Source organism: Cynocephalus volans, chromosome 2 (genome assembly GCF_027409185.1).
Source record: "Cynocephalus volans isolate mCynVol1 chromosome 2, mCynVol1.pri, whole genome shotgun sequence".
Taxonomy (NCBI): Eukaryota; Metazoa; Chordata; class Mammalia; order Dermoptera; family Cynocephalidae; genus Cynocephalus; species Cynocephalus volans.
This window is the reverse complement of record NC_084461.1, coordinates 159,426,306-159,536,372: the sequence shown is the minus strand read 5'-3', so window position 1 is coordinate 159,536,372 and position 110,067 is coordinate 159,426,306. Positions and strand designations below refer to the sequence as shown.

The following is a 110,067-nucleotide window of genomic DNA, read 5'->3' as shown; positions in this document are numbered from 1 at the left end:
TTGCAAGATGGTGGAAGCAGAAAGAGCAAGACAGACTCTCCTCTTCTTTTAAAGTCCTCAGAACCATGCCCCTGACCACCATTTTTAATTCATTCACTATTGCATGGTCCTACAATCTAACCACCTCCTCAAGGCTCCACTTTCAATTACCATAATGGGATTTCCCACCCTCTTAACAGTCACAGCCAGGGCTAAGTTTCTAATACATAAAACTTGGGGAACATAGGGCCGGCCCGTGGCTCACTTGGGAGAGTGTGGTGCTGATAACACCAAGGCCACGGGTTCGGATCCCTATATAGAGATGGCCAGTTAGCTCACTTGGGAGAGTGTGGTGCTAACAAAACCAAGTCAAAGGTTAAGATCCCCTTACCGGTCATCTTTTAAAAACAAAAACAAAAACAACTTGAGGAACATAATTCAAGCTTGGGTGAGTTCTGGGGGGACATAATTCAATCCACTACATTCCACCCCTGGCCCCCAAAACTCATGTCGTTTTCACATACAAATACATTTATTCCACCCCCAAAGTCTTGATTTGTTTCAATTCAAAAGTCCAAAGTTCAAAGTCCCATCTGTGAAATCAATACAAGTTATCTACTTCCAAGATACAATGGTGGGACAAATATAGGGTATATATTCCTGTTCTAAAAGGGAGAAATAGGCCAAAAGAAAGGGGTAACAGGTCCCAAACAGGTCCGAAACCCAGCAGGGCAGACAACAAATCTCAAAGCTGGCAAATCATGGACCTTGACTCCATGTTCCACCTCCTCTGCACGCTGGTATGGGGGTTGGGTCCCCAAGTCCTTGGGCAGCTCCACTCCTACAGCTTTCCCAGTTGCAGGCTACACTTCAGCTCTCCCAGGCTGGGGTTCCATTCTGGTAGCTCCACAGGTCTGGGGTCTCCATGTCAGTCCTACTCCCATGGCTCCACTAGGCATGGCGCTGATGGGGTTTTTCTGCTGCAACTCTGACCGCACATTTCCTCTTGGCAATGCTCTAGCGAAGGCTGTCTGCGGTGACTCTGCCTCTAAGACAGATCTCCTCCTGGGCCCCCAGAATTTTCCATACATCCTTTGAACTTGGAGTAGAGGCTCCTAAGCTTCCACAGCTCTGGCATTCTGCAAGCCTGTAGACCTAATACCATGTGGACACTGCCAAGACTTGTATTTTCCAAAGCTGCAGGTCCAGCCACACCTGCAATTATCCACAGCTGGAACAGCCAAAGCAGCTGGGGTGCTACTGCTAGAAGCTGCTTCCCAAGGTGGCCCTGTGCAGCGAGCCTGTGGAGGGTGTCTCAGGCCTATTCCCAAAGATCCTTCTGTCTCCCTAGGCTTTTGGGCTTGAAATGGAGGGGTTGGCCCCAGAGGCTTCTGCAATGCCTTCAGGGCCTTCTTCCCCTTCTCTCAGTAATCACTTTCCTTTGTATTAATCTCCTTAGCACTGTTGGACTTTTCTTCTGAAAATGCTCTCTGCTTCTCTACCACATGGCCAGGCTGCATATTTTCCAAATCTTTACACTCTGCTTCCCTTTTAAATTCTGACTTTATGCTGTGCCTTTGCCACCATAACTTGGTGTAGGCTGTTGCAAGCAGCCATGCAGCTTCCTAAATGCTTTGCTGCTTAGAAATTTCTTCCAGCAGATACTCTGGTTCACAACCCTTAAGTTCCAACTTCCATGAAGTCCTAGAGCATGGACAGAATGCAGCCAAGTTCCTTGCCAGTTCACAGCAAGGATGATCTTTGCCCAAGTTTCCAAAAAACTCCTTATTTTAATCTGAGACCTTAGAATGGTCTTTACAGTCCATGTCTATCCACATTCTGCTCACCACCTTTCAACCAATCTCTAAAACTTTCTCTGGTTTTCTTGTCTTCTAAACTTTCTGACCCGTTCCTCCAAATTTCTCCAGCCTCTCTCCTCAACACCCACTTCCAAATCTGCTTCTACATTTCCAAGTATCTTTTATAAGCAACACCCCACTTCTCTGGTACCAATTTTCTGTATTAGTTCGTTTTTGTTGTTTATAACAAAATACCTACAATTGGGTGATTTATAAAGAAAAACAAAATTTATTGCTTACAGTTTTTTTTTTTTTTTTTTTAAGATGACCAGTAAAGGGATTTTAACCCTTGACTTGGTGTTGTCAGCACCACGCTCTCCAAAGTGTGCTAACCGGCCATCCCTATATAGGGATCTGAACCCGTGGCCTTGGTGTTATCAGCACCTCACTCTCCTAAGTGAGCCACGTCTCACACTGCAATATAGTGGAAGTGGAACGGGGAGGGGAGGGGAGAAGAGGGGAGAGGAGGGGAGAGGAGAGGGACTCTCCTCTTCTTTTAAAGCCCTCAGAACCACACCTCTGACCACCATTTTTAATCCATTCACCGTGGCATGGTCCTACAACCCAATCACCTCCTCAAGGCTCCAACTTTCAATTATCATAATAGGATTTCCCACCCTCTTAACAGTCACAGTGGGGGCTAAGTTTCTTTTTTTTTTTTTTTAAGATGACTAGTAAAGAGATTTTAACCCTTGACTTGGTGTTATCAGCACCAGACTCTCCCAAGTGAGACAGGGGCTGGCCTGGGGGCTAAGTTTCTAATACATAAAACTTGGGGGACACAATTCAAGCTTCACTGAGTTTTGGGGGGACATAATTCAATCCACTATATCCGCCTTTCTTACTGGCTGCCAAGGAGGCCCTCTGATCTCACACTTAGCCTTTAATTGGTGATTAATCATGGTGGGCTTTTCATTGTCTTTCCCCAATGCATCATCAATAGCTCGCAGCAGCAGCTCTCTATGCTACAGTTCTTATAATTATTCCTTCCCTTAAACTTCTTGGAGGCCTAGGATATGGCATCAACTTCCCCCAGTATCCTATTCTGGTATCACCCTAGTGAAAGTTTTAACAAGTGCCCTTTTACAGCCTGCCAGCAGCTCTCCCTGTCTCACCTGCTACCAGTGATGGAGTCTCATGGCCAGCTGGCCAGCAGTAAGCCATCTCCAAACTTCCAGTTTAGAGTTGGCTTCCTGAGACCATTCCCCTCACCAACTGTCTTAGGGTGGGCTCCCCAGAAGCAGATTTGGATGGGCATCAGCACCACCCATAAGGGAGCAGTGACAGCTGGACTGGTGGGATGGGGGTTGAACTGAGATGTAGTCACAACAGAGGCCTCACCTGATCCCATGGGCACAATGGAGTTGGGGTGGTCCTTTGGAGATGTCCCAAATTGAGGCAAGGAGGTCTGGGCCTTCATACCTCACATTGACCAATCTCCAGATGTGGGCTGCCCCTGGGAAGGGGGTGTAACCTTGAGCAAGGCAGCTCCCTTCCACTGAAAGCAATTTGCAGAAAGACCTGTGAGCCAGCAGCAGCCAACACTCCTGGCAACCGGGTAGTGAGTGTCTTGGTCCTGAAGGGGAATTTGGAGTGCATTGCAGCCTTCACTATGACTGTCCCTCCATCTAGTTCATTCTCCCCACTTTGGGACAGGCACAGAGAGGTTCCACATTGGCCCATAGTGGCAGGCTTAGGTTACACAAATCCTGTTCTCCCACTCTGGTATTCCTATAATGCCATGGGTCACTAAAAGTGGGCAGGGACAGGGTGGGGTTCGGCCCCTCATCTTGACCAAAGCTGCTGTGTGGCAGCTCGGCCTCTCCACGACCCGATCCTGATGGCTGTAGCATTCTTGGCCCCCCACTCCTTGTTCCCCAAGAGGAAACAAAGTGTGGTGTGGGCTGACAAGATGAGATGACTCTGCATGTCCCAGGTTCAGGCTCTCACAGAGTCCCACCCCACTCGGGTCATACCTCCCAGGGAGTGTATTTTAAAATGAATTTGAAAACAAGCTAACAAGCCCTGCACTCCAAAAACCAAAAAAGACCGATTTTTTTGGTGCTGAAAACTGGACATGCTGGCTTGGCATCCTCATGATCAAGCTGTTGCTTAATTTTAATTTACTGTATTTTATTAACTAATCCAGATGAAAAGTTGTGGGGCTCTAGGACCGCTTGGTCCCAAAGGTTCTGATAGGCAGTTTGCTAGCAGCCCAACTTGCTGGGAGAAGACGCCATGGCACTACTTTCTCATCACTCCATGGGGTATGTCTGCCTTGGTCATCCCCACATGGAGAGGCCAGGGCTAGGGATAGTCCACACTCTGCTGCCTTCCTGCCCTTCCACCAGCTCTGTGTCTGTGTCTGAATTGTGGATTGTGTACAAGAACCTGCAGCCATAGTTATTTGACTACATCTTGACTGAGGGCTTGCAGTGCAAAGCCAGCCAGTGTCATGCATTACTTATAATAAAAGGGATCATTTATTAAAAAAAAAAAAAAAAAAGTAGGGGCAGTGAAGGGGAATCAAGAGAATCAGTTGGATAGGAAAAGTTAAATGCAAGGAATGAGAGGCAACTGCAAAGTTTAAGAAAAGTGTCTGTTACTGCACAAGCAAGAATCAGAAAGAAGCCATGGCATGGGGGGAGATATGACTAATGAAGCAGGTTTATACCTTTTAATAAAACACCATCTGTGCTTTTAACTAAGTCTTCTCCTCCAGCTTCTCTAAGAAGAGCACCTCCCTCACAGCACCTCCCGTACTCTCTGACACCTCTGAAGACCCAAGGTGGCTTTAAAAATTAAAAATAGGCTAAGAGTATTTCCTTTAATAATTTCTTCTCCTGTGACTGGAGAAAATGATTTAATCTCTAAATATACTGTAACCAAAAAAAGAAAATTAAAAAACTGTTGTAGAACTGCTAGATTAGTCCCAGAATGTCAACCTCATTTTCAATTTATTGGCTTTTGTTACTTTATGTCATGCTGACCTTATTGTTAAACACAGGTTTGTTTGCATTCTTTCCACTCATGAAAAAAATGGGGAAAACATTACTTTTAAGTTGGTTAAAAGCATTAACTAACAAAACACTTCAAAAAAATGTAAATTAGGCAGCTAAAAAAGCATACACTGTTCATTACTTTAAAAAAATATACAGCCTTATTAACTCCACAGTGTAACAGTTGTCAGAGTCAACATTTAGGTAAATATAAATAAAATATTTAAATGGTAGTGTAAATAGTTTTCAGGGCATACACATAGCTTTTTCCTAAAAAATTGCTCTGGCAACTTTGTTAAAAAACAATTAACTAGAACTATGGGTGTATTTCCAAACTTTCTTTGCCTGTTTGTTTCCCATACTCAGAGTGGCACTGCCTCTCCCTGCCGTTCCTCCAAACCCCCTCTCGCTCCCCCACCTGATCTTTCCCTCTGCACACTCAGAGTGGCACTGCGTATCAGTCCTCTCCCTCCCATTCCTCCAACCCCCCTCTCGCTCCCCCACCTGATCTTTCCCTCTGCACACTCAGAGTGGCACTGCGTATCAGTCCTCACCCTCCCATTCCTCCAACCCCCCTCTCGCTCCCCCACCTGATCTTTCCCTCTGCACACTCAGAGTGGCACTGCGTATCAGTCCTCTCCCTCCCATTCCTCCAACCCCCCTCTCGCTCCCCCACCTGATCTTTCCCTCTGCACACTCAGAGTGGCACTGCGTATCAGTCCTCACCCTCCCATTCCTCCAACCCCCCTCTCGCTCCCCCACCTGATCTTTCCCTCTGCACACTCAGAGTGGCACTGCGTATCAGTCCTCACCCTTCCATTCCTCCAACCCCCCTCTCGCTCCCCCACCTGATCTTTCCCTCTGCACACTCAGAGTGGCACTGCGTATCAGTCCTCTCCCTCCCATTCCTCCAACCCCCCTCTCGCTCCTACAGGCTCCCTTGCCTCCCGGAACTCCTCAGGATCAGGCTTCCTTCATGGTTTACAACTGGAAAAATCAAAATCCTTCTTTCTCACAAAAACCTCAAGGCCTCATCTCCCTCCTGGAGACTGTTTTCTTTACCCACCAGCCTACATGCGATGATCATCAGCAGCTCCTGCAGACGCTCTTCACATCAGAAGAACACAAGCAGATCCAGATGGAGGCCCTAAAAACTGTTACCAGTCATGATGGCTGACCCTCTAATGACCCCGTTCGCCTCAAACGCCTGTTCCCCTCTAACAGACATGGGTGGGACCCAAACACGAACCAAGGGAAGGGGGGCTCTCGACCTGTATCACCAGACTCTCCTTACGGAACTCCACACAGCAGCCCGGAAGCCCTCTAACCTATCAAAAGTAAGTAAAACTATTCAGGGACCAAATGAAACACCCCGCTGCTTTCTTGGGACGCCTTATGGAGGCTTACAGGACCTACACTCCCGTGAACCCTGAGACCCCAGAAAACCAGCAGGCAATAAATATTGCCTTTGTTACCCAGTCAGCCTCAGACATTAGGAGAAAGCTTCAAAGACAGGAAGGATTTAAAGGAAAATTGTTATCTGAACTGGTTAAAATTGCCCAGAGGTTCTTTAACAACAAAATGTCCAGAAAAAAAACAAACCAAAAAGCTAGATCTTAAGGATAACTTCTTCAGCCTCCCACTGGCCAAAGTAAGCCAACCTCTCTTTGCCTTTAAATGAACTAACCCTGGGGGAGGATACTCTAAACAATTAACTTAAACTCACCTCCCCCAAAGATTTAAAAATTCCTCAACCTTATTTAATAAAGCCCTTCAGCCTGTTTGTTGCTGAGATGTGAGGCATTGCCAATGGGGTGCTCACCCAAGCCATGGAACCATGGAAGAGGCCTATCACCCACCTCTCCAAGAGGTTAAACAGTGTAGCTGCAGGATGGCCAACTTGTCTCTGAGCCATAATGGCAACTGCTTTACTGGTAAAAGAGGCTAACAAGACATATGCTTAGTGGCCCCTCACTTTGTACACACTCATACAAAGTGCACTTAAACATTGGCTCACCAACTCCTGCTTCACTCAGTATCAGGCTTTACTTCTAAATCAGCCCCTAAAAACCACGGCTCTAAATCTGGCTACCCTCCTCCCAGATAACAACCCAACCAAGCCTGTCCATAACTGCCTCAAAACAATCAAGACTTTCCAAGGCCTCCGGCCGGACCCAAATAATGTGCCCTGGACAAAGCCTAATAAAATGCTGTTTGTTCACTGATAAAAGCAGTTTCATTTCCAATAAAATCAGGTATGCTGGGACACCCATAGTAACTTTAAATAGGGTCATTTGGGCTCAAGACTTAAGCCAAAAAACATCTGCTCAAAAGTCTAAACTCATAACCCTAACACAAGCTTTAAAGCATGGAAAAAATAAAACTGTTAACATATATACTAACAGCAAATATGCTTTTGCACTGCCCATGTTCACGGGGCCTTACACAAACAACAAAAACTATTAAACTTCTCAAATAACACTAAAAAATTGTTACAAAAAATTGTTCCCAAATTTGGCCTACCTGTAACCTCGGGGTCTAATAATAGCCTGGCTTTCACAGCCTAAATTTCCCAATTATTAGCAAAAACATTAAAAATAAATTAAAATTTACATTATATTTATAGGCCACAAAGTTCAGGACAGGTAAAACAAATTAATAAAACTTAAAAAAAGGGCCCAGCCTGTGGCGCACTCGGGAGAGTGCGGCGCTGGGAGCGTGGCGACGATCCCGCCGCGGGTTCGGATCCTATATAGGAATGGCCGGTGCACTCACTGGCTGAGTGCCCGTCACGAAAAAGACAATAAATAAATAAATAAATAAACAAATAAATAAATAAATAAAAATAATAATAAAACTTAAAAAAACACTTACCAAATTAAAACTAAAAACTGGTGAGAACTGGGTGAGCTTCCTTCCCTTTGCCCTCCTAAAGGCTAAATGCACCCCCTACATACAAGAAATTACACCCTCTCTTGTTGCCCCACCTCAAAAATAATAAACTTGCTAAAATCACTAACCATAACCTTCTCCAGTCTATGCCGGATTCACCCCTTGGTCAGAGAGGCCTACCCACCAGCAAAAGCAATCCGTCATTTCTGCAAAAAGGCCTCCTAAAATTTAAAAGGGGTTACATTAAATCTATCAATCAATTTGGGAAGAATTAACATCTTAACAATATTGTCTTCTAGTCCGTAAACATAAAATGTCTCTGCATTTATTTAAATTATCTTTAATTTCTATTAGTAGTTTTTGTAGTTTTCAACAAACAAGTCTTGCATGCTTTTGTTAAGTTTGTTCCTAAATATTTTATTCTCTTCAATGCTATTGTAAATAAAATTGTTAAGTTCATTTTCAAACTGTTCATTGCTAGTATATAAAAGTACAATTGCTTTTTTTCATTTTAATCTCAGGTCCTCAAACTTGCCAAACATGTTTAGTTCTAGTAGCTTTTTGTATAAATTCCTCAGTATTTTCTACACACAAAACCATACCATCTATGAATAAAAACAGTTTTATTTGTTCCTTTGCAATCTAAACCTCCTTCTTTGTCATAAGCAAACTAGCTAGCATACAATGCTGGCCCCATACAATGCTGCATAAAAATGGCAAAAATAGGCATGCTTGCCTTATTCCTCAGTTTATAAAAAAAGCACCCAGTTTTTCACCATTAAGTATAATGTTAGCTGTGGGCTTTTTATAAATTCACTTTATTAAATTTAAAAAGGTTCTTTCTATTCCTAGTTAAAGTTTTTCCAATTAAATAACAATTTAAAAATGTAAAGTGCTTTAATAAAAAAATTTATATCAAGTGGTCAATCTAACAATGTTGTAAAAAGTTAATTTTTTCCTCTTTGCTGTGGTCATTGTGTCCTACGCAAAAGCTAAACCTATCTGAATGCACAGCAGCAGCTGCACCCATACATAATCCACACAATCAAACTAACAAGGTGGATTATATACAGCTCTAGAAAAACCTGTTTTTTCTATACCAACCATTCGGGTGTTATTAAAAACAGCCTTGCATTAGTCAAAAAACACATTAAAAAAAGTCATATAGTAATAATAAAAATTGGTTTAAAAATCTTTTTTCCTGGTCACCTTGGTTAACAACCTTAGTAATAGCAATCTCTACTCCCCTAGTCCTCCTTCTCCTCCTAGTTACTATTAAACCCTGCCTAATTTCCTGTCTCACTAGCTACATTCAAAAACAAATACAATCAGTCAAACTCCTTGTCTTACATACTAAATACAACAAATTAAGTACCAATAAATCAATAATTTAATTCCTTCCTAAAAAAAGGTTAAAAATAAAATAAAGCTCCCTACACCCTCATAACGTAGCTATCTGTAAAATTGCTTGCTTAACCAGGCCAGCCCCGTGGCTCACTCAGGAGAGCACTATGCTGGTAGCACCAAGGCCGCAGGTTCAGATCCTTTATAGGGATGGCTGGTGTGCTCACTGGCTGAGCGTGGTGCAGACAGCACTGAGCCAAGGGTTAAGATCCCCTTACTGGCCAAAAGAAAGGGGGGGGGGGAATGCTTGCTTAACCTAAGTAACTCCATTTTGCCCTGTCTCACCTGCAAACTACCCCCCTTCTGCATAAAAAACCGTTAACTTTCTCATAAAAACAATAGCCATACACAGTAAATTATTACATAAAAACAAAAACCATACACAATAAAAAGTTATATGCTTAATTACTCTACCGGCTCATGCTTAGCCTCTATAACCTAGCTCCCTAGCTTGCTTTGTGCACCTAAACAAACCTGTGTGCCAAAAAATGTAATTTTTGCCTTTCAAAACCCCACAAGACCAAGGCCCGGGGCTGCTCTTCCTTGGTTGCTCCTTGGAAAATGGTCGCTGGCCAGGTGAAGTAAATAAACTCCCCTTTTCTGTACAAGTGGCGTGTAAGTGCGTTTCTTGTAAAAGGGTACCTCACAGCTGTAGTCAGTAAGCATTTGTTTCTGCTGTACAGTGTAATTAGATCTTCTCATAACTTATTAAAAATGTAAAATCCCAGTTTTTCTTTCCTTAACCTTGGAAAGTTGTTTTCCAGGTACAAAGAAAACTGGAGCCCTCTGCCTTGCCTCCCTGTAGCCACCTAACAGCCATACTAGCCACATCTCCAGGACGGACCTGCTCTGATCTGCTCGGCTTCTGCTTCTCACCTTCACCTGTGTGGGGAGGGCTCGCTCAGTGTTGCCTGCAGTGCTGGATTTTCTGATTTGGTCATGTTCAAGAGCCCCCAGCCTCCACTCCTTGGTGGCAGCTGCAGTATTTGTTGTATTTGTTTTTGCAGCAGCAAGCGACATCTCATTTTTCTTAATGTAGGTTTCCCTTTCCAGAAGACTGCATTCCAGGACACCGATAGAGTGGTGGGGATGTAATTCTGTCTTTGCAACACTGGTTTCTTCTTTGGGTGGGAGTCTGAAGTTATTTTTTCCAACTTTCATGATATGGTCTCCACGCACTGACTAAACTGCAACTCAGCTACCACAACCATTCAGATGGTAAATTATCCTTGAAGCATAAGTACAGCCCATCCAAAAAATGGCGGGTGCACGAATGGCTTGAAGATAAAAGAGGAAAGGTCAGTTCATCATCGCCCACCCTTCCTTGTGCTAGCCAGGCGTATGCCTGGAATACGTCAGCTAAGTTCAGCCCTTAGCCTTGGACCTAGTTCACAGGCAGCTACCATTTTGCATCTTACAACAGCTTTATAGCTACATCGCTGATTCCAGGCCCACGTCAGCTAGCTAGGCTTAAGCCAGCCTTAGTGATAATGCTGCTAACAATGGCGTGGCAGTCCAACCCAGGATTGAACACAAGATCTCGAGCTTGCGCTTGACTTACCTTGCACATCTCCTGGGGCAAGGCAGGACTGGGCTGGCCAGTAAGCCTTGCATGGGCTGGCAGAGGTTCCAGAACAGCCCAGGCCTGTACTGCAGCTTGCTGCAGCTCCCAGGCACCTTGAGGATCGGCAAAATGCAATGGTAGGTCCTCTGCTTTTCAAATTTAACACATGTGGCAGGAATCTGTTAATTTCACCTTCTCAGCATTCCTCCCTTCTTCTGTTAACAGCACACTTCTTCCTCTGAGGGGACTTCCTCTCCCATGCCATGGGAGAGGACCTTTGTAATTGCCGTTCCTTCTTCCCCTAGAGCTCTGGCTGGCTGGCTCCTCTCCAGCATGTGGGCCTCACGTAGATGTCACCTTCTTAGAGACTTGCCCTACCATGTCTAAAGAAGTCTTTGCCAGCCCCCCATCACCTCCGTGGCCCCAGGCCCCTCTTATTGCCCTGCTTCAGTTTCTTCCCGATGCTTACCTCTCTGAAATCATCTTGTTTACCGTGAGTGAAGTCTCCTTTACCTGAAAGTGCAAGCTCCTTGGAACAGGGGACTTGTCCTATATGGTTGCTATTCCTGCCATACTCCCTGCCCCTAGGGCAATGCCTGGCCATAGCAGGTGCCTGTGAAGAGTTGCTGAGTGAACTGTCCCTATGGAACCCGCCCCCATCATCCCAAGAGCCTGGTTGATGACCCAAGACAGACACAGGGTGGTGGCAGAACTCCAGAGATCTGGAACCACCTGGCCCTTGCCACTCCTGAGGCCCGCTGTTCAATACCTCCATTGATTCTGGGAATTACCCGGTAACCTTAAAAACGGGCTTCAGGGAGAGAATTTTTAGCGTTATATTAGTCAGATTTCTTTTCGACTGGCTTGCAATGTAATAGCCCCAACAAAACCATTATTCCGAGTTACTATGTTCAAAACCTTCATAAAAATTTACGACTGCATCCTATCTTTTTTTTTTTTTTTTTGTCTTTTTCGTGACCGGCAGCCAGTGAGTGCACCGGCCAGTCCTATATAGGATCCGAACCCACGGCGGGAGCGTCGCTGCGCTCCCAGCGCCGCACTCTCCCGAGTGCACCACGGGCTCGGCCCATCATCCTATCTCATCAAGTGAAAGTACCACAATTTGTTTAACCGATCCTACAACAGCTAGATTATCCTAATTTTCTGCAGTTATAAGCAGTACTGTTATGAACTACTATAGCACTGTGCTGTAACCTTTTTCTGCACCCAGAATATTTTCAAGGATGGCTTCCCAGAATCGGAATTGTTGGGTTAGACAAACAGTATGAACATTTTAAGAAGCCTGATACCTTCTGCAAAATTTCTTCCCACAAAAAACTGTACAGTAGCCTTCTTCAACACACTGTAGCCAGCACTGAATATTACTCATCTTTGTTCATCTGGAAAGCAGAATTAGCTCCCTTTTGTACTAATTTGCATTTTCTGCCAAGACCTCATAGCAAGTCTCAAGTATTTTTCCTTTACTGCACCTCATAGGGCAAGGCAGTGAATATCATTTCATATTTGTCACAGATGTTTCCCCCTTAATATTAGTGTAATCTAACTTTTTGATTCCATCACAGGGTGTTTCTTTACCCCGGCCTCCCTGAAGGCTGCTCTTTGCCCTTTTAGGGACTCTGGCTCCTGCCAGGCTGACCTGCTTCCAGCTCCTGGCAAAACAGAGCAGGGAAAAGGCCCGAGGTGAGAGGGGCCTTGTTCACTCCTGCAGTCCAGGTCCAGTGTGATGCTGACAGGAGTGGGTAGATGCACCAGAACACGCCATTCCTACAATAAGAAAGGTAGGTTTCCCTACCCTGAAAAGAAACAAAATAGGATCTGGAAAAGAAACACTTTGAGGGTAAACCTAAGGATTTTAAATAAAACATGAGAACTGCATAGGATTTAAAATATCACTAAGTTACCTAGTCCAACTTCCCTCACATTAGACGCAAGGTCATGAGTAATCCCCAGAGAGTGGGGAGAGACTCATTTCTCTGAGTGATGTTAGCTCTAACTTAGTATATCCCTCATCATATAATAGAAGTAACTCTGAGGCTTCAACCAAACCAACCCCACCAAAGTCCAATAAGAAAGCAGCTAAATCACAAAAAGAGAATGACTACCAAACCTCCCCTGCTAGTAGACCCCATGTGAAGTCAAATACACAGGCAGTTTCCATACTAGCAAAATACTTTTATTATTTTTATAATGATAAAACAAGGAAAGTAAAGATTTCTTTTTGGTGTATACCAGAGTTAAGGGAAATAGAAGAATAAGGGGATTAATAGGACTTTTATGTACTTTTGATGACAATAAAACGTTAACAATACCGACTGTTTGCCATAAAACTTATCATAGCTCCCCAAAAACACATATATAAAGGATCATAGTTTTAACATCTATAAAAGTAAAAAATATACAGTTGGAAGCTCTAACATTTATCCCATCTTTAATATAAAACTGTAAACATTTATTTACACAAAGCAAATGTGTATAACAAAAGTCCGAGCACCCTTTTCTTCTGAGTCGTGGCTCCTGGGAGACGGGGATGTGCATGGAAGCAGAGTCATCTCCTCCCCTGACTCCCAAAAACCAGATTCATAAATAAAGCCGTGGGCAGCTCCCTGGGGGACCCAAAAAAAGTCACATTTTATTGCTATGACACTGCAGCAAGTGAGAAGCCCACTGTCTGTGCAGCCGGCCCCAGGACTAAGGCAGAGTGCAGAGGATGTGGTGAGTGCCCCAGGGTTCAGAGGCAGGAGGCGGGCAGCAGCCAGAGGGAGACCCGGAGAGGAGCAAGGATCTATAACCAGCCTTCAGCCCTATTTTTGGTAGAAAACCTGCTGAAGTCACCCTCTTCCCCATCAGATTGGGGAACTCTCTCAGAGGATGGCGTCTTCACTGGCTTTGATTCATCCCCTTGAGAGCTAAACTGAGTACATAGGGAAGGCAAGAAGGGTGTTTAAAGGGGAAACGGCCCAAACACCACCCACGGTGGCAAATGGCTATCAGAGAAGAGGATCTGAGGGTCCAAGTACCCCCAAAGAAAAAGGCACTGTTGGTGCAAAATAATTACCAATGCGTGTACAACCCCTTCACTCCCTCAAAGTGACTGAGGTTAGTCACATGAATATTTTCCTTGGCTCAATTCTGTACATATGACATTCTTTGAATGATCCATTTGGAGACTGCAGGGACATAATAATGGGGCTGTGGCTTCTCCATAGACCATTCTGCGTATAAGCCACTCTTTACAGCTTATTCTTTCTCTCCACCATTCTGTGTGAAAAGGGTCTCGCCCTGCACTTACCATTTTGCTTTCGTTATGGGGAAGTGCTCTCTCCATCTTGTTTTCCACAAACAGCCCACATGTCATATTCTATTTTGTGGACTCTCAGCTTAGTCAAGTCAATTCATTCATAGACCTTAAAAGAGAAATCCACTTGAATCTTTAGAAAGGATGTGTTAGTGTTATAAAGCAATCTCTTCAAAAAGTGCAAGTCATCTGACGTGGGAGGGGCAGAAGTGGTCAAACAGTGGAATTCCTTCCCCTGGGCCGGCCTGCAGCCTCCTTCCAGCAATCCCTTACCATGGGAGAGCTCCCTATGGAATTTTAATGACTCTCTCTTTCCCCCTCCAATGTAGTAAATCACTGTTTTTCATTTTGACTGGAAACAGGAAGAAAGGGAGACATAAAGAAAGGTCATGGGAAATGAAGACAGGGTAAGGAAAGATATCTGTGCACAACTAAACAATGACCACACTCCTACCATGTTAAATACAAGTTTTCAGGGAAACCGCAGAAGATGGGGAGCCATAACACACAAGGACACAGGAATCTCTAATCTCCAACTTCTGCATTTGGCCTGGGGTCCTGCTGCCAGTGCATGGGAGGAGGGGATTCCTGGGGGGCACGGTCCTCTTGAAGGAGTGACAACTAGGAAGAACAGCACTCTGGAAGGAGGAGGAGCTGCTAGTTAGACCTTATCTGTGTTACCGGAAGTGCTATCTCACAGCATCCTGTTCTTTTTTGGCATATGCAGTCATAGCCTGTACATACAGATATGATTTTCCAGCGACCCTCCTTCTCCCCTGAAAGCTGACAAAGAGCGGAAATAAGAAAGGCCTTTAATCAAAAGGAAACTCTAGGTTTCCGATGCCACGTAATCATCTTAAACCATCACCTATCCTAATCTGTTTAAAAACCTTTAAAAATTTTTTTTAAAAAATCTTTTCTATGCTACAAATTTCAAATAATTCTGCTATACAAAGTTCCAAAAAAACTTGTCCGCAATAGTGGGGCAAGTGGAGAAATCTTGGATAAAGTCAACATGATGGCACAGATTTTTTTTATAAGCTTGATATCATGGGGTTTCACTGTTAAGGTTGTTTTTTTGGTCATGTGGACAGAAAACCACCTTTAGAACCCTATTCTGCTATCCCAACACCAGATAATGATGCCAGCAGATGGGATGGGGCCAGCCCAATGGACCACAATTGCTGGCCTGGGAACTGCACATCCCCCAGATCTTGACCAGGGCTGGGCCTCAGCTGGGGCTCGGGCTCTTCCTGCCCAGCTCCCTGGGCCATGGGCTTTTGGTCCAAAGTAAGTTGCTCTTTCTTGAATCTGAGAGCAAAAATATAGGATTATGAACACTAAAAACACCACAAATCCCTCCATTACTGAGACCCTAAAAGGTCATCCAAATCATTCATCCACTCCTCTGAAGTCCTGTTCTTCAGTAGGGAGTCGATCAGGTCAGTGTGTCCAGCCATGCTGGACAGCCCGCTGCTGCCTGGCTGCCCACTGTAGGCAAAGGGCAGCTCCTGGCCTGCAGTCCGCACAGGGTAGGCCTGGGCACAGTGTAGGCCCGCCCGGCTGCCCATCTGTGAGGTGGGGTTTTGGCTGAAGGCCCCTAGCTCAGGCCCCGCTGGGCTCAGGCCAGGCAAGCCCTGCTGTGGGGCCGACTGGGGTGGTGCTGGGGCAGGGGCACTGGTCCTCTGCTGTGCACTCACTGGGGGCAGCATGGACCCTGCTGCAGTTGCCGAGCTCATGGGTGCCATGGGCCTGCTGGGAATTGCCTGGGAGAACTGTGGGCTAGACATTTTCAGGTGGGCCTGCTGCATGTGGAAACTGGAAGGTGCAGTGAAGGGGCTTATGTTGCTGTTCCCTGGGGTCTGGCCGCTCAAGTTTGACATTCCCTGATGTTGCCATGAGGGATTCTGGCCTCCCATGGCTGCTGACACCCTTGGGACCTGTGGCTTAGTTAAACCAGAGTTCAGGGTCCCCTTATTGTGCTGCTGAGAGAGGCCAGAGCTCCCCAGAGAGTTCTGCCCATAGGCAGCTGAAACCGTGGTGTTCTGGCCCACGCTGGTCTGCCGTGGAATGTGGGCATGTCCATTGGTGGCCTGTGGTGGGGGAGGCTGTGCAACCATCTGGGTTATGCCAGAGGCCATGCCATAGAGGCTGCTCTGAGGCATGCTTTGGGAGCCAGTGAACTGAGCCACACCCCGGTCCTGCTGGCCTGAGTTTGAGGTGAGAGAGGAAACTGAAGTGTGTCCAGGACCCATTGGCATCAGATTCCCAGCCTGGGGGAACACCCGAGGACAGCTGGAATTGGATGGACCCAAGTTGTTCATTCCAGGCACAGCAGCAGAGGATCCTAGAAGATAGAAGATTCTGTCAATCGAGCTGGCATTTCTTTTTTTTAATCCTGTTTTTTTACTAGCTGGTACAGGGATCTATCCCAGGACCTTGGTGTTATCAGCACCATGTGCTAACCGACTGAGCTAAATGGCCAGCCCCAAGCTGGCATTTCTTGACCACCACTGTGGAGACACCTCTGAGACCCACGTTGCAGCCCCTATCCTACAGACATAAAAGGCCCAATTATAACACCAGACATCTTCTCATGGTCAGGGATACACTTTGAAAAAGAGCACCTTTGGGGCTGGAGTAGAATGTCTCCCACAGGGTAGAATGGAGGCCAGGTGTGACAATGACAGGATTCAGAAGGGCACAGGGGAAGGGCAAAGCTCCAGGGGAGTGAAAGCCAGTGGATTCATCCGTTCACCTTTCAAACACCCACCAAACTTCTGCAGTGGGGTCCCTATGCTGGGCACTTGGGACTTCAAGATGGATCCAACCAAAGACCTGCCTTTGGGAGGCAAAGTGACCACATGGTGTGACAGAGTCATGGCCTGAGCAGCAGGCTGTGGGAATGCAGGGGCCTAAAGGCTTCGTACCTGAGAAAATTTGGGGAAGCCTTCCGAGAGATGGTGACAAGTACTTTGGGTTTCAAAGTTTAACAGTATGGAGAAAACGAGCATTCTATGAAGAGGAAACAGTGTATGCAAACGCCCAGAGTCATGAAAGACAGTCTACGTGGGGAACTTTAAGAAGCTGACTGTGGCTAGGGTGTGGGGACAGTGGCCAGGTGGTTAGAGGTAAAACAGAAGATCTAGTCCTGTCCAGACTGGGAAGAGCTGCAGACAGCAAGTGAAGGACTAGGTTGTAAAGCCAAAGAATAACTGGATTGAGACTGGGTTATACCCTGCTGGGGAGAGGCTGTTAAAGTCACTGATATGAGGGAGAGAGTTAAATGTGGTAATGTGGGGATGGAGGAGCAAGACTGTGTGAAGACATTCCACCAGACCCTAGTGATTATACCATAAAATGACAAGATGGTCAAGGGAGGGAGGAGTGTAGCATGAAATCACCAGGTGTTTACAGAGGACCTCCTCAGTGGCAGGTGCTGTTCTGGGGAGACAGCATGGTATGGGACAGAGAGAGGGTCCCTATCCTCAGGGAACCTGCTGCCTAGGAATTCTGGCTTAAGCAGTGGACACACAGTGGCATCATTAGCCACGACTGGTTTCTGGGGATAGGAGAGTCATTCGTTCAGGGATTGGCTATAACTTAGTACAGTACTTTTTCTTTTTCCTCTCTCCACTGGCTCGTAAATAAAAATTGGGTTGAGGAAAAGAAGAGAGCCCAGACAATGTCAGATGGGACTGAAGGTAGGAAACGTGGGAGACACCTGCAGACTTCAACCCATATTCCCAGTTAGCATATATAAGTTCGTGCTGAAGGCCTGTTTCTTAGGCTACACACGGGGGACTGGTTCCTTGCCTTTCCGCCTAGGGGAAAGTCCCCGGACCTGAGGCAGAGAGTGCCATGTGCGCGCGCACGTAGACCTTCCCCGTCTACCACTGCTGAGCCCGCCAGTTAGCATATATAAAAAACCCCACCCGGTCTCCTCCAGGACATGCAGCTGTGGTCAGTTTCTTTGAGGCGCTCTGAGGGTCACTGACAAGGAAAGAGATAGGCTTCTAAGATATTCCAAGAAGACTTGGAAGGCAGCGACAGACCAAATTTTACTGTGTCTATCACTTGAAATCTCTGTGCATTTCAAGAGTAATAGCCTGCAACGGGAACTACACAGCAAAAGTTGCTGCCTAGACATTAAAAGTAGAATACCACACCCAAATGGCTCAAGCCAGTGGCCAGAAATAAGAACTTAAGAGGCATCTCTCCCACCAAGCAGACTAGGCACTCTGCTTTTGCCCCCAATCTCCCCCAGACCCCTGTTTTTAAAAAAATACTTAGCTTCTTATTACTTGGGAGGTTAAGGGGGTCTCTGGGAACACTCAGCCACAGGTAGCTGGGGCAAAGCAGTGGACAGCAGTCTCGCCAACTCTGCCCATGTCTGCCAGGGACCGAGGCTGGGTGGAGACGGGGACAATGTATGTACACAGATACGTATACTAGTAGACTCCTGAACTGCCTCCATCTTTCACCACAGGAAACACCATACATGTCATGTCCCAGGGTGAAGAAAGGGGGAAGGTCAAGGCCTGCATCTCTGGACCCAAATGGCATGGCCGTACCCCATGCTGTGACAGAGGCCTTGAGGACCAGGTGATACTGCAGGAACCAGGGATTCCCTTCCCAGAAAGGGAAGGTGAGATGTGAAGATATTAACGAGAATGTAGAGGTTCAGAGCTCTCTTGAAGTGGTCACTCTCACATCCAGCCAAGTAACTGACTCTGGTATGCAGCTGACCCCAGTGAAGAGCCTGGCTTGAAACAGGGAAACTCCAGTCTCTCTCCCCGGTTTGGCAAAAGATCCAGCTGGGCTCTTCTCCCTTACTGTCTGGAGGACAGGGGAAATATGGAAGCTAATACTGAGGGGCTACCCTGCTGGAGCAGGGAGTGGTGGGATGAAGGAGAGGGCATGTGTGGTAGAACACAGTGAGGGACAGAAAAGAGAGTTTCCTGACTCCCTCCTACCAGGAGGTGGCCTCCCCAGGAGAGGCTGTGAACAGAATGGTCCTCTGGTAGCTGGGGAGGTCCTACAGGCCACAGAGCCTCACCACCAATTCTTTTAATGAACCATTCAGGCATTTGCCCGAGAATTTAAAGTGACACCCTATGCTCTTATATATACTGCCAGTTGCCACACTCTTGCTTGTGATCTCTCTCTTTGCCTGACTCTTCATTCCTGCTTTGCATGACCTAGGGACCAAAGACTGCCCTCACGACTCATTGCACTCTCCCTGCCCAGGATCTGAACTTATTTCCTTTTGTGCTGGAGTACTGAATTTGCGCCTTCCATCAGAAGAACCAAAGGCTACCCCAGGCCAGGTTTTCCCTGGGATGCCGGAGAGAACACGAGGCTGGGCTTTTAGCGCCAGAGCAATGGTCAGGCCGGCATAAACTGCACATGGGTCAGACAAGAGCCACAAGGGCATGTGTCAGTATCAGCAAGTTTCCCAGGTGAGGGATCCCCGGATCATGGGTCAGACAACTAGGCATTAGGTGTTCTGACACATAAAAGAAGTATCCTGTGAAAGGCATACTATAAACACCCATGTTCAGCTCCCCTTCATTTCCTGCTAGGGCAGGGCTGCTAGCCACTCTGGTACTGGAACTCCAATTAGCTGAGGGCTCTCAAAACAGCCTAAGCAAGTTCCCCTGGCACATCTCAGAGGTGACCACTGAGACCTCAGTGTGCTTCCTGCCCTTCTCTAGCCAAATGCCCACTGCTGATGCTGTTAGCAGACAGGAGGGAGAGAAAAAAAGCAGAAGGCCACACAAGTGCATTAAGTGTCTCCTTATCTAGAAAATAGGAGAGGGTCACTTTTTGAAGAGACACATAAAAGTAGAAGCAAAGAACTTTCTTAAGAATTACAGAAGCTATTTCCTGTTGATAAGATGCCCTCCAACTAGAAATGATTTTCTTCAGAAGACTGTATAGCCAGGGACACAGCAAAAGTATCTCCAGTGGTCTGCCTTTATGATCCTCTTCTCTTACTGCCACAGGGTAGCTAGAAAGCTGGGCTCCTTAGACGGTCTGAGGTTTACATGATCAAGTAAATCCACTTAGCACCTAGCACAGAGGTAGGCAGAGTTCAATCAGCACTGGACAATGACCGGCAATGAACTCAAATGGACCAACTGGTATGTCCAGTGCCTGCCTTCCCCTTGTTCCCACTCCATCACTTCAGACACCCCTTACCTGTGAACTGTCCAACCTGTTGTGAGAAGGTGCTTTGTGTCGGGTCTTGGTACTGGGGTGGTGGGCGGGTCAGATGACGCTGAAACTGCTGCTTCTCCTGGAAAATGCCAAGAACAACAAAATAAAACAACAAAACCCACATAAATACAAAAACAGAGTTAGGTCAGAGCAAAGTAAATTGCACCACTTTGTTACTCACAGATGGGCTCCTGTGGAAATAATGATGGTGATCTCATTTGGGAGGTTTTAAATAAATAGCATAAAATCAAAGGATGAGGCAGATCTAAGGAGCAATAAATAAAAAAAAGGTACCTGTATCAGTTTAAAAAATGGAGGGCAGATCAGGGAAATGCAAATCAAAGCACAATGAGATACCACTTCACACCCACTAGGATGTCTAGAATCAGTAAGTCAGATAATTACAAGAGTCAGGTGAGATGTGAAGAAATCAGCACCCTCAGACACTGCTGGTGTGAATGGTGTAGATGCTGTAGAAAACAGTCTGGCAGTTCCCCAAAAGATTAAACATAATAATTACCCTATGACCTACAATTCCACTCATAAGTATATAGCCAAGACAACTGAAAACATATGTCCACACAAAAAGTTATACATGAACATTCAAAGCTGCATTATTCATAACAGCCAAGAAGTAGAAATAACCCAAATGTTCACCAACAGATGAATGAATAAATAAAACATAATATATCCATACAATGGAATATTATTTAGTTATAAAGAGGAATGAAGTTCTGATACATAGTACATAGTTAAATCTTGAAAACATTAATATGAAAGGTTTAGAATAGGCAAATCTAAACAGACAGAAAGTGGATTTAGTGGTTGCCTAGGGTCGAGAGGTTGGGGGTAGATGGGAAAATGACTGCTCATGGATACGAGGTTTGTTTTGGGGCAATGAAAATGTTTTAAAGTGGATTATGGTGATGGTTGCACAACTCTGTGAATATACTAAAAACCACTGAATTATATATTGCTATGGTCTGAATGTTTGTTCCCTCTAAAGCTAATGTGGAAACTTGATCTCCAATGTGGTGATACTGAAAAGGGGGGCCTTTGGGAGGTTATTGGATCGTGAGGGTTTTGCCCTCATGAATGGATTAATTTCTCATTAATCCATTAATCCAGTGATAACCTCCCAAAGGCCCCCCTTTTCAACATCACCACATTGGAGATCAAACTTCCACATTAGCTTTAGGGGGGACAAACATTCATGGATTAATGGATAAGTGGGCATCACAGGAGTGGCACTTATGGCTTTATAATGAGGAGGAGAAGAAGCATGTTAGGGAGTTCTTGCTCAGCCCTCGCCATGTGATACCAGGCACTCCCTTGGGACTCTGCAGAGACTCCCCACCAAAGAGAAAGGCTGGTGGTTAACTCAGTTGCTTACTGTGTAGCCTTATAATACCAAAGTCATGGGTTCAGATCCCTGTACTGGCCAACTGCAAGAAAAAAAAAGGCAGCCCTCACCAGATGTGCCCCTGGACCTTGGATTTCCCAGCCTCTAAAACTTTAAGAAATAAATTTCATTTCTTTATAAATTACCCAGTTCCAGGTATTCTGTTATAAGCGACAGAAAACAGACTAGTACACACATTTTAAATGGGTGAATCATATATTATGTGACTTATACCCCAATAAAACTGGTTTTTTTTTTTTTTTTTGGTGGCTGGCTGGTACAGGGATCCAAACCCTCGACCTTGGCGTTACAAGGCAGCACTCTAATGAACGTAGCTAATCGGCCAGCCCAAACACCATTGTTTTTTTAAAAATGGCAGAATTGAGACAGTGATCATCCTCGATCAACTTCACTCTTCTGGAGTTAGTTCTTATTTCTTAAAGTAATAACTTAAAATCCCAGGACTGGCTGATTAGCTCACTTGGGAGAGCAAGGTGCTGGTAATGCCAAGGTCATGGGTTCTGATCCCTATGCTGGCCAGCTACCAAAAAAATTTAAAACAAAAAAATTAATTTTTAAAAATCTCAAGAACTCTCACTTGTAACCCTTAATGCCTGTACACTACACTTGGTGACCAAGTGAGTGAACTGCTATCCTGATTCTAGAATCTTAGACCCTCAGGAACACCTTCACTGCCCTCTTCACATTCTGGTGTATAACAAACTCCAGACTGATGGACAAGTGGACTCAGTAGTTTGGAAGCTACTGACCAGTAACACGGAAAAATGCCCCTTTCACATTGTTTTAGCCATAGTTTCTGCCTTCATTAATCCCCACTAAGTGACAGCTTCTGACATAAGTCACCTGTTGGGTAGGTGCTGGACATAGCCCTATTTCCCCCTTCCTTGCATACCAGAGTTTTCTTCTCCCTCTTCCCTGGGGAGGTTGCCCCTGACCAAGGCAGTTACCCAAGGAAAAGCCCATTCCCTTTAGATAAATAAGATGCTGGAAGAAGCAGGACACTAAGTACATGAAAATGGTTTACATTCTTACTTTGATCTGTTAACTATATAACTACTGTGTGTGCTCCATGGCGGAGCAAACTTCTTACCTACCAGCCACCATCGTTGCCTCTTGTAAGTCTAATAAACCAATGTCTCCACCTGCTAGACTTCCTTCCAGGTGATTTCTTCAGAACAGGTGAACACTACATGAGTGCCCTCTCAGATCTGGAGCTCCTGCATTACACCACCCCTGTCTGATAAGTGCCATACTCCTGGAAAGGGGTTTTTAAAGAGCAAACTCCTCTAACACTAGGCACACATATTGGTGCAAATCCACGTGCACAGATGGAGCTTGCGATTCCTGTAGTGACTTAAGATGCAGGCAAAGGTGGGGAGTGGGGACAGTTTTCTTCCATCTTTTTTTTTTACCTGTTCTGCCAGAAGATGCTGTTGCCTTTGCAGAAACTGCTGTTGCTGCAAGTGCTTTTGCTGCTGCTCCCTCTGTTTCTGTTGGTCCAAAAGCAACTGATGCTGCTTCATGACAGCAGCCTGCTGCTGGCTGCTGAGATAGGGGGAGCTGTTGTGAGTGCTGGCCAGGGACACAGCAGGTGGCTGGGTCCCAACACTGGTGGCCTGGGCTGGCACAGGGACACTGGAAGCGTTCTGCTCCTGTCAATACAGATAAGGGGATTTAGTCAGGTGGGACCAACGAAGTCTCTAAGCTATGATCAGACCAGATGAGCTCCACCCACTGAGAGCTCTCTTGAGAGAGCCTTCCCTGCTGACCTCTACTAATAACCATCCCAAAGGGCTGGGATGGAAACCAAAAGTAATGACACCCAGGCATACACACACCTAGCAATGAACAATCACTCAACAGGTGTTAGCTTTGCTTCCTAAGATACACCATGGCAAAGGGGTGATTTTACATTATGCATTATTTATGCATATTTGCACACAAGAGTTCGCAATCAAGGCTTATAAACATTGGCTTATTGGAATGTTGGAGTGCAGAGGGGTCCACAGAAGAGCACTCTGAGGGGCTCTGGTCAATGGAGACAACACATCCCATGCGCATGAATTTGAGTTTGGGACTATCCTTGAACTGCCTAAAATTTTATGTCCATCCACTTGTGTACAAGCATTTTTCTGGGAAGAGACTGCTTAGCATTTGTCAGATACTCGTGCTCAAAAATACTGAGTATCAATTAGAACTTTAACAGTTATTCTGTTAATACGTGGACCAAAAATGAGAATCATGTGAAAGGCTACCACAATTTTATCCCAACATCATTTCTTACATTTAGAACAAAAGGGGAAAAGAGCACAGGAAAAAGGCAAAAAGTAATTTTTATTTAAACAAGTTCACCTTTCTGAATTCCTTTCCAGTTTTTATTTGTTTCTATATTTCATCTTTACAATATTCTTTTTTTGTTTGTTTGTTCTTTTTGTGTGACCGGTAAGGGGATTGCAACCCTCCTGCGCTCAGCCAGTGAGTGCACCGGCCACCCCTATATAGGATCCGAACCCGTGGTGGGAGCGCTACTGCGCTCCCAGCGCCGCACTCTCCCGAGTGAGCCACGGGGTCAGCCCTACAATATTCTAATCTTAGACTGTGATGGTGTAATTTCTTCACCCCAAAACCAGAAGTTTAAGGTCTACTGAGAATGCTTTGTAAGATCCAACATGCTACTCAGATGACAACAGTTAATACTGTGGTGCTCTTCATTTCTTATAGTCATGTTTAATGGCTGTGAAACATTTTAATGGCTGAAATAAGTGGAAATATCAACATTTACAAATGGATTTTCCTGTTGATAGATGCTTAAACTGTTCCCAGGTTTTTTTTTGTTTTGTTTTGTTTTTTTAGTTTTTTGTTTTGTTTTGTTTTGCTTTCAGTTTTTGGCGATCAGAAATAATCATGCAATGAATATCTTGTACATAACATTCTTTTTTATTTTAGATTACTTCTTTAGATCAACTTGCAGGGGGTATAATGAATCAATGCTTATGAACCTTTTTATGGATTATGAAAAATACATAATGCCCAATGGCTTTCCCAAAGCAGTGTGCTCATTTATGCACCCTCAACAAGTATGTCAATTTCTTCATGATATTAGCACTGTTTTATTTAACTTTTGATTTTTAAAATTTTAGAGTGTACTACAAATTCACAAAGATACACGAAGGTATTCACTGCAGGCTTACTTACAGTAGTGAAGAAGAGAATCTAAAGGGCCATTTTTTACCCTCTGGAGCCATTTGATTCTGCTAGGCTTGAGCACTGTAACTAACCAGAGTTTAGATGTATTGGCAAGCAGCACATGCCTAAAATGTTACAAACTTACCAAAAATTAAGGGATTTTGAACACAGAGATCTGAAAAGTGGTTTAAAAAAGCAAAGCCTCTAAGAAACACATTAAATGTGATCTTTACCTGCAAAACACAGCCACAAAAATGACTCAATTTTATAGCATGAAAGAGACACTGGACTAAATGCAGGCTGTTCTTCAAATGTCTGTGTAGTTAAAATCAAGTTAAAATACTAGGGAATCTCACCCTATTTTTGTTTATTAAGAATCACCGGTTTATTTTATAAATTTTCACTCCCAAGGGTGTCAAAGAATGACAGCAGACACTTCCTGCTCCCTTTGTTCCCATAACTACCTCAGAGCCAGTTTTCTTCCAATTTAGCACATAACCTCACTAGAGTCTCTACAGCAGAGTAACAGAAAGCAAAGCTATGTACTCACCTGGCCAGGTGGAACCAGTGATCGGAAGGGCATATTTCCTGGCTTTGGTTTCATCAGAAACAAGGGGTTCTGCTCATTACTCAGATGAGACAGTTGCTGAGGAAGATAAGCCATCAGGGCTGGCTTACTCTGGCCAGACCCAGGGCTGCCTTGCCCACAGTCCGCTTTGTAATGAGAAAGGGGTTTTGTATTGCCATAGTCCAGCACTGACGCTGGATTATTCACAGAGTTCTGATTCAAGTTACTTGGTGGCTGGTGACTCAGCAGGTTCACATGGCTGGGCTGGAGGTAGGGGCCTCCAGGCCGAGGGGAACTCTTGTTCACACTAGGCATCATGAGCAATTTGGAGTTGGTGAAGTCTTGCTTGTAGCTAGGAGGACTGGCAGGCTTCTCCATGGGGTAAGGGACATCTAAGGGACTGTGGGAGGGCCCTGTCTGCTGCCATGTGGACATCTGGCCTGGGGCTGGTGCCGGGGCAGCCTGCTGTGTGTTCTGGAGCATCTGCTCACGCTTCTGCTTGGCAGCAATCTGCTGGAGCTGGTGCGCAGAGGACAGCTCTGAGGCCCCACCTGGGCCCTGGCCAGGTAACACCACACTTGCAATGGCTCTTTGTGCATTCTGGGCCTGGGCTGATGCCGGCATCAGATTTGGGCTGGGATTGTCTGCCCTGCGCTGACCAGAGGTGTGGAACAGGGTCTGAGAACCCCCTAAGCTGGGGGAATCTGTGCTCAGAGGGGCAGATGAAGGCCCCAGAAAGGTCTGTCCTGCAGACCCGGCCCTCACTTGTGGAGAGCCTAACTGTTCTTGCTCAAAGGCTGCTGGAGAGAATTCTGTCTTAATATTAATGTCCTGTGCCAAGGGGGTTTGTGTGGCAGAACCAGAAGACTCTAGGTCCTTCTTCTCTTCAAAGTCCTCATTAAACAGGTCCTTCATGTCTTCATCGGGCACTGACCTGTTCAGCTCCTCGATGAGCTCCTTCCACTCCTGCTCGTTAAGGTTGAGGTCAGGCATGAGGTTGCTTTGTGATATGGAGCCTCCAGCCCCAGTGATCATGCAAGGCAGGTCATCAACAGGTTCCTGCTTCAGTTCTTTATTCAAGCTCAGAGGAAATGGCTCACTGGAGTTACTGCCTCCATTCAAGTGGAGGCTCGAGTCTGCCAGACACTTTTTGTTGATAGAGTCTAGCCCCAGAGAGTGCTTCCCACTGGACTGTAGAGCATCTCCCCCAGGAGGCTTGTCAGGCTGACCAAGTGGGGAGGCTGGAGGCAATCCATTGGAAGAGATGGCTACTCCCAGAGGGGCCTCCCGACGGGTCTTCTTATGGCCAGAAAAGAGGTCTCCATAGCCATTCTGTTGATCGCCATTCTGAGGGGAGGTGGCACTGTCAAGATTCCTCTTCACTGTATCATGAAGATGCTGAAAAACATCGAAAAGAGTAACTTAATACACAACACCATGTATGAGGTCCCCTCTGCTTGTAACAGTGACTGAACCCAGGGGCTATACCCTTGCAAAGGTCTCCAGTGGATTTTGCTTGCCCAGTTTGCCCTTCTCCCTTCTGGGAAGAGGAGCCTCACTCCCCAGTTCTGTACCTGGCCAGTCAGAATTGGTGTCTACCAATGAAAAAGAGCCAGATGACACATACAGATTCTTGAGAATATCACTCGAGTCTTGAATCTAGCTAAACCTGAGACCAGCCATTCCCCTGGACTTCCCACTTATGTGAACCAATAAATTCCTTCTCGTGTCTAAGCCAGCTTAACTTGGTTTTCTGTTGCTTTCAACTGACAGATCCCTGACTAGAACAGTCCCTTTTTCAGGTCATGGTGGGTGCTGACCATGAGTGTCACGCCTCTAACTGGTTGCACAGACCATTTTCATGCCCTTCCCAGGTCTACCTTTTCTATCCAGGCTGGGCTGCTTCCTCACATGCCATACAGGCCTCTGCCTTTCAGCTTTTGTCCCACTCTCCTCCCCATCTTCCAAGTCCTGCTCCCAATCCCCACTCTCACAAACCTCACCACTTCTTACAAGACCACTGATTTGAATACAATCATGTCTGGTCTGGCACCATTATTCTCTGCTTCCTCATTTTCTCAACTAGATTCACTCAACTAGACTTATTAAGAGTCTACTTTTTGCCAGACACAAGTACTGTGGAGAATATAAAGACAAGGTGGTCCCTGTTCTTCATGGGCTTCCAGTCTTCTAGGACATGGGACATAGGTACCCTATAGAGTAAGGGCAGCATAGCAATAAGTACCCTGAGAGTTCGGGGCAGGAATTTCATGATGAGAACATGACAGCGGTGATGGGGAGGAGAGGTGGTATCTTTCCACTATTTCCCCAGCCTTGTTTTCAGCCGTCAGGAACCAACTCCTCCACTGACCAGAGGAGGCGCCCGAGTTCAGCCTCTAAACATTTTGTTCCTTTCTAGTATATGTGCTGCCGAAGCGAGCACTATTTTGTTCCTTTCTTATTTTTACTTTTATTACATTTTTGTCCTTCATCTCCCACTCCCAATTTCATCCCTCCCACCCACTAACCCTAAGAATCTACTGTGTGCTATTAAAAAATGTTCCAAATAATAGCTCTAATTATTATCTTTTTGTGTGTGTGTCCTTTTTTGTGACCGCGCTCAGCCAGTGAGCAAACCGGCCATCCCTATATAGGATCCGAACCCGCGGCGGGAGCGCTGCTGCGTTTCCAGCCCCGCACTCTCCCGAGTGAGCCACGGGGTCAGCCCTAATTATTATCTTTAAATAGATTTCAGAGGAATCAGAGAGTGGCACACAGTGCTCTGTGATGTTTCCTCTGGCTGCAGAGAATGGCCACACTGACACACCACACTTGCCCAAGCCCGACTGCAGGAGTATTCCGACTTGGGTGTCCTGCCAGAGGCAACTCCAAGTGCACCAGCTCTCAGCAGCAGACTACCCGATGGACATCAGTGAGGACCATTTTCTCAGTCTCAAACTCCAATTCTGATGTTCCCATTCCTTTTCTTAACACTTCAAAATTTTTCTTTTTTTTCTTTCTTTTTTTTTTGGTTTTTGGCAGGTGGCCAAAATGGGGATCCAAACATTTTATTTTTAACTGTTAAAGATGACTGCACAGTGTTCTATAAATCCTAGCTGAGTCAGTATTTCTTTAAATCCATATATGGGTACCTAAACTGGCTTGAAAAAAAAAAACCTTAGGAATGCCCAACAAAGGGAACTGTGGGGCAGAGGTAAGCAATACATAATCCTAGGACCCAAATGAAGAACAGAGCCCTTGGCCCTTACAACTGAAGGACATTTGCTTTATTTTCAAGTAGGTTCTTTGGCTTCTTACTGCCACCTAGGGGTGGGAGGGGGAAAGGGAACCATGCTTAAAATGGACCTTTTATAAAAACCCATTGTTTGAAAAGTTTCCTTTGAAGAAGGTAAATTCATACCCATTTAATGGATCAAAGAAAATAAAAACAAGCTGCTAATATTTCTTGGATTTTTCTTCTTTTCTATTATTTTCTTTTGTTCCACATTGCCAGGTCTGGGCTGTTTAAACCTGGGAGCTCCGTTTTCCATTTTCCTAAGAGGGAAGATGGGAAACCTAAGGGGTCAAGGCATTTGATGAGTCAGCTGGTTGTCCCAGATTAGAAATAGAATCCTTCTTTGCCTTAATAATTATAAAAGCCACCACTCCCTCTTTCAATATCCACATGCAAACAGCTGTAGACAAGTTCCACAGTAACAACTCTATTTTGCAATATCGATTGCTTTTAGCCAAAGGAAACACTGGGCCGTTTTCTCAACTACTCACAAATTTTAACAGGAATGATGTAGGCAGGGATGGGGAGTGTGGAATGTGGTGGCCCTGGCAGATTTTTAAGCCTTCAGCATTTGCAGGAGTGCCTGATATGCGTGGGGCACTGTAGGGGAAGGCAAAGATAGTAAGCTGTGGAGCCTAAGCTCCAGGAATTTACAACAGAGATGGGAAAACAGCCTGCACAGATTAAAAGTTATGTAAGAACAAACACAGAAGGTGCTATAAAGTAAAACAACTCTGGCTGCCATATATAAATATGTGAGCTTGTTCTCAGCGTATCTGGTACTTCCAGGTACTTTAGCTCAGAAGTTCCTGCTGTTCCACTGAATGGTCTCAGCCGTGTGCAGGGTTCCAGGAGTATGCAGTTCTGGGAGATAATGTGATCAGATGCTTGTGATCTAATGGAGAGTAGCATGCTCAGCAAGTCAGCCTTCCACCAAGGCACCCGGCTGGCCTGTGCCAGCTCCCTAACCGGGAGGCTTCCACACCCAGGTGCCACCTGCTATCTTTGGCTCTGGGAGAGAGGCTCCAGGATATCAGTGCTGCTCTGAATCAAGCTGCGGCTGGCCATAACTTGTAGACACCTAATCAGCATCCTGACCCCTCCACCCCCCACACTAGCCTTGCAGGACAACAGTCCCTCACCCAGTCTCCACTTCCTCCTTCTTCAACCACCTACTGCTGAAATCCCAGTGTGCTTTGTGGTCAAACTTTCCGAGAAAATGACAACACCTATACTCTTCCACTCTGAGTTAACAAATAGATGTTGCTGTTTGGATCCCCATACTGTCCAACCGCCAAGAAAACCCCCAAACAAACAAACAAACAAAAAAATAGATGTGGCTGTTGAAGACAGGAATGGTTCTCTTCTATCACACACTGGTAGCCACCTAGGGCAACCACCAGTGCTTCCCGGAAACTTGATTTTCTTCCTCTTCCCTCCTCTGTCATCCCCCTCTCAGCCAAACACCACCCATCCCTACTTCTTAGAGCCAGCACCTTGGTCCACTGCAATATGGATTATTTCCCTCACCACTCTGGAGCCGACAGGATGTGGGAAAAGGGAGGGAGTAGTTAAGAGAACTGCTTTCTCCAAGGTCAGCAATGATCTTCCTGCTTTTATTCACAGGCCACATTTTCAATCCTTCCTTTCTCTCTTGCTCTTCCTTCCATTCTTCCATCATCTGCCACTTAATAATTCATTCTACCTTTAAAGTCCTCTTTCCTCACACTTCTTTACTGTCTTCTCTTCTACTTTTCTGGTTGTTTCCTCTGTCTCCTTTGAGAAGTCTCCCCTTCTCCTGCCCTTCAATTAAATATTGAAGTCCTCTCCCCTTTACACTCCACATTCTGAGTGATCTCACCCAATCCCGTGTCTTCAATTTTCTATGACTGAACATTGCACTCAGAATAAACCCAACTTCCTGGGGACCTAACACTGATCTACTCAGCCCTTGCCCCTCCAACCTCCTTTCAGGGCCCCTCCCTATTGGACACCATGCTAGAGCCACACAGGGCTTACAATTTCTCAAATGTGCTTGCTCATACCTGTCTCAGGGCCTCTGCACTTGCTCTTCTCTTTGCTCAGAACACTTCTTCCCTCTGATATTTCCAGGGATGACTCATCTCATAATTCAGGTCACTTACCTCCTCAGTCATTCCCCGATCACTTCCTTCTCCCCACAGTCACACTCTATCCTATTTCCTTGATGATTCCCCACCCATCTGAATGGGCCTAGCTCCCTCCGTTAGACCCCTGTACCTAGAACAGTGTCCAGCACTCAATAAACATTTGTGAATGAATGTGCTATCTCTAACCCACCCACCTCTGCAGAGCTTCTGACTCCTATTTGTCCAACTACCTACCTAGCATGCCTCTACTTGGGCAGACACAACAGATAACTCAGATGAAATCTGGCCAAAGCCAAAGACAGCTTCTCCCCAGTCCTGTTCTCCTTTCCTCTATACCTATCTCAGAGAATGTCACTACTAGCCACCCAGTCACATAAACCAGAAACCAAACAGCTCTCCTCGCACCCTCCTTCTTTACTCCCCATATCCAATTGGTACCCAAACTCTACTGTCTATTTCCTCAGCCTTTCTTGAACTCAACCTCTTCTTTCCATTCACTAACACCAATTTCTCTCATTTGATTTTAACTGTGTCTAAAGCCAGTCTTGTGGTAACCTTCACCCCATCTGTATTCTACACCATGGCCAGAATGATGGTACCGAAAGCATATATGGTCACTTTTCCTTAAAGCCCTTCAATGGTTCCTGGTTGCCTTCAATCTTCACAGTCCTGAGCCTGTTGGCTCCTACATCCTTCAGGCTCTGGAATGAGTTTAACTCCCTACCATCTCTCCAACCATGTCCAGACTGCACTCCAATGGTGCAGCTCACTAGGACTCCACAAAACTATAGGTTGAAACATAAAATCAGAAATTTTTAAGGTAACAATCGTTAAATACTGGCAATTTCAACCCAATACTATGCTTGCTTTTCCTTTTCCCATGAGGTCTTCCAGAACCCTGTATGTACACTGAGAGGAGCTTCAGGAATCCTGACTTCTTGTTGGAAAATACCCTTCCGTCAGGTAAAGTTGACCCATTTTCATGCAACATTGAAGGTTTCAGAGATTTGAGGGGAAATTTGAGAAATGCATGCCAAGCAGCAACTTTTACTTTGATAAGGCACAAATCTGAGCCAAGTGCTGAAGGGATAAGTCATTATTCACCAAGTGTGCCTTGCTGACCCCTCATTCCCAGTTATTTATTATAATTTATTCCCAGTTATTTAATTTATTTATTTATTTTTGGCTTGAACAAATATACAGGGTTGAATCCCAGACCCTGGTGTTATCAGCTATTCCCAATTACTTATTATCATTAACTGATTAGTCCCAGTTAATCAGGATCTCACTCAACTTTCAAAACAAGCCTGGAGGATGAGTATCACTGTTCCTCTTTAACAGCAGATAAAACTCATAAAATCACATAAGATTTCCTGAGGTTTAAGCATTCAGAGGTCTTGGGAAGGATCCCTTGTGAATACTGGAGGTCTGCTGCCAATCCCCACAGCCCAGACCCTAACCTGTGTGAGAATGAGAACTAGGTCCATATTAATTCCATTCCACGTGTGACGCTGAAGAAGGCGCTTGAGTATGAAACACCAGCAGCTGAAGGAGTGAATCAGAGTTTTAAACTATACAAAAAGGAGCACCATCCCCAGGCCAAGCACAAAGAACACCATCAAGGTGTCAGTACCAGAAAAACGGGCCATGCTATGATGAAATCCCACAAATCAGGGCCACAAATAATTCTTTGTAAAATATTTTAAGAAAAAAGATCACAGAACTGTCCATAACTTGCTACTAAAAATTCTCACTTTTAAAACAGTAGTTGTCCTAATAGTTTGGAATGGTCACTGATTTAGATACAAACAACCCAGCACGGTGAGTACTAAAGATCTCTGTAAGTTCCACTCCTGTCTCTGTATCCACCTGTCAAGGGCATACAGAAGATGGCAAGTTCCAGAACAATGCATTTTCCAAAAAACTTTATTGTTTGGCACCTGGACATTTTCACCATCACCTTTAAAAAAAAGAAAAAAAGAACTTTTTATTTTGAAATAATTATAGATTAACAGGAAGTTGCAGCAAAGACAGTACAGAGAGGTCCTAAGTATCCTTCACCCAGTATCCCACAACGGTTACATTTAACATAATTATAGTACAACAACAAAACCAAGAATTTGATATGGGTACGTGTGTGTATAGTTCATTTTAGCAAATGACCATCACCTTTTTTGAAACAAACCTTTTAAAAAGCCTTTTAAAAAGGCTATTTAAGAGTTCCAGTCAAAATGGCGGAATAGACCGGTCCCCAGCGTCACTCTTTCCCACAAATCAACCAATTTACAACTGTAACAACATAACAACAGCCAAGCTGGGGCCACTGGCGCTCAAGGGAAGAGGAGGAGAGACCTACAGAATTCATGAAGGCAGGAGAAACCACAATGAGAGAAAGAAAAACTGCTGAGTATTTAAGGTTGCAGCAGCTTTAATGATGGAGCTGCTGAGCACACGGTGCTGTTGCTGTGCCTTTCAGATAGGGTTTCTGGGAGGCAGCAGGGGAAAAGAGGACTTTGGTGGCCCCCAGGACAGCAAGACCACTAACAGGGTTCCCACGGACCCACACAGGAGCGAGGAGCCAGAACAGCTGAAAAGGGGAGCCATTCAGAGGCCGGTGAGTCAACGCAAGGGACCAGCACCTGGCCCGTCCCATGGGAAGTGTTTGCAGCATGGGTGGTGGGGGAGACAGGCCCACCAGGAGAACACTGAGACACAGCAAGGACAGCGGATCTGCCCCCCGATCAGGGCAGGACCACTCAGAGGAGACTGGTTGGGAATGCAGAATTGCAGGGGGTGCAATTTGATGAAAAAACTCAGGCCTAGATCAGAGTTTCTACACAACCCAGGTGCACCACGACTCTGGAGAGCTGAAAGTACCTGTAAGGTCAACCATTAAATCCTGAGCTGCACAAAAAGCCTTCCCTAGAGAAACAGCAGCAAAGCAGCTCAAATACTAGTTCCCACAGGAAGTTCCCCTGTGTTAGAAGTATGCAAAAGACAAAAAATTAGTTCCAGCCCAGACACACCACCAGTGCCTTGGGGACCACCAGAGGATGTGAGGCGTGGAGCCGGGGACAGGACCCCTGCCCACAACCACTCACACCACCAACGGTTCGGGGACCCAAGGCATGGAAAAAAGGACTGGACACCCCTCCCAAAACCAGGCACACTGCACCAGTGCCTTGGGGCCCACCCAGGGACCCAAGGCATGGAGAAAGGGACTGGACCCCCATCCCACAACCAGGCGCACCACACCAGTGCCTTGGGGCCTGCCTGGGGACCCAAGGCATGGAGCCAGGGACCAGACACTCCCCACAACCAGGGACTCTGCCAGCACCAACGAGGATGCCAAAAACATCACCTCCATGTAGGTGGCCCACCACAACCACCACAATAACCATGGCTGCCACAAAAGCGGCTAGGTGCCCCAACCACCATGCAGATGGTCTGCCAGCCACTGGAGTACACTGACACAAGGAGAGTCACCAGCAGAGATAAAGAAAAGAAGAGGATGTCTCTCTCCACAAAGCCCATTTCAGAGTGACAGAAGAAGCACTGCTCTATGATAATATTGGGGGACCTGATCACACCCCTCAGCACTGGACAGATCATCTAGGCAACAAATCAACAGAGTAAGCATTATTCTTTCAGGAGAGAAGAAATCTAGGGTAATTAGAGAGGCAAAGGGGAGGGAGAGGGGGATGAGGAGAGATTGGACAAGGGGCATAAAGAATAAGTATGATTTGTAACAATATATACGCTAGTAATATTGATTTGATGAACATATCTCAATGTTGAACCCTCAAAATATGTATAATCAATTTTGATTCAATAAAAATAAAAACATTTTCAAAAAGGCTATTTAAGAAAGTAAGGTCATGTATGTGGGTATTTAACACAATATAATCTCTTTCTACATGATTATAAAGCAAAAGCTATGATTCACTGAGAAACAAAATTGTTAAATAGATTGCTTCTTGAACTTGGCAGGCAATCAGTATATTTTCTTCGCTATAGAAAAACCAATTTGGGAAACCAAATGAGGCTCAGAAAGTTTCTTGGTGGACATAAACAAAGCAGGTTATCTCTAACTGGATGTGTGACCACAGTTAAGACATTATCCATTTAGGATATGCTTTCTTGACCTATAAAATGAAGATGCTGAGTTAGATGATCTAAAGTTCCACTGGCTTTAAAAGTCTATAATGCAACACTTTTTTTTTTTTTTTTTTTTTTAAAAGATGACTGGTAAGGGAATCTTAACCCTTGACTTGGTGTTGTCAGCACCATGCTCACCCAGTGAGCTAACCAGCCATCCCTATATGGGACCTGAACCTGTGGCCTTGGTGTTATCAGCACCACACTTTCCCAAGTGAGCCACAGGCCAGCCCCATAATGCAACACTTCTAATATCAATTATTACCCTGTACTGGGAGATACTTCAGGTGTTGGTATTCGTTCAATGCAGTATTCGTTCACAGAGATCCTACTGTGTGCCAGACTCTGCCCTATACAGGCTATGCATAAAATCATGGTAAATACAGTACAATTCATTATTCAAAATTCATTAGGTTTTTAGTAAACAGACGGTCCCTAATTTAACAATGGTTCAACTTACAATGTTTTGACTTTACAATGAGTTTGCTGGGGTATTAAATGCATTTTGACTTATGATGGGTTCATCAGGATGTAGTTCCACTGTAAGTCAAGGAGCATCTGTATTCTAGAGAGGGCACTGGGGATATAAAAAGATCAATACAAACAGGGAACACGGCGCCAGGGCGGCTGTGGATGCAGACAGGATCCCGGAGGCCGGGGCCGCGCTGAAGGCGGCCAGCTGCCCTATTCAGGATTCGAGGTTTCAGGCCAGCATTAAAGAAGATTCCTAGGAGCGCCCAAGTCACGCCGCGACTGAACAGCCCGAGGCGGCAGCGGCCAAGAACGGGGAAGGCGACAAACCAGAGGCAGAGAGTGAGCACCTGACCTGGCACAGCCCTGTGAGTGACCCCTGGCCCAGCTCTGTTTGGGGGGCTAACGCGCACCCGGCTCCCGCCTGCATCACCGGTTCACTCACCACGCCGGGGCTGCCTCCATTTTCCCAGGTGCTGGCAGCTCCACCCGGCTCAGCCGTCACTGAGCCTTCCCACTTGCTTGGCCCGGCGCAGGACTTTCCGGACCCTGCAGGCTGGCCTCCCCTCCCACTCCCTCCACGGTTCTCTGGCGGGGCTGGTGGGGTGGGGCGTCCCCGGCCAGTGTCGAGAGAGCAAGGAAGTACGGGCGGGCCGACTGTCACTCCAACACACCCTGGACTCCGGCCCCCGGTAAACGTCCTGTTACTGGGAGGCAGATACCATCTCTACGGCCACCAGTTCGGAAAAAAGCCTAACCAATTTCTGGTTGGGAATAGTGTGGTAGGAGAGTTCCCAGGTCCGCTTGAACCTGCCAGAGAGCTGGCTGCAGGTGGGCGCTAGATTCGGTCTATGCCGGGGGGATACAAAGGTGAACAAGACCCGAGGAAGATCTACACAGTGCTACAAAGGCACCCAGAGTGACCGGTCGTCTGTGCCTACCAGAAACCTGGTAGACTTCCTGTGCAAGGTGGTGCCGAGCGGGGTCTTGAAGGCCCAGCTGATAGATGAGGGGTGCAGAAGACACGCCCCAGCCCAGCACAGTGAGCACAGAGTGGGGAGATGTGCGGCCAGGGAGGTGGAGACTTGACAGAAACCACACACTCGGTGGGGTCGCCACTGCACGATCCAACAGCCTGGGCCAGAGCACACGGAACAGGGAGAAGTCCTGCATAGGAAGTGAAAGCTCAACAGAGATCACACACCCTGTGGTACGGGATCCACCAGCCCAGCAGAGTCCAAGCTGACCAGAAAGGTGGCTCCCCGGAGAAGCCCAAGACCCGAGGCAACCACACACACAAGGCACTAGAGGCCAACTGAGCAGTCAAGGAGGGAGCCATACGAAATTGGCAACCACAGCAACATCCTAGTTAGTCATTAGTCTCAAACCGGTGGACTGTGAAACCCCCTGCCACAATGAATAAACACCAAAAAAAAGATACCAGAAATACAAAAAATCAAGAAAGTACACCACCAAAAGTTAATAAATCTCAAACTCTAGATCCTATAGAACAAGAAGCCCTTGAAATAACTGACAAGGAATTTCGAGTGATAATTCTAAGGAAACTGAATGAGATACAAGAAAACTCAGCTAGACATCATGATGAAATGAGGAAAAGTATACAGGATCTGAAAGAGGAAATGTACAAGGAAATCAATGTCCTGAAAAAAAATGTAGCAGAACTTGCTGAACTGAAGAAGTTATTCAGCGAAATAAAAAACACAACGGAGAGCTTAACCAGCAGGCTTGTCGAAGTTGAAGAGAGAACCTCTGAACTTGAAGATGGGCTGTTTGAAATAACACAAGCAGACAAAAAGAAAGAAAAAAGAATCAAGGACATTGAAGAAAATCTGAGAGAGATATCAGACAACCTTAAGCGCTCAAATATCCGAGTCATGGGTATTCCAGAAGGGGAGGAAAATGGAGATTCCATTGAAAACATATTCAACAAAATAGTGGCAGAAAACTTCCCAGGTATAGGAAAAATCACAGATCTTCAGATCCAGGAAGCTCAATGATCTCCAAACGTATTCAACCCAAAAAGGCCTTCTCCAAGACATGTCATAGTCAAATTGGCAAAACTCAGAGACAAAGAGAGAATCTTAAAAGCTGCAAGAGAGAAGCGTCAAATCACCTATAAGGGAGCCCCAATCAGGCTAACATCAGACTTTTCATCACAAACCCTAAAAGCTAGAAAGGAATGGGATGATATTTTCAAAATACTAAAAGACAAAGATTGCCAGCCAAGAATACTCTACCCTGCAAGGCTATCCTTCCGAAATGAAGGGCAAATAGTATATTTCTCAGAAAAACAAAAACTGAGGGAGTTCACTACCATACGACCACCCTTACAAGAAATCCTCAAGGGAGTACTTGGTCTGGTTCCTGAAAAATAACTACCATTGCCATAAAAACCCAAGAAAAATCAATACCCACTAGTATAAAAAAAATGGCATTCATGAAGAGAAAACAAGCAAACAAAAACACTATCTACAACCTAAGGAACCAACAAACACAGAAACCAAACAGTAAATCAGAAAGCAAGGAACAAAAGACACCTAAGACAACCAAACAACCAATAAAATGCTAGGAATAAAGCAACACCTTTCAATAACAACTCTTAATGTAAAAGGCTTAAATTCCCCCATCAAAAGACACAGACTGGCTGAATGGATCAAAAAAGAGGACCCAACTATATGCTGCCTACAAGAGACCCACCTCACCCATAAAGATTCACATAGACTAAGAGTGAAAGGATGGAAAAAGATTGACCATGCAAACAGAAAAGAAAAACGAGCTGGAGTAGCTATTCTTATATCTGACAAAATAGACTTTAAACTAAAAGCCATAAAAAGAGACAATGAGGGACACTACTTAATGATAAAAGGACTGATCCATCAAGAAGACATAACAATCATAAATATGTACGCACCCAATGTTGGAGCAGCCAGATTTATAAAACAAACTCTATTAGACCTAAAGAAGGAAATAGACACTAATACCATAATAGCAGGGGACCTGAACACCCCACTGTCAATATTAGACAGATCATCTAGGCAAAGAATCAATGGGGAAACACAAGATCTAAACAATACTCTAGACCAATTGGAATTGGCAGATATCTACAGAACATTCCACCCAACAACCTCAGAATATTCATTCTTCTCATCAGCACATGGATCATTCTCCAGGATAGATCACATATTAGGTCACAAATCAAGTCTCAATAAATTCAAAAAAATTGGAATTATCCCATGTATCTTCTCAGACCACAATGGATTAAAACTAGAAATTAATAACAAACGAAACTCTGGAAACTATACAAACACATGGAAATTAAACAGCATTCTACTTAATGACATATGGGTCCAAGAAGAAATCAAGCAGGAAATCAAAAAATTTATTGAAACTAATGAAAACAATGATACGTCATACCAAAACCTGTGGGATACTGCAAAAGCAGCATTGAGGGGGAAATTTATTGCGTTAAACGCTCACTTCAGAAGAATGGAAAGATGGCAAGTGAACAACCTAACACTTCACCTTAAAGAACTAGAAAAACAAGAACAATCCAAACCTAAAGTTAGCAGACAGAAAGAAATCATTAAGATCAGAGCAGAACTGAATGAAATTGAGAACCAAAAAACAATTCAAAAGATCAACGAATCAAAAAGTTGGTTTTTTGAAAAGATAAATAAAATTGACAAACCATTAGCATGGCTAACAAAAAAAAGAAGAGAGAAGACTCAAATAACAAAAATTAGAAATGAAAAAGGCGATATTACAACTGATTCATCTGAAATACAAGGAATCATTCGAGACTACTATAAACAACTATACGCCAACAGATTTGAAAATCTGGAGGAAATGGATAAATTTCTGGACAAACACAAGCTCCCAAAACTGAACCATGAAGACGTAGAAAATTTGAACAGACCAATAACAATAAAGGAGATTGAAGCTGTTATCAGAAGGCTCCCAACAAAGAAAAGCCCAGGACCAGATGGATTCACAGCAGAATTTTACCAAACATTCAAAGAGGAATTGACACCGATTCTTTACAAACTATTCCAAAAGATTGAAACGGACGCAAATCTCCCAAACTCATTCTATGAAGCAAACATCATCCTGATACCCAAACCAGGTAAAGATATAACCAAAAAAGAAAACTACAGGCCGATATCCTTGATGAATATAGATGCAAAAATCCTCACTAAAATACTAGCAAACAGAATACAGCAACACATACGTAAAATTATTCACCACGATCAAGTGGGATTCATCCCAGGGATGCAAGGTTGGTTCAACATACGCAAATCAATAAATGTGATACACCATATTAATAAACTCAAACACAAGGACCATATGATCATCTCTATAGATGCTGAAAAAGCATTTGATAAAGTTCAGCACTCATTCATGACAAAGACCCTCTATAAGTTAGGTATAGAGGGAAAGTATCTCAACATAATTAAAGCCATATATGACAAACCCACTGCCAATATCATCCTGAATGGGGAAAAGCTGAAAGCTTTTCCTTTAAGAACAGGAACTAGACAAGGATGCCCACTCTCACCACTCCTATTCAACATAGTGTTGGAAGTACTAGCCAGAGCAATCAGAGAAGAGAAGGAAATAAAGGGCATCCAGATTGGAAAAGATAAAGTCAAACTGTCCCTGTTTGCAGATGACATGATCCTATATATCGAACGGCCTAAAACCTCTACAAAAAAACTATTGGAATTGATAAATGATTTCAGCACAGTAGCAGGATACAAAATCAACACACAAAAATCAGTAGCATTTCTTTTCTCCAATAGTGAACATGCAGAAGGAGAAATCAAGAAAGCCTGCCCATTTACAATAGCCACCAAAAAAATAAAATACTTAGGAACTGAGTTAACCAAGGAGGTGAAAAATCTCTATAATGAGAACTACAAACCACTGCTGAGAGAAATTAGAGAGGATACAAGAAGATGGAAAGCTATCCCATGCTCTTGGATTGGAAGAATCAACATAGTGAAAATGTCCATACTACCCAAAGTGATATACAAATTCAATGCAATCCCCATCAAAATTCCAAACACATTTTTCTCAGAAATGGAAAGAACTATCCAGACATTTATATGGAACAATAAAAGACCACGCATAGCCAAAGCAATGCTGAGCAAAAAAAAAATAAAAATAAAGCTGGAGGCATAACACTACCTGACTTTAAGCTATACTACAAAGCTATAATAACCAAAACAGTATGGTACTGGCATAAAAACAGACACACTGACCAATGGAATAGAATAGAGAATCCAGAAATCAACCCACACACTTACTTCCATCTGATCTTTGACAAAGGCACCAAGCCTATTCACTGGGGAAGGGACTGCCTCTTCAGCAAATGGTGCTGGGATAACTGGATATCCATATGCAGGAGAATGAAACTAGATCCATACCTCTCACCGTATACTAAAATCAACTCAAAATGGATTAAGGATTTAAATATACACCCTGAAACAATAAAACTTCTTAAAGAAAACATAGGAGAAACACTTCAGGAAATAGGACTGGACACAGACTTCATGAATACGACCCCAAAAGCACGGGCAACCAAAGGAAAAATAAACAAATGGGATTATATCAAACTAAAAAGCTTCTGCACAGCAAAAGAAACAATTAACAGAGTTAAAAGACAACCAACAGAGTGGGAGAAAATATTTGCAAAATATACATCTGACAAAGGATTAATATCCAGAATATATAAGGAACTCAAACAACTTTACAAGAAGAAAACAAGCAACCCAATTAAAAAATGGGCAAAAGAGCTAAGTAGGCATTTCTCTAAGGAAGCTATACAAATGGCCAACAGACATATGAAAAAATGCTCAACATCACTCAGCATCTGGGAAATGCAAATCAAAATCACACTGAGATACCATCTAACACCAGTTAGGATGGCTAAAATCCAAAAGACTCTGAACAATAAATGCTGGCGAGGTTGCGGAGAAAAAGGAACTCTCATACATTGTTGGTGGGACTGCAAAATGGTGCAGCCTCTATGGAAAATGGTATGGAGGTTCCTCAAACAATTGCAGATAGATCTACCATACGACCCAGCTATCCCACTGTTGGGAATATACCCAGAGGAATGGAAATCATCAAGTCAAAGGTATACCTGTTCCCCAATGTTCATCGCAGCACTCTTTACAATAGCCAAGAGTTGGAACCAGCCCAAATGTCCATCATCAGATGAGTGGATATGGAAAATGTGGTACATCTACACAATGGAATACTACTCAGCTATAAAAACGAATGAAATACTGCCATTTGCAACAACATGGATGGACCTTGAGAAAATTATATTAAGTGAAACAAGTCAGGCACAGAAAGAGAAATACCACATGTTCTCACTTATTGGTGGGAGCTAAAAATTAATATATAAATTCACACACACACACACACACACACACACACACACACACACACACACACACACACACACACACACACACACACACACACACACACACACACACACAAAACCGGGGGGGGAGAAGAAGATATAACAACCACAATTACTTGAAGTTGATATGACAAGCAAACAGAAAGGACATTGTTGGGGGGGAGGGGGGAGGGAGAAGGGAGGGAGGTTTTGGTGATGGGGAGCAATAATCAGCCACAATGTATATCGACAAAATAAAATTAAAAAAAAAAAAAAAAAAGATCAATACAACATAGTTCCTGCTCCCACCGCCTGGGATGTGATGGAGACGCTATGGAGGCAGGCCAGAGTATTATTGAAGGAAAGAGAAGGGAGGGCAGGACAGTGTTGGGATGACAGGGAAGACTTCTGAAGAAGGGCACATCTGAATTAGTTATTAAAGGAGCAGAGAACCAAGGTCAAGGGTTCAGATCCCTGTATCGGCCAGATTTAAAAAAAAAAAAGAATCCACAAATGAGCAGAGTGGGAGTGAAAAGAGGGAGGCAAAGAAGAAGAGAACAAGGAGTACTTTAATGTTGCTGAATTATAAAGGGCACAGCAGAGAGCACTGAAAGAGAGATGCTGTGGATGGATCGTGATGGCCCCAAAATTTCATTTAATGGAAATTTCCAAAATACATAAAACTGGACAGAACAGTATAATGAACCTCCATGAACTCACTGCCCAACTTAATATCAGTAATTGGCCAATTTTGTTTCATTTCTACCTTCCTAATCCTAAACCCCTCCACCTTGAATATTTTTTTAAAAATCCTAGGCGTAATGTAATTTAATCCACAAATACTTCAGTATATATTTTCAAAAGAACACTTAAAAATGTGTGTAAAAATATCACAATACCATTTTTATACCTAAAACATTAATAATTCTGTATTATCACTACCTCACACCTATTAGGATGGCTACTATTAAAAAACATAAAAATAACAGGTATTGGCACAGATGTAAAGAAACTGGAAATGTTGTACACAGCTGGTGAGAACAGAGAATGGTAGAGCTGCCATGGAAAACAATATGGCGGTTCCTCAAAAAATAAAAAAATTGAATTCCCATATGATGAAGCAATTCCACTTCTGAGTATATACTCAAATGAAGAGGCTGGCCGGTCAGCTCAAATGGTTAGAGCACAGCTTTGTAACTCCAAGGTCATGGGTTCAGATCCCCAGACTGGCCAGCCACCAAAAAAAAAAAAAAAAAGAAAAGAAAAGAAAGAAAGCAGGAACTTGAAGAAGTATTTGTATACCTAAGTTTTCAGCAGCATTATTCACAATAGTCAAAAGGTGGAACCAACCCAAGTGTCTATTAACAGATGAATGAATAAACAAAATGTGGTACATGCATACAATGGAACATTATTCAGCCTCAAAAAGGAAGGAAATTCTGATACATGCTACAACACAGATGAACCTTTGATGATGTTAAGTGAAATAATCCAGTCACAAAAGGACAAATACTGTGTAATTCCACTTGTAGAAGGTACCTAGAATAGTCAAATTCATAGAAACAGAAAGTAGGTGGTGGTTGCCAGGGACTGGAAGAATGGTGAGTTATTATTTAATGGATACAGGTTTTCAATTTTGCAGGATGAAAAGAGTTCTGGAGATGGATGGTGGTGACAGTTGCACAACAATGTGAATGTACTTAATGCCCCTGAACTGTACACTTAAAAATGGTTAATGGGGCCGGCCCGTGGGTGGCTCACTCGGGAGAGTGTGGTGCTGATAACACCAAGGCCATGGGTTCAGATCCATATATAGGGATGGCCGATTAGCTCACTGGCTGGGTGTGGTGCTGACAACACCAAGTCAAAGGTTAAGATCCCCTTACCGGCCAGCTTTAAAAAACAAAAAAAAGTAGGAGGGACGGGGAGACAGGTTGGTAGCTAGAGACAATCAAAGGAAAGTTATTTTGGAATAACAGACTTGAGTTTACTTAAAGAACAGCAAATAATTACTTGTTGATTAGACTAGATCTCCCTAAAACCCTCTGGAACTCTGTTATTCTATGAATAAAATCAGGCTCTTCCATGTGAAAAAAATGTATCACAACAACTACTGAAAGCATAAACACCACAATCTTCTCATTTATGAGGAAATTCTGACTTAACTGAGGGGCTCCGTGCATGTAAGAGTGATGCCCTTCCTTCCAAAGCGAAGTGTTCCACCTGGGTTCTCCTCTATGCCATCCCCACTCAGCCTCCTCAAGGTCCTTGTTCATTCAATTACCACCCTTTTCTGTTTTCCATTCATCTCCCTCTCTGCTAGTTCTTTCCTCCCCTAAGCACTAACAAATGCTCACAGAGCCTCCCATCCTGGCAGTGCAAAGAGCACAGCTAGACCTGATCTGAACCCTGGTTTGGTTGCTTAAAACTACTAGGTGCTCACAGTCAAATTACTTAGCATCTCGTGAAGCTTTGGTTCCTCATCTAAAAAAGAAGGGGTTGAGGTGGGAGTACTAGCCACTTCCTTGGGTGGCTGTGAGGCACTTCACTACTGCTTGCTGAGCACCTGGCAATATTCTTACTGTCCTGCTAATCCTCTTCCTTCCCTTCAGAGATTCTTCAAAGACCAATCTCTAATTTGTCATACTCACCAACATGACCTCCTGGTTCTTAAATCCAAGGGACCCTTTTTATTTTTTATTTTATTTTATTTTATTTTTTTTAAAAAGATGACCGGTAAGGGGATCTTAACCCTTGACTTGGTGTTGTCAGCACCACGCTCACCCAGTGAGCAAACCGGCCATCCCTATATGGGATCCGAACCCGCGGCCTCGGCGCTCCCAGCGCCACACTCTCCCGAGTGAGCCACGGGCTCAGCCCAAGGGACCCTTTTTAGACTGTATCTCCTTTTTAGACTGTATCTCTGAGGCACTGGGCACTAATGACCACTCCTCCCTTCACGTCCTCATGGCCACTCTCTGGACCTGCTTCTGCCTCCAAGGCCACTCTTTGCAGGCTGGCCCTTCCCACAGCCTGCTCCTTAAATGATGCCTGCAGAGCCTTCATCCCTTTTCACTGATGTCATCTCCCCAGGCAACTCCATGCACATTCAAGGTCTCAGCTACAGCCTGATAAATATGTACTGAGCAGGCACTCAAATATTTACTGAATGAACATTTCCCAGATCACCATCTTTCATACCCAGCCCTCTCTCTTCTGCTGTAGATTTGCATATTCAGTTGTAAACTGGGAATCTCCATGTTAATGTCAGATAGTATATACTCCAAGCTGGATTCCTTGCCTTCCTCCCCAAATCTGTCCCTTCTTCTCATGCTCCCTGACTCCATGCATGGTTCAATCCTTGTCCTCTCAGATGAAGGGGCATTGAGTTCTGCTGACTCCACCTTCTAACTCTCTCCAGTGAGATATCTCCACACCACCACCATCTTAGTTCAATTTCTCATTTTTTTTTTACCTAGGTTTATAGCTTCATGCTGATTTGTTTCTATGCTCTCTCTGTTCTAACACCCTCGATGATGTTATCAGCATGATCTCTATAAAACACACATGTGGATCACTTAAATTTCTTTATTTCCCCATCACTTACATAAAGTTCAAACTCCTTAACCTGGCACATAAGTGCCTGTTTGATCTGATTTCAATAAACTTCTTCATTTAAACCCCTACCATTCCCTTGAGGCCTTACTTACACTTAACTACCTTTAGGACTGAGAATATACCTCCAGCCTGAAGACCTCCTACTAATCTTTTAAGATTTAGCTCAAACATCAACTCTGTAATATTTTTTCCCTAACCACTTACCCCACACCTCATCAAGTTCCTTATTCTATCCCTAGTGTTCTAACAATATTTTGTACATAAAAGACTTGTGTCATTCTCTAAATACTCAATGACCTGTCTCTCTGCATCTCCCTCATTCTTGGAGGACAAGAGCCCTGCCCTTTTCATCCCTGGTGCCTAGTCCAAGCTCAGCACGTTACAGGTACCCAGTGGACGTTCACGGAATTAACCCTCTCGTCTTCCCCATCACTCCCCCTTTATGGTAACTCTGTTCTCTAGCCTCATGAATACTTGTCTTTCGTGTTTCATGGGCTCTCTCTGCCCAATAACAGGAAGCAGTACTAGCTCACTTAATCTTCACAACAACCTATGGGTTCAGTGCTGTACTATTATTCCCAATTTCAAGATAAAGACACTAAGGCTTAAAGAAGTTCAACAACTTGGAATGTGAGCACTGAACCAGGATTTGAACACAGATCTTTCTAGTTCAAAGCTGTTTCCCTAAGTCCAACTTACGTGACTCCTTTAAATGTGCCTCTTTTTTACCTCAGAACTTCTTAGTGTTTTTTTTTTTTTTTTTTTTTTAGGTGGGTGGAAGCAAAAGACTGGCACACAGCCTGTGGCGACTGTGTTAGCAGACTAGCTCGTGAGCACTGTGTGCAGACTTACTCTAGGACTAGGCTGGAGGACTCTCTGTATGACACACTGGACTCAAACTACTGAATTCCCTCCTTCCAAATGAGGCCTTGCTATCAGACAGAGTATGTGCCCTTAGCTTCCTTCCTTTATTTATTTATTTATTTATTTTAAATTTTATTTTGTCGATATACATTGTGGCTGATTATTGCTCCCCATCACCGAAACCTCCCTCCCTCCTCCCTCCCCCCCCAACAATGTCCTTTCTGTTTCCTTGTCGTATCAACTTCAAGTAATTGTGGTTGTTATATCTTCTTCCCCCCCCCCCCGGTTTTTTTTGTTTTGTTTTTTTTGTGTGTGTGTGTGTGAATTTATATATTAATTTTTAGCTCCCACCAATAAGTGAGAACATGTGGTATTTCTCTTTCTGTGCCTGATTTGTTTCACTTAATATAATTCTCTCAAGGTCCATCCATGTTGTTGCAAATTCTTAGTGTCTTATGAACTCTTTTCTTTCCCTCTTCTCTGAGATAGAAACATCTCTCTCTGCAAGATTAACTCCCTGCACCTGCGCCTTCTTAGTCCCTCCAGACCTGCCTCATCTGAGACTTTTCCCCTTCAAATTCTTCCCCTCCTCATCTCAAAAATAATTGCAATCTATTTTGTTCTAAAGCTTTGGTTCTCAAACTATGGTCGCAGCATCAGCATCATCTGGGAATCTATTAGAAATGCAAACTCTCAAGCACTTCCCCACACCCACGGAGTCAGAAACTCTGGGGCTGGGGCTCAGAAAATAGTTTTAACAAGCCCTTCAAGTAATTTTGATGCATGTGAAGTTTGAGAACCACTGATTGTGGCTTTTTCTTGCAAACTTATGCTCGATTTCACATTCTATAATAACCCCCCCAAAATTCTTCTCAATCCTATTAACAACCTCAGCTGCTACTATCTTACCCCCTTGCCACTCACTGACTTTCTTAAGAGCATCATTCACTTACTTCTCAAACCCCTCTGATCATCTGGGCACCCTTATCTCCTTTACAAATAAGAATATTCAGACTCAGAGTTTGAACGACCTGTCCAAGGGCTGGCCCGTGGCTCATTCAGGAGAGTGTGGTGTTGATAACACCAAGGCCACGGGTTTGGATCCCTATACAGGGATGGCCGGTTAGCTCACTTGGGAGAGCGTGGTGCTGACAACACCAAGTCAAGGTTAAGATCACTTTACCAGTCACCTTTTAAAAAAAATAAAAAAAATAAAAAATAAATGACTTGTCCAAATGGATCTGGGAGTTAAACTCAGCAATTCTTCTATCATAAGGAGAAAAAATTTTAAATGTTATCAAACGCAGCACAGAGGGTAATAAAAACAAAAACATACTAAAGATTTCAAAATAGACTGTTCTACAGAGTAGAGTGTAGAGAATACAGAAAGCAGATTGCCAGAGGCCAGAGAGAAAGTGAAGGCAGAACCCCCCCACCCCCCCACCCCCACACACAATAGCACCCAGGATTTAGGTGAGCAAACTGCAATTGTTCTTAGTCTCTTCTGTTCTTGTCATTATGAAGCAATAGTCAGGTAAGAGTTCGATGAATGAAAAAGGATATTAAAGAGTGTCTAATAAAGTATTAAAATCAACATAGTAAAAACATGCTTGTTATTGAACAGCACTAATAGAAATGTCAGCCACAAACGTGAGCCAAATATGCAACTTTAAATTTTCTAGCAGTCACATTAAAAATAAAAAGAAACAGAAAAAGCTAATTTTAATAATATATTTTATTTAACCCAATATATTATTATTTTAATATGTAATCAATATTTTAAAATTGAGATTTTTTTTTTTGGTACAAAATTTTGGAAATCCATTGTGTCGTTTATACTTTCAGCACAACTCATTTTTTTTTTTAATTTTATTTTTTCGATATACATTGTGGCTGATTATTGCTCCCCATCACCAAAACCTCCCTCCCTTCTCCCTCCCCCCCACCCCCCCAACAATGTCCTTTCTGTTTGCTTGTCGTATCAACTTCAAATAATTGTGGTTGTTATATCTTCTTCCCCCCACTCAGCACAACTCATTTTGGACGAGGCACATTTCAAGTGCTTAAGAGCCCTACCTGGTTGGTGGCTACCTAAATGGACAGTGCAACTCTAGAAATTAGCCTTGGACATTAAGTTTTCAGGACAGCACTGAAGACAAAAGGAAGCGTCCGAACCTACCACCTGGTTTCGGCAGCAGGCTCCTTACTGCACACAAGGCTCAATACACCAGACACCTTTGAATCTCTGCAAAAGCTGCTTCCTTGCCTTAAATTACTCAACCTTGCTTCTCCTTTTTCTTTCCAGCAAACTCCTCATTATCTCATTCAACTTTTTCAATAAGAATCTACTGAGAGTCAAAGACTCAGATCCCCACACCGGCCAGCTCCTAAAAAAGAAAAACCTACTGAGAGGTAACTGAGCCGGCCACTATTTGGGCCTGGGGACACAGCAGGGAACAAAACAGACAAAACCCCTTGCTCTCCTGGAGCCTATATTCCAGTTGGGGAGTACTCCCAAGAAATAAAGCACAAAAGAGAGGGAGTTTGTAGGGCTTACAATTTTGCTCAGAAAAGGCCTCAAAGAATATGTGAAATTTGAGCAAGAATCTGCAGATGAGAGAGAGTCATGCCAACATCTAGGGAAGAAGATCCAGGCCAAGGGATGAGCAGCGCAAAGGCCAAGGTGGGAGTGTGTCTGGTATTTGCCCATAAGTAAGGAGGCCAGTGTGGCTGAAACGGAGTGAATGGGGGGAACAGCCCTGGGCTCTGGGTAAGGGCTGGCTTTCCCCTAGTGAGATGGAAAACCTGTGGAATGGTCTGAGCGAGGAACAAGATCATTCTAGGCAGGGAGCAGTCTGGAGGTGGGCTATGGCAAATGGAGACCAACTAGGAGGCTATAATCCATGTAAAAGAAACAACAACTTAGACTGGGGTGGTAGTGACAGAGGTGGTGACAAGTGGACAGATTCTGGATGTGTGTCAAATGTGAAGCTGATGAGGTTTGCTGACAGACTGGCTGCAGGGTTGGCCTAAGAGTATCTGGGAGAAGAGTGTCCCTGGCAGGCTCGTGTGTCTAGAGTGCAGTGAGAGATGGCAGGTGGCAGCAGAGAGGTCTGGCTGGTCTGCATTGTCCTGAGACAATGTGGTTGCGTAAGGTGAAGAATGATGGTGGATAGAGAAGTGGTTTTGCCAGGAGCACAGGTAGCTCTGCGGGCAGCCCCCCAGCACTTGATAGCAGAGAGCACGCAGCACCCACCTTGAAGTCTTCAATTTCCAGAGGTGATTGCAATTTGCCACTAGCCCTCCCAAGTGCCCACAGCTTTTTGTGCTACATAAAACACAGCACACTGGTGGCCAGTCTCTGTATCTGCATCCACTAGATGCAAGGGCAGGAGCACTCCCTCACTCATCTGTCTTTCCAGCACCCAGTATGGGACTTACTCATCACCATTGTTCAGCAAACAGACCCCAAATTCTGCCTTTTGCTTGGGACTGATCAGTTGGGCAAACCAGAAAGAAGTGTGTGGTTGGCCAGTTTTCCAGCAAAATCTCATACCTGACTTACACAGATAATCAGGAGATTTAAAACAACAACAAAATAAACATTCATTCATTCATTTATTTATAAAGATGACCAGTAAGGCGATCTTAACCCTTGACTGGTGGTGTCAGCACCACGCTCTCCCAAGTGAGCCAGCCAGCCATCCCTATATAGGGATCTGAACCCGTGGCCTTGGTGTTATCAGCACCACACTCTCCCAAGTGAGCCACAGGCCAGCCCCCAAATAAACATTTAAAAAAGAAATCTTCTAAACCAGTAAGAACTACCATTTACTAAGCACCTATTCTGTGCTAGGCAGAACAACCCTGCAAAGCAGGTATTATTTTCACCTTTTTATAGGGAAGGAAATTAAGGCTTGGAGAGAATAAGTACAGCTATGAGGAAGAGGATCAAGAGTAACTGTAGCTCAGAAGCAATGTGTGAGAGAGAGCGAGAGAGAGAGTGAGAGAGAGAGAGAGAGAGTGTGTGTGTGTGTGTGTGTGTGTGTGTATGTGTAGTGAACATGGAACTGACAGCTGCTCACACCTTAACAATCCTTGAGGGCACAAGTAGAGAACACTTGAGGTGGAATAAATTGCAAACATCTACCTGCAGCTTCATAGCTCCCACGGGTAGCTTGCTGCCTGCTATGCTAAAGACTGGTATAGAATGTATAATACACATAAATACACTCCCCACATAACGACTTATAAAGTCTGCACACATATGCTCAAGCTGTAGCATAGAACCCAACTATGAAATGGATTCTAAACTTTCTCTAATAACAAAGGTTAGGACAAAAATGTAGAAAGGTTATTCTTGAGGTGAAATGGACACATGGAGGCAACTTGCGGCGGAAACTATCAACAGATCAATACAACATTTAACAGTGAACCTCAGACAAGTCTCTAAAGGGGCTGCAGTTCAGTATCTGTGCAGGTTTGGAGCTGTGGATTAGCTTTGGATCTGACATCACTTGTACCACTCTGCAGTTGCCCTGGCAAAGGTCACCAGTGATGCCCCTGTGGTTAAATGAAACTTCTCAGCAACTCCTAGCACGGCAAGGGCTCTCCTGACCCAAGCTCAGTAACTGAAATTTCAAAAATCAGAAACTTAATTCATCCTTAATTCCTCCTAATTCCCCCTCAATTCTCAATCAATCACCATATCCTATTCATTTTACTATCTAAATATCTCTGGAATCTGGCCTTTTGCTCTGTTCCCACACTGCCACTTTCTATCTCCTCCTTATTGTTTCTTGCCTAGACCAATAAAATACCATTTTAGCTGGTCTCCCTGCTGCCAGCCCTTCTCTAACACCTCTCCTTACCCCAAATCTGCCCTCTACACCACCACAAAGATTATCTAAAGCATGAATTACTCATGTTTAACCATCATTTAAATTCTTCAAGTGGCTCTCCACAGTACATAGAATCAAGTGCAAGCTCCATGCCATGGTATGAGATGGATGATTTTCAACTTCACTGGGCCATGAGATGCCCAAATATTTGGTTAAACATTATTCTGAGTGTGCCTCTGAGTGTTTCTGGATGAATTAACATTTTAACTGCCCTGATTTGTATGGGCCTCATTCAATCATTTGGAGGCCTGAATAGAACAAAAAGACTGAGTAAGAGGGAATTCCTCCTGCCTGCCTTGAGCTGGGACTTCAAGTTTTTTCCTGCCTTTGTACTTGAACTGAAACATTGAGGTTAGGCCTGCAGGAATTCAGACTGGAACTACACCTTCTGCTCTCCTGGTTCTCAGGCCTTTGGCTTAGAACTGGAACTACATCATCAGTTCTCCTGGATCTCCAGCTTGCTAACTGCAGATCTTGAACCTTGTCAGACTCTGTAATCACATGAGCCAATTCTTTATATTTATTACAAGGATAAAATATATTTTTATAAATATTTACCCTTATATTTATTATAAGAATAAATATTTTCATATATGTATATTTACATCCTATTAGTTCTGTTTCTCTAGAGAAATCTAATACAGTATATGAGGCTTTTGTGATTTGACATGTTTACTTTTCCAGGCTTACTGCTCGACACATCTTTCTTATGCTGTATTTTCCTTTGCAATTATATTTTTTGTTGTGAAAAGTATATGTACATGCGCACATAACAGTGCAAAGAGTAATAATAAAATGATCACCATGTGCCCACTGCTCAAGTCAAGAAACAACAACCTCAGCACTTTAGAACCTTGGTATTCAAAGTGTGGTACCAGGACCAGCAAAATTGGCATCACCTGGAAGGTTAAAAATGCTGACTCAGCCTTCCCCACCTCTGCCTTAGAATCAGCATTTTAATAAGATCCCCAGGTGACACATGTCCATTGTAAGTCTGAGAAGCGTTCCTTAGAAGCTTCTGCACCCCCTTTCTTTACCTTCTCCCAGAGATAACCAAAATCCTGATTTTTGTTTTAACTCCTTTTCTTTATAGTTCTACCTGTATATTTATCACCAAACACTCCACTGCGTAGTTTTAAAAACGGTGGGCAAGCGCACACTAGCTGTGTAAGGAGAAGGCGGCACTTCCCCTGGTGGACAGAGGCTCCAGGACGAGGTGAGTTGACCAGTCAGTCCCCAGGTCGTGGTCTGACGTCTGCTTCTCTGGAAGTGGACAGGCCTCTTCTGGGGAAGTCGTGAGGAAGGTCACGAGGGAGTCTTGGGAAACACACAGCTCAGCACAGGTGGGCATCTGGCAGGGCTGAGGTGCGGACCAGGCACTGGACACACAGCAGAAATACAGTTAGAGGGAGGGGGCTGCTCTGTGCCTTCTCCTTCTAAACGCACCATGCCTGCCCCTCCAGCTCTCAGGGAAAAGCTGAGAACTTCTGTGAGTGATCTACGTGTTCCCAGCAGAGAAGGAGAAGAGAGACCCTCAACAATACATGTTAAGACAAGCCACATACTGATGGGAACCTAGACAAGTTCTCCTGGGCATTCTGTCCTCAGGTTAGAAAGATAGCCCAATGGAAGTGGGGTCTTAGTGATGACAGTCTACCTCCTGGGTAACACTGCTGCAGTAGGGCTAGTTGCCCTCCACGTCTGGTGCAGAGCTGTTATGCTGGGATCACTTTTCACCATTCTCCATGGGATTTCCTTGTCATTTCTTCTGTGTTGGATCTTCTGTTTGTTCTATCTCATGTCTTACACTTTCTTGATTTAGTCTTTCAATTTGTGGAGCACATCTTCCCATTGCTTAAATTGGAACACTGCCTTCAAAATTCTGAAGGAAAATGACTACCAACCTAGAATTCTATACCTAGCTGTATTAGTCTGTTTTGTTGCTTATGACAAAATACCTGAGACTGAGTGATTTATAAAGAAAAATGACATTTATTGCTTACAGTTTCTGAGGCTGGGAAGTCCAAAGTCCATCTGGTGGTGGAGACAGTGACCCAGGGGTCTCACACTGCAAGATGGTGGAAGCAGAGAGCAAGACAGACTCTCCTCTTCTTTTAAAGTCCTCAGAACCATGCCCCTGACCACCATTTTTAATCTAATCACTACTGCATGGTCCTACAATCCAATTACCTCTTCAAGGCTCCACCTTTCAATTACCATAACAGGGTTTCCCGCCCTCTTAACAGTCACAGTGGGGGCTAAGTTTCTAAAACATAAAACTTAGGGGTCACAATTCAAGCTTCAGGGAGTTTTGGGGGGACATAATTCAATCCCCTACACTTGCCAAACTATACAACAAGAGGGAATATAGAACAAAGACATTTTCAGAGATTAAAGTTTCCATAAATAACAATATATTCTCTTATCTCTCAGAAGATAGATATCCTAACATTTTACTGGCCAAAGCAAGTCATATGGCCAAACCCCCAAATAAAAGGATGGGGAAGTATACTCTGAATACTGTAAAGACACGGCAAGGGTATGGGTTTATAATATGACCTAGAATGAAGAACTGAGACCAATTCTTCAACCTATCCCAACACAACTAAGGGCTATGACATTCCCATAAATAACAGTGACTCATTTTAGCAGCAATAAGGGACAAGAGATGGAGAAGAGGTGGAGGAGAGAGGGCATCAATAGTCAAGGAGATGTAAAGTTAAAAAGTACCTGGGGTATGGGTTGGCCAGTTAGCTCACTTAGAGTGTGGTGCTGATAAAACCAAGGTCAGGGGTTCGGATCCCTATACCTGCCAGTTCCCTGCCCCCCCCACCCAAAAGTGCCCCAGGTAATTCCGATATACATATATATGTGTGTATGTATATACATATAAATATTTCCCTCTGCCACAGAGTATCTTTGATGGAAAATCACTGGTCTATTGACCAGCAATTTGTTTCTTAAAAAAAAAAAAACTAATTTTTATGAAGTTCTTTACCATATAAGATCTCATCTGCAGAAGCTAAATGGCACACTGGAATGATAAAGAGCTTTCATACCAGACTTTGGTTTGAATTCTGTTTCTACCAGCTAGTTGGCAACCTTGACAAGTTCACCTGTGAGTCTCAGTTTCCTTACTGTAAAATTCATCATAATATCTACCATGCAATACTACTGTGAGGAGTGAATGACAACATATTTAAAGAGTCTGGTCTTTTTTAAATTTTCTTTTGATCTGAGTAGCTAGGCTACTTAATACCACACAGACCCTACTGGATGCCATGATCCTAAGACTGGCACATTACGTATAACAGAGGCAGGTGAAGTCAGAATCCCAAGATGCCTGTCACATGTACACAGTAGACCTCCAGCCAGCCCAGGGCTTCCTTAATGAAAAAGTTCTGATATCAGTAGCCAATCAGCTACAGAGACTTTGCTTCCCCAATAAGGAAAGAGATGGTTTGTGGCTTCTGGCTTTATTTTTCTACCCCTGAACAATATCCCTCAGAACCTGGACTGTGATGAATAAAGTTCCCAATGTGAAGGTCAAAGTTTTCCACCTAGCTTTCAATCTCTGGTCTCTTAGAATATTCTTTTTCCTTAACACCTTTTTTTTTTTTTTTTTTTTGGCGGCTGAACAGTACAGGGATAACCCTTGACCTTGGTGTTACAACACCACGCTCTAACCAACTGAGCTAACCACCCTTAATACCTTTTAAAGATGAGGAAACTGGAGCAGAGAAAATGTGCCATGCCTAAAGTCATACAATTACTTTAGGCCAAAATTGTCACTGCATTCAGGTTTTTTGACACCTGGTTCATTCCTTTTGCACACAAATGTGGGACTATTTTCCTTCTGCTCATTGGCAGCACCCTCCTTCCCTGAGACACAGGCCCACTGTCTTGTTTTGTTTAGATTAGATTAACAGACTTTATTCTTACCTATACAGCAATAAAGAACTATATAGCAATAGAGATACATGCACATAAAATTTTTCCCTTGTTTCCTATTCAGGCAATCACAGAATCTTTCTTTGACTGAATTTCTAATTTCATTGATAGGCCTTTATTAAGAAGCCCTTATAATATTACTAGAAATTTTTCAGGGCATGTGGTTTGTAAAATCATAGTTTCTGTCTTCTAATTTTTTTTAAAAATTGTGGTCAAAAAAATGTAACATAAAATTTACCATCTTAACCTTTTCTTTTTATACTTGAGGCTTAAGCTGCAACCATCCTAATCTTTTAAAGTATGCAATATAGTAGTGTTAACCATATGAACATTGTTGTGCAACAAATAGCTAGAACTTTTTCATCTTGCAAAACTGAAACTACATTCATTGAACAACTCCCCTCTTCCCCTCCCCCCAGCAACCACCATCTACTTTCTGTTTCTTCTTTTTTTGCAGCTGGTAGGTGCAGGGATCCAATGTTTCTAAGAGTTTATCTATTTTAGATATCTCATATAAATAGAATCATGCAGTATCTATCTTTTTGTGACTGGCTTATTTCACTTAGTGTAATGTCCTTAAGGTTCATTCATGTCGCATATGACAGGATTTCCTTCTTTTTTAAGGCTGAATAATATTCCATTGTATGCACATACCACATTTTCTTCATCCATTTATCTGGTAATGGGACATTTAGGTTGTTCCCATGTCTTGGCTAGTGTGAAAAATGCCACAATGAACACGCATGTGCAAATTAGGGCCTACTGTCTTCTACCAACTCCACTTCTTAAATGGTCCTGTCCTGTAACCATACAGCTTCTGACTCCCAATGTAGAGCTCCTTCCATAATACCATTAACATTCATTCAACAAATGCCTGCTGACTGCCAAGCATTTGGCAGGTGTAGTGCTAAACTCGTGGTCTTACTCTCAAGTTGCTCATAGTCTAACGATGAGCAGCAAAAACACAGTAATTAAAGCTCAGTGTGGTGCTTGTTCTGACAAAGATTAAGCACCTACCTCAGCTTAAGGAGTTGACTTAGGAAGGTGTTCTAGAGGAGATGGCATATGAGCAGAGTCCTGAATAGTGAGGAGATGTCTGACATCATGAGACTGGGGGAAAGGCATACATACATGGGAAGGCACCAGAGGAATTAGGCCATTTTCAAAGAACTACATTCAAAGTATTCTGGGAGCTGGCCGATTAGCTCAGATGGTTACAGTGCAATGTTATAACACCAAGGTCAGATCCCCTTACTGGCCAGCCACAAAAAAACCCAAAAAACAAAACAAACAAAAAAAAACCCCACATAATTTGTTACTGGCCAACTGCCAAAAGAAACCCAAAACCAAAACAAAACAAAGTATTTTAGGATCCTGAACTAGGTCTAACAAGGGCTTCATTACCATGGTACCAGATGTCACCTCAACGACACGCTTGTTCTGCCAGGCCTGGTAGCACAGATACTGCTCCAAATGCTCGGCCACATACTATAGTCTCTTCTGCTGCTCTCCTCTGCCTGGCACAACAGTTCTCCATTGACCTTACGGCCTTGAGCCCTTAAGTTGACAAAGTTGAGCCTGTGGGTTGGGATGCTTTGAATTCAGATATACCAGAGTGGGCACTAGAAGTGGTGATTTCATTTAAAGACATCACTCTTCCATCCTCAACTAATCAAACAATGTATCGCTCTTCAAATGAGAGAGCAAAGAGAAAAGGAGTAGGAAATATGAAGGCAATGCACCTTATTTGGTGCAGACAGCAAAACTCATGACAAAGCTCCATGCTCTTTAACCGTCTCTCCTAGAATTCAGAAGTGAGATGTGTATTTGAAAAATGAAGATAAGCTCTTCCTGACAGAAAGTTGAGTCTGATCTGGCTAATTAATTTGACAATGAGGACTGGTTTTGTTCATCAGGTTATACAGCAAACGTTTTCCGTACATTGAACAAGCTATAATCACACCTCTAAGGTTCTGATGAAAATACATCCAAAACAGATAAAACTATTTAATCAAAAAATAAAGTATTGGCAAAGGTATATGGAAATGAACAACATTTTTATTTTCCCAACAAATTGAGTATATTAGGTTAAACAAGGTAACTATAAGTGAAAGAATAACAGGTATAATCAATAATGACAATACTTGATAAAGCTTTTTTGCTGTATTTCTCAGTAATCGAGCAAGTGGATGACTAATGACTAGGTAAATTCTTTTGCAGGTCAGATGGTTTCTAATTCTTTGTTTTCAATAAAATTGAGGGACTATCTAACTAAGTTGTTAGCTAATGAGTAAATTAACTTTTGATGATCCATCACTATGTAATTTCTGGCACATAACTCAGGTTTCAAAATATTGAATAATATTGCTATAACTGCACTTTTTCCTCTCCTTTATAGTTATTTATGTAAACAAGGCTTTCCAGGGCTTAAATTTATAAAACAAAAAATAAAGGACTGATTACAGTGTGGTGTTATAACAGCAAAGTAATGGGTTTGGATCTCCATATGGGCAGCTGCCAGGAAAAAAAAAGAAAAGAAAAAAAAAGAATCGAGAACTCTCATTTTATCCATGGTTACATGAATAAATCGGGGGGATAGTGAGAAGGGAAGCCTCATCCAATTCATTAAGGGAGATATTTCTAATAAACTTGTACAGTTTTGCTCAATAATTACTTATAACTCAGCTCACTGAGATAGGAAATATAGGGCTGGCCAGTTAGCTCAGCTGGTTAGAGTGTGGTGTTCTAACACCAAAGTCAAGGGTTCAGAACCCCATACTGGCCAGCCACCAAAAAAGAAATAGGAAATATAGGTAACACACAGAATCTTATAAATGCTACATATATTCCTTTTTATGAATCAACTTCAGTTTTAAAAAGAGCAAAAAGATGCATGTAGCTTTATGGTTGAAGTAAATTTAAGTTTTAATTTCAATTTTTTTTAAAATCTAGAATTTATTTTAAATAGTCAGAAATGAAATTTGCAGGTGATATGGCTGGATATTACTTTGGTTACACTTAATATCTTTAAACCTTTATTGGGGTAAAATTGACAAGTAAAAATTGTCTATATTTAAGGTGCACAACGTGATGTTTTAACATATGTACACACTGTGCAATTACTATTACAATTAAGCTAAATACTTATTACTTTCTTAGTTACTTTATTTTGTGTGGTGGGAACATTTGATATCTACTTTTTGAACAAAGTTCAAGGATACAATACATTATTATTTACTATAGTCACCATGTTATACATTAGGTATTTATTAACTGTATAAGAACAGGTTAGTAACATTTGAGCAATATCTCCTAAATTTCATTGACCCTTGGTCACTTGTCACCACCATTCTACTCCTCTACCTATAAGTTTAACTCTTTTTTAGATTGCACATCTTAATGAGCTTATGAAGTGTTTTTTTGTGTGTCTGGATTTTTAAAATTTTTTTATTATATATACATGTGGGGTACAACATTGATTTTCAATAATTGTGTAGAATGTGTGGTGGTTAGATCAGTACAGTTAGCTTAGTCATCATTACAAAACACAATCATTCTTTGTGTCCGTTGACCAACTCATTAGCCCCCCTCCCCTTTCCCTCCCATCCCCTTTTCCACCTCTAGTTTTCTCAAAGTTCAATGTATTATTGTGATTGTTATTTCTTTCTTTCTTTCTTTGTCTCTCTTTATTGTTCATTTTTATACCTATTTTTGTTGCAGAGAAGTATGTTAGAATGATCAATAAAAACACTCCCAAATATATCTTAAAATAAAATATATAATATATATTATATATATATAATATATATTATATGGGGTAAGTATTTCTTGTAAAAGAAATGCAAGTTCCAGAAGAAAAAGGAATGATTTAAAATTTGTTAAAGAAAAGCATTCTTTAAATGGTTGAGGACAGACAGCATATGGTTAAAATATTCAGATTTCACTAGCTACATTTTAAAAAGTGATGTAACCATTTTATTTTTAAATGTTAATATTTATAATCCTCTGGAAGTTATATCTCCTGCAACTATAAATAGCATTTTTGCCCTTTTCTCCTTTGAAAATAGGTGATTCAAAAAAATATATGTAGCATTTACAAAAAGGCTGTGTCATATAAATTTCTTATTTGATTTTTTTTTTTTTTTTTAAAGAAGACCCGTAAGGGGATCTTAACCCTTGACTTGGTATTGTCAGCACCACACTCTCCCAAGTGAGTTAACCAGCCTTCCCTACATAGGGATCCGAACTCGTGGCCTTGGTGTTATCAGCACCACACTCTCCCAAGTGAGCCACAGGCTGGCCCCTTTTTTGATATGTTTCATTTAAACTGAATTATGGTAATTTAGTATACAATTGATGAACACAATAAATGCCTTATAGTTTTTGATAAACTTAAAAACTTGGGATGAAAATTTTTAAATGTCAACTTACAAATGTGTGAGGGGGTTCACAGTGTTTCATGATTTAGTACAAACACTCAGTCTCAAATATGAGGCTTTTCATGAAGCTACCTTCTAGCTTCATCTTCCAGCCTTGGCCCTTTAAGCCCCAAATTCAAAGAACTACTATCATAATTCTGTGCTTTTGCTTAGTTTCCCAAAGGGACCAAAGTCCTATTAGATGCCCCTTGATCTGATCCTCTTACTAGCAAGCCGCCTAAATAAATATAAATAATAAATAAATAAATAAATAAATAAATAATAAATAAATAAATAAAATAGATAGATAGATAAATAAATAAATAAAAAGATGCCCCTAAATAAGAGTTCAAGTCCTCATGCATATCAGCATATTAAAGGTTTGGAAATGTCCTAAATAAAGGAAACTGTTTAAATTTGTTTAGCCCAGTGTCTCCCAAATTTGTTCCATTCTAGAAGTCTTTTAGAACACTTTTTAGGAAAAGCATCTGGCTAAATCTTAAGACCCCATCTTAAAAGTCAATTCTTGGGCTGGCAGATTGGCTCAGCTGGTTACAGAATGATGTTATAACACCAAGGTCAAGGGTTCGGATTCCCTTACCGACCAACCACCAAAAAAAAAAAAAAAAATCAATTCTTTAAAGCCTTATAAACTTTACCCAAGAGGCATCCCTTCCCCCAAATTCCCACAGGCTTTATAGCTCATACCACAGCTTTGCAAAGACCAATTTACCGTCTGCTCTCCATTAGGCTACATGATACATACGTAGGTCTAGTATCTAACACAATTCCTGGCTCCCAACAGGAGCTCAATGTTGGTTGAAAGAACAGCCAACTAAAAGCCGAAGTAAAGGAAAAGGAGTGGATAATTTCCAGGTTTCTACTTTGGATGACTAGGCTATGGAAAATACTCAGAAGAATAGTGTATAAGATTTGGTAGGAAAAAGGGAGAGTCCATCTTGGATATGTGGGAAATCAAAATGGAAATGTCCAGTATACCACTGGAAATATGGATATGTACCTTGGAAAAGAGATCTGAACTGGAGATTGGAAGCTCTTATAACAGGTGACAGATAAAGCCATAAAGGAATCAATGATGTTAACCAGGAAAAAAAGAAAGTGAAAAAAGTAGAGTTGTAGTAGCCTAGGGAACATTAATATTTAAAAAGTATACAAAGAAAGTTTCTCGAGCCAAAAACTTCATATCCAAGTCTTCACTTCTAGCTTTCAATTGGTTGTTCTTTCAACCAACATTGAACTCCTGTTGGGAGCCAGGAATTGTGGTAGATACTGGACCTATATATCACGTTGCCTAATGGGGAGCAGACGGTAAATGGGTCATTGCAAAGCTGTGATAAGGGCTATAAAGTCCAGCCCCCAAGTCCTAACACCTCTGTCTTCAGAAGCTGTCCAAAATCCACTCCTTTTCTCCATCTCCACTACTATCACCAGCCCCAGTCCTAGCATCTCCAACAAGCCCAGACCATTACAAAAGCCTTAAGAGCATCCACTCTTGCCCAAACCAACCGTAGGCATCCACCATCTCACACCAGAATGATTTTTAAAAACATAAGTTAGATTATGTTATGTTTCTACTTCAAATCCTGCTGTTGCTTCCCACTGCACTTGACCATGCTTACCCACCTTTCATACCAGCTGCCTCCCTGCCATGCTCTGGACACACTGACCTTCTTTTTGGTCTTCACGCAAGCTCAGAAAAAAGGTTTTTGCCTCAGGGACTTTGTGCTGGTGGTTCTCTCTAACTTGAATGTTCTCTCCTGAGACTTTCAGCTGACTGATGGACTCCAGACCCAAACCAAGACAGAGCATCTTAGGTTGTTAGCTACTGTCCGTCACTGGATATCACCTTATTTTTTACATTTTTGCTTAGCATTTATTATACCTTAAAATTAACTTTAAAAAATATTGATCTTCTCTTTCTCCATGAGAGCAGAGTTTTGATTTGTCTTGTTCACTGCTGTATCCCTAGTGCCTAGAATACTCTCTGGCCTACAGTAGGTACTCAAATATTTGTCACATGAATTAATAAGGGAAAGTCGGAAGGAGAATGAGGAAAAGTCAGAAAGCTGGAAAGAAAATCAGAAGAGAGCAAAAGCTAAGAGAAGTGTTTTATGAAGGAGGATGTCAAGAAGAATGACTAAGAAGCCACTGAATTTGGCAATTCCATCCTCAGTGTCCTTTAACGGGGCAATGTCAGAAGAGTACAAGAGTACAAGGCAGATTACAATGGGCTAATGAGTAAATGGGAAGTTTAAGTGGAAAGAGCCAAGGGAAGGAAAAATATAGAATACTATTTTGAGAGTGAGAAAACACAAAAGAAAGGACTTGTCAGTGTGGAGAATATTTGCTCCTATTTTCAAGCTGAAGGGAAGGACCCAGTGGGAAAGGAGAGACTGGGGCCCGCCCCGTGGCGCACTCGGGAGAGTGCAGTGCTTGGGAGTGCAGCGGCGCTCCCGCCACAGGTTCGGATCCTATACAGGACTGGCCGGTGCGCTCACTGGCTGAGCATGGTGCGGGCGACACCAAGCCAAGTGTTCCAATCCGGTCACAAAAAGACAAAAAAATAAAAATAAAAAAGGAGAGACTGAAGACAAAAAAGGAAAGGGGGTGCTAGGACAAGGTCCCAGATGTTATAGGAAGAAATGCGATCCTAAAGCCATATCTGTAATCTTTTTAAAAAGACTATCCCACATGATTACAGTACAGAATCTGTTTTATGTTCAGAAATACCTACTCCCTGGAAATAATTTGCTATTTGCATAATTCTTATATGAGTTTGGTCAACAAAATCATTATTAAAATTTTGCACACCTTTCTTAACTCTTAGAGGGTACACACTGGTGTGTTTGGGGATAGAGAGCCATGAGGTGTGAAGCACACCCTTAGGTGGTTCAGAGAACAAAAATCTGAAAGGGACAGAAGGAGAGAGGGAGAGAGGGAGGAGAAGGAGGGGGGAAGGAGAGAAATGCAGAGGTAGAGTGGGAGAGAGAGAGAAACAATGTGCAAATGACAAAGCTGGAGCATAATGGTAATGATATAGGTGAATCTTGGAAAGGGTATGCAGATGTTCTTTGCACTCTTTGTGTAGCTTTTCTCTAAGCTTGAAATTATTTCATATAAAAGGTTAAAAAAGAGAGAGAAAGGGCTGACCCCGTGGCTCACTCAGGAGAGTGCAGCGCTCCCAGCACCGAGGCCGCGGGTTCGGATCCTATAGGGATGGCCGGTGCGCTCACTGGCTGAGCACGGTGCGGGCGACACCAAGCCAAGGGTTGCGATCCCCTTACCGGTCACAAAAAAAAAAAAAAGGAGAGAGAAAAATTTCACACACCTAAAACCTAGGTAAAGTAGGAAAAGCAACTTCCATGATGAACTGTTGGCATGCTAACTGTCAAATTTGTCAACTACTCCTACCATTTACAGGTAAGTTCCTCTGTGCTCAGCAGCAAAAGTGTAACAACAGTTGATAAAGGACTGGGAGTAAACCTTTAAGGAATTTTATTGCAGAAAGAAAATGTTCAAGTTATTGTAAAAGACTATTTTCATTCAGAAAATGAATGCGTGTATAAAGTGTGTGGAAAACTCTCCATAACCCTGCATTCCTAATAAAAATAATTCAATCCTGTCATTAGAACACTATTTGTTTTTAAAGAGCACACATAGTACAAAAAAAAACCTAACAGGCTCACTCCGTGAAAACTAAAATAGAATGGGCCAACCCCGTGGCGCACTTGGGAGAGTGCGGGCGCTGGGAGTGCAGCGGCGCTCCCGCCGCGGGATGCCGGTGCGCTCACTGGCTGAGCGCGGTGCGAGCGACACCAAGCCAAGGGTTGCGATCCCCTTACCGGTCACAAAAAAGACAGAAAAAAAAAAAAAAAACAACTAAAATTTTTTTTAAAAAGCCTGAAATACTGTTCCTGTTTCATCTCTAACACAATAAGCAGACGGTGGTTGAGACTTTGCCATGGTTGGATATCCAAAGAAGAAAAACAATAATCTGAAGTGAAGGTGAACTCTATTAGCAAATCTGACCCCCTCTCAGTTGTACAAATGGTTTGCTGATTAGGTAACTTTGGCTGTGAAATGACTGCCTAACAGTATTATAGCACACTTGGAAAAAAAAAAAAAAAATTCCTTTTGTAAGAAACATTAATGATATCAAATACATACACAGAGTTGTCAAAAATAACAATGACTAAGAGGCATTTTTCAGTTGGCCGGTTAGATCAGCTGGTTAGAGTGGTGATGATAACACCAAAGTCCAGGGCTGGATCCCTGTACCAACCAACTGCCAAAAAAAGAGAAAGAAATAAAAGGCACCTTTTTCTTTCCATCTTTCTGTGCAAAGCTGTGATCTCCAAGCCAAAATCCTACACAGTCAAGGACTCTCCCCACTCTGAACTGAAGGAACCACTAAAATAAAAACTGCCACTGTTTTCTTAGTGATACTTATCTTCTGTTCCTAGACCTCCATTCCAAGGCCAAAGAGCTCAGCTAGAATCACCTGGAACCTGGAGTGAAAAAGCGTCCCTCTCGTAGTAGACATGGAGAGCACTTCCAGTTTAAATACTAAACTCAAGATATCCATGGGTCAAGGTTTAATGTCATAAGACATCAACCAACATAACATGGCACATCTGATGAAGCTCTGATGCTCAAAGGAATGATGGACAAGCCAGATTCAAGTTCTAACACACTTAGAATGAATTTCTCTTCAAACAGTACACCCGATTTCTCTCCAGCGATTCAGGACTGAAAAATCATATAGGGTCTAAACTCTTATAACTTTAAACAGAAATTGAATCACTACTAACATACTTTTTTGGGAGTGTTCAAGGCAACTATCTGTGTATAAAACTATGATTTTTATAAGCTTTCATTATTTACTTCAATTGGAATAACCACCCACTACTCTTAAAAACTTGTCCTTAAAACAAGAATTGTTAATAAAGGTGGCTCATGAAGTTAAGCCATTTTGCTTTTTCAGGTTAGCATACTTGAGGATAGACTACTGAATAAAAAGCACCACCAAGTTTAATGTCAATCACAACACGTGCTGAGGGCCTAAGATGTGTAGGGAACTCTGAACCCAAGCCCTTCCAGCCTCCAAGATCTTACAGTCTACTTGGCAAGACATGACCTAAAGTAATATGTGACAATGTGGAAAAAATAAGTAGCACAGACATTATGTTTCCTAAATATTTTGGCAAAGGAGATTCTTATTGCTGTGGTCTAGAGTGGTCAGAAATTAGCTTCAAAGAAGAAGGAAATGAGCTGGGACTGGCAGGGATGGCAGGATTCTGAAAGGTGCTGAAGAGGATCCTGCAGGCAGCCTTTCAGTTTATGAAATACTTTCACATCCACACTCATTTCTTCTGAATCTTATAAGAACCCTGGGGATAAGAAGCCCCAAATACTCCCAGTTTCCAGATGAGACAAGTGAGGATGAGAAGATCTGACTAGTCGGTACAATAAGCAATGAAACTTGGGTTTCAACCCAAGAATTGTCTTCTAGTCCAGTAGTCCTGGCTAGTGTGGGAGAGAATGAAGAAAACAATTCAATCAGAGAAGAGGATCTGTGGGGGACATGGAAAGATGGGTTAGGTCAGATTGGTCCCAAGAGCCAAGCCAAAGAATTTGAAATTCATCCCTTCAAGAAATAGAAGGGTTTCTAGCATTTAGAGTGGAAGGGATAAGGAGACTAAACGCCAAAAGACTAATTAGGGAAGAGTACTACAACAGCCCAGGGGACAGATTATAAACGTATGAATAAAAATACACCGAATAAATTAGATTCATAACATTTGTTTTAAACTTTAAATTACCAAGAAAGTCACACACAAAATATCTCCCCTGTACCTGGCAGCCGCCAAAAAAAAAAAAAACTTATTTCTCTTTTATAAATCAGTTTTAGGGAGAAAAAACAAGCTCTAACAAATTTCACGAATACCTACTGAGTACCCAAAGGGCATAATAATTAACGAATAACTATCTAATATCAGAGATTTCAGACAGGCCTCAAATTAAAACTGGAATTGTCAACAATATTGCAAGAATCTCAAGTTCATGAATTTCAGGGCTACCTGAAAACAAGGAATACTTTTATGCAAGTCGCTGAGCATTTTACTAAGGTTTCCAAAGATTTTTTGATATTCCATTCGGAGCAGTCTGATTTGGTCAACTGAAGCCCTGACCAGGCTTACAGGACAGGACCTTGCAAAGAGCAAAGACCCAATAATCATTTGCAGAATAAATGAGGCCAGGAGTACTGCGCAAGAACTCCCTACATCACAGGCAACTCGACTCCTACTCTGTTCCAAAATAAAGTTCTCAAAATTTCGGAATCAAGTCTGGAAGAAAAACCTTTCAGCTAACGTTCGTCAGCCTTCCCAGGCCGGGCCTCATGCAAGGTCCTCACGGTAATGTTCTCCCAAAGTAACGCTACAGAGCCATTTCCCGAAGATGACAACCGCTCAGCTCCCTGCCATGTTATCCTCCCTCGAGCGAGACCCAGGAGTTGCGGACGCATGGAGAAGTTTCTCTGTGGCACGATCCGCGTCAGGGGGAAGTGTTTTCGGGAGAAGGGGCTGCCGCCGCAACAAGTGCCTGCCCTACTCACCGCGACCGGGCGGCCGTGCTCGGAACCGTCGGTGGCGTCGAGGCGCGAGGCCGGGGAGGGCGCGGCAGGCGCCGGGGCAGACGCGGGGGCGGGGGCCGGCGGCTGCCGGTGCTTGCCGGCGCGCTTGGCTTTAGCCTGGATGCAGCGCTGGTGCAGGGCGAAGGTGTGCTGGCGCTCGAGCTCCAGGCGCTCGGGCGACACGGCCTCGTAGCGGGCCTCGCAGGTGCTGTGGTGGCGCCGGCACAGCTCGATGCGCCGGCGGAGGCGCTCCATGACCGCGCTGTGCCGCGGAAGCGCAAACTCCGCCATGGGGCAGGTGGGCAGCACCATGGGACGTGGGCTGCACGGGCCGGGCCTTTCGGGGCCGGCTGGCACTGCGGGCTCCGCTCCCCGCGGCGGCCCCTGTCCGCCTCACGGCCACGCCATGCCCCCGCGGGCAGCGGAGCGGACTCGCGCGTGGCGGCGTATCTCCCTCCTACCCCGCTTGGCCTGACCCCGGGCTGGCCCTCGCTGCCCACCTCAGGCCTCGGCCTGTCCCCGCCGCCCCGGCCCCATTGTTTTCCGCGCCGCCGCCGCCGCCATCTTAAAATTGTTTTCAGGGCTCTCGGAAGAGGGCAGGGCCTCCGCGGCGACCTCGAGCGTCATAGCTGATGAACAGGGGCTCTGGCCAATCAGAGATGGAAGAACAGACAGCCGAGGGAAGGGGGATGAGCACGTAACAGGCGCGCTTAGTCTCCCCCAGCGGTATTTAAAAGGAACTCTCAAGCAAGGGGCGGAGGGAAGCTCCTGGGCGGGCCTCAGGCATGGAGACGGAGTTAGATGTGACTGACGGGAGCCCGTTCCAAGAGGTGAGGTTTCCTAAACACCGCCCAGTCAAGGAAGGCCCTTCCGGGTCCTCCGAGGAAAGCGGGGTAAATCCGACCAGTCCGTGCAGCGTAACTGGCCAGACCCGGACGCCCGCCTGGCGGAACAGCGGTTGACCAAGTTCTACCTTTTTGAATTTGGCTTTGATAAGCTCAAAGTAGTCACACTATTTCAACGCCAGCCGTTTGTCTTTGACTTCATTCCTTGTATACAGCCCCACGAGTGAGCTAGTAGAGGTTTCCTCTTGCACAGTTCTGAATCATTGGGACTGTCAACTTCCACTTATTTACAAGTCTGAACAAGTTTCAAAAGTTCAGAATTGCCTTATTAAAAAAAAAAAAAAAAAAAAAAAAGCCCAAATGTGAGGTAGAGTCCAGTACCATTAACGAGGGCTGGAATCGCAAAGGATGATGCTTGAATCACAAACGGCACTTGGACTGCAAGCTTTACATCTAAAAGTTGAGACACTACAAAATCCAGTGAAACAACAGTTATGCTCTAGTATAACTAGTAGGCAAAGGGGGTTGGGGGAACTGTAAGGAAAAAACACAGGAGCAACGAATTAGTGTTAATACTAAAACTTGAGAGTGGGTGGGGGGGCCCAAGATATTAGGAACAGGTTAGCACCTAATTAGCACCCTAACTGCTAAAAGGTTAAACGAGGTGCTGGGGGAGGCAGCACACTGAGAGACATCAGCAACCCAAACGTGTTACTCTAACATTTTATTAAGAATTAGAATTTTTGTGTGTGGAGGAAGTGGGTAACCAAGGCAAAAGTGCCTAGGACTCAGGAAAGCCAGAATGCAGTCCTACTTTTTACCAGTCGTCCAACATACAAATTTTACACCAGAATTAAAGAAATTATTTAGTAGAAAGAATAATAGTAACTATGAGCACTACATTTTGTGTACTTCTCTTCAGTAAGCAATCTAAAAGCTTAATAGCACTTTATAAAAAACTTTTGGCATAACTCAAAACTATCCCTGAAATATGTACATATATGTAAAATATGGAGTCTGACTCTGAACAAAGATTATTTTCTAATAAAAATTTAAAAGTTTAGGCTAGCCGATTACCTCACTTGAGACAGCATGGTGCTGGTAACACCAAGGTCATGGGTTCAGATCCCAGTAGCAGCCAGCCACCAAAAAACAAAATAAATAAGAGTTGGATGGTTTTCATAAGTCTTAATATTATCTACAAATTAGGAGTTGCATCCCCCTTTCCTGAGTTCCTGTCCCTATTATACAAAAGAAACTACTGAACCACCACTGAGCAGGAAGAGGAGGCAAGAGTTAAATATAAAAGACTGAATCAAAGTCATATGGTGAGATAAAGTAATTATTTCATTGCCTATTTCTGCATATTAGCACTTTCTCATGTAGTGGCCAATTAAAGGAAGATTAACCCAGTATTGAAACAGTAAAACACACACATTGAAGGTTACTGTGAAGAAGTTCAGTCAAAAGCAGACACTTAACACAGGGCTTTAATGTAACACCATTTAGTAATGTGACAATTTGAAAAAAGCAGAGTACTTTGTGGATAAGAAAATTTGAGGAATACATCTGATGGAGAGAGGGAATTTTACAACAATGGGACAGGTAACCAGCATGTAAAATCATAAGTGCCTTTTTAAGAGCTGAAAATTACGGCTATCATTCATTAATATGTCAGACATTTAATCAGGTGGCTGCACCTTCAACAAAAACTGAATACAAGAACCAAGAAAAGGTGTTTTTGTTTTGAACAAACTTTGCTAAATAGTCCTAGACAGGCAGTGAACACTCTATTATTTAAATCTGTCATTTCACAGCTCAGCTGGAAGAAAGTGAGGGATAACATCAATGGACAGTAAAGAAGGCAGATTTCTGGAAATGCAGTGATCACACACATTTGCTTCAAGGAGAAACCTGCAGACATATTTTCAGGTCTTGCTAAGTAACTTTATTTGCACTCAATACATTTGGGAAAGTCTGCTATATAGCTAAGGTCACTGTGACCACAGAACAACAGATGAAAAGAATAAAGCACTGAACAAGAAAAATGCATGCCACCCTCAAAAGAATTTAAGAGAACCAGTGTTTAAAAAAAAAAAAAAAAAAAGACAAAATAAATGGCTATAAGCCTTCATCTTTTACAAATGTAGTTCTGCCCCAATATCTCCCCAATATAAACACTGTGGAGTGTTTATATATTCAGTGCAAGAAACAGTATCATCGGTACATTTGAAACACATATGAAGAAAGAAAGAAGCTAAAACATCTAATTCTGAATGTTTCAGTGTGGTGTAATAATGATATTATGACACTATAGTGGTGGGGGAGAGGCTCTGATAGCACCCATCTGCATTCGACATGAAAAAACAAACCTAAGATCACTTTTTAAAAAATTCTACAAGCCACATTAAAAAAAATTGAATAGGACTGCTTTATTGTGTAATTTAAGACACAACTGTTACATGAACTAAAATATTTAGCAGCTACAAAAATCATAACTCATGCTATATGTTACTCCTCCCATAAATACTTTTAGCCTGTGTTCAATTATAGTCAATTCTGAATTGGCTCGCCTCTGTATTAGACTTCTAAAGTCTTTAAACAGAGTAAAAGAAATGGATAAAAATGAAAGATTGTATTCCATTCTGTACTTTGACCCTGGAAAGTTGTGAGCCTGCTTTAAAAAAGAAGAAACACACATAATCACAATAAAGCTTAACACTATGCAGAGCTTATCAATCATTCTTAGCAACGAACTGCAAGCTGCGCTGTGAAGAAAATGCATAGCAGAGGAAAAAGCTGGGAATTTGGGGAAATAGGTAAGAAAACAGTGTTAAAACAGTGGAAGAAGTGATGAAAACATCTACTCTGGAGCTCACATGTCCTGCTAGCATTCCTCAAAAAGCCACCTACTCCAGAAGGCTGTAGCTCCATGCTCCCTGTGTGTAGAGTATGAATGCCCAAGTGCCACTAATTGCAATGCTGTCTGGGAACTGACCAGTTCCAAGGGCAACAGAACATACTTTATGGTCTAACCAACATCAAGTGAAATTTTTTTTTTCCTTTTTGTATTTCTATTTTTAATACAACTTAAATGGAACTTTTTTATAAATTTGGGCTTCCATCCAATAACTCTCCTCAATTTCCATAGGAGGAACTGAGTAATGGAAGCAAGCAAAACAAGATTATAATCACAAATGACTGTACTTTAAACATGACTATCAATTTTAAGGGAAACACCTGAATGTTTTTTAATATCAAACTTAAAGAAAAAATGTTACAAAAACTGCAACTCATCCCCCTAGCATTTCTAAATGTTGGTGTTATTTCTGCACGAACAGATTAATATATTAAATTAAGCCAAGACTTTAAAGATTGGCAAGGTTTTATCATTCTATTTTAAAAAACAAAGATGTTTAAAAACAAACAAAAAATACAAGTTAGTTGCTTCATGTTACATTTCACAACCATTATGTTAAATGTTTTCTCTTCTACAGAAACAGGGTCCTTCATGTTGTAACTGCAATTATTTACTGCTAGATGTTGGAAATTACATATACTAGTATTTGACTGGAACCTGTTGATGGTGACGTCTTGAGGTTTTCTGAGTTTCAACCTAAGGTGTGCCAGGTCCTCTCCTAGGACCACACTTGAAAGAGAAGGGGAGGGAGAGGAAATCACAGACCAAGTTCTTAAGATTGTTTCACTCTCTTCGAGGCTTTCTGTTTCTTGGTGATCTGTTCAAAATTTCATCCTCCTATTGGTTGAAAAGAAAAGAAATTCATTATAATTAGCACGTTAAAAAAAAATAGAAGTTCACCATATTTTCAAGATTAGCCAGGCTGAGGGTACCCATTTGAGGAAAAAAGGTTAGAAAAATAATTAGGGGCTGGCCGGTCAGCTCAGTTGGTTAGAGCTCGGTGTTATAACACCAAGGTCAAGGGTTTGGTTTGGATCCCGTGCTGGCTAGCTGCCAAAAAAAAAAAAGAAAAAGAATTAAAATACACCAAAAACAATGGTTGTCTCAGAGGTGGTTGGATTATATGTATTCTAATTTAGTTCAGTCTTTTTTGTTTTCCATAAACATGCACTTTTCTCAATCTAACCCATAAACATTTCCTTAAAAAAGGATCATTCACTGTGCTTTCACATTATCTTGCTTAATCCTAGATAATCTACTGGCCTATGGCACATCAGTCCCATTTTGACGATGAGAAACCTAGGATTCATGAGGATCAAAAACTATCCAAGTAGACTACAAGCCAGGTGCGCTTCCTAATCTATCATAAATTCCTAAGATTGTAAATTACTCTCTGAAATTATTCCCTTTACTTAAATGTACCATCAACTTTTTATCGTGTGAGGCAGTTTGGGAGATACAAAAAGCATGTGAGATATGGTCCCTACCTTCAAGAACTGCATTCTAGTTAAGACAGAATATATCCACTGAAAATATAAGCAAAACACAAACAGCATAGACCTTTTAGGAAGGCAGAACTGTAGTAGGTGGAAACGGAACCTGAGTAAAGCTTTGCTCTCTCATACCCCATATTTCCAATCTACCACAAAACCCAGATCCAGAACCAACTACTACTCACGCCCTCCTCTCCTATCACCATGCCAGGGTCACTGCAGGAGCCTCCTATCTGGTCTCCTTGATTCTCCCTGATAGAAAACACAAGATCTGATTACTGTGGCTGCTATCACTTGTGCCCCAAAGCCTGCAATGGCTGCCCGTTTCAAGTCTGTACAATGGCCTATGAGGCTTCACCTCATCTAGAGCCTTCCCCACCCTCCCTGCCATACTGACCTTTTGGACTACCACTTTAGGCCTCGGTAATGGCTGTTCTCTCTGCCTGGAATGTTCTTCCCACTGACATTGCCTTGAAAAAGTACTTTATCTCTTTCAAGTCTTTGCTCAAATATCACCTCACCAATGAGAACTTTAACATTACAACCCACTCTACCTCCAGCGCTTCCACTACCTTTTCTTGTCCTAATTTTTCATAGCTCATCACTTCCTAAGATTCTGTGTTGTTTACTTCCTTACAATGTCTACTATTTATTATCTTCCCGTCACCAAAGTACAATTTAAGCTCCCCAAAGGCAGGGTGTCTTTTTCTGTCTTGTTCACTGACAATGCCTGGCACATAATGGGAACTCAGCAAATATTTGTTAAATGAATGAATTAATCAATCCACAGACAACAGGAACAAAGAGTTTAATGACTTGTGAAAGAAATATTTTTAAAGGCACAGTGAGGAGAGGTAGATGAAACAGAACTATTGAATAACCTGAAGTTCCCATCTTAGAAAGCATTTTATTATTTCTCTCCTATAACCTTCTGCTTATTTCAGAAACCATTCTCATCACAGAAAAGTACTTTTAAGATTCTAACATAGCTTAAATCATCAAATAAAATGTTGATGATGGACATTACCTTCTAAGGAAAAAATAAGTGAAAAATAAAATTTAAAAATATTGTCATGTATCAATAAGAGTCCCACTTTAACAAAACTGGCTCTGACAGAATTTTGACTGCCACAGCCACTGTAAATTACCCTATAAAAAGACTCCCTTTACTTAAATGTAACTTCAACTTAGTTGCTTGAGATACAAAATGTATTACCCCTTTCTTTTACCTCTGCTTTAGGTTTTCTATCTTCCTCCTCTTGACTGACAGTGCCACCATCTTCTTCAGCATCACTTTTTTGTTTCTCTTCTAAGACAAAAGTTAAAGTAAAACAACTGAGCAAAACCTTACATTTGTTTTTGGTAAATTAGACAATTAGCATTAGGCCACATCTCTAGATCTAAAACAATCTTTGCTGTGACTTGACTGTAAGGGGTTGAAACAATATCTTAGGGTCTTGGCTTAAAACAGATTTTTGGGAGTCTACTTCTTACCAAGTTTCTCTTCACCTTCCTCTTCCTCATCTCCCTTGTCCTTTTCCTCTTCCTTCTCTTCTTCCTCCTCCTTCACATCTGGTTGAGGAGCATCAGTCTTCTTGTATTCCATAGCACTGGACTGTTTCTGAAATATTCCCCAAAGTACAATAATTTTGTCCACTTCTATATTTTCATGTATTATGTTATCATGTAACTACTGAATTCCTTCGGGCAAAGTTCTGTAACCAGGCTTTATATAGGGGTGGATATATAGAAATGTGTATGATGTAATTCCTACCCCAAAGAACTTTCTCTTTGGTGAGAGTTGGGGGGGCGGGCGGGAGCGGAGTTCAAGGTATAAGGAACAGTAAGAACAAAACAGTCAGGTAGGAAAATACAGGTCTAAACAAACTAGTTGACTGAGGCATAGATACGCAGAACAGTGGTGTATCCAGTTACAAAATGCTTTGAATGCAATGTGAAGTATAATCCTCATTCAGCAGAAATAGCCTAAACAAGATTTTCTTTTTTTTTTTCTTTTTTTCTGATTGCATACAACAAGGACTAAACAAGAAAAACTAACAATAAGGCTGTGGTACCCCCACATTTATTGTCTTGGGAGGGTGGGAACAGTGAGGGAGGAATGGATAATGAAAAATCAATGATCATGGGCCGAGCCCGTGGCGCACTCGGGAGAGTGTGGCGCTGGGAGCACAGCGACGCTCCCACCGCGGGTTCGGATCCTATATAGGAATGGCCGGTGCACTCACTGGCTGAGTACCGGTCACGAAAAAGACAAAAAAAAAAAAAAAAAAAATCGATCAAATTATGAAGCATAAGAATAGAAGTAGCTATGCCAGGAGGAAAGCTGGTTTGTGCCTAGATGGCTGGTTTTATATCTGTAGGGAAAGTGAAGATAAATGGTCAGGATCCCTCAAGGGGTTTGGAATCTTGCCGAGCATTTGATGTAAATATGCACATGTGCTCAGGTGTTCCTTGGTTATTGTGTAATGTAATCAGGTATGTGCACCCAGATGTCCTGGGTTATTGGACTTAAGTATAAAGGATGAGGGGCTTGGGCCCACAGCGCCCCCCTCCCCCGGGATGCCCCGAGGAAGCCGCCACTACTACTGGAGGCTGTAGCTGTTAATGTTACTGTGAGGGCCCCCGGGATGCCCTGGGAGGCCACTGCTGCTGCTGAGGAAGCTGAGGACTGAGCTCGTGTCTGCCAACGGCTCCCAGGATCTTTCCCAATTACCTAGCTCACGACCTGCATGTGAGGGATGATGACCCAGTCTGTACAAAGGGTTTGAAGGGTATGAGCCCTAGCCTGAAAATATCTAAGTATATAAATATATTTTTTTTAGAAAGCTGCTACCAAATATTAAGGAGAGTAATAAAGTGGGCTAAATAATTCCAGTAACCAAGGGGTTATAAATCCTACTCTCATTCAGGCACAATAAATGGCCTGAGGAATAGTGAATACATCTGTACCACAAGTGTTTCAGAAATCAACTGAATGTGGCCCAGTCGTTACTGAACTGCTACATAGAAAACCTTAAGCAATACGAAGTTCTTTTTTAACATTACAAGAATTCTTTCTAAAAGTAATTCCAAAAAAATTTATACCTTTCCAGAACAGCAGAAGAGGATAACAAGGAAGACAGGCAGAGCTACAGTCAAAATGTAGACCACCCAGAGCCATGGGCGCTCTTCAGCTGCCTCAATCATCTGCCCCACTACACCTGGCTGAAAAACAAGACAAGACAAAGTTCTGATTTTTGACACCAAATATAGCCTGCATTTGTTTGTTCCACTGTTCAATTATGGCATGGCACTACTCAGGCTCTTCCTTTTTCAAAGGGTTCAAGCCAAGATGTTCCTACAATGTAAAAAGGAAATTAGAGAAAAGCCTCCATTTTTCTGCTCTCCTTATCATCAAGGTGACTTCAACTTCATAGGTGCAAGAAGCTGGCTTCTTAATCACCTGCAAAAGTCTCCTTTAACCTCATAAACCAGGGAATGAAGAATTTCTTGATCTTAGTATCTCTAGCTCTCCAGTCCCCAGCTTGGCCACATCCACATGACCAGTTGTTTGAAAATTCCATAAGTTGGGTAAACCAAGACTTAACATTTAAGAGTGCATTAAAACATACCCTAAATGGCAAATTTTCAGATATATATACTATACACACACACACAATAATTACAAAACATACCCTCCATGTAACACAAATAGAGACTCTAAAGCCACTATAGACTAATAAAATCATGTCCCAAAACCCACTATTTTGTCTTTAGCAGGCATACAGTTAGACTTTCTATGCCAATATTCCCGAAGAAGGGAAAAGATAAACCCTACAAGATAACTTTTCACAAACGTTACCTACAGTAACAGACAGAAACATGCAAGAAATAAGCAAGCACAAACCTCAGCAGCCCCATCAGCGGCTTTCTTCAGGCCCCATCCATCATTGGCCCAGTCATCAACTACTTTTCGATCGCCACAAATGATAAAGTTGTCAAAAAAAATGTCAGAGGTCATGGACCACAGCTCCAAACCAATAGCACTAAAAGAAGTCATTCTGAAAGGTTCCAGATCTTCAAAGAAATCTGGATTTGGTATTTTCCTGGGTTTCCAGATTCCCTAGAAAAAATTGTATTACAAATTATCTCATATAATGATCAACAAAAATTTATGGTGAACTCTGCATGATCAATGGAGACTTTGTGAAACAAATGAGCAACAGAAAGAAAACAATAAATGCTACTGATATTTTACACGTTGCCTCTAAGATTTCTGGACTCCACTGCTTTCAATTTCTCATATCATCCCTGACCTTGGTTCAAACCAACACCTAACTTTGCCTGACCCATTCCAAAGTCTCTACTCTTATCAACTGTTGGTGAGAGTGGGAACATAAGTCAGTACAGACTTTTTCAGTGGTGATTTAAAATAAAATGTACATGGTCTTAAACCAGCACTTCACTTCTAGATAACTACCTACAGAAATATTTATTACATACACCTAGACATGTACAATGATGATTATTACTACAGCACTGACTCTAAAAGCAAAAATGACAATCCACCTAAATGGCCACTAATAGGAGAAAAGCAAAAGGGCTATTTTTTTAAAGTACAATTTTTATTTTACCTTATTGTTTGACTGCACAATTAGAAATACATTTAAAAACAGGAAAACATACTTAGTGTATATGCATATAAATAGACCTACACCTTACATTTTAAAGTTTGACAAAGTGGAAATTAATGATTATAAATCATTTTACCAGGATAAAAACAGAAGAGAGAGAAGGGTGAGTGGGTACATTTCCATAGCAAACCTGAAGCTTCTTCACTATTGTATTCTCACCATCTCATCTGAGCCTTAGTCTTTTTATAGCTGAAGATATTGAGGCCAAGCAATAAGCTAACTTGACATGAGGGAGGTGCCACCTATCACAGTCCTCCATCTACCACATCACACACAAGCTAGAGATTTGGATCCTGTGGCTGAAGCACCCCTGCCACTCAATAGCAGAGTGCTCAAATCACAAGTTTTCAATTCTCTTTTCTTTTTGTTTTTAAACATAAGTTACAAAGCAATTATGAAAGAAAGGTATTCTATTTTCTAGGTTTATCTTTGCAACACTTGCTTAACCCATTAAGCACTCTCTTAACTCAGGAAGTTTTCTTTCTTCTCTCAATTCACTCTAACCAACTACTTTATTTTTTTGGTGGGGGGGGGGGTGGCGTGGTGGCTGGCTGGTACAGAGATCTGTACCCATCATCTTGGTGTTATAAGGCTGCACTCTAACCAACTGAGCAAACCAGCCCCAGCCCCTTTCTGCTCTTAATTCAGTAACTTGAATATGATGATAAACCTGGCAACCTCACTAGAGGGAAAACTTCTGTATAAATATGTACAGATCAATGACAGCAACTCAACCATCAAGAGACACAAACCTGGTAGTTAGGATTGTCAATCATGGGAGGCTTCCATTTGCCCTTGTAATTGGGGTTGTCAATCATAGGTCGCTGCCAGATGCCACACCCAGGAGCTGACTCACATTTAGGGTTGGCAATCTGAGGAGCCTCCCATTCTCCATCCATGTCTTCATCCCTGTGGAGATATAAAAAACAAATTACAAATGGGTTCTGTGATGCAGGATTAGAACAGCTGGCCAGTCCAGTGTTCCCCTGAGACGCTGTTGTAATGTTTTTAGTGTCATACTACAGAACAACATCTTCTCGTTTCTATACTTCCAGTAATGATAGCTTTTCATGACAAATGCATTTTAAAAAAAGAAAAAAAGAGGGGCAAGGAATAATGAGAAGTTATTTCTCAATGGGTACAGAGTTTACACTTAAGATGACAAGAAAATTTTGGAAATAGATGTGGTTGTCATGATCACACAGCATTGTGAATGTAATTGATTCCACACACATATGCTTAAAAATGCTTAAAATGGCAAACCTTATGTTATAAATATTTTGCTACAAAAACAAAAAACAGTTAATTTATAAAATTAGCTGAAGCATTTACCAATCCTCTGGCTTCTCTGCATCTGGATCAGGTATATACTCAGGCTCATCATCTAACCAGCCTTCAGGTTTTGTGGCCTCTTCATCTGGAATCTTAGCAGGTGCATCTTCATCCCTTAAACACAAAAGAAAAAGCCAGTTATGACAACACTGGCCAGAAAATCAGTGTAGCCCCACTTTGAGAACCTGAAACAGAGCATTCTAAAAATATTCAGGTCTTTTACTTAACTTCAAAATTTAAAATTAATACCTCCTAAAAAATATTTGTAAATTATATATCTGATAAGGGCCTAATAAAAGAACTCTTACAATTTATTAATAAATAGACAACTCAATTATATAATAAATACTTATGTAATAAATAAATTATAATAATAAATTAGACAAAAGGATATACAAACAAATGAAAAGATGCTAACATCATCAGCCATCAGGGAAATGCATGGTGGGGAAAGCAAAATGGTGCAGCAACTTTGGAAAACAGTTTGGCAGTTCCTCAAAAAGTTAAACACAGAGTTACCATATGTACCAGCAATTCCACTTTTAAGTATATATCCAAGCGAAATGAGAATATATTTCCACACAACAACTAGTACATGAATGTTCACAACAGCACATAACTGATACATATAGCCAAAAAGGAGAAACAGCCTAAATGTCCATCAACTAAGTAATAGACAAATAAAATGTGGTATTATCTACACAATGAAATATTATTCAGTCATAAAAAAGAAATGAAGTACTGATACATGCTTCAACATGGGTAAACCCGGAAAACATTTATGCTAAGTAAAAGAAGCCCAGTGAAAGGCCATACATTAAATGATTCCATGTACATGAAATGTCCACAACAGGCAAATTCAAAGAGGCAGAAAGTAGATTAGTAGTTGCCAGGGTATGGGTGAAGGGGGAAATAGGGAGTGACTGCTTAATGGGTACAGGTTTCTTTTTAGGTGATAAAAATATTCTGAAATTAGACAGTGGTGATAGTTGCACAACACTGTAAATATACTAAACACCACTGAATTGTACACTTAAAAAAAAATTACTCCTAAAATAAAAGTTCATCAAGAAGTACCTAATTTCAAAGTTTTATGCAGTTGCTATAAGACAGTGACATGTTAGCTGTCAACCAAAGACATCTTTTACTCTTGGTTAGGATTATGCTTCTTTTTCAGCTATGTTAGTTTTAAATTAATTGTGTGAGAACCTCAAGAACTTGTATACATTCAGCTGACCTTTTTAAGCTGAGTGAACACTCATCTGCTCCCACCCCTAAAACAGTTAAGAAATAGAATACCGAAAAAGGGTAAGTACAAATCTAATGTTCACCAAATATACAAATAAACTTAAGCATCTGCACTAGTGCAGCATAAAAGTTAGGTACATATATTCCCTTTAAGGATGAAAAAAGATCATCTAGAATGAAAGTGCTAAGCACAGGAGGATACTTTTACAAATGGTAACATCAGTTTCATTATTTCTTTGTTTACTTTCTGACATTTCTAAAAGTCACTGTATTGGAGTTCAAATATGGTCACATACGAGTCTGTCCTCCCCCACTTATCTTCATTTCTCATCACTGTCCAATTTGCACCCTATTGTAAAAGGCCATATAATACTCAATCTCTCTCATGCATGTCAAACTCATTCCTGCTCTTCTACTTCTGCATGTGATGTACCTCTTCAACCAGGAATACCATTTCCCATCTTCACCACTTAGTTAATTCTAACCCTGCTTTCAAGTCTCAGTTTGATCTGCCCTGCTCTAAGAAATCATGCTGGGGTTAGGTATACCTGGTGCTCTGGTCCCCCAGTAGCACCCTGTCATAGACCACTTACCATACTGATTTTATTTATCTACCTCAGAACTGGACTGGGAGCTGTGTGTAGGCAGATGGTTGTGTCCTTGTGGGTTTGTATTCCACTGCCCAACACAGAGCAGAGATCTCCAAGTATTGTTTAAATAGGAAAAAGTTTATTTTTCAAATTAAAATTAACATTTCAGGACTTCAGCACTAAATGCAAATTCCAAGAAACACTGGAATGGCCAGGCCAAAAGACTGGAGGTTCTGCCACAAACAAACCATGTCACCAAAGGCAAACTGGATCACCAATTTCAGAATTCTTTGGTTTGTAAAATGGTGTGAGACAATCACTATGGCCCATTATCAGCTATAGTAGTCTACATTTTTTCCTACAGTTTAATAGATTATTAAAATTATAAGATCTCCCTTAACCAACATTTGGTTATTCAAGCCATGTGGAATACACCAAATGCTCCCTTAGAATAGGACCACAAGACTCACCAGTCATCTGGCTTGACGGCATCTGGATCTGGTATTTTTGGTCTTTCATCCCAGTCCTCAGGCTTCTGGTCTTCTGGGTCCTCAATTTCACGTGGAGGATTTACAGCAGGAGTCATGTCATTTAGCAGATTTCCACTGTTCACAACAGACTGATCAACTAATATCTCAAAACTATTATCTGGATTCAAGACTGAAAAAAAATTAAATGCAATTAAAAAACAATTAATGAACCACACATTCACAAGCTCCTTTTACCACAACACAAAGATCATGACTTCTCTATACTAATGTAAGCTCTTAATAACAGGAGAAACTGTAGAGGTAGATGAACTGACTGTACTTTCTGCTCAACTTTTCTGTAAACCTAAAACTGCTATAAAAATAAAGTCACAAAATAAAAATCACAAAATAAAAGAGGGGAGGGCATGCACTGGTGGGTTAGCTCAGTTGGTTAGAGCGTCGTGCTGATAACACCAAGGTACAGGGTTCATCACTGTACTGGCCAACCGTGAAAAAAAATTAATTCACTAAAAAAATTTTTTTAAAAAGGGGCTAGCCAGTTAGCTCAGTTGGTTAGAGAGCAGTGTTATTACACCGAGGTCAAAGGTTTGGATCCCCATACCAGCCAGTTGCCACCCCCCCCCCCCCACCCCCAAAATCATGACTTCTAACAGAGTAGCATCGTGGAAGCATGGAGGAGAGACCACATATGCTGGGCCTGGAACATGATCTCCAGTGCCTGGCTCTCAAGGGCTTGGCCAAGTTACCCCTTTTTCTTCATCTGCAAAACATAAATGCTAGTTCCTCAGGTTTCTAAGAATTACAACAAATAGACACTAATAACATCAAAAAACTTACAAAACTAACACAATTGTTGGTCTGACACAGTCACACAGGCTAGTAAGTTTGTTTAATATAAACACCTCTCAGTAGCAAAGGCCCATTTCTTCATTTTTAACAGAGCTGGTATTACCACCATCTATGTTTTAAGTTACACAAACCCTTTTATTTACTAAACCACATGTCCACTGATGGTTGCACTTTAAGTCCAATGGAGAATGAAAACACAATTCTAAATCTATTTAGGTATCTTAAAGTGTAAGTTATGCTAAAGCCTGGATCCTATACCTAAATTTCAAGTTACTGCATATCTACACGATGGAATACTATGCTGCAGTTATCAATGATAATGAAGATAAATATTCTTGTAGGCAAGGTTCCCACTCTTACGTAGTTAATAAAGCAAATTAAATACAGCATATTTACCTTTTTGTAAAAAGTCTTATGTGTTTATATATATACACAAATACATATCACAATATTGATATTTCAGATAATTTTAAGTGTCTTCTTTTTGCTTATTTCTATCTTCTGAATTTCTATACCCTAAATATGTATTACTTTTATAATAAAGAAAAAAGGTTATTATATTCTTTAGAAAAAGAGGCATGTCTATATATGATCTTAAACCAGCAGGAAAAGCTTCACTGAAAACAAAAACAGGGGCTGGCCAGTTAGATCAGTTAGTCAGAGCATAGTAGTATAACACCAAGGTCAAGGGTTCAGATCCCAGTACTGGCCAGCTGCCCAAAACAAAACAAAACAAAACAAAAAACCTATTTGAACATCCAAATGATTAAACTCAATTGTCCAAGTATTAGAGTATCCAAAGAAAGTTCAATTGATAGGTAATTTTGAAAATGTGTATATGTATTTTTATTGTATGTCTATTATTTAATATTTTATCAATAAGAAAACAAAGAGGGGGCCGAGCCCGTGGCGCACTCGGTAGAGTGCTGCGCTGGGAGCGCAGCGACGCTCCCGCCGCGGGTTCGGATCCTATATAGGAATGACCAGTGCACTCACTGGCTGAGTGCCGGTCACGAAAAAAACGACAAAAAAAAAAAAAAAAAAAAAAAAGAAAACAAAGAGGAAAGGAGGGGGATCAGCAATGAAGCTCTTTATGGAACATAAAAGCTTATTCTTAAAACTGTCCCAAACAATAGTTCTCAGTTCATCCTATGGGAGATGAGTTTCCTTTAGCATTGACAAATTAAGTTCATTTTTACTAAGACAGTAAGTCAAGAGATTCTTATTTGCTAGCTTAGGTATTCTCCAGACATGCAATGTTTAAATTAAATAGATGATGAATATGTAATGCCACAAAACCTCCAAACTAATGGTTTTCTTACTTAATGTGTAAAGGTGTGTTTTCTTATCAGTAAAATAGGTCTTCAGATCAGCGTCTGGCCTCTTAGCGTGCTTTTCTTCATAAATACCCGTTTTGGGGTTCTTGTGGCGAAAGATGAAGTGCAATTTATAGTCCTCTCCACATTTATCTGGACCAAACATAATTGTATAAGGGGTCTTGTCGTGGAACTGATCCTTCAAAACAAAAATAAATTATTTTAGGTAACTAGTCAAAGTCTTCAAAAGCAACCTTTCAAAAGTGTATAATATTTCCTCTTATAAAATCCAAATAAATTAGTCACAGTTAAAGGAAAAGCTAACTACCTTGGTATGATTGGTTGAGTAAAAAGGAATAACCAGCAATTATTAGGAAATTTATAACAAGAACACATTTAAGTGCTTAAAAAAACAAAGTAATGCTTGTATCTAGACAGTTACTGTTTCTTTCATAAAACAAAGAAATAAGTTTGCTAAAACTAAGAATTACACAGAACAGAAACCAGAGATGAGATACAGTTGGTAATAGCTTTGAAATTCACATTTCAAATAAAAAGCATATTAGTGTCAAAGTCAATATTCCTAATCCTGCACAGAGGAGGCCTTTATTTTCACAGGTCTTACAGAGTTTTCTTTCCTTTTTTCTAAGATTCTTATAAGATTGTTGTGGGCGGTCTGCCACATAAAGAAATAGGAATTACCTACCAGGTTCAGGTCTGGTGTTTTAGAAAGCAGTTTTACATAGGCACCGCCACATTCTATTCCATTCTGGAAATTAACCTCATACCTAATTTCAGAGAGAAATGCAGAAAACCATATGGCATTTTGAAAGATCAAATCTCTTAATTCATTTCTCCTTCCCCCATCTTGGTCATATTTTATCACAGATCATGTGTTTATCTTTAGGAAAGATCCCATTTTCTATTGTTTTTGAATGGCTACTCAATCCCACAAAAACAAATAAATAAAATTAAACCTTAATGCAGATTCCCAGTAAATACTTTTTGCAAAATCCAGAAGTTAATTACCCATCAGGAGGATGAATATCCTGTTCGTTTCAAAATAATTTATTAGGCAAGGAAAAAATATTAATTACAAAATGCTTAAATTCACCCAACAATCCCTTTTTAACTTATATATCTCATATTATTTTTTACATAGAGTAAGGGTTTTATACTGTCTTCTGAGATTATCCCTTCTAGAAAGCTTTTCTCAAACAAGCATTTTACTTACTGAACAATGAGAGGCTTGGTATCAAATAGAAAGGGTTTGTTCAGTTTAGCGGAGATGGCATGATGTTTGGCCCGAGACATCAATACAAGTCCTTTGTCACCCGGAAGCTTTGTTTCCTTCATTTCATCTACTTCCCACTTTCCTACAAGACAATACAAAAAAGCTTGACTCCTTAACTATACCTTTGAATGTCCTTTAAATGGTAACAAACGGGCCGACCCCATGGCGCACTTGGGAGAGTGCAGCACTGGGAGCGCAGCGACGCTCCCGCCGCGGGTTTGGATCCTATATAGGAGTGGCTGGTGCACTCACTGGCTGAGTACCGGTCACGAAAAAAGGCAAAAAATAAATAAATAAATAAATAAAAATAAAAATAAAAATAAAAATAAATGGTAACAAACAAAACTCCAAGTTGTTTGACTTTATCACTCTGATAAAATTTTTAACATGTTCAATTGTTTATGAGACTTGGCCCATTAATATTAAACACATGTATATTCAACAAATATTAGAATACAGTTAAAAATTTGTAGCATATTCATTATACCACTATCTAAAAAGGACCTTCTAACCCAGGGACCCAGGGTATGGAGTCGGGGACCGGACCCACCCTCCCATAGCCAGGCACAACATACCAGCACCTCGGAGACCACCCGGGGACCTGGGGCATGGATAGGGGACTGGACCTCTCTCCTACAACCAGGCACAACATGCCAGCACCTTGGGGCCTGCCCAGGTATCCAAGGCAAGGAGAAGGGGACCAAACACACCCCATAACCAGGCATACCGCCAGTGCCAAGGAGCATGCCAAAAACAGCACCCCCACGTGGGTGGCCCACCACAGTCACCACAATAACCATGGCTGCTGCAAAAGCAGCTAGACGCCACAACCACCATGTAGATGGTCCGCCAACCACTGGAGTGCATTCACATAAGAGTCACCAGCAGAGACAAAGAAAAGAAGAGGATGTCTCTTTCCACAAAACCCATTTCAGAGTGACAGAAGAAGCATCTGCTCTATGATAATATTGGGGGACCTGATCACATCTCTCAGCATTGGACAGGTCATCTAGGTAACAAGTTAACAGAGTAACCATTATTCTTTCAGGAGAGAAGAAATCTAGGCAATTAGAGGGTGGAGGGGGAGGGAATGGGGGAAGGGGAGAGGTTGGACGAGGGACATAGAGAATAATTATGATTTGTAACAATATATATGCTAGTAATACTGATTTAATCAACATATCTCAATGTTCAACCCCCAAAATATATATAATCAATTTTGATTCAATAAATAAAATAATTTTTTTAAAAAAAGGTAAAAAGTTGGGCCGGCCCGTGGCTCACTCGGGAGAGTGCGGTGCTGATAACACCAAGGCCTCGGGTTCGGATCCCATATATGGATGGCCGGTTCGCTCACTGGCTGAGCGTGGTGCTGACAACACCAAGTCAAGGGTTAAGATCCCCTTACCGGTCATCTTTTAAAAAAAAAAAAAAAAAAAAAAAAAAAAAAAAAAAAAAAGGTAAAAAGTAAATAAATAAATAAATAAATAAAAAGGACCTTCTGAGCTGGCCCCGGGCTCACTCGGGAGAGGTGCAGCACCAAGGCTGCAGGTTCAGATCCTATATAGGGATGGCCAGTGTGCTAACTGGCTGAGTATGGTGCGGATGACACCAAGCCGAGGGTTGCAATCCCCTTACCGGTCAAAAAATAAAAAATAAAAAGGGCCTTCTGTTTTCAACATTCAGCAGTACAGGTAATTAAACTGATCTAATTCTATTAAATAAGGCAACAAAGAGGACAAAACTTCCAAGGAAAATTTTAAAACTCAGATCTTCTTTTAAACTAGTCTTAAGAGAGAGATGCCATGGAGACAACATGTCAAACCTCAATCTGCTATCATATTTAAACCAAATGGAATTCTCACCATCATATTTGGCAATTTCATCATCAGTGTCATCTTTCTTAGCTTTAGATAAAATCCACCTGTAATTAAGACAAACCCCCAAATTAAGATTCAAATGACAGTTGACCTGTGAAGAGAAACAAAAAATGCTCATAAAAGCAGGATCTATCCTGCTCTTCTTAGCTCTACTTCCAACTTTTAAACCTGTCACAGAGTAGTGACAGATAATACATTGTACTGAACTCACAAACCTATAAGAAAAAGTACCAAACACATGAGATAATTCTACTTTTTTTTTTTTTAAAGACTCAAGAAAAAGTTTTTTTCTCAACCAAAGAACAAAATATAAGGTGGCTTGGGGAAGGGAAAGGAATGGAAGCATGAACAACAAGTTCCAAAAGAGTATTTTCCTAAGTGGACATGAACAAAGGAAATATAAAAGTTACACATTTTACTAGATAAAATGCTATCCAAAAAGAAATCCACTATTCCACCTTATTTACATGATGTTTGCCTCTAAGATTTTTTCCCTGAGGAAACACGTACCCTGACAGAGTTCCTCTGTCAAAGGAATCAGCAAAATACACTTCCCCTGTTGGAACTGGAGCTTTGTAGGTGACCTGTTTTAAATATAAAAATGAATTAAGAATTAAATTTTCAACAACATTCTTTTCTTAGTCAACATGCCTGTCTTGGTAGAATTTATTCTCTTGGTTTGCTTTCAATTATTACAAAAATTTCACAACTGGTCTTGAATTCAATCTGTACAAATGACTTTTGGCAAGATATAATAAAGAGATCAATAAATATTTTAGCAAACTTTGCTTTCCCTTTGAAAAGAATCCAAATTTGTCTTCATAATTTTATTATTTCAAGAGGTAAAAGGAACAGATTCAAAGACCACTTCAAACCTTTGGAGACGGAGTAGGAGTGCTGGTATCTGGTTTTGAGTCTTCTACCTCTTCAATAACATCATCAAGGGCATCCTCAAGATCAAACATATCATCGTCATGTCCATCATGAGCCTGAACAAGAGCAGTTCCAACGACCAGTATCATACACAGTAACCACTTCCCTTCCATGATCTACGTGGAAAAAGAGTAAAATAAGTTAAATGCGTTGCCTCCTATTTTAAATTTCATAAAGACCACTAACCACTCTCATGTTTAAATTTAAGCCTTTCAAATTAGAGATTTAAAAAAATGGATCTTTACTGTATTTATTTTATAGATAAGGAAAGTGAGCCAAGAGATTAAGGGGTGTTCCTAAAACCAGTTAGTTAATTCAACTTCAGAAAATTTCTAAATAAAACTCATACACACACAATTGTCCCCATATAAGAATATCATATTAGCTACACAGATCTAGGATATTCAAATACAACCATTTCCAACTAACCTCTTGCATTTGTGAAGTGCTTTACAATAGAAAAAAGCCCTTCCACATACTAATTTACCACATATACTGATTAAAATGTTACAATGAAATGATAACAGATAACTCACCTCACATTAAAGACTTAACATGGATACTGCTGCTGTTCAAATATTGTTGTGATGGGTCAAATGTGTCCCCCAAGTGTTCATGGTTGGTAACTTGAGCTCCACTGTAACAGTGTTAAAAGGGTAAAATCCAATTACGGTATTTGAAAGATGGGGCCTTGAGGTGATTGGATGTTAGGACTGTGCCCTTGTGAATGGATTAATCCATTCATGAAGTAATGAGTTATCATGGGCATGGTTCTGATGGCTTTATAAAGAGAGTGAATGAGAAGGTTAGCTCTCTCACTCAGCCCATTCTTGACATGTGACACCCTGTATCACTGGAGAGTCACCACCAAGAAGAAGTAGTCACCAGATGTTTTCCCTGAACCTTGGACTTCCCAGCCTCCAAATGGTAAGAAATAAATTTCATTTCTTTATAAATAACCCAGTTTCAGGTATTACATTATAATCAACAGAAATGAACTAAAACAATCATCAAATGTAGACATGTTTTCAAATTAATGTTTTAAGACTCAACAAAAACATAAAACCAAGGACTAGCTACTTTTACCTCTTATTTTCTAAGTAGTAAGTGCCTTGTGTATTACATTAGACTGTCATGGATGGTAGTGGGCCCTGTTTCCAAGGACCACATATCTAAAGAAATAAAAACTGAAGATCTGGCCAGTAGCTTACTCAGTAGAGTGTGGGGCTGATAACATCAAAGTTGAGGGTTTGTATCCCCATACCAGCCAGCCACCAGAAAAAAAAAAGAAAAAGAAAAACTGAGCCACAGGATGCACTAAATGATTTGGCAGTAGGCAGATTTTTGTTTTTGAGCCCGAGAAGATAGAGCCAAGAGATTAGGGGGAAAAAATAGTAGAAAATATACAACTAGGGGCCAGCCTGTGGCTCACCTGGGAGAGTGCGGTGCTGATAACACCAAGGCCAAGGGTTCAGATCCCTATATAGGGATGGCCAGTTAGCTCACTTGGGAGAGCACAGTGCTGACACCAAGTCAAGGGTTAAGATCCCCTTACCAGTCATCTTTATTTAAAAAAAAAAAAAAAAAAAATTGGGAGGGGGGAGAAGGAGGGAGGGAGGGAGGTTTTGGTAATGGGCCACAATAATCAGCCACATTGCATATCGACAAAATAAAATTTTTTAAAAAAAGAATAATCAGTGCATGGCAAAAATCAATAAAAAAAAAAAGAAAGAAGAAAATATACAATTAGAAGTGTACACACACATGCACACACAGCATCCTTTCTTCCTCTGTCCACGCAAGTCTCCCAATCAACACTAGTCTTTCGTTCTTCTCCATTACCAACAGCAGGATACTTGCTGGTACCTTGTATTACTATGGCCTCCAGTTTCTCCATCTTCTTTGAAGCCATCCTATACCCAGATAACAGACTTATCACCCAAAAATTCTTTCATAAGTCCATGTGTGCAAAAATGCCTAAGTCCTCTGGCTAGCGATCAGAGCCCTCTCCCTCATGTTGTTCTACATGGTATTCTGAAGAATCTTCCACTCACTCTAGTCAAGACATTTCTCACTTCCCTCATATACACCATGGTTCATTATTCACTTTCCCCTTCTGCTCCCTTAACATGCCACTAAAAAAACTAAAATGAACACAACTATTGTTTTCCTTAATTTTTTCTTTATGACAAATTCTAGAGATTCTGCTCACCTTTCTCCCCACTGCCACAGCCCACTTTTGCCCACTGGGTTGTTTTGTCCCCAGGGTGACTATAATTCCTTTCCATGCTCTTAAATAAAGACATGAGCTGAAGGTTTTAGCTAAAAAAAAAAAAAAAAATCACTATGATAAAGACATTGTAACAAGAACACTGAAGTTAGAAAACGTTTTAAAAATGTTCTTATGAAGTTTTTACTAAAAATATAATCAAACTATCATACAACAATATCCAACAGTGTGGACAAGGATGGAGGAGTTGTAACCCTTGTGCACTGTTGATGGGATTGTAAAATGGTGCAACAGTTATGGAAAACAACTATCATATGATCCAGCAACCCCACCTCTGGGTGCATATCCAAAATAATTGAAAGCAGAAGTTTCAAAGAGATATTTGCACTCCCATGTTCATAGCAGCACTACTCACAACAGACAAGAGGTGGAAACAACCCAAATGTCCATCAATGGATGAATAAACAAAATGTGGTATATACATACAAAGGAATACCACCCAACCTTGAAAAAGGAAGGAAATCCTGTCACATGCTATAACATAGATGAATCTTGAAGACATTATGCTAAGTAAAATAGCCAGTCCCCCCCAAAACAAGTACTGGACTGGCCGGTTAGCTCGGGTGCTTAGAGCATGGTGTTATAATACCAGGGTCGAGGATTCACATCCCCTTACTGGCTAGCTACCAAAAAACAATCAAACAAAAAGACAAATACTGTATGATTCCACTACATGAGGTATCTAAAGTAGTCAAATTCAGAGATATAGAAAGCAGAATTGTGGGTTCCAAAGGCTAGGGGGAGGGAGCAAAAGAGAGTTGTTGTTTAAGGGGTACAGAGTTTCAACTCTGCAAGATGAAAAAGTTGTGAAGATCTGCTTCACAACAATGTAGATATGCTTAAAACTACAAAACTGTACATTTAAAAATGGTTAAGATAAGTTCAGGCTGAACATCTAGCAGGTGCTGGTATGGGGAGCTGAACCCTGTGAAGTGTGTAAATTAAACTTTATTCATTCAGCAAAAATATATTGAGTGCCTACTACAGGGAAGATGCTGCTTTAAGTAGACGGTTGGGATACATGTCTTCTAAAGAGAACAATCACTACACTTATGGCAGGGGTTTTGCATTCAGTAGTTCAGAGGACCCCAGGCAGACTACAGACTGTGACAAAAAGTGTGGAGTCGCCCATTTGTACTGATTGGATTCATCACAAATTTACCATGTCAAGAATTTCAGATAAAGTGTTTCCGGCTTGGGCCGAGCCCGTGGCGCACTCGGGAGAGTGTGGCGCTGGGAGCGCAGTGACGCTCCTGCCACGGGGTTCGGATCCTATATAGGGATGGCCGGTGCACTCACTGGCTGAGTGCCGGTCACAAAAAAGACAAAAAAAAAAAAAAAGTGTTTCCGGCTTCACCTGCAGATCGTGAAAAATATGGTAGGGACACACAGCACCCACATAAATTGCATATTGTTACCAGAATAAAAAATACAAAAAGACATCCATATTGGGGAAAAGATACAGTAAAGATGCTTGGATTAGAAATACCCCTCAAGCTCACAAGAATATCCCTTCAGTGAACACAAAACTGAAAGTGGTTAAACATTTGATAAGAATCAAGCCCCTGAAGTTGCCACAAGGACTTCCAACAGAGGAGGACATGTCTAGCATGCGCCTCAAGAACACTGGGGAATTAGTAGTGCAGTGGCATCTGAAACGTGGGGAACAAGAGGCCATTGAGTCCTGATGGCAGAGCAACTTCAGATTAAAAAGTGTACATTGTTTTTACTTTTTTAAAAAAAATGATTAAGGTAGTAAATTGTATGATGTGTTTTTTACCACAATTTAAAAAAAAGATTTTAAAAAAGAACAAGAAAAGAAAGGAAAAGAAAGCTGAGCTTAATTATTGGTCTCTTGTTTACAATGGAGACCTTTATTTTTCAGGCAGTCAAAAAAAGTAAGAAAAAGAAACTGAAGTAAATAGCACCAATTCACAACCATGGCTGCCATTTTGACCAGTTAAATTTCAAGAAAAAGATGTAAATCAACTTATTCTAATGCTGAACCCCCAATTCTTTATAAACTCTATAATCATTTAAAGTGAGTAACTCTGGTCAAGATGGAGGAACAGATGGTCCCCAGCATCACTCTCTCCCACAAAGAAACCAATTTACAATTTTTTTTTTTAATGACCAGTAAGTGGATCTTAACCCTTGACTTGGTGTTGTCAGCACCACGCTCTCTCAAGTGAGCTAACCAGCCACCCCTATATAGAGATCCAAACCCGTGGCCTTGTTGTTATCAGCACCACACTCTCCCAAGTGAACCATGGGCCGGCCCCTATTTTACAACTCTTAAAATGCAACAACAGCCAAGCTGGGGCCACTAGAGCTCAAGGGAAGAAGAGGAGAGACCTATGGAGTGCATGAAGGCAAGAGAAGCCACAATGAGAGAAAGAACGAACCACTCCTACTATTTCAAGCCCTGGCTGCTTCAAGGCTGGAGCTGCTGAGTGCACAGAGCAGAAGCTGGCAAAAGCCATAGCTGTGCCCTTCCAATGAAATTGCTTGGAGGTAGCAGGAGAGAAGAGGGTCTTGGCGGTCCCCAGGCCAAAAGGACCACTAACAGGGTTCCCATGGACTCACACAGGAGTGACGAGCCACAGACAACTGAAAAAAGAACCTGCTCAGAGGCCACTGAATCATCGCAAGGGTCCGGCACCTGGCCCATCCCATGGGAAGTGTTTGGAGTGCGGGCAGTGTGGGAGATGGGTCCTCCAGGGGAACATCGGGGCACAGCACGGACAGCCGATCTGCCCCTCAATCAGCGCAGGACCACTCTGTGTAGACCAGTCAGGAATAGAGAACTGCAGGGGGAGCAGTTTGCTGAAAAGACTCAAATCCAGACCAGAGTTTCTATACGACCCAGGTGTACTGGGATCTCAGAGACCCAAAAGTATCTACAAAGTCAACCATTAAAACCTGAGCTGCACAAAAAGCCTTCCCCAGGGAATCAGCAGCAAAGCAGCAATTTAGCTCAATCACAAGGCTCAAGTGCTGGTCCCCACAGGAAGTTCCCTTATTTTAGAAGTAAGCAAAAAGACAACAAATTAGTTCCAGTGGAGAGTTTAAGGAGTGGAAACAGCAAATAATCCAACAGAGAACTGAAAGGAAAAACAAAGTACTCAAAAAACAGAGACAAACTAAGGTCTAAAACCAGCAAAGAACACCTATAAAACTTAGAAGGAATAGAAGCCCCCTGGGCCCCCAAGCCAGGGAGGGGGAACAGCTGGTGGCCTCAGCCATGCTCCCCAACACCCACAATCAGCCCAGCAACAACCAACGATCGATGACCATCGACCATCGATGACCATCAACAACCGAGCTGTGCAGGAAGCTTCCCAGGCTCCCAAGCCAGAGCAGTGGGGGCCAAGGGCTTCAGCCACACCCACCTGACATCTGCATTCAGCCCATCAATGACCAAGCCACCACTGGAAGCCCCCTGGTCTCCCCCTGCAGGAATGAGGGCAGTGCCATGGGCCTCAACCACACTCCCCCTCCTTCCTCCTTCTCCCACCATATTTCCTTTCCTTCTACCTTCCCTTCTCCCCCTCCCACCCAACTGCTCTGCAACAACAACTAGGAACTTAAAAACAGATGGAGGCAGGGACCAACTCCTCCTCCTGCAACCAGGCAAGGAGCATGCCAAAAACACCACTTCCCACTACCATGTGGGTGGCCCACTACAGCCACCACAATAGCCACAGCTGCCACTAAAGCAGCTAGACACCACAACCACCATGCAAATGGCCTGTCAGCCACTCGAGCGCATTGACACAAGGAGTCACCAGCAGAGACCAAAGAAAAGAGGAGGATGTCTCTCTCCACAAAGCCCATTTCAGAGTGACAGAAGAAGCATCTGCTCTACAATAATAGTGGGGGACCTGAACACACCTCTCTCAGCACTGAAGAGATCATCTAGGCCACAAATCAACAGAGTAACCATTACTTTTTCAGAAGGAGACAAGAAATCTAGGGTTATCAGAGGTGGGAGGAGAGAGGGAAAGGGGAATGGGGAGAGATTGGATAAAGGGCATAAAGAAGAAGTATGATTTGTAATAATATATATGCTAATAATACTGATTTGATCATCATACATCAACATTGAACCCCCAAAATGTATATAATCAATTACGATTCAATAAAAAAATTAAGTGAGTAACAACACAAAATTAGATTTTCAAGTATCAGATTTGGTGGTATTTCTCTTATTTAGGCATCTTGGGACTGTATTCACAAAAGGTATAATTCACTAGATTCCTAAAATGCTTAGCTTACTTAGGATTTAGACAATGTAGCAAATAAAGTGCTAAATAAAATCATTCATAATCTTTCCTATACTGATATTAGTTTTTAGATGACAATCTCAATGTTAACATTCTAATGGTTTCTTATACACTTATTCATTGGAAAAACCTTTATCCTCTATGATCAAAATAATATGCAAGAATATACAATACAAAATAATATACAATAAAATAAAAGCACAGCAATATTGCTTTACTTGATTTACAACTATAAGAGATTCTCTAAAACTAAACAAGTTAACTTAATACTTTTTATCTAAATCAACTCTACACAACTCCCAAGCTCTCAGAAACAATGCTATAAATGATGGTTGCAGTCCCAAGAATAGGCTACAAAAACTAAAGCAGAGCAAAACATAGCTAAAATATATGGTTACCATGGTTGCAACTTTTTAAAAGTAAAACAAAATGTAGTCAAGACTAGTAGTAAAGCATAAAACCAATGGATTAATTAGAACTATGTATTAGTGTTAGAACAGTTACTCAAGGAAAAGGGGAATAGATAGATGGTCCAATGGGCTTAACTACTTACCTTTATAAAAGGTAGGACTGATTTTTTCCTCAATAATTTTTAATTTGTTAACATATTGTTGTTATAAACTGAACTGCGTTCCCCCTCCCCCCCACCAAATTCATATGTTAAAGCCCTAACCCCCAATGTGACTATATTTGGAGATAGGGCCTTTAAAGAGGTAATTAAGGTTTTTAAATAAGGTCATAAGGGTCTCAAAGTATTGGTGCCCACATAAGAGGAAGAAGCACCAGAAGTATGTATGCTCATAGGAAAAACCACATGAGGACACAGGGAAAAGGTGGCTATCTATCTGCAAATCAGGGCAAGTCAGGAAGAGAGACCTCACCAGAAACCAACCCTGATGGCATCTTAATCTTGAACGTAAGAGAGAAAATAAATCTGTTTTTTAAGTCACCCAGGCAGTGGTATTGCTAACGCAGCCCTAGCATACTAAGACAATTGCCTTTAGGTTTTTAAGTATAATGAAGTAGGGCAGTGCTTCTCAAACTTGAGCTTGCATCAGCATTACCTGGAAGGCTTGTTAAAAGATTGCTGGGCCTCATCCTGAGTTTCTGATTAGGTTGTGGGCTGGGCTGGGCTGGGCTGGGCTGGGCCAGGCCGGGCCAGGTTGGCTAGAATTTTACATTTCTAACAAGTTCCCAGGGGATGCTGAGGCTAGGGGAAAGAAGGAATCCACATGGGGGAGGTAGAATGCCCCCAAAGAAAGGAAAAGTGCTCTTCAGGTAGCAGAAGGCTACCTGCTCTGTGAAGAACAAGGCAGAAGTCTCTAGCAAACTTTAGGGAATGCATTTCTCTTCCACCACCACGTCCCCCACACCTAGTGTTGCAGAACCTGGTTTTCAGGTGAGAGGTGCATCGGGGCTCTCATGTGGGGGTACTCATCTGTTATGTTCACATTATCCAGAGGGTTGTGAAGATTGTGAGGAACCAGTGACAAGTCAGTTCTCATGGCTGTGCACTTAGGAGCCTTAGCCATTGCTAGCTTTATTGCATGCTGTTTTAACAACAGTAATTTGCCAACACTCCCAAGAAAATGCTACAATCAATAGGTCTACTATAGTTCTAAGAGCCACTATTAAGCTCACTTAAATTTTTTTTTTTTTTTTTGTCTTTTTGTGACCGGCCGTACCACGCTCAGCCAGTGAGCGCACCGGCCATCCCTACATAGGACCAGAACCTGCGGCGGGAGCACTGCTGCGCTCCCAGCGCTGCACTCTCCCGAGTGCGCCACGGGGTCGGCCCTCACTTAAATTTTTCAAGTTTTGTTAGACATCTGTCCACATTTGCAAACAATTAATGACAATATATTTTTTATCTTTTTTTTTTTTTTTAAATATTTTATTTATTTATTTATTTATTTATTGTCTTTTTCGTGACCGGTACTCAGCCAGTGAGTGCACCGGTCAGTCCTATATAGGATCCGAACCCGCGGCGGGAGCGTCGCTGCGCTCCCAGCGCCGCATACTCCCGAGTGCGCCACGGGCTCGGCCCAAAATATTTTTTATCTTAATTCTCTATTTGATTAATAAAAATCGGACATTACCAAGAAACCAAACACCCCTCATTTCCCCTACTCGCACTCCCTCCTTATATCAAACAAAGTCCAAAAGGTAGCACTTATATTCACCAACTGAGTGGGTATATAAAAAGAATGTGGCACTGTTATGCTTTCTAGAAGAAAACAGAAAATTTAGGAAATCTTGGGTTTGACCATGAGTTTTACATACAACAGCAAAAACAGTACATGAAAGAAAAAATTGGCAAGTTGGACTTTATTAAAATTAAAAACTAATTTTGTTAAAATTAAAACTAAATTTTGTGAAAATTAAAACTAAATTCTGTAAAAAAACAAAAGACAAGTCAAAGACTAGGAGGAAATATTTGCAAAACAGATATCTGGTAAAGGTCTTGTTTCAAAGTATACAAAGAACTCAAACTCAACAATAAGAAAACTAGCAACCCAATTAAAAACTAGGCAAAAGATCTGAACAGAAATCTCACCAAAAAAGATATTGGTGGCAAATAAGCATAGGAAAAGATGCTTGACATCATCTGTCATTAGGGAACTACAAATTAAAACAATTTGATACAACTATCACCTATCGGAATGGCTAAAATACAAAACACTCGCAAGGATGTGAAGCGACAGGAATTCTCATTGACTGCTGGTGAAAATACAAAATGGTACAGCCCCTTTGGAAGACAGTTTGGCAACTTCTTATAAAGCTTAAACATAGTCTTACCATGATTTAGCAATCGTGCTCCTAGGTACCCAACTGATTTGAACTTACACAAAAACCGGCACACACATGTTCATAGCACCTTCATTCGTAATTGCCCAAAACTGGAAGCAACCAAAACGTCCATCAATAGGTGAATGGATAAACAATGAACTGTAACACATCCATACAATGGAATATTTAATTGTTAAGCAATTAAAAGAAATGAGCTATCAAGCCACAAAGCGACAAGGATGGAAGAATCTTAAATGTATATTGCTAAGTGTAAGAAGCCACTCTGAAAAAGTGACAAGCTATATAATTCCAATTATATGACATTTTGAAAAAGGCAAAACTATGGAGACAGTTTAAAAAAAAAAATCAGGTGTTAACCAGAGATTTGGGGGAGGGAGTCATGTGGAACAGGTGAAGCACAGGGGATTTTTTTAGGCAGCGAAACTATTCTTAATGATACTATAATTATGGATACATGACTATGCATTTGTCAAAACCCATAAAACTTTACAGCAAAGAGTGTATGGAAACTTTTAAAAAATCATTTAGGAGGTCATGTGATACAAGGATAGCATCACATGAATGTGACAAAACAATCTAACTGTATTACAAATCTAGGAAATATTCAGTAAAGGGAGTGGAGGGAAAAGATACTCATCTAAGTAACTGGAAAAGAGTCTGCAAAACTAGAGTGTACAAAAGCACTGTTCTAGTTAATAAAGTTGTTTCCCATGGGCATACAGATTAACAATTCTTTTACTACTATACATGTATATTTTAATTGAACAATTAAGTAAATGGATGATGGACGGTGGGAGCCACTTTTTCACTATCAAAGTAGGAATTTACAGATAAGCAAGGGGAGGAGGCTAGAGGAATCCATGTTATTAACAGAAGAGAATTGGGGACAGGAGTATGAACTCATATTTAGCTTAATATATAGAGGGTTACATGTACCAATATTCATAGATACGTACATATATACTAGTTAGGATACACACATATATTTCTTTGCTGTCAGCTAGAAGAAAACTACACTTCAGTAGCAATGAACATACCTAGTACCAGGATCTAAGCTTCTAATATCATTCTCTCATTATAGTAAACAAGGCTCCTTGGAGAAATGGCTGATTCTAGGACTGGGGCAGGAAATATACAAGACAAGCCTGGAGAACCTTGTAGTGCCAGAGAGTAAATAAGCGCTAAAAGTAAATAAACAAGAAAGAAGAGAGAGAGACAGAAAGAGACAGTAAGACAGAAAAAAAGACAGAAAGAAAAAGAAAGAAAGGAAGGAAGGAGAGGAGAGGAGGGGAGGGGAGGGGAGGGGAGGGAGGGAGGGAGAAAGGAAGGAAGGCCCCGCAATCATGGGGATATATCAAAGGAATACAAGAGCCTACTGAAAGAGCTCTCAATGGCCGAAGCTGAAACAATCTGAGCAACCAGGTAAGTGACTGGCACTGGATTATAATCCAAAGTATAAAAAATAAATACCTATGAGTCTGTACTGATACAAATATATGACTGAGTATATAACTACATTGGGGAGGAGAGACGAATTTCCCATGCAAAATTCCAAGTAATTTATGTAGTAGATTCTTGGCATTGAGGAGGTAGAGCATAACTCCCCATTCTTTACCTGTGGGCTACACATAGTGACATACTTCCAGAGTACAGTATGGAAAGGGGGGAAAAGAGAGTAACTTTATAGTGGAGAAACCTGGCAAACACTACCTCAGCCAGGTCAACATTAACAGTGGTAGGTCATGCTGACAGTATATACCCTTGACACAGTGTGATGAAGATGGTATACCTTAACCCCTGTGGTATTCCTCCCAAAAACCCATGTCCCCAATCTAATACCTGACCAATAAGTCCTCAAAAATATCAAGGCCATCAAAAATAAGGAAAGTCTGAAAAACTGCCACAGCCAGAGGAGTCTAAGATGACATGATGACTAAACGTAATGTGTACCCTGGAACAGAAAAGGACAGTGGGAAAAACAAAGAAAATGTGAATTAAGTATGGAATTTAATTATAAATAGTATCAATACTGGTACCAATATCTGTTCATTAACTACAACAAATGTACCATACTAATGTAAGTTGTTAATAACAGGGAAACTAGGTGTGGGGGTATATGGGAACCCTCCGTGGGGTTCTATCTTTGCTGTTTTTCTGTAAATCTATAAGTGTTCTAAAAAAATAAAGTTTGGTGGGCTGGCCTGTTAGCTCACTTAAGAGAGCATACTGCTGGTAACACCAAGGTCACAGGTATGGATCCCCACACTGGCCAACTGCCAAAAATTAAAAATAAAGTTTGTTTTAAAAAATAAAACGGTGACAGTCAGCTTTGTATCCCATGAATATTCATAACAAACAAACAAACAAATAAATAAATAAATAAAGGGTGTACCACTATTATGCCTCAAATGGTTGATCCCCACCCCCACATCCTAGTGCTGAAATAAGACTACAGGAATCTAATGTAACTCTTCTTTTTGAGGAGAAACTGAGGTCCAGAGGGTAACTTGTCAAAAATCACACAGCTATTGGCAGAATCAGGATCAGAAGCCATGGTTCCTGACTCCCAATACAGTACACTTTATTTGCTACTTCTATATTTCTTTTGCCTTGACACAAAATGATCTTTCGCAATTTTAATGTCTTTCGTAAGTTTTTTTTTTTTTTTCCATTTTAAGTCTTCATTTGTCTTTACACTTACAGATTCCTAAGTAGACAGCATCCTTTTATCTGTTGTCATCCACTGTTTCTAAGATTATAGAATGGAAAATATATATCAAGTAGCTCAAAAACAAATCAACGCTTTTAAAAACCAAACAGCACAGTCTTCTTCTGCCCCAAAGCCACAAAACAAGTGGCCCCTAGATCTGGAATGCTCAGGAAGAAAAGAAATTAACTTTAAAACAATTAACATTTTCCTGTAGTAAAGAAACACACTTCCTACGATTCTACTTAACAGTTTGTGCTCGCTAAGATAGAATAGCTCTTCTCAGGCAAGGTTTCACGCGTTCCTGAATGTCATCACTGCAGTCTCCCTCAAACTGGCTGGTATGGAGATCCGAACCCTTGACCTTGGTGTTATAACACCGCGCTGAGCTAACTGACCAGCCCTTACTCTCCTAGAGTACTTTACTTACTGGCACGCATGCTCTCGCATTTACTCTTGCACTCGCACTCACGTTCTCACGCTTTGTCTCTCACTCACTCTCTCACACACTCACACACACACACTTGTAATTTTTATCATTGTAAGACTGCTACCTCAAACTCTACAGCATAGCCCCTTTGAGCGAGGATGTAATTGCTGGGTGGCTGTATAACTCATAACTAGGCTACTAGTCATAAGTGCTAAACATCTGTCTTACAGTTGTAAAATTCCTGTCTTGGCAAAATTACAAATCACACAGGAATGGACCTTCAGAAGAGCCAGCAACTAAAAATCAAAACTACAAACATGAAAATGTTTCATGTTTCAAACATTTCACATTTTCAAACATGAAAATATGGGCCGAGCCCGTGGCGCACTTGGTAGAGTGCGGCGCTGGGAGCGCTGCGACGCTCCCGCCGTGGGTTCGGATCCTATATAGGACTGGCCGGTGCACTCACTGGCTGAGTGCCGGTCACGAAAAGGACAAAAAAAAAAAAAACATGAAAATATAAGTTGACAACTTCTCTGAAAAATAGCCTTAAATTATACACAAATGTGAGTTTTGTGTGGCTTTGTCTTACGATATCCCTTGATGTAAGCAAAGAATAAGTCAGTAAGACCAATATTATTGGGGCCAACACTATATGGTCCAAATTCTGATTTATGATCCAGAACTTGATATAAAGGTAGAACTTAAAATATTTAGGTTCTAGAGAAATGAGACTGTACATCCTTGAAATCAATCAATAAATCTCTCAACAGGGCTTTTGATAAAAGCCGAATAGTCAAATCCAAGACTCTGCCAGCAGTCACAAGCTTGGACAGCAAGAATTCTGCTACAAAGGGGTTAAAGAAAAAAATGTATCTGCTGTTTTGTAGAGAGCCTGTATAGTAGACATTAAATGAAGGTTTGGTGATAGCTTCAATTCCCTGGGTGCCAACTAGATATCAAGCACTTTAAAAAAAAAAAAGCGAGAGAGACGGAGAAATTGGTTTCTGACCTTCAGCTTTATGTATATAGGATGTCCACAAAGTCTGGAAACAAAATTTTTTTAAACAGATTAAAGTGACATTGATGACATCATGTATTTTCTTGCCCATGTTTTCAGAATTTATGAATAAACTGTAGTATTAGTTCTAATCAAGTTTTGGGGGGATTGGTTAGAGCACAGTGTTATAACACCAAGGTCATGGGTTCAGATCCCCATACCTGCCAGCCATCACCCTCCCCAAAAGTTTTTTAGGAATTTTTAGTTAAATAAACTCATAATACTACAACTTACCTTTTATCTAACTTGCAAAAAGGCACACAAGTTTGCTAGTACTACTTAAGATTCTTGCTAGTATTTTCCTTCTACAAGAAACAATGTTGGGTTGGGCAGTTAGCTCAGTTGATTACAGCATAGTGCTAATAACACCAAGGTCCTGGGTTCAATCCCTATACTGACTAGCCGCCAAAAAAAAAAAAAGCCAAAAAGGATAATTTTCAAAAATCAATTATCAACATGACAAAATTGCACAAAACTCTACACATACGTTAGTACCTGTTTAAGTACATGTAAAAGGTGGTCAAATCTGAATATGGTCTGTAGATTGTACCAGTGTCAAGTTCTTGGTTTTGATGATGTACTATAGTTATGTAAGATGTCACCACTAGGAGAAGCTGGATAATGGGTACAAGGAACCTATAATTACTTCAAAATTAAGTTTAAAAAAAAAAAACGTATTATTGGATCAATGAAGATGGTTCTTTAAATTTGATCAAAGTTGCCTAGAAACCAGCTTTAAATTGACCTGGTCCTCTCAAGCACAAAACTTAAAGGAAGACTCAGAAATGTGATCAGGATTAGAAAATTGAGCTTAAAAAATGAAAAACTAAGGGGGCCGGCCCGTGGCTCACTCGGGAGAGTGTGGTACTGATAACTCCAAGGCCACGGGTTTGGATCCCATATAGGGATGGCCAGTTAGCTCACTGGGTGAGCATGGTGCTGACAACACCAAATCAAGAGTTAAGATCCCCTTACCAGTCATCTTTTAGAAAAAAAGAAAGAAAAGAAAAGAAAAAAAATGAAAAACTAAGGAAACAGAAAAAGAAAAAAAAAAAAAAGAAGAACATTGAGCTTGATGAGGTAAAGTCTTTCTCCCTTCCTTCCAATTAAGAACAGTTTTGTTTTTGGCAATCAAATATAATTATCTATCTGTTCCCAGGTAAAAGAATCTCTATCCTCTGGGATCATAGATACAAATGTGGACAAATATAAACAAAGCCAAGAAATTAGTAGTGAAAACACGTGCACATTTATAACACAGATTTCTGGTTTGCTTCCCTATTTCCCAAAGTCTGAGCAAAAAAAAAAAAAAAAAGCTCTCAAATTCTCGGGACCAGAAGGAATCTTCGAGAGTACCTAATCCACTAAAATTTAGTATTTCGGTCCACTCCTAACTTTTAGAAGAGTGAATTTATTTTAAATCCCAGAGATGGAAGTTTCTTATTTTAAAACTGATGATTCAGAAAATTAATTTCTTTTACAAGAGGCAGCATAATATATGTGATGGAATAACCTGTCAAGACAGAGAAACGTAGGTTCCAGTCTTTCTGCTGCCCCATGTGGCCTTGGTCAGCTTCTTTAACTTCCAAGACAGATGTGGGTAGTAGTACTATTGGCTCAAAGGCTTGCTGTGAAAATATAGAAAGGTAATACAAAGTCTACCAGAGCCCAGTACTTCACAGGCATACTCAAATGTTTTGTTCTTTGAAAAACAATTTGTACAACCATAATGAACAAATTTTAAATTCTCATACTTGACCAAAAGGTCCAATATGCCTGATTATATATAAAAGCTGGATGATTTTATGTAACAAGAAAAACTCACTTTCCTCCAATTATATTATGTGATTTCTTCTTTAACTATTCTTGCAATACTATACATACAATTTTAGTATTTGGATATGGAAACTCCCATGTTTGTTTGCTATTTTTTTCCTGCTTCATCACCAAACAATTACTTTTCCTTATGAATTCTCCTAAATTTTTGGTTAATTACAATTCTCTTTTAAGCAAACATCCTTTAAAAAAAAAAATTCAGTCCATATTATTTTACTATACACTTCGAATGAACATAAATATTCTACTTTTTAATAGAAGCAAACATACTCTGCATCAAATTTCAGCAAATCCAGACAATTATTTAGATCAACTTTAGGAATGGGCACTAAAAACACATTAAATTTATCACTTCTCAAAGGCAGAAACTTTATCCTCAATAAGGGTCCATTCAGAAAAAAGATCTTTAAAACAAATGGGGCTCAAAATATTTTCAAGTTCATTTACATTTTTATATTTTATCTTTTCAAGAAAGGAGATTATTTCTTTGTCTCAATCAGGTTAAGGAAGTTCCTTTCTACTCCTAGTTTGCTGAGTGTTTATCATGAGTAGATGCATATTTTTTCTGCATCTATTGAGATGGCATGGGGTTTTCATCCTTTTGAACCAACTTGCATCCCTGGGATAAATCCCAGTTGGCCATGGTACATAATCCTTTTTATATGTTGCTGGATTCGGTTTGCTAGCATTTTATTAAAGATTTTTGCATCTATTTTCAGAAAAGGTATTGGTCTATGGTTTTCTTCCCTTGTAAAGCCTTTATCTTGTTTTGGTATCAGGGTAATATTAGCCTCACAGAATGAATTGGGAAGCACCCCATCCCTATTTTGTCAAGAGTTTGTAAAGGATTAGTGTCAATTCTTCCCTGAGTATTTGGTAGAATTCACCAGTGAAGCCACTTGGTTCTGGGCTTTTCTTTGTGAGCCTTTGTTTCTTAAAAGGAGTTAAAAAATTTCAACTCTAAATCCTTTAATCCATGAGAAATTAGAAAGAGGAAAAGAAGAAGTGAACTAGTCTAATGTTCCTGGTTGTTTTTTAAAAAATAACATAAATGAGGCAGTCTCTCCAGTAAGCTATCCATTCATGTAACATACCCTTTTAAAGTTTTAATTCTTGGGCCGGCCCGTGGCTCACTTGGGTGAGTGTGGTGCGGATAACACCAAGGCCATGGGTTCGGATCCCTATACAGGGATGGCCAGTTAGCTCACTTGGGAGAGCATGGTGCTAACAATACCAAGTCAAGGGTTAAGATCCCCTTACCAGTCATCTTTTAAAAAATAAAATAAAATAAAGTTTTAATTTTTGTGGGTTCAGACACCTTAGGCAGTCTAAGAATCCCCACAAGAACATCAGTAGGTTCTATCATCCCCATATTATATGTGAGGAAACTAAAAGAAGTTATATAATCTATCCAAGATTACAGCTGGAGACATAGAGTAGTGTTTATGACAGGAACTCAAGTCACAATCCCTGGTAAGCTACTTAATAACTTGTCATCTTAGGTGAATTACTAACCTCTGGGCCTCAGTTTCTTCATCTCTAAAATAACTATATTTACCTCTTAGAATTGTTGTATAAATAAAACGCACATAAAGAACTTATAACAGTGCCTGGTTTACAGCATGTGTTCAACATCAGCAGTGATTTTTACTATTACTATTTTTATTAATTGCTCAGTAACACCTTTTGTTAAATTTTAATGGTTCCAAAACTGAGTTTTTCTTTCTTTTTTTTTTTTAAAGATGACTGGTAAGGGGATCTTAACCCTTGGCTTGGTGTTGTCAGCACCACACTCTCCCAAGTGAGCTAACCGGCCATCCCTATATAGGGATCCGAACCCATGGCCTTGGTGTTATCAGCACCACACTCACCCAAGTGAGCCACGGGCCAGCCCTCAAAACTGAGTTTTAAGGCAAATGCTGTCTTAAGAATGGAAAGGAACCAGTTAAAAGAAATTTGATTCCAATCACACATTTTACTATCTGTAGCTTTTGATTCAGTCAAAAAATAAAAATACTTAAAATAGAAAAAAATACATAAAACTCAAAGTGGTCTTTACTGTAAATGCTCGTCCATTTCTAAATAGCTCTACACTGTCTTATTTACATTTTTGGATTTTGTTTTTTCATTGACAGGAACATTAGAATTGATTTTTCCATAGCACTTTCTTTTTTCCTATCAAGTAATAAGACATGAATACTCAAAACATATGCCGAAGATTCTCTAAATTCACAAAAAAACCCAGAGATCTAATACTTTATACAACTTACAGTTAAGCTTAATTTAAAAGAACATCTGAGGGCCAGCCCGTTGCTCACTCGGGAGAGTGTGGTCCTGATAACACCAAGGCCATAGGTTCGGATCCCTATATAGGGATGGCCGGTTAGCTCACTTGGGAGAGTGTAGTGCTGACAACACCAAGTCAAGGGTTAAGATCCCCTTACCAGTCATCTTTTAAAAAATAAAAAAATAAAAAATAAATAAAAGTACATCTGGGGCTGGCCAATTAGCTCAGTTGTTTAGAGAGTGGTGTTACAACACCAAGGTCAAGGGTTTGGATCCTCATACCAGACAGTCACTAAAATAAAATGAAATAAATGAAAGTACATCTGTTACAGTAACAATGCATTCAACCAGTACTTTCCTGATAAGTTTTACAGTAAGTAATATAGCTTACAACTATGTTTAGGCACTTTTATTATTTCTTAGGAGTTATTATGAGCTACCAACTCTATTTGTACAATCCATTACACTTTTCAAAGTAGATTTATGTTCAACATTGTGTGTGCCCCACTCAATTGACCCCTAAAGGTGAGGGATCCAGGAGACTCTCATGCCCATTTTAAAGATGTAGAAACCAAAGTGGTATATAAGTTAGTTACCATGTTGGGCCCAGAATTCAAGTCTCATGAGCCTGCATTTATGCTTACCAACTGCCGCTTCATCCCCTTAAGCTATCCTGCAGGGCAAAGTGAACTCTGTAAGGAAAAGGATGCAATAGTATGATTGCCAACACTGCTGCAAGACTTCTGTCATTTAACCCTTGTGGCCCTCGGAAGATAACATGCTAACTGAACTGTAGAGTTAAGATAATAAGGGGGTGAGGGGCATGCTGACACCCATTTTCAGACAAGTTAGAAAATTTGTTGTGTGACATTCACTGCAATACACAGTTCACTCCAGCCTTCCCATGATCCAGTTACCTGGCTTGCACACCCTGGCTCGTGCAAAGAAGAACTCCCACACAGTTCTTTACCTCTGCTCTGAGCATAATTACAGCAAATGTTCAACGTGGCAGTTGACTCATTCATGACCCTCAAACACTGCTGGAAAAATCTTGACACAAAATGATTTTAAACATCAACACAATTCTTCAAAAAAACCTCTCTACTTATTAAAAAAATTAAGCAAAATCTTCCCATTTCCTCAATTAAAGGTAAAGAGACTTAACTGCGGTTTACTTTTGTCCTCTCAAGCTTTTAATGTTCACCTCAGTTTAACTTCCCTCAACCAGCAATCACTTGTGTCATGCCCAGCAGTTAATCCACAAAGTTCATTTTCTTCCTCCCACTGCCGTAAATGTGACTTTGGGTTCCGGGAAACAGGAATTAACCAATTCAAAGACTAGGATGTCAGTGTAGTGTAGTAATGGCATTCAGATTATAATAATTTACTGGAAGATCAAGCAGTCACTATGTATCAGACTTCCATGGCCCATTTCATACACATTTAATTTAATCTTCACAAGTCCATCGGGAATTATTATATCCATTACTTGGCAAGAAATGGGGCACAAAGGGTAAGAAAACTGCCCAAGTACACACAGCAACAAATGGCCGATGAAGGACTTGAACCAAACCTTAACCACTACACCAAAACCACCTAGCCCTCAACTATGACCCCGACGTGACCATTAAACTAATCGTATGACCTTGCGCCAGTCATTTCATACCTCTAGGCCTGTTTCCTTCACTATAAAACGAGGTACACTAGAAGAGCTTTCGAGTGCTTTCCTGCTTTTAGCGTCCTGTGAATCTCCGACTGGATTACTCCTTGCCCCCGAATAGGTGCTGTAACTACTAAGACTAAAGTTTTTCAACCACTGTGCGTTGTCCCCACTCCTCAGGGTGCTAGGGTCCAGTATTCGCTCTAGGGTTTTATTTCAAAACACTGAACATGTAACGCTAACCCTAAATATTCTCTACCACTAGGCCGGATCCGATTCCAGACCTTTACCCGGTTATTCCAGCCCACTTAGCAGCTGCCCGCCTAGGCGGCCAGCGAGAGGCCTACCTAAGAAAGCCCTAGAAGCAAAACCATACTTATGTTAGCTTTCCCGGGGGTCAAGGGAGGCTCTAGGGCACCTGCCACGCCTCCCGAGCCCGGCGGCGCAGCCTGGGCCTGGCTCCCCAACCGAAGAGGCCCAGATTCGGGCCTCGCTCCTCACGGCTGGCGCGTCCACCGACGCCTGGGCCATCGAAAGCCGGCCGACCCCTCGGCCTCGGGCCACGCCCGACCCCTCAACCGTGGCGGCGCACTCCCAGGCCCCCCGGGGTCCGCACAGGCCCGAGGAAGCGCGAGCTTCCAGTCTCACCTCGAGCCTCCCGGGGACCGCCGGCGGTGCCCGCGCCTCCTTCCTCCCGCACACCTTGCCCCGCGATGCAGAGGAGACAGCGGCGGACACGGCCCGACCGTCACGTGCCACAAAACCTAAAGGCCTCGGCTACTGCTGCCTCGCGAGCAAGCCTCACCACACGAAACCCGGCCCTGCGTCCGCCCCTCGTTCCTGAATAGCCCGGACCAGCGCCAAGTCCCGCCCCCCCACGCAAGCCCCGAGATTCGGTTGGTCGGCGCGGCCATCGCTCTGTGCACCTTCCCATACGCCCCCTAGGGCTATTCTTCGTGGAGTGTGAGGATTGGCCGAGAGTGAGGCAGGAAGTGGCTGTTGATTGGACGGCACGTAAGGGGGCGGGCCGCAGTGGATCTGGAGCTCCCGACGCGCGCGTACTGGGGCGGGGCGGACTTGGCGGGTCCTTCCGTGCGTGTCTGTCCTGGTTGTTTAGTGAGAGGGTCGCCCGGCGATTCAACCCAATCTCTGTGGTCCCCACCCGTCTCGTTCCTGTAGTGCGGACGTGGATGAGCATCTGTACCCTTCGCTGAGGGACCGAATGGCAGCCGGCAGAGGGGGTGGGAGGTTTGGTCGACCATCGGGTAGGGCCATTTGCCCAGGCAGCGAGTGCGGACTTCGATGCGGCGCAGGTGGAACCCGGTACGGGCTGCCTCGTCCGGCCTGCACAGCTCTTTGTAAGCAGGCGCCACAGTTCCTGCAGAGTCATCGCTGTGGGCCCATGAGCCTGCTGCCTCCTAGTTGCCTATCATAAAAAGTCCAGAATAACACAATCTCAGGTTATTTCAACTTTCAATTTGTTGATGTTAGACATAAGAGCACAGAGATACACTGACGACAGGATTGGGAGAAAAAGATGGTGGAATCAAAAATTTTGAAATACACCACCATTTTTGTAACCTGCTCTTGGCACACCTTCAGTTTTCAATATGCTGAAAACCTCAGAAAATGGAAGTGACCCAGGGTTTTCCCAGACCTTTAGAGGTCCTGTTCTCCACCATTTGTTTGGAGACCCTAAGACTTGAGTACTGGGGTGGAAAAAACTACAATTAGCAGGTATCACCTATCCGAGAAGCCAGCTTTATTCCCTCGTGCCACCTGGAAGGCGAAGAGAGGAGTCAGGGTTTGAATGAGTTTAGTATCTTCCAATCTCAGTCCCTAAATTTGTGTAAGAGTATTTTGCTTTCCTGTGTAACTGGGGAAATGAGTATTAAAAGCAGAATAAAATTCTGGATGCCACATGTTGCAAGTAATGAGCCTAAACCTTACAGTCCTGATTTGGCTCCTTCTGACTTTTTTTCCTAATCTTAAAAAAAGGCACTTATCAAAGGGCACCCATTTTTCTTCAGTTAATAATAAAATCCCCAGGACCCTCAGTTCTTTAAGGATGGACTAAATGGCTGGTATCATTGCTTACAAAAGCGTCTTGACCTTGATGGAGCTTATATTGAGAAATAATGTTTATATTTTTAATCTTTATCTTTTAATGCCATTTTTATGCAAATTTTTTGAAGTCCTCCAGTAATTTTTCAATCAGAATAGTGAAAACTTGACTTTTTGATATGTCTACGGTGTTGCCTATTGTTTCTGCTGTTAATTGTCCGTCCTCTTCAATGAAGGCATGGACAAGATTAATTTTTTCCTCACAGGTTGATGTGGATGGTCTGCTGCTGAGGGCTGCATCTTCAACATCGTTTCATTCCTTCTTAAAACGACCTATCTATCCATTTGTAAACTGCTTAGTTCTTTGGGGCATTTTTTCCACAAACTTTTCATAAAGCATCAGTGATTTTACCATTCTTCCACCCAAGCTTCACCATAAATTTGCTGTTTGTTCTTTCTTCGATATTAACAGAATTCATGTTGCTCTGTTAGGATCTCTTTTCAAACTGGCATCTTATCCTTCTTAGTACCTCAAGCTAGATCCTGTTCAGACATGTTGTAACAAGTTAGCATGAGTTTATTTTGGTACAAAAAAAAATTTGCAATGCACGCATATTTGTTGTTTTTTTTATAATATACATTTCTCACGGACTTTTTGAAGATCCCTTGTATGCAAGGAAAAGAGCTACTCCAGCAAAGGTAAGTGCTAAAAATGATGGTAGTGAAGAGAATGTAATGGTTTTCTAAGGGGAGGAACTGCTTCTATCTAGAATGGACAGGAAAAGAGGTAAGACTTGAGCTGGACCTGGTAGCATATGCAGGATTTCTATAGGTGGAGAGTTGGAGGGAACCATCTTTACATGAGAGAATGAAATTTAAAAAGGTGGGAAAGCAGCCATCATGTGTTTGGGGACACTGTGTACAAGAGTGTTTTGGCTGGAAAAGCGTGTTAGGAAAGTGAGTGATGGGACGTCAGCTCCAGAGCTGGGTTGGGACCAGGCCTTGAAAGCATAGCCAGGGAGTTTGTAGGGAAATACTTTAGAATTAGGTTTGGGTCGGGCCGGCCCGTGGCTCACTCGGTAGAGTGCGGTGCTGATGACACCAAGGCCACGGGTTCGGATCCTATGTAGGGATGGCCGGTTTGCTCACTGGCTGAGCATGGTGCTGACAACACCAAGCCAAGGGTTGAGATCCCCTTACCGGTCATCTTTTTTAAAAAAAAAAAAAAAAAAAAAGAATTAGGTTTGGGTCATGATTTAGATGTTTAGGGAAGTATTATTTTAATAGTATTCCAGGGAAGTGTGAGAGACTCTAGAGGCCAGTTAGGAAGCCACCTCTTGTAGTTGATAAAACGGACAGGATTAGCAAATGACAGGGTATATAGAAACAAAACCACTAAATGTTGATGCTGAAGAATGGTAAATGGTTCCCATAGAATGGGAAGCTAATGCAAAAGATGAATTAAAGCCAACACTGAGGATTTGAACCTGGGTGACTGGAAGTGAAGTGTAGACTCCCAAAAGAAAGGAAATCCAAGCTTGGCTGATCGTGGGTCTGGACCCAAGACAGAGCAGGACTGGAGATAGGGATGTTTGGGCTAAAGTATAATGTTCTTCAGAGGAGGAAGCTGAGGACAAAACCGTGAAGAATGAGATCTTTTCCTGATAATCTAAACAGTAATTTCAGGTATTAGAGTATTTCATTAAAAGAAATTATCATTTTACAGTTCTTAGATGGAGAAGGTATGGGAGATTGAGTTAAGTGTATTCTGATTTTATGATATAATCTGTAAAATGGTTTTCAAAATCAATTATTTATATCCATTTTAGAATGCACATATCCTTTGACCCAGCAATTCCACCCTGGGAATATATCTATATTATCCATCAATGACCAATAGAATATATCCACTATATATACTACACTTGTATATTAAAATATGCACAGTAATGTGCCTTACAGCATTGCTTGTAGTACCAAAACCCTAAATATAACCTAACCTACCATATAACCTGGTTAGTTAAAATATAGGCTGTCTGTATAATGGTTCTGCACTGTTGGAAAGCCTGAGGTGAGCACATACGACTATATGTACTAATATGGAATGATCGCCAAGATTTAGTGTTATGTGAAAAAGCACTGAGTAAAGTATGCTTCCTTTCATGTTCAAAAGGGAGATATATTCTCATAAATATAAGCATGGACAAACAAGCTTACTGGAAAGATGCACAAGAACCTGCTAAGAGTGGTTGATGCTGGAGTGGGGGCCTGGGACTCTGGAAAAGGAAAGGCAGCTTTATAATATGCATATGTTATTTTTTAAATTAAAAAATCAGGTAAATTTCAGCTTTTGTGCTAAGTTTTTCAAAAAAGACAGTATGTATAAAATAACTGTTAAAATTGTTGATCAATTTGTCCTTCATAGCTTAACTTGTCTCTCCACCCTT

General features: G+C 41.8%; 2 protein-coding genes and 1 pseudogene across 5 annotated transcripts; 1 reads left to right on the top strand and 2 right to left on the bottom strand.

Moving 5' to 3' along the window:
* Positions 1-12,923: 12,923 nt before the first annotated feature.
* MAML1 (mastermind like transcriptional coactivator 1) lies at positions 12,924-66,851 on the bottom strand. 2 transcript variants are annotated; one of them, XR_010022649.1, is made up of 6 exons: positions 66,288-66,851; positions 25,395-26,810; positions 23,071-23,310; positions 20,218-20,314; positions 14,008-16,360; positions 12,924-13,321 (listed from the first exon to the last, which is right to left on the bottom strand). XR_010022649.1 is itself a non-coding variant. In XM_063087179.1 (5 exons), exons 1-5 carry the CDS (start codon positions 66,615-66,617, stop codon positions 15,378-15,380), a joined length of 3,066 nt encoding a protein of 1,021 aa, XP_062943249.1. In that variant the 5' UTR covers positions 66,618-66,851; the 3' UTR covers positions 12,924-15,377. The 2 variants fall into 2 exon arrangements, 1 of the variants encoding a protein (XP_062943249.1); XM_063087179.1 differs by having other exon boundaries at positions 12,924-16,360.
* Positions 66,852-69,562: 2,711 nt separating this feature from the next.
* CANX (calnexin) lies at positions 69,563-106,366 on the bottom strand. Of its 3 annotated transcripts, none has more exons than XM_063086144.1 (16): positions 106,205-106,366; positions 86,727-86,827; positions 86,133-86,306; positions 85,768-85,841; positions 85,243-85,301; positions 83,318-83,459; positions 82,790-82,871; positions 82,090-82,282; positions 79,898-80,087; positions 77,590-77,703; positions 77,010-77,166; positions 75,471-75,686; positions 74,669-74,788; positions 73,058-73,184; positions 72,793-72,872; positions 69,563-70,907 (listed from the first exon to the last, which is right to left on the bottom strand). In XM_063086144.1, the coding sequence occupies exons 3-16, from the start codon at positions 86,301-86,303 to the stop codon at positions 70,854-70,856; spliced, it is 1,779 nt and encodes a 592-aa protein (XP_062942214.1). In that variant the 5' UTR covers positions 86,304-86,306; positions 86,727-86,827; positions 106,205-106,366; the 3' UTR covers positions 69,563-70,853. The 3 variants fall into 3 exon arrangements, with proteins under 3 accessions (XP_062942214.1, XP_062942215.1, XP_062942213.1); XM_063086145.1 differs by lacking the exon at positions 86,727-86,827 and adding an exon at positions 71,749-71,815; XM_063086143.1 differs by lacking the exon at positions 86,727-86,827.
* On the top strand, positions 89,533-90,168 carry LOC134369020 (large ribosomal subunit protein uL30m-like; annotated as a pseudogene).
* Positions 106,367-110,067: the final 3,701 nt, after the last annotated feature.

What these genes read in the sequence shown, in the direction of transcription:
- MAML1 (XM_063087179.1), bottom strand. Translation starts at nt 66,617, where the DNA reads ATGGTGCTGCCCACCTGCCCCATGGCGGAGTTTGCGCTTCCGCGGCAC. An exon ending in CACTGGTTCCACCTGGCCAG is followed by an intron (nt 23,311 to 25,394) that starts GTGAGTACATAG and finishes CTGTATTGACAG; the next exon opens with GAGCAGAACGCTTCCAGTGT. An exon ending in AGCATCTTCTGGCAGAACAG is followed by an intron (nt 20,315 to 23,070) that starts GTAAAAAAAAAA and finishes GGCATTTTCCAG; the next exon opens with GAGAAGCAGCAGTTTCAGCG.
- CANX (XM_063086144.1), bottom strand. Translation starts at nt 86,303, where the DNA reads ATGGAAGGGAAGTGGTTACTGTGTATGATACTGGTCGTTGGAACTGCT. An exon ending in GACAGAGGAACTCTGTCAGG is followed by an intron (nt 85,302 to 85,767) that starts GTACGTGTTTCC and finishes TCTTAATTACAG; the next exon opens with GTGGATTTTATCTAAAGCTA. An exon ending in TGAAATTGCCAAATATGATG is followed by an intron (nt 83,460 to 85,242) that starts GTGAGAATTCCA and finishes ATTGTCTTGTAG; the next exon opens with GAAAGTGGGAAGTAGATGAA.